Source organism: Camelus dromedarius, unplaced genomic scaffold (assembly GCF_036321535.1).
Source record: "Camelus dromedarius isolate mCamDro1 unplaced genomic scaffold, mCamDro1.pat HAP1_SCAFFOLD_114, whole genome shotgun sequence".
Classification (NCBI taxonomy): Eukaryota; Metazoa; Chordata; class Mammalia; order Artiodactyla; family Camelidae; genus Camelus; species Camelus dromedarius.
The window spans coordinates 4,940,976-5,085,154 of NW_026989787.1; the positions used below are offsets into that span (position 1 = coordinate 4,940,976).

Sequence of the window (144,179 nt, forward strand, 5' to 3'; positions counted from 1 at the left end):
GCCACTCAGTGATGTCATAATAAACTTCCTCCCCACGCACACATAGGAGTGTAACACTGACTTACATGTGTTCCAGGAGATAAACCACTCACCCATTCTTTAGGAAATAATTATGAATGGAGTAAGTCAAAGTGTGTCTCCCTGTCCCCTCTCCAGCCCTTATTAATATATTCATACATCTATTGATTCAAAAGGTTAGTCATTCAAATATATATACTATGTATTCATCACATATTTTCTCTATACTAAAGGGCTGTGGAATTTTTGCATTCCAAGAACTTACATTCTAACTGGGAGAGAGACACTGTAAATGAAAAAAAATAAGTAAAGTAATTTCAGAATGCAAAAAATAAAAATGTAAAGAAGAAATAAGGGGGCAGAGGTATAGAGTGAGGATGTTTTCATGGCTATTTTAGAGCTAGTGTTCTGAATGTCTTCTCTTAGGGAGTTACATTTCAAGCTGGGGTGTGACAAATGGACACTCAGCCGCAACAGGATATTGGGAGAAGAGAATGTCAGGCTTAATTTCCAAGGAGGATAGTGGCTTGAGGTTTCCAAAGAATTGAAGAAGAAAGGGAAGGAAGGAAGAGGGAGAGAGAGAGAGAAAGAGAGAAAAAGATGAGAAAATGTTAGTGGGATTGAAGAAAACCATGACAAGTTTTATGGGGTGGATGTGAAGGAATAATATGGGCTCAATTTGGCCATGAAAAAGTCTTAGGTATTCTTCTAATTTCAATTGATCTTCAGTGGAGCATTTTCTCTAAGGCAGTGATATTATCTATTAGATAATTTCTTAAAAAATTTACACACACACACACACACACACACACACACACACACTACTGCAACATATTTTGTCTTATGAAAAAGTTGTCTAGACACAGAGATAGGACACCATGTACTGAAAGATGTCCAAAGGAATCAATGTGAGAACTGAATTGTGAAAGCTTTGAGTTCCAGTCCAGATAAACAAGAGGAAAAAAGCACTTTTTAAGTATTTAAGTATTGGTGAATCAACTTTACACTAACATTTTTTAAACCCTTGATTTTGTCAAAAAACATAAATATCAGCAAGATGCAACTGAAATTTTTTGACATCCCTAAAATTTTAAACAGTCTAGATGTGTTTGCTTAAAGGTTGAGCAAAAGTTGAGAGGTTGACTTCTCAAGTATCTGCATATATTTTATTTTCTACAAATATAAAAATTGTATAACAGAAACAGAATATGTTGGTGTATATTTGTAAAATATCTACCATTTATTGGACTATTACACTGTTCTGCACATATTTTAATTTTTCAAGAATTCAGATTTGAGGAGGAGGTTAGAGTTCAGTGGTAGAGTGCATGCCTAGCATGCACGAGGTCCTACGTTCAATCCCGGACCTCCATTATACAAACAAACAAACAGACCAAATTACCTTGGCCCCCACTCACCTCAAAAAAAGATTGTGTTAAAAAAAAATTCAAAATTTACATTGACACTAACAGGGAACTATTATCATGTTCAATTTCCTGTTGAAGAAAATGAGTTTCAGGGAGGCTTCCCCAGCTCATTTCAGATGGCAAATGTCGGGGTAGGACTAAATCTGAGCTCAGGTCCACCGAATTATTCTGCTCTCCCACACAGTTTAAACCATGGCTTCTTTCAAAGCATGCTTGAGTATTCAGCAGTAGAATGTGGGTTTCTTTTACTGTGTGGCTTACTCTGAAAACAGTAAAAGCACATAAAATTATGAAAAAGAGGAAAGAAAACATATACATTGCTTTTTTGTAATTTTTTTAAACTACTCTATATCATTCTCCTCCTCATCCTCTTTTCTATTGTCCTTTCTTACTTAATGGCTTCAAACTTTCTTATGTCCCTTCTTCATGTCCTTTTTTGTACTGTGCTTTCTCTGTGGCATAAGCCTTTATTCTTAGATCTACAGTCTTATAGTATATTTGTGAATGTATCTTATCTTTTTAAGAGAAAAATATGTAATATATATATGATCATAGAATAGCAAACTTTATATGACTCCTAAATCTATAATTTTATACAAATATTTTTGTCATTTTTAAGCTTATAAGCAAAATCTCCATGTGAATAGTATGTTTGCAAATACACAGACACCAAATATAAAATGATATAATTTGGAATTTTTATATATTAAAAGCTATGGAAATAAGCCAGAAGCAAAGTGCTTATAATTGTTGTCATGGCAGAGAGAAAGTTATGTAGTTTACATAGCCTCAGAGCATCTGTTATCTGAATATGAAACAAAAACACTCTTTAAAAGATCCTGGGCACATTAATGGAATCATGATTTCCCCGAAAAGTAAATAAACCTATAGATTAATATTACAGGAAACTGTGTAAGAGGATATAGTAAAATATTTATTCAATGTTATTTAAAAAAATACTACTTCTGTTCTACCACGTGAAGACATCCAAGTATCAAGAATTTGAGTGGAAAGAACAAAGGAAGAAAAAGAAATAAGTAGAAAAAAGGCTTGCAGTCAATTTTCCTAGAAGCAGTACATTTTTCCTGGGCTTGGCACTTTATAAAATACAATTGTCTATGCCTGCTCTTCAAATAGAATCATTTATAAACATTGTGCAAATCTATATTATAAATTTCATAGCTCCTGCCAAAATTAAGGATATTTTCTTACTTTGAAAAACACCTCATTTAATTGTTTTAACTGCAAAATTAATGAAATTCAGAACATCTAAGAAAAATTACAAAACAAATGACTAACATATTTTATAGCACCTACTATTCAAGAGATGGAATCTGCATCTCAGTTCTGTGAATCTGGGCTTGTCTATGACTTGCTTTGACCCAGAGAACCTGACAGAAGTAATGGTTATCTTTTTAAGTTGTTAAGTTTCCAGGTGTTTCTTTCATTCAACACAAAATAACTGATACAACACTGACCAACAGGAATTGGACAAAATTATTTCAATAAATTTTCCCTGACAAATTAAATATCAAGTGATATCTAGATATTAAGTTCACTATTCATGCCCCCTGCCAGAATGTGGCTTTCTTCACCTGTCTAGAAATTCTAGAGACCCTGAGCTGCGGTTGCTTCTTTCTTAGAGAGGATGGATGAGAGTGGACTAGCCTGCTTATTGACCTTGTCCTCTGTCAGCCACATCTGAAGGTAGCTGCTCATCTAAAGGTGGGATTCTGCACTGTTCCTATTTATCATTTTCTCCAGAGCAGAAACTGTGGACCTATGGTTACATGTGATCACAGTCCATGGAAGGACACATCACCATGGTCTTTTAAATAGATATAAAATGTCAACAGGCCTGGCTTATTAACACATACAGGTCCTTAATAAAGGCTTAGGTAAAGATTGATCTTTGAGCTTCAAAAATGAAACAAAGAGCTATTGGAGGTCATCAATGAGAGGATGTGACTTCAGCTGACTCATGAGCTGGACCCACCAATCAGAGCTCCTCAACCCCTCCACTGCCCTTTCCATGTACCTTCTGACCACCTTTCCCACAGCTGGAGCTGTTTTCAAGGACACAGCCTTGAGAGAGCAATGTATGATGGAGACCATCTGGAAAGTACATGTGACTGAATCCAGTAAAGGCCTGCAAATAAACTTTTAAGATTCTGGTGAGCAGGTTCAGAAGTCTATTTGTCTCACAGCCACCCAAGACAAACCTCATATGTAACTTCCCATGCTTATTAAACCTGCCACATACCAGTCTGGAGTGGTTTGCCTCTTTCTTCAGTCTCTCTTTGCACTCTATGTATGGGGTCCGTTTTTGAACCAACAAGAGCAGCTTCATTTCTCTAATGTGGCTATTGGCAGAAACCATAGATTGAATAAAGCACATCTGGTTACTACCTCCATCTACCTTAGAGGGTGGAGGAAGAGGGTAAAGGATAAAGGGCTCCTGAGTTGAGTCCATGATGTTTGTAGAGAGGAGATTGCTCACTGCTTGGTAGTGAGTTCTTGAGTGCAGTATCTCAGCTTTACTACTTCAGACAAAGGCAGTGATTTTCGTAGAGAATGGGTGACAGCTGCAGCACTGATTCCACCAGGTTTCCAAGGAAGAGAGGCTGAAGGATTATGCTTTTAAGTGGCTAGGTGTGTTGCTCAGAGTTTTTTATGTATTTATTTCTTTTCTTAAGCAGTAGGTCTCCACGTGGAGTAATTCTTCCCTGGGACATTTGGCAAGATCTGCAAAGATTTTTGATTGTCATTCTAGGAGTGCATTGCTATTGCAATCTCATCTAAGATGCTGCTAAATGTCATAAAATGTACAAGTCAGCATCCCTCCTCACTCCCCCCCACCACAGACACACACAAAAGCACAATCCTGTCCAAAATGGCAATAATGCCAAAGTCCAGAAACCCTGGTCTGGAGGAGCCAGGCCTTCCTTCCCAGATCAGGAGCACGCAGGTAATTTTTGCTCTCAGTCTTTCAAATTGTGTAATTAAATCCCAATGACACTACTATAATTGAAATAGAATGGTTGTGCTTAAATTTAAACTACTCTATTATAGCAAAATAATGTTATCCTATTTAAAATTTACAGGGAACAGATTTCAAATGATTTAGGGAAGAATCTGTTATTCAAAGGGAAACAATAGGCCCAGGTCCCCAGTGTGGGATTCCATGAAACAATTTACATAATACATTTACCATTTACTAAATGGTATTATTTATTATTATTATACAATTTTAGTTTTATAAAGAAGCTTTCATGTACCTTGTTATTAACAATAGCCCCAAATCACTGCTGAAAAAACTCACCTGTTACCCAAGTTGTAAATGAATCATTTCCTTGTGATGTCAGGGATCTTGGGGCCCATAAAAGGAATTTTTTTAGTGTCTATCAGAGTACACTACAAAACAAATATCATTAAGCATATGAAAAGCAATATAATGCCCTTATTTTTTGAGAAGACTTAAAAGAAAACACTTATTTAATGAGATCCTCACACTGAACATTATACAAAGATATGTGCAGCTTAATTAGGATTAAATTTAAGCCTTTTTTAAGTTGTAATTTAAATTATGCTTTTATGTTAACTTTTTAAAAATCTATTTACATGTATTTCTGAAATTTATTTGGATGGACATTTAGTTATATCATATTTACTCCTCTCATTCTTTCTAAAATAGAATCTAAAATAGGTTGAAGGTTGTTTATCATCTGAAAGTTAAAACTCAAACTGTAGATGATTTTTAGCTCCTTACGCTGTTCATTATTTCCTCCATTGTGAACTGGCCAAATGCTGTAGTTATTTAGAAGTCTTTTCCATTGTCTCCTGGAGAGAGTGAAAAGAAAAAGAAATGGGATAGGAGAAATTAGCCTAATGCATTGACTTTAAGAAGAAATAAATGTGAAATCTGTTATTGTACACTTTTGCAGTTGGATAACTATTGTATGAAGTGACAGAAAACCAATTTTTATAGAATTTTTATACCATTAAAAGTATACTTAATTTTTTTGAAATTCTTGTTTTTGCCTTTGTTACTTACAGATCAAAATTTAAAATGAGTGCTTTTTGTTATTTTTTCTTCTCCATGAATGTCATTTTGATAATTAGTCCGTTTATTACTGTGTTCCTTGATTTTAAGTTATTTCTGCTTCTTCATTATCTTGATTACATTATCTTATACAGTGACCCAAAAAACTGCTGTTAACCCTTTTATTTACTGATTGATAAGGCAGTGAATATAGTTAGCAGAAATTTTGTAAAAACTGAAGTGTCTCATATATGTGGAAGAATTTAATTTTATTTTTCTTGAATCTATATCCTGACATTGATGTTGTCATTCAAAACTGCTTTAAGCATTACTTTCTAAATTCTTACATTTATTCAACAAATATTGAATACATATAACACATCAGAATATCCTTAGACAAAGGGATATAATGATTGAAACAAAATATGTTTGCCTCCACGAAGCTTGCATTATAGCATACTCAATCCTTCTGATTATGGTGTTTCTCTTGATTCTTTCTCAATCTATACATTCATCTTTTTAACAAATATTTATGGTGTTCTTATGTGCTTGGCTTTGTTCTACATGTTTGGTACATAATGGTGAGATGATTACTATCTTCGTGGTTTTTAAATTAGAATGGGGAAATGAATATTATATAATAAAGGCAGACATGAATACAAAATAATGAGATTTTAAGTACTAAGAAAGAGACAAATGCTCTGTAAGAAAACAATCTGGGTAGCAGATTCTTGTATAGAATATGCAGCCCAGTATTGTCCTTAAAGAAGTAAGTCAACATGAGAGCTGAGTGAAGAGAAGGAAATAGCCATGCCCAAGAATTCAAATTCATGTTTTTCTGATAGAATATCATCACATTTAAGTACTGAGATGGGTAAAAGTCACAGTCTTCAGTACACCAGAGTCCAGTGCAACTGAAATTCAGTGAATAAAAGGAAAGAAAGATATTAGAAGATGCTGGGTGGTGGCCATGATGCTGAAGATCAAGAAGGTGTATTTTGGAAATAAAATTATCAGGAATTGGTGATATTTTTTATGTGAGGACTAAGGAATACAGAAGTATCAAGGATGACCCCTAAAATCTGAGCTTAAGCAGCAAAACAAGGGACATAGTTTATGGAAGGAGTGAGATGAGTTTGAAAAATGTGTTAGAGACACCTTTTCTGGCACTAAAGCAGAGATGTCAGGTGGAAAGCTGAGTATAGGTCAAACTTCAGAGGAGGTGATCAGATTGAAGTTAGAGGTACAATGAGAGGTGTCTTGGGCTGCAATTACAAGTCATAAAAACAGGTTCCCCAAAGAGTTTCTAGAGAAGATACTTCCAGTATAGATTCAATAGTAAGGTTTGAGTAGAGGAATAAAATCTTGGAGCATGCACTAGGAAATGGAGATACAGAAAAAATGGAACAAAGCTTTGACTTCTAGGGGATTAAGGTCAAGCTTAAGAGATATACATGTATCTGAATAGTTATATGATAAAGATATGTACTAGCTACTAATGGAGCACAATGGAGGAAACATTTAATTCTACTGAGGGTAGTTCAGAGGAGAGTTACAGAAGGATAATATGGAGCAATTCTGAAAAATCTTCAAAATAAATAACAAGCTAATAGGACACAGGAAAGAACATTCTGAGCAAAGGATTTGAGATTAAAAAATTCAAAGCATTTGAACAATTGTAAATAGTTCAGCTTAATTACACGGTTATAGCTTGTTTCACAATTCAAGATTTAGGTTAACCTTCACTGATGTACCTTTCCACCTTTATTTTACATTCCTGTAGTAATTAACAAATCATATTGCTTTTGCCCTCTCATTGTCTGCATTAACATTTTCTCTCCTGACTTGTCTTTAATCTGCACACTAAAAAGAGGAGCATAATTCCTTTTTATAAGCAATGCTCATGCAGTTCTATGCAAAGAGCAAATGGTCTACAAATGTATCATTTTCTAAACAACTGTATTCTTGTCCCTTTGTCCTTGGTGGAGATGGAGGTAAAACTTTTAAATAGTGTGAAAACCACAATAACAGTATCCAAAATATTACAACATATTCTATCCTATCTGTGATGCCCTGATGTAAGTAAAACAATTCAGTGATCTGAAATTAACCTGTAATTAAAGTGTTGAGAATCAATCAGTACAATTTAAGTTTCATTAAATTCAAACACACTCAAAATTGAATCAATTTATTAAGCTTACTTATTTCCCAGTCCCCAACAGACACAATAATACCAACATGTAACAAGTTCAGACATAAACAGCTTCACTGTCCCACTTACAGAATTGAGACTACAACTTCCCAATTAGAATAAGGTACACTCTAAATACACATTAAAAGCAAGACAAGACACTATAAATTGAAGATCTGCTTGCTGTTGGTGAGAATGCCTTGAAGTATTGTTCTTGATCTATATGCAAAAGTATAGGGACACACACTTCTCAAAAGAGAATACAAAGTTCCATCTAACCAATCCATCTTGTGCAGATTTTCCCTTCATTCAGTGCAAGTTTAGAATGTATAAATTATTTTGATCAGAATTCAGCAATAAAATCTTAACTCAAAAACAAAAACAACAGAAGTGTCTTGTTCACACAATGCCTGTGTGTCTTTGAAAAAAGAAAACTACCTGGAAGCAGTCCTTTCTGTAGCTTTCTGTGAATTTTGATTAACAGATTCCCTCATCTTGACTTGGAGCAACTCTCTTAGAATCATAAATTGTGAAAATTAATTGCACATTAAAGGTTCTGGCACCCAAGAAACTTGAGTTTTCCAAATTATGTTTTTCAAGACATTTAACTAAATGCAACTATAGTGTAAGGAGAAGGTAGTTGTCAATATGAACACTTCAATAGAGTAGAAGTAGTCATGCTGAATTTTTTGCATTCAATTATTCATTCTATGTTATGTGATAACACATAATCTATCAATTATTTGTTAACTATCACAATTAAATTTGTCAGATTCTTTTGGTAAAACCACTACCAAAAATAGCAATGACTAAACATGCTTTTATAAGGATCAAGCAACCAATGCAGTTTAACACATGATCCATTAGAACCTCACATTTCAAAGCCTGGAGTTCTTTGACAGGTGGAAAAAATGTACACACTGTATACATTACAGAAGAGATCTTACAAACTTCTATCAATAAATATCCACAAAACTATTGCATGTCACTGCTAAAATTCAATTTCACAATTCAGTTGAAAAAATTCCATTGGTTACATATCTCATTTAAGTGTTGGAACGAATACTCAGTGACTTCTAAGAAATGATGGACAATCTGAATTAAATAGCTAATTAAATTAAAATCAAAACTATAATAAGCTACATATTTGATAAAAGTAATCTATATGTGTGTTTATCACACTAATATAATGTAGAATAAGATGGCTATAATTGTGGATGACTAGATATACAGAGGTAGTAAAATGGTCCTGCTAGCTAGCAAATCTGATTATTAAAATCAGGACAGAATAAGAAGAAAGTAGGGAAGAGAGGGAGAGAGGAAGATGAGAGGGAGTGAAAGAGAAAAAGGAGGGAAGGAAGGAAGGATTTGTAGTCAAACTGTTACATGTCAGGCCCTAAAATAAATTATTTCCTTAATTCTCCAGCACTGGTTCTGTTATCCCCAGAATTTAGTTTAGCTTTTTTTTTTTTTTCCAAGGTGAAAACATCAAGGTTTAGGAAGATTAAATAAACTTTCTGTGAACACATAAATAATGAAGGAAGAAACAGGATTTTAAACTATTGACTTTTTATTAAATCTGGACAACACAATTTACTTAAACATAGACTGATTAAACAAATATTTACTACTATTTGTTTTTATCATTTATGTACTTTCCTATAACTGATAATCACCAGCAAAAACTTTGGATGTAATGTCTCTTTATTTCACCATTGTAACAGGAGAAATAGAAAACATATTTTCTATACAAAACATTTGATTTTAAGATTTTTTTACTCAGCATGCTGAAGATAAATTCAATTAATGGTAGTTAAAATTAATCAGCAAGAAACTGAATGGGACAAAGGGCCTAATTGTTCCTTAAAACATTTATTTCACAGTCTGTTCTAGATGTCATTTTTTATGACATCTTGTTGGGACATCTCTTAATAATAAAAATAGTTACTTTTTTGTGATACACTTTTGAAAGGTTGTGATAATATAATACAAATAGAATAATACTGTTTTTCTAAACTTGTGTAAATGCAAATTCCAAAACACAAGCATAAGGTCAGCTTTGTTTCTCAGTACAAAATTAAACTATACTAAATTAAACTATGCTAAAGGGAAGTGCTTGGCTAAGGGAGTTTGGCCATCTCAGTAAATAACCATCATTTAGGCAGTTTGCTCATTTCCCTGCAATTCTTTTGCATGTTAAATAAAAATTGATATGAGTGAAAGGATATGAAATCTCTACTAACAAAGTATAAAGAAAAAATAACACACTAACTTAAAATATACTTCAGCTACCTGTCATGAGCAAATTTTAAAAAGCCTTTAATGAAAAGAAGTGCAGTACTTGGCAATATCAGTACTTGCTTCTATAGATGATTCAGCTTATTTGAGTCTTAAAAAGGACTCAGATATATTCGTGTCTTCATATCTGAATGCTATGTGGTTTTCCTGTGGGATAAGGTGAATTATTTCCATTTAATAACTTTAGAAACAAAAGATAGGATATTTCCATATTAAATTTTAGATGTTGGTATTTAAAATAGCACCTTTGGCCATAGCTAGACCTCATATTTTGTTTCTCTTTATTTGATATTAATCTTGAGTCATCATTTGCAAAATTTTGTGCATCGTACTTCTTGTGAATAATTAAAATGGGTCAAACCAAGGAATTGTATTTGACTTCTTTAGGGCAGAAAACTGGGAGAAAAAAGTTAAGAAATTCTACCAATTTACCAGGGATTGCTCAGCAAGGCTGACTGCAGGAGACTTTCAACTGCTTACCCATGCAAGGGTTCATCAGTAAACTGGCAATTTCAACTGTCTGTATTTACAAGTTCCTGCTGTTCAACATCAATAAACTCACTGACTGAATTCATGCAATTCAGCCACACAGCCAAGCACTGACTGCAACTGCAAGGAATGCCTTTGAAAAATTGAGATCAAAGATTGAATACTTGCACTTTTAAGTGTAGATCCATTCACATTCTTTATGACTCTTTAGGGAAGCACAGCAGTGGACAGTCATATAACTGCTATGCACTTACAGTTGGTGTTATTTGTTAAGAAAATGTATGGCAGTTTGAAGACCAGAAAAGGGATTGCCAAGATTACAGAGTAGAAGGACACATAGCTCACCCTGTCCCATGAATACACCAAAAATTATATACAAATACAGAACAATTCACACAGAATAACTCCTGAAATTTGACATAATTTCTCTTAATTTGGAAATACAAGGAAAGCCCCACAAAACCAGGTAGAGGAAAAAAAGAAAGAAAAAGGAAATTGGTGCATGATATGCTTCACAAGGAGAGAGCAGCATAGAAAGAAAAGTGCCCTCACCCTGGGAATTCCCTCTCCAGCAAAGAGATCCACAGGGACAGAACAGGAGCTTCAGAGGTTTAGAGGAGGCAGCAACAGCAGCTTAGCAGAAAGAACTAAGAGAAACCAGCAGTGAGAGTCACTGTGAACCCTAGCCTAAGATGCATGCCAGTGGGGACAGGTTGGGCTGAGCTGCTGGAACTCAGGCTTCCATGGATGAGCCTGGGGAGGGGACTGGGGTTGACTGCACACAGGCAGCCTCAGGAGCCTGGAGTGTGGTGCGGGCTGTGGCTAGAAGAGAGTGCAAATCAATCTGGGTCCCTCCATAGAAAGCACCATTGCATGTGGGATGAGGGGTGCATTGCAACCTTCATAGCTGCCATCTCCACTAGTGCACAGGGTATTGCTCTGCACCAATGTTGATGAGCATTCTTGTGAGAAGAGAGGTGGGGTTCAGTCACAGCCATCTTCTCAGCTTGCTCTGGAGGGGTAAAACTGCTGGTGCTTGTCTTCTGGGCAGAGGAGGGGCTGAAACATGAACTGTTACCCAGGGGCCCTGCAACATCACAGGCAAGACTGTCATTCTAGTCCCAGGCAGAGGTGGTTGATTTGCTCTCCTGGTGCATTTGTGGACCTGTGCCTCTAAGACAAATGAGTGGAGATTTGGTGCACATTGGGGATGGGTTTGGCATCAACCGTGGGTCTGTGTACCCTGCTTTTGATTTGTGGTTACCCTGTTTTTTAATTATGTTAGCCCATTAGTATATCTATTTCCTTTAGAATGGTAGTCATATAGGCTTTAACACATCCTATGACGAATGCAAAGAAAATTTACATTTGGTTTCACTGGGGAATTCTACCAAACATACAGAGAAGAACACATATTGATCCTTCTCAAACTCTTCCAAAAGATTGAAGAGGAGGAAATACTACCAAACTCATTCTACAAAGTCACCACCACCCCAATATCAAAACCAGGTAAATATACTACCAAAAAAGAAAACTATAGGCCAATATCATTGATAAACATAGATGCAAAAATCCCTCACAAAATATTAGCAAACAGACTCCAACAACACATAAAAAAGATCATACACACTGATCAATTTGGATTCATCCCAGGGATGGTTCAATATACACAAATCAAACAATGTGATACACCACATCAACAAAAGAAAGGACAAAAATCACATGATCATCTCAATAGATGCAGACAAAGCATTTGATAAAATTCAAAACTCATTTATGATAAAAATTCTTACCTAAGTGGGCATAGAAGGAACATATCTCAACATAATGAAAGCTATTTATAACAAACCCACAGCCAGCATAATACTCAACAGTGAAAAGGTGAAAACCTTCCGTCTAAAATCTGGAACAAGACAAAGATGCCCATTCTCATCACTTCTATTCAACAGAGTAGTGGAAGTCCTGGCCACAGCAATCAGACAAGAAAAAGAAATAAAATGAATCTAAATTCAAAGAGAAGAATTAAAATTGTCACTAAATGTGGATTACATGATACTATATATAGAAAACCTTAAAGGCTCCACACAAAACTAATAAATCTGATAAAAAAAATTTGGCAAGATAGCAGGATACAAGATTAACATTGACAATTCAGTTGCATTTCTTCACACTAACAATGAAATATCAGAAAAGGAAAATAAAGAAACAATCTCTTTTAAAATCTCATCCAATTAAAAAAAAATTCTTAGGAATAAATCTGACCAAGGAGGAGAATGATTTGTATCAGGAGGACTACAAAACATTAATTAAGGAAATTAAAGATAACTCAAAGAAATAGAAAGATATACCATGGTCTTGGATTGGAGACATTAATATTGTTAAAATGGCCACACTACCAAAAGCAATCATTAAAAAGTCCATGAATGATAAACGGAAGAGAGAGTGTGGAGAAAAGGGAGCCTTCACACACTGCTGGTGAGAATGTAGTTTGGTACAGCTATTATGGAAAACAATATGGAGATTCCTTAACAAAAACTAAAAATAAACTTACAATATTATCCAGCAATCCCACTCCTGGGCATATATCTGGAGATAACTCTAATTCAAAAAGATACATGCATCCCAATATTCATAGCAGCACTATATACAATAGCCAAGATATGGAAGCAGCCTAAGTGTCCATTGACAGATGGCTGGATAAAGAAACTGGAATATTTATACAATGGAATGCTATTCAGCCATAAAAAGAATAAAAGAATGTCATTTGCAGCAATATGGATGGACCTGGAGGTTATCATTCTAAGTGAAGTAAGCCAGAAAGAAAAAGAAAATTATATATGATATCACTCATATGTGGAATCTAAAACAAATTAAAAATAAAGACACAAATGAACTTCTTTACAAAGCAGAAATAGACTCACAGACATAGAAAAAAACTTATGGTTACTAGGGTGAAAGGAGGTGGGAATGAATAAATTAGGAGTTTGTAGATATATGTACTATTATATATATAATATATAAGCAACAAGTTTCTTCTGTATAGCACAGGGAAGTATGTTCAGTATTTTGTAGTAACCTATAATGAAGAATAATATGAAAACAAATATATGTATGAATACATATATGACAGAAACATTATGCTGTGCACCAGAAATTGACACAACTTTGTAAACTGACTTTACTTCAATTGAAAGATCGAAAGAAAGAAAGAAAGAAAGAAAGAAAGAAAGAAAGAAAGAAAGAAAGAAAGAAAGAAAGAAAGAAAGAAACTAAAAAATTTAAAAAAGAAAAAGATGGCCAACAAAAATAATAAACAAAAAGAGGAAAATTGGATTGGATTGTTTCAAAGTAGCCCTTTATCTTATTATTTATAATTTAGTCAGTCCTCTATTCAACCATATATCAGTTGGTTATTGCCCCTTACATTCACTGACCTACTTTCTGTCTCTATCATCCTACTTATTCTAAACATTTTATATAAATTGTATCTAATATGTGGCTTTTTGTGTATGACTCCTTTCACTTAGCATAATCAGAACTACATTCTTTTTATGGCCAAATAATATTGTATTCTATGGATGTACCATATTTTATTTACACAATTACTTGTTGATAGACTTTGGCTTGTTTCCATTTTGGGGCTATCATGAATACTGATGCTGTGAAAATTTGTGTACAAATTTTTGAATGTATTTTTAAAATTTTCTTGGGCATGACAGTGGAGTTGCTGGATCATATGATAATTCTTTCTTTAAATTTTTGAAGAACTAGCTGCCTTAAAAATTGGCTTCACCATTTTACATCTCCCCCGACTCCAAGCAATGTATGAATTTTCCAAATTCTTCACATTCTTTTCTGTTATTGCCTGTCTTTTTTTTTTTTTTAATGATAGCCATCCTGGTAGGTGTGAAGTGGTACCTCAAATTGTATTAACTTTCTTAGCATTTACAAACTAAGTGATATATGTGTAGATATGAAAGTAGATTCATAGGGACATAATTAGATACATGATAGAAAGAGGTATACAGGCATATCTCAAAGATATTGCATGTTCAATTCCAGACAACTACGATAAAGAACATATCACAGTAAAATGAGCCACATAATGTTTTTGGTTTCCAAGTGCATATAAAATTTATGTTATACTACAATGTAGTCTATTTAGCTTGCAATATTATTATATCTAAAAAAAAATACACATACCTCAATTAAAAATACTTTAAAAACTGTTAGCCATCATCTGAGCCTTCAGTGAGTCATAATTTTTTTACTTGTGAAGGGTCTTGCCTCGATGCTGACAGATCAGGCTAACAGTTGCTGAAAGTCGAGATGTCTGGCAATTTCTTAAAATAACAATAAATAATAATTTATAGCAAAATATTGATTGATTCCTCTTTCACTTGAACACTTAGAGGCCATTGTAGGGTTATCAACTCATCTAATTTAAATATTATTGTGTCTCAGGGAATAGTGAGGCCCAAGGAAAGAAAGAGAGATGGGGGAACAGTCAAGTCAATGGAGCAGTCAGAACACACACAGCATCTGTGAATCTGGTTTTCATCTCATGTGAGTGGGGTTCATGGCACTCTGAAACAATTACAATAGTAACATCAAAGATCACAGGTCACCATAACAAATATAATAATAATGAAAAAGTTTGAAATACTGGGAAAATTACCAAAGTGTGACAGAGAGATACAATGTGGAAAAATGGCAGTGATAGACTTGCCAGAGACCAGGTTGCCACAAACTTTCAATTTGTAAAGAAAAAACTCAGTATCTGCAAAGTACAGTTAAGTGAAGCACAATAAAATAAGATATACCTGCATATAGAAACTGCCAAACAAATTATGCAAATTCATGATTTTTTTTTCTGAGAAAAAGCATACTCACAAGGTCAGATACACTTTTGTGAGAGGAATGACCCTTTTGAAGTCACTGGCATTGACTGGTTTTTGAAGGATGAACACTATTCACACAGAGTGAGAAGAGAGAGAAAACTCTTCAAATAGAATATTTAAAGTAACATTTTGGGAAGGCAAAATGTACAGGGTATCATTGTGAAACATTGGGTAGATCTACTTTGCTTGAGCAGACAGTTTTACAAGAGAAGAAAATAAACCTGAAAAAATATATAACCATCACAACTAAAATAAGGCAACATAAATAATTAGAGTAATTACATACATTCAATATTTTGAAACAATGCAAGATGATGATAAGTTTAAGTGGCATCATGAGTGAAACATCATAATTAACATGATGTGCACTGAAATTTTCATAAGAGTTTCAGAAAGGGATAGTATTTGAATGGACATAGACACATCCCAGGTTGGTCCAATACAGAAGGAACTATTGAGAATTAGATAAGAGATGGGCAAAGCTGTGCCTGCTATTCATTTCTCCCCACAAGCCTTGTGCTGTACCATGATTTCCCACTGAATCTGGGCTTTCTGAGGACCCTAGAGCTAAGGTTGCTTCTGATCTCCATGTATTTCCATTCTTTTGAACCCAATTTGGCTACTAGTTACGTTATGTTTATATAAACGAAGTGTTTTATGTGAGGGTATTAATTAGCTATGTCAGCACTGGACTGCACCCTGCAGGTCTACAAGCCCTGTACTTGCCCAGCTTCAAGACCTGAGAAAGATCCCAGAGTCAGCAACAAAGATAATCAATAGTTTAATGATTAGGGTGATCTTACACATCTGAAGCAAAGTCCTGGAGCAACATCCTGCCATGTGTGGGAGCTGGAGGGCAGGACATGATGGCAGTCTTTGCTCCTGGTGGGGAAGAAGAGGTTACCAGTCATAGGGGAGTTGATGTCAGGTTGGCTCATTGGTTATGAGGCTAATCAGCACAGGGTCATGCCTCTCACCACCCCTTGGATAAGCATAGTGGTGAGTTCTGATCTAAATCTAGAACAGTCATTAGCTGGGGCCTGGGGTGAATATGAAGGAAGATCAGTCTTATGAGTTGTGTGTAGGTGAAGCAGGCACCAGTCAAGCAGGAGATGTATAGAGAGAAGCCATCTTGAGATGCCTGACCATACAGCCATCATCAGAGGTACATGTTATTTATTGACTGAAAATAAAGAATCACGGAGTAGTGACATCAGAATTCCCATACTCTCTTAAGGTTATAATTGCTTGTTCTCACTGTATGGGCAGAACCCTTGCCCCCAAGTTTCTGTTGAAACTCAGGTTTCAGGGAAGTGTCTTCCAGAATAATGTTCCTTGTATACAGGAGGTGGAACTGGAAATTAAGAGAATGGTTAGGATATCAGAAAACTAGACAAAATGATGACAAAGGGATGGATATCCATTCAGAGGAGAACATGAGAAAAGAGAGGGGAGAATGGCAATCTGATAGGGGACACTTAAAATAACCAACGTCAGAAAACAACCTTTGGGAGGACATTTTACTTTTCAACAGGAGGAGATCACCAAAAAGGAAATCATAAAGTTGGCTTGGAATGTGTGCCATTATCCTAAATAGTCTTAAGACGTGTGATGTGATATGTCGAGTTCTCTGGTGAGTGGAGTGATTAAGCTGTAATGACAGCTCCACAGGGCACAATGTCAGGAACCAGTCCCGATTGCTCTTCTGTTGAAGAGGGCAGTAGGGTGGAGGTGGTCTTCCATTTTCAAGTTCCTTCAATATGCTGGTCCTCAAGCCAGTGCATATGTATCTGGGGCAGCTGAAAAGAAGAAGGATGAAGAAGGGCATTGAAACCCTTTAAAATTGTACTCAAAGAACACGTGACACTTACTTTTATATGTGACTGACTACAATTTAGTCACTAAATCTAGCTACAAGTCATGCTGGGAAATGTTCCCAGATAAGTACAAGTATCATTTCTACCCAGGAAAGGAGCAGTGGACATTGAATGATAGATAACTGGCAGTCTGGCCCACATCTCCTTTAATAAAGAATCAGTGTAAATCCTCTTATAAACCTGTAGTTTTATGACTCTCAACCCTTGTCTCACAGAAAAGAAAAGTGAGTTTCAGAATCAAGAGTAGGCATTTGTGTCCTGCCTTCCTCTGCTCTAACGTCACTTGCTCTCTGTAAGTCAGCTGCTCATTCAGAGGAGAAATTATTTCTCAGATGCCAAAAGCAAAATTGATCTATTGTGAAAGAGTTGAAGTGTGTTCTAAAGAAACTTTAGACACTGCTCAGTCCTCGACACTGAAGGCCTTCAGGATGTTTTGTGATTGTTATAATTATTTTTGGTTCCTTTAAGTTTGTGCTTAGAGCATGGGACAGGTAGCTGTATTTCATTTTAAATATATTTGGATGATGCTATTCATTGAGTAAATGTTGGTCGGACTTAATGCATATCAAATCTGTGCTAGTCCTGATAATTCCTTTAGAAGAGAACAAAATATAGATAAAATTGTGATGTGTTACAGAACCCCAGACACTCATAGTACAATGAGAAGATGACAAGTATTTCAACAACCAGCATGAACAACTTTACCACACATACACATGCCACATATAGAATATGTTATGTTATACATGCTACAACATGTATGCTACATATTATATTATACTATAGTGTATTATACTATACACTTTACTGTAGAGGTGAGTAATACATTCTTCCCATTTTCCAGGAGATAAATCCTTAGTAATTTGCATTCAAAGGGAAAGTAGAAGAAGAAATGTTTCCACTTGTTTTGGGAAAGAGACAAGGTGTAAAGATACTCAATCAATAGGACAAATTATTTGAGGGTACTTCCTTTTTTTATGTGTTCCTCAATACATGTACTTTCTTGCAGAAGTGTACTTGAGCATTTTGATCACTAACATATACATATCATGAAGATGCTGGGTGAAGATAAGTGTTTCAATAGGAAACTCCGTAGCATACTCAACTGGAGAATTCTGCCACTGGCTAGAATGACAGATTCAGTGTAAATGTCTAAGCACAGCACTAAGACGATTTAAATTTCCCTTTTAGTATGTGAAACACTGAGGTCATGCTTCTTACATGCAGCATGCTTGTGGGGTAATTGGAGTAGGTGATCAGGGCAATCACACTACCTGTGGATGGCTGGAGGGGATGGTGGGCACAGAATGCTCTGGAATATGACACGATAGATTACTACTCCTCTTAAAATGTGTACCCCCCCAAAATAAGCTACTTTTTAGTATTATATATATAATAGTATTATAGATATATATAATATATCTCCTTAGATATTTAGTTTAATTCAATTAAACTTTTGGACAAATTGTGCAGTGTTATAGTCTGTCAGAAAACCTGATGTTACAGGTAAATAGAATACAAATTTAACACATTTTAATTCCCTGTGTAGAAAAAATAGAACACTTTAACATGAGAAAATTCACAATTTCAAAATTTTCATATCAATCTTTAAAGGCCACTATCTGCTTTTAGCTTGGGGAAGCAAACAATGAGGGCTTTTGTGATTGAAACAACGTGGTTTCCCATTTTCTCTGTGACATATTGTCATTACTCAAATCTAATTAATCAATCCATCTTATTAGTGTTTTCTGATATTAAAAAGGATATAAAATTACATTTTATTGAATTATAAGTGTGAGTAAAATAGCTATTAATATTTCCTGTGGGTTGATGTCCATGCACCAGAATGCAATTGTACTATTTTATTAAATTCAAAAATGTTTCTGTTTTTGCTGCCATTTGGTTTGCACATTCTGTGTCTTGAGTGATGTTCATAAAGATTTCTTAAGATTTGTTTCTGCCATTGCCACAATACAACACATTTTTATAGTAATACATTCCTTTCGTATTTTAAGACAAAAATATGTAGTATTTTGGAAATATGGTTATGTTTGTAACAATCCTTCCTATGCTCTGGCAATCAGAGGAAGTCAAATTCTGCATTTTCTAAATGTTTATAAAAGCTTTATAGCTACCACAAATAATTTTAATATGAGGGAACATAAGACAGAATAAAATGATGCTGACAATATAAAAAATAGTATACACATATAATATTTTGATAAAAAGTGCATTTAGACAACATAATAATATTTAATTTTCATAACATTCTGGTGCAGGAATGCTATTATCTACAATTGAAGAGAAGTGAGTCCGAGAGGTCAGTAAACATGTTCAAAGTTGCACAGTTTAGATTTCAGATTCAGAACCACACAGTGAATCTTGTGACTCCAAATCTCTTACTCGTTCTGCTAGACCATGTTACTTCCAGAAATAGATCCAGGCAGCCCAGATCTATCTCCACAGTTTACTTTCTCAAAAGAAATTTCAGGTAGGCCAAATTAAATAAAAAATTGAACATCTATTTTTTTTCTCATATTTAATTCAAGATCAAACTCCCTCTTCTATTTGTGTCTTTATATTTGACCTTCACTTCAAATCCAAGTGCCTTTTTAAATGAGTTTAAATTTATTGTCTCTAGTTTATCTTTTAAACTAAGTAAATAATTTTCAACATCAGCCTCTACTACCAATTGAAACTGGTTAGTAAAAATGACTTTCCTTGTGGTCATATTTATTAAATTTTGTTTTGATGGGGAGGTATTTATCTATCTATCTATCTATCTATCTATCTATCTATCTATCTATCTATCTATCTATCTATTTATTATTTGTTTGTTTGTTTGTTTAAATGAAGATATTGGGGATTGAACCCAGGATCCTGTGTATACTAAGCATGCACTCTACCACTGAGCTAGAATTTTGTTATAGAATGAACTGTGTCCCTGTATAATTTGTATGCTGAAGTCTAAAACTTGGCTGCCTCAGAATGTGACCTTATATGGAATAGAGCTGTTGAAGGTGTGATTAGTGAAGATGAAATCATGGTGGGCTAGTGTGGGTCTGTAACCTAATACGAACGGAGTCCCTGTGAAAAGGGAATATTAGAGCATGGATACACATGGACACAGGGAGAATGCCACGTGGAAATGAAGGTAGAGATCAGGGCAATGCTTCTTCACACCAAGGAACGCTAAGGACTGCCAGAAAAGCACCAGAAACTAGGGGAGAAACCCTAGAAGGAATCAGCCCCACTAACACCTAGATCTCAGACTTTTAGCATCCTAATCAATAAATCGCTGCTTAAGCCATCTAGTTTGTGGTATTATACAGGCCTCATCGGTTAATACATAGCCTTTTCTTTTCTTTATCAAATCCAGTATTCTTGTCAGGCTCTTTCATCTTTATTATGTCTCTAAAAAATTTGGATTTATCATCCCCTATACTGCCTAAAATGCTGGTCTTCTTAAGGATCGTCCTTTATATACAGTTTTGGAATAATATCAAAAGCTGTGGTTTAAACTAGTACTCATTTATATACCAAAATTGCATATGTCTTCTAAAATCAGGCACAGACTACCCAACATATCTAAAACTGAATTCAGTACACTTGGTGCATTTCCCTATCTTCTTATCTCTTCCCCACTCTCTATTGCTGTAAGTCACTCCTTTGACTCAGTTACTCCAGCAAGAATCTTGAATGAAGGTCAATCTATATTTGCCAACTTCATGTCCTACTTTTAAATAGTACATAAGCCCATCAATTCTATATCCTTAATAATTCTTGAATAAATCCACCTTTTTATAACCCTTTACATTCTTTCCTGGTCAACTTCAGTACTTTCCTAACTAGCCTTTCTGACTTCTGCCTTGTGTACTTCCCCCAACTCATTGCTGTTCTGTTTAAAGACCCATTCTGTTCTGTAAGATATAATACAGTGTATTGTGACTTTTTAATTTTATTTTTCATTTAACTCAGGAATAATTGACAAATAAATTGAAATTGTGATTCTTTTTTTTTATTTATTTATTTTTTATTTTTACCAGTGTTCAGCACAATTTTTCAGTTATTCATGGACATATACACACTCATTGTCACATTTTTTTCTCTGTGAGTTATCATAACATTTTGTGTATATTTCCCTGTGCTATACAGTGTTGTCTATTCTACAATTTTGAAATCCCAGTCTATCCCTTCCCACCCTCCACCCCCCTGGTAACCACAAGTCTGTATTCTCTGTCTGTGAGTCTATTTCTATCCTTTACTTACGCTTTGTTTTTGTTTGTTTGTTTGTTTTTGTTTAAAGCATTACTGAAGAGAAAGAAAGAGGCTGGAGAAATAACTCTCCCATACTTCAGACAATACTATAGAGCTACAGTCATCAAGACACATGGTATTGGTACCAAAACAGACATATAGACCAATGGAACAGAATAGAGAGCCCAGAAATGAACCCACAAACTTTTGGTCAACTCATCTTTGACAAAGGAGGCAAGAATATACATTGGAATAACGACAGTCTCTTCAGCAAATGGTGTTGGGAAAACTGGACAGCAGCATGTAAAACAATGAAGCTAGAACACTCCCTTACACTATATACAAAAATCAACTCAAAATGGATTAAAGACTTAAACATAAGACAAGATATAATAAACCTCCTAGAGGAAAACATAGGGAAAACATTATCTGACATACATTTAAAAAATTTTCTCCTAGAAGAAATAAAAGCAAGAATAAACAAATGGGACCTAATGAAACTTACAAGCTTCTGCACAGCAAAGGAAACCAAAAATAAAACAAGAAGAAAACCTATGGAATGGGAGAAAATTTTTGCAAGTGAAACCGACAAAGGCTTGATCTCCAGGATATATAAGCAGCTCATATGACTCAATAAGAAAAAAATAAACAACCCAATCCAAAAATGGGCAGAATACCTAGACAAGCAATTCTCGAAGGAAGACATACAAATGATCAATATGCACATGAAAAACTGCTCAATATCGGTAATTATCAGAGAAATGCAAATCAAAACTACAATGAGGTATCACCTCACACCAGTCAGAATGGCCGTCATTCAGAAATTGTGATTCTTAATACACATTAATGAGAATAACAGTTTTTAGATGCAGTTCATTTATGCAACACATCTTTCTATTTTTAGCATCTAGGTTTCTTTAACCTTAATGCATTTTGATTTCCATTCTTTGTAATGATGAAACATTGCAGATTTAAATAAATTTACATCAGTGTTTTTATTATCTGTTAAGTTTAAAACACCATAAACAAAGCCTCTTTTTTCCCTGTCTACTTCACCTTCAAACCTCCTGCCCCTCCCCGAAAACATGCATACACATACACACACACACACACACACACACACACACACACACACACACACACAGAGTCATCACTCTCTCTTTTTTTCTCAATTGTGTCAACAACATGCCATGGATATAGCAAACATATTTCTTGGTTGGTCTTTTTGTGAGTCTGAATGAGGTTCTTATGCATCTGTAAGTGATTGATTAAAAAGAAATTTTTGATTTCATAGAAAAAGTGGTAAAATGCTTTGGAAAGTCTTTCAAAATAGCATTTCTAAACTTGAAGTGGAATTTTGAAATTTTGGCATTTAACATTTTAAGTTTTATCCATTTATTAAGCAATTTAATGTGTTTTTGTCACCTGGCCTTTTCTGTCTTATTCATATATTTCCAGATGATACAAATTTCTTCCCCAAAGAAAGTTCATAATGGCAAGAATCTTAGTTATATTCTTGATTTTGTGTTCTGTAAGGTTTTATTGAACCATACAATTCTAATAGCATCTTTTTTCTTTTTTGGTGGAAATGGGAGAATAAAAAATCATTTGTATCAGTATAAGTCAAATACTACTTTCTTTCAATAATTAAATATTTTAAGTAAACTGACCTATTAACAGTTTAACTTTTTAATTTTTTCTTGTTCATTTCCCGCCATGAAAATCCCTAATTTTTAGCACAGTAAGCAAAATTTCCTTGGGTGACTAGATCTTAGAAATTGGAAAATGCATTTTCTCAGGCAATAAGGGCTTTATTATATCAACATATTTCTGCCATGTTTATAAAATCATTAAGCTGACACCTTTGGGAAGATTTTAATTAATTACAAAATGTCAATTAATTGATGGAGTAATATGAACAAAGGTAACATGGAACAGATTTAGCAGTATACGAAAGAGTTGGATATCTTCAGTCTATGCTTGATAGAAAGTTCTAATTTCCCTATCTTGAGAACAAAGGACACTGGACTTAGACATCTGTTTCCAATTTTGCTGTTAAGGAGATTTGGGCCCAGGTAGGTCACTTAACTGATGGACATCTCTTTTCTCATAAATGAAAGGACAGGATCAGAGTAGGTAATTTCTAAAATTCTTTCCAGCTCTAATATTTTATTTTTTTTGTCAAAATCTATCAGCCTTAGTGATACATGTTGTCAAAGACTAGAGATATAGAGAATGATGATGATGATAATGATGATTTTGATAATGTCTAATATTATTGAGTGTTATATGCCTGCATTTGATTCCCTAATTGTTCTAATAGGGGAATATTACTGCCTTCCATTTTATTAATGAGAAAATTGAGGAAAAGATAATTTAACTAATATGACCAATATCATAAAGCCCTATGCCAAAGTCAATTATTTCAAATATTAAGCTTTATGGAAAGAATATTATCAGTGTTCATCAGTATCCTTTCTGTGCACCAGCAAGACTACATTATTTATCCACTTGAAGATCATTAAGGTCATGTGATTAGCTTTGTCCAATGTCCATGAGTCAAATTTACATGTATAATTTTTTGCACAAAGCATGGAAAAACCAGCAATGGCTCTGCAGGTGCCTCTTTTTCTGAGATGCCCATCAGGAGGCAGTAAGCTCCATATGATGTTGCTTCAAGATGGTGGTACTTTCCTTGTATTCTGAATCACTGAGTTGCTGGTTGTGGGACAGTTCATCTTGCTTCTTATCTGGATACAGACTTTTCTAGAGTAAATTCTAAATCTTTGTTGTTTAATCCACTGAAATTTGGATTAAATCCACACACACACATATATGAGGACATTTAGCCTATATACAATTCAGGACATTTTCATCTTCAATGAAAGTTAAGGGCATGAAGCTTTGAAAGTTTTCCATGTTATCAATTATACCAGTATTTCCTGATATAATCAGCCACCTGGTAGTTAGCATTGGCTACCATGAAAACATTCTTAAGCATGAATCATTCTCTCCTGCTAGATTATCTCCTTTTTTCTCACTTCTATCTCTCTTGAAACCACTTATTCCTTGCTCCCAACTTCATTTTTAGGAAATACATACCTTAACAACTCCTCTTTTTTTTTTTTTTGGAAATATTCTTTCTTTCAAGATTGAGAAATAGTATGAAATATTTGATTTTCAATACTGACGTTTTATAGCAGTGTGATCTCATCGAAGTTATGTCTCAGTCAGATTCAATCTGAAAATGAAAACAAATATGAGTATTATGTGAAAAGGGGTTAGATATGTGATAGCACTTCCCCAAATTGTGTGTATTGCTGGGGTCATAAATTTCTAAAAGGGAGAATTGGAGGCTCATGGAAAAGACAATAACCAACCCTTTGAAGTAAAGCAGTTTGGGCTGCCCAAGTGGGTCTGCAAAGGAGACCTGGTGCAAAAGATTATGGAAAGCTGCTGTCTCCACATATCTGTTGGGTCTCAGTGGCTCTTGGTCAGCAAGATTTTCATTTGGGAAGATGATGTGGGTGTGGAGCCAAAGACAGCAAGAACTAGCTAGAATCCACATGTATCTCTTTGTTACTCGTACCTCTAAATTAACAGATTTCAGATGAGCTGCTTTATTTTCCCCTTCCAAAATTTGTAAAAAGAATTTCTTATTTGGGCCAGTTAACAAACTATCATACAGGATAGGGGATTCTTGTAAACTATACTAGCTTAGCCAAGATGACAGTATAAAAAAATTGCTGCAAGTCAATTAATTTTCCTGTCCTTTAATTTCTTTATTTCTAAAATGTTTGATTTTGCTTCAGCAACTCAGTGTCATAGTTGTTGGAATCACATGTGAATATACACTGAAAATTACAATAATGATAAAAATTATTGTTCTTTCAAAGTAATTGTGACAACATATTTTAAAATGATTTGCCTAAACACATCAATCTGTGAAAATAAATATTTCATACATTTTAAAAATAGAAGCCTCTTGAAACAGTGTGGGCTTAACTTGTCTTGTGTATATCTGCTTGTTCTATAGTCTATGATTGTAGATTTCAAATTTTTACTGTGCAGTATGCACAATTTACATAAAAAATTCAATAATCATCTGTTAACTAAATCCTTACTTGTGACTTATAAGATAATACATTAATAATTTAATGTTCCTGACACATACAGACAAAGAGGTGGATAGCTTACAAAATCTATTACATGGAATTCTGAAGTTCTTGTACTACCAAGAAAATTATAAATATAGATTTGAATTTTATGTAACTGCTGCTCTGATAAAATTAGTTGGAAGGAAATTCAGTGCTTTGAGTTTTTAATAGTTATGATTTTTAATACTTATTTACTTCAATTTTAGCTAATGAACAGTGGAGACCAACACACATTTAAGCTGGTAATTTCTACTTCTGGCCAGAAACACATAGGAACTGTGTATAAATAAATGCAAATGCCATTAATGTATAGATTTTTAAAGTTCTACTATATTTTTCTTGGAAATGAAGAGAACTTTCAAAATTATCTTTCTTAATTCTATCATTTGATAGATAAAAAAAGAAAATTACCCAGATAAAGTAAGAAAAATTATATAGATCATAAATAAACTTTTTGTATAAATTACTAAACTTTTCATGTGCCTGCTTTATTTTATTATTGCTTTTTGTAATACAACTGACTACTTACACCAACCACCAATTGGTATATATGTTACCAATTGTGCACATATTTCTATGATTCAGTCATACAAATGTTGATTATGGTTTGTTCCAAATTCATTTGGATTTGCAAACCTAATCATAACTAAAACAACTGAGGAATTAGAAACTCATTTTAAACAAAAATCAAAGGAGACCTTGCAAGATACTATCCCAATCAAACCTATGGCCCTATTGCAGAAAACAGATTTTAACAAATCTGGGCTAGGCCTTGTTATGTACATGGTATATAGACTGAGGTTCAAACCACAGTGCCTGATGTTGGGAGTATGTGGTCTTATTAAGATAGTGAAAGACATGTAGTCAGTAGTTACAGAGCAGTGCAAGTATTTGACAATGACTGTTTCATAGGAGAGGCAGTGAAGAATTCATTTCTGTGTTTTCATCAGAGACATAGAGTTCAAAACAATGACTTTGGTCCTAAACTTAGGAGATTTTATACTACAATAAATAGTAGTAAGGAGGATGTGTGGATACATTGTGTTGTGCATGTGGGGGCACACACACACATGCCTGTTGTGGGCAAAGGTATGTGTTATTGGCAGGGTTAGCTCGTTTAGCCAATACTAAAAACAAGGGGTGGGACATAGATCCCAAGAGACTTTGTGATTTTTACTATTAATAATTCTAAAGAAAAACACTGGCAAAATAAGTAAAAATTACAGTTTTTCTAGTTTTTAAATCCAAAATCTGTTTATTTTTTCAAGCTACTGTTATTCTTAGTGAAGGGGAATAACAGTTCCTGCCTTTTACAGTGAAGGAATAAAGAGTATTCATGATGTGACTTTTCATTAAAATATGAAATTTTCCATCCTAAGGTCCTCAAAAATGAGTTATTCTACCCTGATCAGAAATGGTCCTCTGGGCATTGGCTCATATGGGATAATTTAATGGAATTTCACATTCTGTAATTGAGACTATATGTTCATCTAATGATGCCAAGCATATTTTAAAAACCCCTCAATGCTGAAGTTTCAGTCTCCTGTCATGATTGTTCATACCTCTCAGTTGATTAGTAATTCTAAATGACAATGCAAATCAAAGTGAATTTTCATATTGTGTTTACACCATTAGTGAAAATCTAATTAAATATCTAATAATTAATGCAACTCCTCCCAGGAGAGTTAATACATTAGAGAATGTCAATGGGGAATATCCAGTGGGAATATTACCTTCATTGTTGTGTTTCATATTGTGAATTGAGTGAATTATAGTGTATATTATATTTTATATGCATATTTTTTAAAAACTGTGTGGGCAAGACAATCCAGTTCTTGGTACAGTAATGTAACTTTCTTTTAGTTGGACATTATTATATTGATGTCTTACACCAGGTCACCCAGTCAGCTTAGCCAGTAAACATTTAGAGAGTGCCTAATACGTGACCAGCACTGTGTTAAATGTTAGTGATATAGAAAGTGTTAATATAGAGACCTTTTTCTCAAAAGGATCTTTTCTTAAATTACTAACCATTATAATTAACTTAAGCTTCTAATTTTCAGTGGGGAACTTTTGAGTGGAATTCAGAGAAGTTTATGGTGTGTATTAGAATATCCTTTGGCATTCTATTTCCACATGAGGAGTATTTATCTTCTCCTACTTTTGGGCTTGAACTTGTAACTTGCTTTGGCCCGTAGGCTATCAGCAGATATGATGTGATGCAAGCCAAGGCTTGAAATGTGCTTATGCACTGGGCTTTCTATCTTGTACTCTACCTCTACCATGACGACATGCTAAGTAGACTGATTGGCCTCAAACAATTCAAAGGCACTTAAGATTAGATCTGAATTGAACCCATGTCCTGGAACTAAACCTAAGTGAGGGCATCAGAGTTCTCAGCAGAGCTGGCCCAGTGGGTCAGCAGTTTGAGGTAGAACCCCAGATGAACAATTAGTCAGTGCATAAGAATACTTAGCTTTATAAGCCTCTAAGCTTTGGGATGTTTTGTTGCAGACCCATAGCTGACAGACACAAATGAATCTGTGGTTTAAAGTGATTGCAATAACAGATCTGTTTCTCTTTTTAGATCTTGTATTTAAAAATATTTACAAGAGTATAAATATGTGTTCTCTGTTTTAAGGAAACAGAGGCTTCATCATTATTTAACTACAATTTAAGAACCAAGCAACAAAGGCAGAAACAGTGAAAACATCAATGGTATAAATGTAATAATATGAATGATTCTATTCTGCCAAATGTATCCATGACAATTTCTTAAGTGATCATCAAAGTATAGGCAAATTATTCTCCTCAGAAGGCCCTGTAAGCTCCCTGTGTAGTTAACCAGCTTACATAAACATGGAAGACAGTGATGGAGTTGCTTCTTGATTTAAAAAAAAAAAGTTGTGTCAGCGTGTTTCGGTAATTTTTTAAAGTTGTGTTTGTGTTTCATCTGAGTTGGCTCAAAAAATGACAAATAGGCAACATAAATATAAAAACTCAAGGCCACTAAGAGAAAGAAATATGTGCTAGACTTAAAGCCATTAATATGCAATTGTTAACTCCTTAAATAAAGCACACTCTTATTTTATATTATACACCTCTAGTCCTTAGAGCTATGTCTTTCATGATGTTGGTGTATCATGTATGAGCAATAAATAGTATTATGTGACTCAATGATCACACATAAATATATTACTAATGAAAAGTTAAATGTTTAGGGACCTTTGTATTGTTAGTCCTTGTATAAGTTACTAAATTTACTAAAACAACCTTTTCATGTACATATGTACATTAATAATAGAAAGTCATCTGGCATAAATTAACTGTATTTTCAGTGATTATAGTCACACCTCAAATCTCTGGAAGCAGTTATTTGGTACACTTTGACATGGACCTTTTAAAAACTAGATTAAATTATTAGTAGCTGTAAAATCTCTGACAAGAAAATGCTTCTTTCAGCACATTATATATAAATATAAAATTGAAAGAAGGACGTACCCTCCTGTGAGAAAAGCAAATGTAAATATACAGTTGTGTGGATTAGGTGAAGCAAGGCCCTAGCGTTCACTCTACATACTTTTATAGTGGGCGTTTTTTCACCGTGACTCTTTCACCTCAGGTTGACTAAATGTGACTTGTTCACAACTCAAAATTTAAATAGTTTGAGCTCATGTACGCCTTATGAAAAAAGCGAGATTCAGCATTGCATAGTTAACTCTTAAAGTGTAAACTGTCTCATATTTACTATCACACAAAATAACAGAACAAAAATAGGTAAATACAGTAGAAAAATATAAATCTGTAGGCAAAATTGACCTGTAAAAATAAATGGGATTATTCCAACAATGCAAATTAGTTTGCCTGTATACAATAAATTAATGTAGTATGGCACATTAATAGATTACAAAACTACAAGGGGAAAAGCAATTGATCATTTCAGAAGATGCAGAGAAAATACGTGATTAAAGTCCAATACTGGTCCTAATAAAAAGCTCTTAGAAAACAAGAAATGAAAGAACTTCTTTATTCTGACAAAGAATACCTGAAAAAAAAAAAAACAACAAAGTAAACTATTGTGATGAATACAAAAAAGGTAAAAATATTAACTTCAAAATTAGAAACAAGTTAACAATAACCTCTATGACCTCTTCCATTCATCATTGTAAGGGAGGTACTTAAGACCTTAGTAAGAAACAGAATCAAGTGTATTATTTACTAGAATCTGAATGAAGTAATCTAAACTGTTTATGTTAAAAAAAACCAAAAAGATAGTTATAAAAAGAGTAGTTTTCAGAGACTAAGTATCAGGTGTATTTCTAGGCCTAGAAACAAAATGTTAGAAATGCAATAAACACATACAATTTTAACCACAGAAAAATATGAAGAAAAGAAATTCACCAAATAAAAGTCTTGCATGCCATCCGAAAAAAAAAATATGACTGTGTGGAAATGCATTAAAGATACAAAAGTAACTGGATAAATATAGCTTCTTCATGAATATGGAAAGCCAATATTTTAACCATATAAAATCTTACCAAAGTGATTCAGATTTAATCTCTATGATTAAATTCTGGCAGAGGTTTGAATGGTACTCAACAAACTTACTCTAAAATTTATATGGAAAAAGACACAGCCAATAATAGTCAAGTTATTCTTGAAGAAAATTAGGTGAGTGTAAATTCCAGCCATAAATATTAGCCAGTAACACTTAGCAGAAAAGATAGAAAAACACACAAATGTGAAACTTTAAGTTTAAACTTTAAACTTTAAGTACAAGAGATGTGGTGTTGGGGCAAGGAATAGCGACTTTATTTGGAAAGCTGGCAGACCGAGAGGATGGCTGACTAATGTCTTGGAGAACCATCCAGATCCAGTCACAATACAGGCTTCTTTTATACAAAACAAAAACAAAAACAAAAACAAAAAACAAACAACAAAAACAAGGGAGGGTGTATGGTTGGTAGTTGCAAACTTCTTGCTGTAGAAATTCTTTGTTCTTACAGCTGTCCATGTGGGTCAGTTCATGGTGTCCCTGTAAACCTCCAACAAACAAGTGTTATTCTCTATTCTGCAGCTTCTTATCTTTATGTGAGTGCAGAGCTAGCAAGACTAAGCCTAGGAAACAGGGCACAGTGGTCAAAACTAAAGGAACAGATCTAATAAAGAGTCAGATTTGTTCTCCTCTATTACATTAACTTCAGAAAATTATAATATCCTTATAAATTAAAGGTGTACACACACTAACTCCAGCAATTTTTTTCCTAAGTTACCTTCAACCTTCTGCATGTGTTCTGTGTTCACCAAGATAAATATACAAGTACGTTCATAACATCATTGCTTATAGTAATCAAACATTGTAAATAACTCAAATATCCACTTTTTGGAAAATGGATTAATGGAGTAATTTCTAAGTTGCATTCTAAAAATTTAAGTTTTATAAAAACTAATAATTCTAAATATAAAAATTGTAGTAAAGTGAATGTTTCGGGGGAAATTGAACAAAAATATAACATTTAATAAATATAAATGGCAACTTAAACTAAATGATATCATTTTATTGATATATATGTGTGTTCAAGAAATTATAAAGAAAAGCAGGAGAATGCATTTTAAAATCTCAGGATACCTCCATAGTGAAGAAAGAGAGGTAAATAGGATAAAAATAAAAGCACATTAGGGGCTTTAATAATAAAGTACATGCTTTAGTTAATTTCAAAAAGAAGGTTCATAAATTTCAGTTAGCCAGACAATTATCCACTTTTGTTGTTTAAATTTTATCTTATTTATTTTTGTGAAAATAGTACAACTTTAGCCTTATGAAATTTGTGGACACTTCCTTTCTGACTTACTACATAGTTACTTTTTGTCATTTTTATATGTACCTTTAAAAATATATATTCTGTGAGGTGTACAAATTGTTAGACAAAAGTTGGAAACTCTATAAGAAAATCCTCTCTATAATTTTTTTGTCTAATTAATCTAGAAAGTTTCAAGGGATTTGTTTGTTTTTATTACTGTAAATCCTCTCACTTTAATTTTGAGTTTCTCAATATCCCGACATTCTTTTTTATCAGTCTACCCTATATCTACATATATGAGAGGACCAAGACCCTGATGCCACAATCATTCTTCCCAGAGGAAGCCCATGTCCTGGGATCTATAGGACCCAGCAGCATATATAAATATATATTTATCTACACTGGCACATTATAATCACTCATAATTACCTTTGGACTCACTTTTGGTGTTGAATACTCTATATGTCTGGACAAGTGTACAACGGTATTTATCCATTATTACAGTACCACACACAATTGTTTCACTGCCCTAAAAATCCTCTGTGCTTTACCTAATCAATCTTCCCTTTCTCATAACACTTAGCAATTTTTCATCTTTTTATTATCTCCATAGTATTGTTTTTTCCAGAATATCATGAGGTTGGAACCATATAATACATAGCCTTTGTAGATTGGCTTCTTTCACTTATCATTATACATTTAAGGATCTATATTATCTTTCTATGGCTTAATAGCTCATTTCTTTTCAGCACTGAATAATAATCCATTGTCTGATTGTACTATGGTTTATCCATTCTCCTACTGAAGGATATTTTTGTTGCTTCCATGTTTTGATAATTACAAACAAACCTGATGTAAATATCCTTGTGTAGGTTTTCATGTGGACATAGTTTTCAGCTCCTTTATGTAAACTGCAAAGAGTTGACTTGAAGGATTTTATGGTAAGAGCACATTTAGTTCTGTAAGAAACTGCCAAACTATCTTCCAAACTGTTTTAATCATTTTGTATTTCCATCAGCAATAAATAAGAGTTCCTGTTGCTCTACATCTTGGCAGGATGTTTGGTGTTGTCAGTGTTCTAGATTTGGTTAGTCTAATAGGTATGTAGTAGTAACTTCTTGTTTTAATTTGTAGTTTCCTAATGACATATAATGCTGAACATATTTTCATATGTTTGCTTGCTATCTGTTATCTTCTTTGGTGAGGTGTCTGCTCAGGTAAATTGCTCATTTTTTAAATCAGGTTGTTTAATGTTCTATTGTTGAGCTTTTTAGAATTCTTTGTATATTTTGGCTAATAGTCTTTTATCAGATATATTTTTTGCAAATACATCCTCCCAATCTGTGGCATGTCTTATCATCCTTTTGACAATGTCTTTTGCAAAGAAAACAAATTGTGATTTTTTTAAAAGTTCAGCTTTGAAATTATTCCTTTCGTTGATCATGCCTTTGGTGCTTTATCAAAAAGAAAAGTGAACAAAGTCAAAATATGGACTAGATAATCCTTTAAATAACAGAACCAAATTTCCAAAATACCATAATGTACCTATAATATAAAAACCAGTTAAAATGACTAGTTTCTTGATATAAAGTAGAAAATACATAAAAATATATAATTAGAAAAAATTTAACTACAGAATAATAACTATCAGGAAAAAACAACAAACAGGTTGTTTTTTATATAATATTGGCAAAACTGGATTAAAGAAGACAGCTTCTTGAAATTTATGTTTTGTAGAAAAGTCATCCTGAATTTTATATTCTAGAAATAGCCAAAATATTATACAAGTATGAAATAAATGAAGTTATCTTCAGTGATATAAAGAATGAGGGGTTTAATGCCTGAAAAACACATCTGAAGGAAAAACAAAAGAAAGTCACACAAAAAAATGAAAATAAATGAACAGTTTTATGTGGAAAACAAAATAGACAGTCATAAATAAATTAGTCAATAATACATATGGATAAGCCTAAATTGAGTCAATTTTCCTATTAAAAGACATTAAAATGCATAGATTCTCAGATATTTGGGGGGAATCTCTATGATATTTGCAAGAGGAACACTTAAACATGCTACAAAAATTATTGAAAATAAAATATGGAAAAAGAAACACCAGAAAGAAATACCTATTACTATAAAAAGTAGTTATATCAGTTTTAGATTTAAGCAACATAAAAGAGCAAGGGTAAATATATTGGAAATGTCATGTTTTATTTCTCAGTTTGGGTGGTAGAGTAATGGATATATATTTTATAATCATAACCTGTATGTATCAAATGTTTCATAATTTAGAAATGCAAATAAAAAATATAATCAAATCTTACTGTAATGTAACAAATGATTAAACATTTTTTTGCATGTAATTCCTGGGTATTAGTTATGTGTGTGTATGTTATATATATGAATGTTTTTGTCCTAGAATCAAATTATGCACACAATTTTGCTCTATGAACATTAGACATTCTATATTGAGAATCCCTTATGGTTTTAAAAGACTTTAAATATAATTAATAACAAAGTAAATTTTTATTTGTGAAAACCATAAGAAATATAATTACTCAGCTTTACTGATGCTGTTTCATTGTTTTTAATGCTTCACACTGGCATTTTTCTATTAAAATAACCATTCTAATATCTCTTTATTTATGCATTTGAAACGACTTTAACTTTGTAATTAAATTCTCAAAAATCTTTAGTGAATAATATAGGTTATGAAATTTAGAGACAGAAAAAATATTACTCACAAGCCCATAATTAACTAAATTTAATCTTTGATATAGAGACTTCCAGAACGGAATCATTAAAAATATACTCAACATTGTAATCATAAATTTTGCACAGAAATTTTAAAATGTTTTACATATCCAAGAAGTCATTAACTCTGTTTTCCTTTTCTTCTTTTTCCCCACTACTTATACCTGATATGGATCAGTCTTGAAGGGATCATCAAGAGGACATGACTGCTGGAATGTGTTTCACTTGCCTTCTCTGAAGAAGCCCCACCAAGTACTCAGCCTTGTGACAGTAATGTGCTTGTTGCCAAGACTACCTGGACAGTATTTTAAGGCTTTTATATAAACTTTTAAGATTCTGGTGGGGTTGCGAGGAGACTCTTGTGGCTGCTCAAGACAAGTCTCATAAGTAAGTTATCTTGCTGAAAAGACCTGCCACCCACTAAACTGCAGTGCTCTGCTTCTTCCTATGGTCTCTCCTTCCCCTCTGTGTTGGACCAGTTCGTGGATCATCAAGCAGACTGGGCTGAAGTACATCCTCCAGCAATTCTCTCTGTGAAGATGTCTGGGTGTAAATTTTTTGGCATCCTTTTTATTTCTAGAAGTATATTTGGTTATCACTCTCACAACTGCTAATTTGTCCAGATGCATAGTTTTAAGCTTAGAGTGATTTATCTTCCATTCATCATGATGAAAATGTCTCTCCTTACACAGATTCATTATCACGGTGGCCCAGTTTTTTTTTTTTATTTCAATTCGAAATTATATAGGCAGAGGTATCTTTTCATCAATTGTGACATCAATGTTTTGAACAATTTTAATATACATGCTGTTTACTGAAATAAAATTGTATAACGTAAGAGTTGTGGGTTAAGTTTTATTTGGGGCTAAATGAGGACTATAATCTAGGAGACAGCACCTCAGGTGGCTCTGAGGAACTTTTCTGAAGAGGCAGGGGGAAACTCAGTATTATATATGTAATTTTAGTGAAGGGGAGTATGTGCAGTCAAACACACATTGAGTTCTTTTGCCAGTTATGAGGAGCAGACATCACTGTTAATGAATTTAGTGCTCTTCTAGATATAAGGAGATGCAAGAATTGGGGCTCATAAAATTTTCTCCTGAAAACATCTATCTGAATCTCTATTTTGTCAGTTTTCCCACAGCACAAAGTGCCCCATTCCTAATCTCCACCGTGAACTTTCAGGGAGTGTTGGAGGTCAGCGGCTACAGTGGCTCGTGATTGGTTACAGTACCAAGCAGAGGTAGATGGCAAATGGTATAAATGATTATTCTACTTAACATTTTTATTTGAATTATTTTTGATTACTTTTTTCTCCATTATAATTTTATATTTTACTTGAAAATATAAAGACTTATGATTGATAAAAATTCACTGTTAAATCTTTTATTTGTAAATATTAGAAAAGAAAGTTATTTTTGCTATCTCAACTTTTTTATACATTTTCTTTTAATTGTATCTGTGTTATTAACCATATAATAATCAATAATGCAAATTGATATAAAGTAACATGCATTTACAAAATCAAACAAGTTAGACTGAAATATCATTTTAAGAATTATTTTTATTTATTGGCATTTATTTTGAAATATTTTCAAAATAGACGTGATCCTCACTTTGTCTACCTGTAGATTCAATACCCTTTAACATAGCATTTATATAATCTTGTCTTACTTCTTACATTTTAAAAAATGTATCCTTTTCTTAGTACTTACTATTATTTTTTTAGGATAAATATATAGTTACCATTCCTTCTGATTCTTTGAATGTCTTAGTATTACTTTGGCTTAACTACAAACATAACAACCTTAGTGGTAACACAATTATAGAATTATAATATTTTCCTCAAAGCTTTATAGCTATTTCCATAATATATTGTGGCTAGTCAGTCTTTAATAGAAGAAGACAAGGCTATTCTTTGTTTTCTCTAGAGAAGTAATTTTGTTTATATTTTTTACTGGTCCACTTTTAAATTTAACAGTTTGAAATAGATATAGATAAATAACTATTTTGCATTATAATTAAGCTTTAAACATGGTATATTCTTTTACTTATGTTGATATGCCTATTTCCCTGCCCTGGGAACAGATCTGGGTATCCAACAGTTTGGCACATTTTCTTGGTTGTTCTCTGATTGCTAAGAGTCAGGTCATACCCATACTTTAGCAACTGCACTGGATGACTGAATTTCTAATGTTATTTCCTTCTTTTGAGCTGCAGTTTCATTAAATTTATGTATTATTTATTGTAGAAGCAAATAAAAGCTTATATTTATAGGTAAATGGCATAAGTTTTAGTGGAATGTGGAGGTCACAATACACATGTTTAGTTGATATAGATCTTTACTCTAAATAATGATGAAATTTTTTGATGTTAAATTGCCTTCCTGCTTTCCTTCCCTCTTCTTTTCTTTCTTTTTGATTGGTATTTTTTGCTCTAAAGTTTATTTTTTTGGCAAAATCTTATTTGAATTGATACAGAGATGAAGGATACACACACACACATAAATATCTATATAAACTCTACTAAATAAATAATCATAAAATCCCTGTTTCTCAAATCAATTCAAAATATTTTAAGAATGCTGCTTTCCTTGAATTAAACTTAATTCTTCTCCTCACTTATTTATTAAGCAGCATTCCTTTGTCATGCAGTGACTATAGTCTTGTTCTTCCTGTAAGTAATTGTGTTTTATAAATTTGTAAGCAACCAGAGTGATTTCAGAATTTGTTAAAGATTTACAAAAAATTGACATGATCTTAACCACATGCTGCTATTGCCAATATGCCCTTTAGAGTGATATTTTTACTAAAAGCAATGTCTGACTCCTTCACATTCCTACAATAATGGCCTTATTATTATACTACAAAAGATGACATCTTCAAACAAAAAATGTCTAACTCTATAACAATATTCCATGAATTCACTTATTACACAATATTAACAAACTGCTTAAAGAATGAATCAAAACCATATAAGATATTATTTCTCATGTATTGGAAAAAAATTATACGATGAAGTAAATTAAATCTAGTAGTGTGAAAACATTCTAAGCCTTTCTAATGATAAAAACTTTAAACATAAAATATTCTACTTCAAAAATGCTTTCAGAGATGTTATAAATGGTGAGAGGATGTATATATCATATATAGTTTTCTGTTTATGAATTTGATTATATTATAGCAATGGAACAGTGTAATATTAAATTTTAAAAAATGCATATCAATTGAAGATATAAATTAACCTCAAATTTGGGTTGTAAATAATTTTATATTTAGCTTTCAGTTTTCTTTATGTGTTTTTATATAATTTCAGGAAAATAATTATCATATATAAATGTACACATCTGAGTCTTTATCTAATATGTCTCAATCTCAAGAGTTCTAAAACCCCTCAATTTCCTTCTTTCCTTCCTTCCTCTTTCCTTCTTTCCTTTCTTCTTTTCTCCCTTCTTTCCTATTCCTTTATTGGTAATTTGGGGTATAAAAGTTAATTGTTGGCAATATTTTATCAGAACTTTTAATGTGAATGAAGGATGAGAGATATATACATATATACACACACACATATAGTGATGATCCAACTTGGAATAAATATTCCCATATTTCTATGAAAAATTATGAATGCATTTAACTATAGTATGTTATTCCTTAACATTTTTCATAATATACAGTATATGTACTTACAACTTTATGCTGTGAACTTAATTGTTTAATATCTACCTTCATGCATGGAAGAGTTTTTATGTTATTATAACGTATACTTTAATAATGTGATAAAGGAGAATGACATGGTGTTAAGAAATTATGTTAATGTAATGGGCTTTATGAATTCACAAATTAGCTGAGCACTGAGAGTGATTGGAATTAGATAGGCAAATCTCTTGAGGGGAGTAGGGCATTGATGTGTAAAAGATTATTTCTGAGAGTGAGAATAGCATGTGTATGGCCCTGTAGCATGAGGGAACATAGTAAGTACGAGGATTGTAAGACGTATATCTATGGTAATGATCATGAAGGTGAACAAGGAGTGATTTGAGGCAACTAACAAGGGTAAGGCCAAATATATAACAGTCAGCATATTACAGCAGGCTGTCCGGCGAGCCGGCCCTCCGCCCGCGCCGCGGGGTGGGCTAGCGCCCCGCGGGGGTCTCGGGCTCCCAGCCCACTGCCCCGCCTCCCCGCCACCCGCTAGGCGTCGTCCGGGGACGCCCCTTGCCGAGAGAGACCCTCAATCACAAGTCACCCCGCCCTCCCCACCCTCCTCGCCGTGCCACGCAACCCCGCCCCCGAACCGCCCTCCCGATCTCCCTGCAGTACCCCTCGCCCCTCGCCGGGAAGAAGTGACTCCAGCAGCCGTGGCGGCTCTTTGGGCCCAAGGGGCGGGCGCGGCAGCCGTTGGCGGAGGCCGCTGCCTCCGGCTGTCAATCCCGCGGCCCGGCCCCGCCCCACCGGCGGAGCGTGGCAGGACGCAGGGCCGCGGGGGCTGTCGGGACGGCTCCAAGATGGCCGCGCGCTTGGGGTCCGCACCTGCTGGCGGCCTCGAGCCCCGTTAACTGCCACCGCTGCTGACTGGAGCCGCCAGTCGGCCTGGCGACTCCGTGGGCTGTCCCCGCGGGGCGGGAGGCCGCCATGGCGACCCTGGAAAAGCTGGCGAAGGCGTTCGAGTCCCTCAAGTCCTTCCAGCGGCCGCCGCCTCAGCCCCCTCAGCCGGCACCGCCGCCGCCGCCGCTTCAGCCCCCTCAGCCGGTACCGCCGCCGCCTCAGCCCACTCAGCCGGCACCTCAGCCGCCGCCGCTTCAGCCCCCTCAGCCGGTACCGCAGCCACCGCCGCCTCAGCCGGTACCGCCGCGGCCTCAGCCTCCTCATCCGGCACCGCAGCCGCCGCCTCAGCCGGTGCTGCCGCCGCTTCAGCCCCCTCAGCCAGCACCGCAGCCGCCGCCGCCGCCTCAGCCCCCTCAGCCGGCACCGCAGCCGCCGCCGCCTCAGCCGGTACCGCCGCCGCTGCAGCCCCCTCAGCCGGCACCGCAGCCGCCGCCGCCTCAGCCCCCTCAGCCGGCACCGCAGCCGCCGCCGCCTCAGCCGGCACCGCAGCCTCAACCGCCGCCGCCGCCGCCTCAGCCTGTACCGCCGCCGCCTGAGCCCCCTCAGCCGGCACCGCAGCCGCCGCCGCTTCAGCCCCCTCAGCCAGCACCGCAGCCGCCGTCGCCTCAGCCGGCACCGCAGCCGCCGCCGCCTGAGCCCCCTCAGCCGGCACCGCAGCCTCCACCGCCTGAGCCCCCTCAGCCGGCACCGCAGCCGCCACCGCTTAAGCCCCCTCAGCCGGCACCGCAGCCTCCACCGCAGCCGCCGCCGCTTAAGCCCCCTCAGCCAGCACCGCAGCCTCAACCGCCGCCGCCGCCGCCGCCGCCTCAGCCGGTACCGCCGCCGCCTCAGTCCCCTCTGCCAGCACCGCAGCCGCCGCCGCTTCAGCCCCCTCAGCCGGCACCGCAGCCGCCGCCGCCTCAGCCCCCTCAGCCGGTACCGCCGCCGCCGCCGCCGCCGCCTCAGCCGGCACCGCAGATTCAACCGCCACCGCCGCCCGTCCACCGTGGGTCAGGAGCCGCTGCACAGACGGTGAGTCCCTGCGGGCCCCTCCCCAGCCCTGCGCGGGTCTCCGTCCCTCCCTCGGCCTCCCCTGAAGGCCCCGAGGTGGTCCGGGCCCCAGGCCTCTGCTTTCCCGGGTGCGAAACTCGGGAAGGAACGGGGCTGTGTTGTGATCCGAGGCCGCGCGTCCCGTTCGGCTTCTTCTGGGCCACTCCCACCCCTCTCCTCCTCCGGGCCAGGTGTAACATTTTGTCTTCCCTTTTCAACTGAGGGTTTAAAACAGTGTTTCAGATAACTGTCAAAACGCTATGCATGCAAAACCCTAGGTTAACTTAAGGGAAGGAGTAGGAGAGAAGAGGGGAAGGAGCGAAGTTCACTGGTCACTTCTGTGGGGGTGGGTTAGATGGTCACAGGGGTGAACGCTTAACTGCTACATGGCCCCGTGCGCTTACCAGCATAGTCGTTACTGTTACTAACCCCGGACAGCACTGGTGTTAAGGAGGCATGACCACGGACCGTGTGCTCATTGAGCTTAATTTTACACAAACTAAGATTTCCACAGAATCAAGACAGGCAGTAAACGCCAGCTGCAGAGGACAGCTTGTGCAGGGTTGGGGAACAGCATGGCATGATCAGAACTTTAGTTTGACTGGCTTGAAATGTAGAGGGAAAGGGAAACTTCACACTGATGAATCAGAGAGGAGATAGCTGTTTTTATTAAACTAAAATGGTTAAATGAGCCTTGTTGGTTAATGATTTGCCTTAGCAATGTGAATTTGGATTCTGCAAGTATTGTATAAGTTCTGTAAGAAGCTTGTTTTAAAATTTCAAAACTCTTAAGATATTAGAAGTTCAGTTTTATTTTATAAGAATTTTTTAAAAAGTGTTTATTTAACTCAATTAGAACTGAGTTCCTTTAACATAGACTTTATTATCTCATGTATTAATACCCTCTAGAGGTACACAATGAAAAATGTGATTTATAAACAGACACATACAGACACAAGGAAAACAGAGTATGTAGCTTCAGTAACAGTTTAAGAGAAAAGTCAGAAACAGAAATTTTCCCTGGTCAAAATATCAAAAAAAGCATCTGGGGCTTATATCCTTTAATTGATTTGAGCTCTAAATGGACAAATACACAATTTTATTTTTTTAAATTGCTAAGAACAAGATTCTTTTTCACGTTGAATAATGATTTTGGAGTTTAAATAAATACCAACAATAGAGCTATGAGGGAGGAAAAATATAAAATACTGATTTTTTTTTTTTAATCTCACCGTAAGGTGCATTCTTAAATACATAGGAGAGGACTGTCATGATTTGCGCAACTCGCTTGCAAATAGTTCAACAGTATTAACAATGATTGAATTTAGATGGTGGGCATATGGGAATTTATCATCCTATTAAACAGTTTTCTGTACTTCTGAGACTTAGAATAAAACATTGGAAGGAACCTGTTAGACATAATGCTCTATGTGAAGTAATTTGTTCCCTTTGTGAAATTCTAGGAAGGTTAAATTGCATGTTCATAACATCAAGAAAATCACAAGCATTTACGATGTAATCAGAACTACCTGAGGATCTGTGAAACTTGGTGAGTTGGTGGATTTTTTAAAATGTCTTAAAACATTTTGTTTTTACAAAGATTACAGGAGTAAGAGAAGATAAATTTTAATCAACTCTTAATATTTTTTTCCTGGTTGATGTGATATAATTAAATGTGGGGAAAAAAAGGTAAATTCTAAAAGGAGACACTACCTTGATGGTTTTCTATGGTGGAAACTCAAGCAGGAGGAAGTTTAATTTAAAAACATAAATTACTGCTCTTTATAATACATTCTAAGTTGTCATTCTTTTGAATGCCTTCCTTTCCAAACAGGTGTGTTATTCTGGGAGATCATCAGGACTTCTGGGTATTTGGAGGTACTGACCTAACCAGTGGAACTGCTGATTTATAAGAAGTTGTCCAGAATTTTGGAAAACTGATTAGTAGAGGTAAATAATATTTCCTTGGCAAGTGATGACAGAAAGTGACTTGAGTGAATTTTCCTTTGTTTTTAGGCAGATGTACCTAACCATGTATGTTAACAATGATTACAGGCTGGAGACCGAGAAGAACTACCATTTTTGCCAGCTGGGATGCAGAAAAATTTGGACTTCTGGGTTCCACAAATGGGCTGAGGTAACTAAGACAGAAAACGTATCTTCTTGGTCAACATGTATCTCAGGGTAATCACAGATGTGTTCCATTACCTGATATTGTTTTAATTTGGATAAATACTCAAGAAAATTTAAGAAATAGAGTTTGCTTTTGCTTTTACATCAGTTTGGTAAAACAGAACAACCTCTTAATTACTAAGTACAAACCAAGTTTTTCATTATTTTAAAAATATTTTAGTTTCTATTTGTATTTGTTTTGTGATAAGTAAGTAAAATCTGTAAGCTCAGAAAATAGTCAAACCTAGGAAGCTGCTTCTGACAAGTGAATTAGCTTATTGAAAATCTGATATAGATCCTTGGCATTAATTTTCAAGTTTTTACAGTTTCCTTGGATTTCTTCTATCTAGGAAAACAACATGCTCTTTTAAGATGACTATACTCTGATTATAGTCTCTCCTTTATGGATTCCGTACTAAATTGTAACCATAGGTATATTTTACCATTTACAAAAGTGCCTGATTGGGAAGTATAATACAATGATTTTGTAAATTGAATTACTCTAAAATTTCAAGGATTTATTTTTAATTCAATTATGATTAATTTTCATTTGTCACTGGCTCTTAATGCTTTATTTTAAAGTGTCTTTCATAGGCCCCCTTCTTTCGTCCTCTTCCCTTAGGTTCTCTGTCCAGTAACTCTAAGTTCTTACATGTTCATGGTAGGCTTGTGTGTTTTTTTTAAAGGCAGGTGCACCAAAAAGCACTTTCCTGTGACTACCCTCTGTTTTGTTCATCATTTATGAGTCCAAATTTTATAGAATTGATTTGAAGAATGTCATATCTTTCTTATCATTGTGTCTGGTTTTTAAAATGCTTTCCTTCTGACTCATTTCTGCATACTTTAAAATAATAATATGAATCAAATAAGTATGGGAATAAAATCACAGTTACTTGTATCACATTTGATTCCATTTATATTGCAAAGTCTTATTATTATGTTGGTGTTATGAACATGCATTTCATAATACACTTATTTAGATGAATCAGATCTTATTCATTAAGGTCATTTACTTTTAGAAATATGTAATTTCTTGTGAATACATGTATATAGAAATACATGTGTCTTTCTATAATTTAAGCAGCTTAGAATACAGATAAAATAAATCCAAGATACAAGATAATATGCCTTGCATTAATTTAAATTCATGTGAGTTAAAAGACAATTTGAATATTGTTTCCCATTTTCTACTAGCTTCTTGATCATATTCAGCAGCACATTTACCTTTACATATAGTTAAGGCATCTTTTTTATTTCTACTGTAGCTCTGTCATAATGGAAACTCTGCAGCAGAATCAGCTGTCATCTATCCCGTGTGGCCAAGTGCAGAGGTGAGAATTCTCATTTGTGGGATGACCAGTCACAGCTTTAAATGTTTTTACTGTAACTGCTCTTATAAGGTAGCAAGCTAGAGAGAGAGAGAGAGAGAAACAGAGAGAAGAAAAGAGTTCTCTCTGCATATTCCCATGTGTGTGATGGCATTAGTCTTCTTCTGCTGTATTTTTCTAGAATGTGTGTGCGTGTGTGCATGTATGTGTGAGAGAGAAATGTCTTGTCTTTGTCCTAATAGCCACTCTTCTCTCCCTCTAGTTTTTTCTCTATCCTCCCCTCCTTTCTTTTTCTTTTTCATCAATACCTTCTCTTTCAAAAAATTCTTGATAAATCAAATTTCCAACTTCCTCACTTTTAATATGGTAAAGTTACTTGGATCCCCAATGTCAAGGGATCTCATACTTTAATGTCTGTAAGGATTGCCAGGGACACCTTTTAAAAGTACAGATTTCCAGGCCTTACTTTGAGCAGTTCTCTTCCAGTAGATCCAGTGTGAGGCTGAGCATCTCCGAGCCTTCCCCCTTCATATTATGGTGCAGGGGATCAGGGGCAGTTTTCCTCTGGGTCTCCGTGCTGTTGCTATGAAAAGTGGCTACAGCATCACTAATATTTTTCTTTCTTGTTTTAATTGCATTAATATTATGAAGCAGTTAATAGCATTTTCTTAAAATTATGGTCAAAGGCATAGGCGTTTGATTTATAATGGTATCTGCAAACCACTCTTTTACTGAATTAATTTGTTTGTTTTTCTTGTATTTCCACAATTGTAAATGCTGTGAGTTAAGTGACTGCTTTGCTTCAACTACAGGAGAATGTGAAAACACTCCAGGAGAGAGAGGTTGCATATATCAATGCAGACTCATACACAGAAGGTAAATTTTATTTCAGATTGTCATTAAATAGTATACCAGTATTTAAGTCTATCAACTCCAACTCATAAACTAGGATTATCCTCTTTCTATGAGATGCCTCAATAATACCTCCATTTCTCCATTTTACCAGAGAGAACATTATTATGATTCAAATGAATCAATATGATTCATAACTAAGCTATTGATCCTAATTTCTTTAGAATATTTACCATTTGCCTATCTTGGATTACTACTTAAAACTTTAGTACTTTTGACATTCTTCCTGTGGAGCTAGTTTTAAAAGTTGGGGTAAAATATTTCATACAGAAATAGTTCCTGTATGTATTGGACCAACTCTGAAATAAGCACCCACTACAGACTTCCTTTTGACCCTGACATGTGGCATGTGCATCTGTAGGCTTTCATCATATTATGGTTATTTCTAGGTAAGTGTCACAGGACACATTTTAGTTACTGACATGCTCTTGTCTAAAGTCTTGATATTGAATTGAATGAATGAATAAAAACATGAACATTATGGCCTTACCACTTCCTTTGCCAAAGACCCCTAGGTACTGCTGCCGTAATGAGCAATGGCCCTTACTGTTACTGCAGGAGCTGCGGCCTTAGCAGCAGAGTCCGCCTCTGCAGTCTCCTATCCCGAGTGTGTGCTGCAGCCTCTCTGGCTCCTGAAGAGTTATTTCCACCTTGTGTTTTAGTTTTAGCCAGACTGTTTGTCTGTCTGTCTATTTATCTACCTACCTATCTATCTATTCTAAAATCTTATTTATTTGTTTTTACTGAAGTACATTTGATTTATAATATTAGTTTCAGGTGTACAGCAAAGTTACACAGTTATATACATATACATATACATATACATATACATATACATTTTTAGATTCTTTTCCATTATAGGTTATAATAAGATACTGAATATAATTCCCTGTGCTATACAGTAGGTCCTTGTTGTTTATCTGTTTCATATATAATAGTGTATATCTGTTAATCCTGAACTCCTAACATCTCTCTTCCCTTCCCCCTTTCTCCTTGGGTAACCATAGTTTCTTTTCTATGTCGTGAATCTATTTCTGGTTTGTAAATAAGTTCATTTGTATCATTTTTTTGTTTGTTTACATTCCACATATAAGTGATATAATTTGATATTTGCCTTTCTCTGTCTGACATACTTCACTGAATATGATAATCTGTAGGTTCCACCCTATTTTTAATTCTCCAGGAATGATGCCTTCAATTTGAAATCTGTTATATCTTGTTTATAATTAGAAAATAAAGTTAGAATTAAATACAGGTTTGAAGTCCATTTGGAGGTATTAAAATACTCTCTTATTTATTTTGCAGGCAATTATACCCTCAGAGTTGACTGTACACCTCTTCTTTTCCAGTTGGTATATAAACTGACAAGAGAGGTATGTAAATAGATCTGTCATAATGTTTTCTAATGAGTAGATAAGTCAATAACTTTTGTTTTCTAAATTACTAATATTTAAACTGGTGACAGACATAGCTGATTTGTATAAATAACAAATCAGAACGAGCTTTAATACACTTCTTATGTGACATAACTATGAGAACAGTAGTGCTAGTCTCTGTTCTAATAATAGTTCCTAATAATTGTATACATTTGTTAAAATGTGCAGGGTCTGTTGTTTCATGGGGCAGAGTCTCTTTGATGTAACAGAAAGAATACTGAGCTGGGATGGGGAAGCCTTGGCTGTGAAGATTGCCTTGGCTATTCATTCATTCATTCATTCAGCAAGTATTTATTGTGTGGTTACTATGTATCAGGTCCTATGAAATGAATTCTAGCAGCAACAGTGATAAAAGGACAAGGTTACTGAATCCAAATACTTTGTAATCTAGAGAGGCCACAGACCTGTAAATGAGGACTCATACTTCACTTGAATATTGGATACTATATACAGTGGAGGACAATTGCGGAAGAGAGAAGCTAAGACCCTGGGGTAGCTGGTGAGGTTGGAAAGCATTAGAAGGTGTTTACAGAAGGATTAGTGGTTAGGCTGTAAAATGGAAGGATGTGAAAGTGGGGAGAAGGTTTCTCCTCAGAGGACACAAGAGCTAATAAAGACATGGATTTGTGAAAGAACATTTCCTGACCTCTGGGTAATGCAATATAACCTAAATGTAAGGTGTTGGTGAAAAAGCTGGTAAGAAACGTGGCCTGACACATAGGCCTAAATGTTCATAAATCTGGTGATGGAGAAATTAAAGAATCTTTAACAAGTTTGTACATTATCATTTTTATTCATTAGAAAAATTACTCTGTATCAGTGCAGTGAATAGGTTAAGCTGTAGTAAGTCTAAAAGCAAAATGGAAATAATTCCACATACCTATTTAGCGCACAGGAATTTATAAATACTAGTTATTGATGTAAAAAGTACTCTGAAAATGCTAATGCACTCTGAATCTCTAAAGGTTATGTGATCTACTCTTTGAGAATATGTGTGCTTCATTTAAATAACCCCCCATTATAGAATTTAACTGTAGAAATGTTTCTTTCAAGTAGGTATCACTTAGATGACAGTGGGAAGTAGATGTCACATCTCTGTGGTCCTGTTCCCCAATCGCCCTTCATCTTGCCCGGTCCTTTTCACTGTTAGTGTCTTTAACATCTCATCCCAAGTGAGCATCCTCCCATGCCCATCACAACTCCCACCATACTGTGAAGCTTAGGTCCTTGATCCTTTTATTGAAATGTCCCATAAAAACATCTTATCTAAAAGCACGCTGTAAAGACAGCCCTTGTTGGGGAATCCTTCTCAGGAGATACATTTACACTCTGTCCTACAGAGGAGGCTCCTGCCTTTATAGGAGGGGTAGTAAGAATTTTAGGACCAAGAAGGAGAAGCTTAGGTCTATCCCCTTTGTACATTTATTTAATAAGTATTAAATGTGTAAGTGGTTACCATAATGACAGGATAAATCAAACAGAGATTCTGCTATTAGTGTGTTACCTGTGTAGCCAGGAGAGACTATGATCAAGAATTTTCAAATCCAAGATAGAGATTAAAATCACCAAAGTGAATACAGATAAAAGTGTGGGAAGCAAAAAATAAATATCTTAGTTTATTATTTTACATGTTGGAATTAAACAGCCTGCTTAATGGGAAATTGCAAATTTTTTTCCAATTTTAAAGCCTCTTTTATGTTAATTTGAATTTAATTTGCATGCCACTTGTATTAGATACAATATATTTGTCTTTCAGAGTTTTTGTTTTAGGTAGTTTTTTAACAGTTTAACTGGGAAATTAAAATGTATCTTTAGAAGTTACATTATCAGGATGAACTAATTAATTGTCCAGAAGAGAAGAGTGAGATTTTATAATCTTTTTTGATTTGATTGTCAGTGGAGGAATCAGCCATCATTCATCTGGAGAAATGCTGTTGGTTGCTGAGGGCTCAATCCCGAACTGGGTGATTTGACTTAGAGACATTTGGCCCATTGGCTTCACCACCAATTTGTCCATCTCTGAGTGAAGGTGGGAATCCTTCTATTTTCTACAAATGTTCTTTGGTAAACACGTGAGCCTTGTTCCACCTTTGGAGCCTTGTGTAAGTCGGTTTACCTTTCTGCACCTGAATATTCTCATATATAAAATCAGTTTGACCAAGACAATCATTATGAAACTGTGCTCCAGTGCGGTGCCTCAGCATCTGGTGCAAGGTCAGGGTGGTGGACACTGAATAGGCAAAGCTGTAGCTTCCACACGTGACCTCACCTCTTCCTCAGCTGAGTAGTGTCTATTGTATTTCTTTTATATAGAAGAAGGTTCCACTGCTGTATCCTTCCCCCACCCTTAAAAAATTAAGAAACCACTGGACTAGACCATCTCTAAGGTCCCCACTTAGCTCTAAACTTTTCACTACTATATATATATATATATATATTAAATGAGGTTTACAAGGAGTAGTTGTGGCTGATAATCACAAAAACTGTATTTGAAATCTGAAAGCTTGGGTTCTGCTTCTGATTCAGACCTTTTTAAAAAAATTTCTTACTTTTAGCAAGTCATTTAACTACTTCTTAGCTTCAATTTTCTGCTCTTTGAGGGCACAGAATTAGATTCTTGAAATAGACAGTCTGTATTCTTCAGGTTTCTAGTGTGTTTTAGTAATATTTGTTAGGGGAGCTAGAACAGACAGGGCTTCCACTTCAGCAGTGCAGTTATGTTTTTACCTTTTTAGAATTAGAGATTGAGAAATCATTTCATTTGAAAACAAAATGATTCCATTTATTTTTTATGAAAAGTTTAAAAACCACAAGATTAGATTATAAATTGCCCTTTATTTCTGAAATTTAATATATTTATTTATACAGATTAAGTGGTACAATGAAGACTGCAGTACAGAATTTCTTTCTCTTATAATATAGTGTGTTAGTTTTCTTTGCTTCATGAAGGAGTTGTATGAAGCTTGTTAATAACAACACAGTATATCTTTGATAGAGTTCAACTTTTCTTCTTCTTTTTTCTTTTTTCTTCTTAGTCTTTCCAAATTAGGATAATTGTGGTCTCTGACTTTTTTCCAGTTAAATTTTTAAAATATATTTTAATTTTTTACATTCTACAATCACTTTTGACTTTTGGAATTAATATAAGATAGAGACAGGTAGGCAGACAAAACCAAACACTAAATGATAGTATTTTCTTCTAGGAAGTTAAATTTTGGTTATAATTATTCCAGGGGGAAAAAAAAAACTTCCTAAGACAGTGGAAACTACTGATAACTTTTAAAAACTAAGTCAGTTTATGCGAGTCATGCCTCCTTTCATAAGCATGTCATTATTAACAGGAAGTTTGTTGGCTGTGATTTATTCTGTGTTCCTATTTTACAGGTTTATTTAATGCTTTTGGTGAAAATCATGACAGCCACATAGATTTTAAGGAGATATCCTGTGGGTTATCAGCTTGTTGCAGAGGACCTCTGGCTGAAAGACAGAAATGTAAGTGTGTTAAACATCACAAAATTTGGAAGCTATACAGAGAAAAAATTAGCATCCATTCATGTAAAAAATCATCTGATTAAGGCTTGAATTTTCATCCCTTTGGCAAATAGCAATCTCTTGCTGAGGTTTTACTGAGGTCAGTGTAAAGGTTCAATCATCTATTCTTTTTTACTGTGGAGTAATTTAAGATCTTTGTTATTAATAATGGTTGATTTTCCAGATGAATGTACAATTCATGATAAATGAACTACATCATTCATGATGTATTTGAAAATGTTAAGCATATAGAAAATATTTTCTGGTAGTCTATATAGAAAATTTGTCTTGCTTAACTTGAATTCCAACTTATTTTCTAGCACTGTGTATATTGATATTAGCAAAATTAAATTTATGATAAAACAATTTGTTAAATACTAAATTTATCTTTTAAACCTAGCTAAAATATTATAGCGTAATTTATAAGCATATTACATTAATAAATCTTAACCATATTTGGTTAGGAAAATGCAGCAGTTTACATTTAATTGGAACCTAATTCTTATATATTCACTAGGGTCATTATCTCTGCATATTTCTAAAATACAGCTTCACAAATACTGCGTATTTTGGGTATGATACTTATTAGTTCAATATTCTTTAGTAATGTTGTACTGTGATGTACTCAGTTAATTTAATAGCATAATTAATATATAATTATTACACACACGGGTGTGTGAAGTAGATAATTATTTAATCTTAAAAATTTAGATTTCTTTTATCTTCCCTGATAGTATACCATTACTCTAACCTGGCTTTGTGATAGATTATTTGTTCACATTAAAGTTCTGGTATTAAAGAGGCTGAAGTCTTTGTTTCTCAATTGAGGTTAATTATTGTCTTAAATTTTTTTTTAATTTATTTTTTGCCAGTGGACTAGTGGAAGTTAACCAACTAGACTAACTAGCAATTTTGCTGATATTGATGTTAATTAGCAAAGTGCTGATATTTCGAATTTTTAGCTTGTTGTATATAAACTTCATTGAAGATTTGAGATTGTTCTTAGGCAAAAATATTGGGTGCACATTAATTACACTGGAGAGGCAAAATCTTTATACAGTCATCTCTCATTATCTGCTGAGGATTGGTTCTGAGACTCCCTCAGATACCAAATCCATGGATGCTCAAGTCCTTATGTAAAATGGCATAGTATTTGCATATAACCTATGCACATCCTCCTGTATACTTTCAATCATCTCTAGGTTACTTGTAATACCTAATACAATGTAATTATTTGTAAATACAATGTAAATGATATGTAAATAGTTGTCAGTGAATAGCAAATTCAAGTTTTGCTTTTGAGAACTTTCTGGGAAAATTTATATATATATATTTATATAATTTTTGACCTATTGTTTATACCTGTGAATGCAGAACCAATGGATACAGGGGGCTGACTGTACCAGCTTTTTGTTGATTCTTAATGTAGATGGAATATTTTCAACATTGTAAGAATCAACTCTGAAGTGATCAGTTTTAAATATTAGAAATTAATTTAAAAGCTTGAATTACCTTCTCAAAATCTGTGAGATATTGTATAGTAACTTGGCCCTTCTTTTTCAGTTTGCAAGAAATTTAACTTTAGATTTAGGTGAAGGATAGAGTTCTCTAAGCTGGCTAATGATATAAGGAGAGAGACTTGTGAAGTGTACAGGAATTCCTACAAGTTCAAAGGACTTTAATGACACAATCTCCTCCAAATAAGAACTTAATCCAGAATGTAATTGAGGAACTAAGTAATTTTACTAGGGCAGCTTGTAATAAAATGTATTATACTTCAGAATATGAAAGTAATTTCCCTCCATAAGAGTTTCTTTTCTTTAGTTTGCTTCAAGGTATTTGATGTTGACGGTGATGGAGTTCTCTCTAGGGTTGAACTGAGAGACACGTGGTTGCACATTTAGAGGTCTGGAAGGACAACTGCACCGATGATACCCTGGTAAAGTCTGATTGTATACATCTTCTTGAATGTAAACTTCCAACAGGAACATAGAGTGAAGAATTTTTTAAAACAGGTTGAGAAAAAGATTTCTTACTACTTCTAGGTTCTATATTATGCTACTCAAAATATTCATAGCCAAAGATGCAAAATTGGGAAGAGAATTTGCCTTAGAAAATTTAATGAGCTGAATGTATTATATTAAAAAAATGAAACCACTGGAAAATTGTCATAAATTTTTAAGGCAAACAAGCAATCTATTTCTGTAATTAAAAAAAGAAAAACAAAGTTGACCGAAAATACTTTATACTTCAGCTACTGGCTAATAAAAATGATACCTTCTCTATCCTAACTACTGATTTGGGTTTCTGGTTTTAAAGGAATTACATGTGGATGTATCCAACATTGTAGAAGACACATAGAATGCACATGACACCACAAAGGTGAGTCTAGCAGAGACTAATTTATTCTTTTCTAAAAATACATTATATTCTGAATTGCTATACATACCTTACGTATACATACTTGAATCTCTTCTACATCATCCCTGCTAAATGCTTATTTGGACCTGTGGTTACAATACCTCCAAGTTGTCCCTAAGGAAAGCCCATTCCACCTTTAAACAACTCCATTAAGTGTTATTTACATAAAAACATTATATTTTATAAGCTAGGCATTTTATAAAAATTAAGTAGAGACAGCCCTTGACATCTGTAGTTTATAATCTTTACTTCTCCCATTTTAATACATTATGGTAAAACAAAGCTTATATTGAGCAAAAGAAGCCACAGAATAAAAGAACACATTGTACAATTCAATTTATATGAAGTTCTAGAACAGAGACAACTCATGTTAATAATTGTTACAATAGTGATTTTGGACATGGGTCATTTAACTGGGAAGGACCATAGGATATCTGGGATGATGGAAATTATTTTTTATCTCAATCTGGGTGGTGTATATAGTTTTAAAATTTTTTTTTTCAATAATATTGGTGAGGGTCTGTTCTAAGTTTTTTAATAGCAGCCAGAATAAGTGTATAATAGCAGAAACAAGCATGTACTTTACAAAGAATAAAGCCTTGAATTTTTTTTTGTTTCACAACATTTATTAAAGATATTATAATAGGTTTGCCTTAATGTCTATGTATCCCTGTGAAACTGAAGATAATCCATATATGTGAGACACATATGAGTTAATTTGACCCTTTGTATTCAAATGTTGACATGTACCAAGTAGCAGATGGTAGGATGTAGACCATAGTGGTCTTATACAGGCTTAGAAAAATAAGTAACTTTTTTTTTTCAATCACAAATCCAGAAGAAATCATCATAGTCTTATTAACTGACACTCAACAGAAATAAGTAATAGAAATGAATTTTTCAGGGCTTGATCTTTGTTTGGCAACTCAGATAACCATCTTCATTTACTTTTCTGCCCAAAACTAAGGTAGCCATTTCTATTTGGTATATATGAAAACAGAAACATAGGAAAGTTTCTGTTAGGAAATACCTTATGTAGAGATACAATTTCCATTGCCTTTTTTCTGGGTGTTTGATAAGTATGGAGGTTATCATCGCTGTCTATTTTTATGTAAGACCGTGTTTCTTCTTATGGCTGTACTTTTGAACATTAAAAAAAAAGATCATTTACCTGCTCCATCTCCGTGTAACCATAATAATGAAATGGTAAAAATTTAGAATAGAATTTGGACCTTTCAACCAAACCTATTACCCATATTCACTGGTGACTAGACTGTGACAATATTACCCATTATTTTGTACCATTACATTGGTATTAATATACTTTTATGGAAGTTGCATCATGAAAGCCAATAATTACCATCATAGTGCTTTAAAATCTTTTCTTATAATACATGGTATTATATATTGAATGAATACATGAATATCAAAAACAATAAATATTAAATATCATTAAATAATAAATCATTAGATAATAAAAATATAATTAAGTAATAAAAGCTAAGAACATTATTATTCATCTAGGATTGTTAAGGTGATTGTTCAAAACATGAAGTAAGAAGCATTTGGTTATATTTTTGCCTGCCATGAAATATTGTCTACTGTATATAAATGTAATTTTTGGTACACTTTGACACCAAAAAAAAAAAAAATACTGCTTTATTCAACTTGTGAAAGTAATGTTAAATTTTATTTTGAGGAAATGTTAATATAGATACTCATTTATTATATATATTTAGTTTTTTAAAATCTCTTAAGAAGTCTAATAATATTGCCAGATGTTTTAAAGAAGATCTTAGAAAATTGTTAGGGTCAAAGGGCATAATCCAGAGAGTTTGGAAAGATGCTTTCAAAGTTAGTAAATAGTCCTTTTTCTCTAACCAGAACCTTTTGTGGGTTCTGTTAGTAAACTTCACCTTGAACCAGAAGATACTGTGAGTTATTTCCCAGGTCTTACTGGAGGATGAAGATTTTTGGTGATAAATTGCCCACGTTGTGACTGACTACTTCAGAGTTTGGTTACTTTTGAACTTATTCTTGCTGGCCTACTTTCAGATGAACACATAGCATCTACGTTAAATCATTAGTTTTCTTTCAGACAAATGACCATTGCAAGTTTAATAAAACAGATTTTATTCAAATAATATAAGAAGATGAAGATTTAAGATATTCTTAAATATTGTTTCTCTTTCAGAATGGCCATCTTAACTCTAGAGGAATATCATATCTGGAGTGTGAAAAATGTTCTTGCCAATGAGTTTTTGAATCTACTTTTCCAGGTATGTTTAAGGTAAATGACAGAGACCGAGGGCAGTGGTACCAGTAGTTCTACATCTTTTCCATTATGTAGTAGTTAGACAACTAGACTACAAAACCATATATTGTCAAAAGAACTGCATTAACCTGTACACCACCTGCAGATGGTAAGTTAGAGCGTGCATGCTTCTCAGAGTCACAATGTGCATGATAGGAAAGTAGAGTATAGCTGATAATGTTTATCTTAATAACTCATGATAGAGCAGATTGTAGACACATAGAAAAGAATTTAAAATGTAAAAGCCATTATAATTTGCTATTTTTCTTTACCTTTTTTTTTTTTTTTTAAGACCCTTCCTAACAAGTAAGGCAGTGTGGACAGAGACATAGATCATAAGTCGGCAGCTGTAAATTTTTCACAAAGTATACAACCTTTCCAGTTAGGAGGTTATTTTAGATGCAAATCTGTTTCTTAATTTTCTTTTATTCTTTCTTTCTTTCTTTTTTTTTCTTTTTTTAAATTTAATTGTTTAGAAGGTCCAAAAAAGATTGAAGGAGAAAGGAGGAAAAAAAGCTGTCAGGGGTGAACATGAAATCATAAAACTTGCGAGATTTTAACTATTTTCCAGTTAAAGTAGTTCTCTTTGCTCAATTTAAAGAAACAACTTATAGTTTCCCATTTTTCATAGTTCTTTATAAATATATGTTGATTTAATAATATTTTACAGGGTGTGAGTAGGGACAGACTGGAAGTTCAAGATTTGTAAATACTGACAGGTATATATAGAATAGATAAACAAGTTTATACTGTATAGCACAGGGAAATATATTCAAAATTTTGTAGTAGCTCATGGGGAAAAATATGAAAACAAATATACGTATATTCGTAAAGTACTGAAAAATTGTGCTGTACACCAGAAATTGACACAACATTGTAAACGGACTATAACTCAGTAAAAAAATAAAAATAAGATAAAACTGTTAGAACACTATAAAAAAATAGTATTTTAGATTCTTCTTATTTTATTCTCCTTTTCGTATAAAAGCACCCCTATGAAGATCAATAAGGCTTGATATCTTTATATCTATCATGATCCTCCATTGTAAATACAGAGTAACCTGCCTGTGACACAGCTATGTTAGAATAAATGAAAATTGGACTCTTCCTGACAGCTAATAATTAATGTATATTTAAAGCATATGAAATCTGATAAGTCTATGATACCCATTTAAATCAATCAGTTGCTCCACTGTCAGTTATCAGCCAGGATCTAAGTTGATGTCTTTATAAAATATAAATACATATAAAAATAATATAAACCTACTATAAACAGAAATGACTTGCTTAGTAATATGAAAATTGAGCAGCTATTTTTATCTCATTTAAAATGATGTCCTCAATTACTTTGTTATCATTAATTATATAAACATTTTGACCACTTAAGTTTGTGTCTGAGTCACCTTGCAGCTCTTACATAGCAAAGCATTTTGAACTTTTATATTGCCTTTCCTATTTTCTCATGTTTATCAGGGACTTGCATAGGCACTATTTTTTCTAGGACTCTATAAACAGATGTATGCCTGAGATTTTCTTTTGTGTCTGTGTTTCTAGCATTATATTACTGAGAGATTTTTTTTGTTGGTTATCAATCTAATTTTTTTTCTTGGTATATATAGTCCTTTCAGCCCTTTCAAATATATATGTAGTCAGTTTACAATGTGTCAATTTCTGGTGTACAGCACAATGCTTCAGTCATACATGAACATACATATATTAATTTTCATACTCTTTTTCACCATAAGTTACTACAAAACAGTATTGGATATAGTTCCTTGTGCTATACAGTATGAACTTGTTTATAAATTGGGAGTTTGAGATTTGCAGGTACTAAATATTAACATTACATTTAATGATGCTTACTTTATCCCATATTCAGACATGCTTTTAAAACTTAATTTTCACTTAATATATAAGTAATCAGACTTACTCTAAATTGTTTTATTTTCTGTCTGTTTCTAAAATAGAATTAGCTAGTAAATTCAGTGATAAAAGCTTGAATTATACTTTTATTTTATTTGCCAAGATCCCACTCCTGGCTGACCATTTTGGGTATTTAAGTATAAAGTAAGTAAATGTCAGTAGAATTAGGAAACCATTCCTGTGGTAATATTATTTTCAGTCCTTTCAAATAAACTCAGTGCCCAATATTTTGCAGAGGAAGCATTCTAAACATGATCAGGATCTTCTATCTTGTATGTTTGTCAGAAAGCGTCAAATGTTAAACAGTTTGATAAACAGAATAGTGCACCACACTGACCCCTACCTATATCCATGCTCTAATCCTGAAATCTGTGAATATGTTATTTTACATGGCAAAGGGGATTTTGCAGATGTATCAGGTTAAGGACTCTGAGACAGGGAGATTAGCCTGGATTATCTACATGGGCCTAGTCTAACAATAGGAGTCCTTAAAAATTGAAAATCTTTCCCAGCTGTGGTCAGAAAGATATGACTTTGGAAGAAGGATTAGAAAGCTGTAAAGCTGTTAGCTTTGAAGATAGAGGAAGGGCCATGGGAAAAGAAATGTGGGTGATCTCTAGAAGCTGGAAAAGACAAGGAAATATATTCTTCCTTTGACCTACAGAAGGGCATACAGCCCTGCTGACATCTTGATTTTTAGCCAAATGATACCTGTTCCTGACTTGACCTACAGAACCATAAAATAATAAGTTTGTGTTGCTTTAAGCTGCAAAATTTGTGATAATTTGTTACAGCAGTGATAAAAATAAATATAGGGGAGGTAATCCAACTTTATGGATTGGAGGGCTCAGCATTTTAAAGATGTCAGTTCCCCTTCAACTGATTCAAAGATTTATATGTGCACATCAAAATCCCCAACAGTTAATTGTTGTTACTGTTTTTTTGTAGAACTTGACAAGCTGATTCTAAATACATAGAGAAGCGTGAAGGGCCAACAATAGCCAAGATGATATTAAAGAACAATGTTAAAGGACTTATAAAACAATATTAAGTCTATGTGATAACTACCTAAAGTTAGACATATAGACCAATGGAACAGCATTGAATTAAACCCTGTACCATACATGAACAGTAACTTTAGATAGGTTATAAATCTAATATATTTGAAACATAAAGCAAAGCATCTGGGGGAGGGTAAAGCTCCGGTGGAATGTGTGCTTAGCATGCATAAGGTCTTGGGTTCAACTCCCAGTACCTCCATTAAAATAAATAACCTAATCCCCCACCAAAATAAAGCATCTAGAAAATAGTGTAGGAGATATTTTAATGACTTTGAAGTGGCAAAGAGTTCTTAAACCGGACAAAGCATGAAACATAAAAGAAGAGTTTTAAGTTGGACTTCAGTAAAATAAAGAATTATTTTTATCAAGAGATACCATTAAGAAGGTGAAAAGCTAAGCCACACGGTGGGAAAATATATTTGCTATACCTATATCCAACAAAAGACTTGTATCTAGGGCATATAAAGAACAAAAACCAGTGGAGAAAAAGGCAGAACCTCAATATTAAAATATGCAAAATAATTGAACAGGTGCTTCACACACACACAAAAAAATCCACATAAGCTATGAAAAGGGGCTGACCTCTTTAGTAATAATGGAAATACGTACTAAAACCACACTTGGAACACCATTAGACATCCACTAGAATAGTTAGTTGTTAAGTGATATGAAGCATTGGTGAGGGCAACAAGCAATGGGGACTTACACATGGCCAGTGGGAATATAAATTCTTACAAATACTTTGGAAATAGGCTTTTTGAATGAAAGTTATATATATGTGTGTGTGTGTGTGTGTATATGTACACACACACACATACACATACACACACACCCACACCCTATTACCAAGGGTAAGCCATGTATGTACCCTTCAGAAACTTCTACATCTGAGCACCAAAGGACATCCAGAAAATTCTCATAATCACTATTTGTTATACCCCCAAATAGAAAATGACCCAAACACTTGTCAACAATAAATACATAACCATAAGTGGTGGCACATGCATACAAGTTGTATACTTTAAAGCAATAAAAAATATACTAGTTTACAGAAAACACTAGTGGATGAATCTTACATAATGTTGAGTGGAAAGTACGGGACCAAAAATTTCAAAAGCAAAAAAACCAATCCATGGTGGCTGAATTTAGGATGGTGAGTCCATCAAAGGGGTGCCGTAGTAACTGGGAAGAAACCCAAAGTGGAACAGCAATGTCCTGTTTCTTGACTGGATGAAGGTTACATAGATGTGTTTACTTTGTGAAAAATCACTGAGCTGTATACTTAAGATGTGTTCACATTTAAGCATGTATACTATATTTGCATTTTTAAAAAAAAAAGTTTGCTTGCAAAAAAAGATATCCAAAGCCCAAGTATTTATCAGTAGGAGAATGGATAAAACAAATGATAGTATATTCAAACAATGGAATACTACTCAACAATAAAAAAGAACCAACTACTGATAGAAGGATGAACCTCAAAAGCCTAATTTATACATTTCATTGTTAGGTAAATTTTAACTCAGAAGGTAAACAAAACTGTAAACAGGCATGTGCCCTGGGGGGAGGGGTGCTGTAGCCTTTGTCTCCTCAGACCTGTGCCATTACTGGCACATCTCGCAAGAAGAGAGGCAGGGCTCAGCCACAGCTACCATCTCCTCCTGTGCATAGTGCCTGGGCGGGGGCGGGGCTGAGGCCTGAATCTGCACGTGGGGGCTCCACAACCTCCTAGGCAGGACTGAGACTTGTTTATAGCCCGAGGCAGAGAGGATCTTTCTACCCTGACACCTCAGAGAACTTGTGCTGCCAAGAGAAACAAGGAGCTCAGATTTGGCACAGAGCATAGGTGGGGCTGTTCCGCAGTCTTCCCCGAGCCCACCTACAGACCGCCTACCCGAGGCAGAGCAGGCAGCTGCACAGAGCAGCAGAGTGACCAGCACGAGGAGAGAGCAGGTGGGCAGCCACCCACCTTCTTGGCAGGAACACAGCACCTGACCACGGTGCTGGGACTGGGTGTGATCTGCCCACCTGCCTCCCCCTGATCACAGCATCTGACTGTGGCATCAGGAGGGGGAGTGACCTGCCCGCCCACCGGGTAAGAGCTCAGCTCCTGACCTAGTGTTAGGAGGGGACACAATCTGCTAGCCAACAGCCACTGAGAGCAGCACAGATGAGGGCGCCAACAGAAGGCCTATGAAACAGCAAGCTGAGTTCGCGAAGCAGGGTGAAGGTACAAAGACCTGTTGATCAAATCATTAAGGGCACACCATCTCCAGGTTAAGTAGGTAACTGATACTCCTTAAGCCACGGTGCCAGAGAGATAGGAGCAATGTGAAGAAGCAGAGAAACCACTCCCAATTAAAAGATCATGAGAAATCCCCTGAAAGCATGATCAAGGAAATAGACATTGATGGCCTACTAGATCAAGGTTTCAAAAAAAGAGTGATCAAAGTACTGAAGGAACTAAAAAAAATAGTGTTTAGGGATATAAAATATGTCAAAAATGAAATAGAAACTATAGAGAAGAACCAAGTAGAATTAGTAAACTCATTGTCTGAGATGAGAGCTGACCTAAAGGGTGTGCAAAGCAGACTAGAAAATACAGAAGAACAAGTATGTGATCTAGAAGACAGGACAACAGGAAGCACCCAATCAGAACAGCTGAGAGAAAAACAAATAAAAAACAATGAAAACAATATACGGGACCTATGGGGTAATATAAAGTGTGCCAATCTATGCATAATAGGAGTTCCAGAAGGGGAAAAAGAACAAAGGGAATTGAAAAGGTTTGGGAAGGACTCATGACTGAAAACTTCCCAAACCTAAAGAAGGAATCATATCCAAGCACAGGAGGCTCAGAGGGTCCCAAACAGGAAGAACCCAAACAGACCCACACCAAGGCACATCCTAATCAAGATAGCCAGAGTCAAGGATAAAGAAATGATCCTAAAGGAAGCAAGAGAAAGAGTGAGTTACAAGGGAACCCCCATAAGGTTTTCAGCTGATTTCTCTACACTATTTACAACAGCTAAGACATGGAAACGACCTAAAATGTCCATCAACAGATGACTGGATAAAGATGTGGGATATTTATATGATGGGATACTATTCAGCCACGAAAACTGACAACATAACGCCATTTGCAGAGACATGGATGCTCCTGGAGAATGTTATTCTAGGTGGAGCAGAACAGAGAAAGAGGAATACCATATGAGATCACTCATGTGTGGAATCTTAAATATATGCAATGTCTTGTGGTAACTCACAGCAAAAAAAAAAGTGACAATGAATGTATGTACGTTCATGTATAAATGAAAAATTGTGCTCTACACTGGAATTTGTCATAACATTGTAAAATGACTATTACTCAATAAAAAATGTTTAAAAATAAGTAAAATAAAATATAACCTTTAAAATACTGTATAATGAGAGGTGTGATGTTCTAGTATCTGTTCTAAGAAGTACGTTAGACACACATAAGAATAACCAATGGTCAGAAAGATCACATGTTACCAGCTACCACCCCATGCAAATTAATGGCATTTAGGAGATATTCATATATGTGTGTACATATGTAAAATATGTATTAGTATATATGTAAATCAAATAAAATATAATCTAATGTAAAATCATATCAGCAAAAGCACTGTGCTGACATAAGTATCTTGGTGTAAATAGATTACAATTTTTTATTGAGTTGTCATAATGGGAATATTGTGAACCAAGTGGAAGTTGTAAAAAAAAGTCATCCAAAAAAAAAAAAATCCTGACTACATGAAAAGATGCACAGTTACTATAAGGCCTCTCCCCTTATTTACTATCAGTGTGAGAAAGTCTCTTGGAATAAGTTAGGAGAATTAAAAACTCTTAACAAGACACAAAAATGCACTCTCTGTTAAAGAAAATAAACCAAAAGAAAAAACAAATGAATGGACAATTAAGATCCTACAGATAAAAATACCAATTTTTATGGGAAATAGAGCCTTAAAATAAAAAATGAGATTATATTCTAATTTCACCTTTTGAATAAAGATATACAAAATTTAGCTGAATACCTTCGTATTTTGCAATTACGAAGAAAAAATGTAATTGCAATGAAAAAACAGCCATTATCCTGCCTTTTGAGTATTCTAAAGTTTTAGGTTTGAATATATTTCATCTTAAATGGTCTTAAGCACTATGCAGTGGTTGGTGTTTTAAAAATACCACTGTGTGTGGAACTTCTAAAAGTGATTCAAAAATTTATATTTTTGTAATAATTTAGTAATGGCCCGGATATTATTTTTAACAAGACTACTCACCATGGAATGGTGCAAGATTTTTTCGATGAGTTTATATTCACACATGTTGAAGATTGTCACTATATTATGAGAAAATGTCAACCATGGCAGTATTTTGACTTGAAAACGAGATAAGCTGAGAAGGATATTTTAAGTATAAAATAAATGATTGCATGCCTTTAAAGACAAGAAAGTAAAAGCACGATAAACTCTGAATTTGACACACTTAAAATATAAAAATTAACATAATGTGATTTACACACTTCTCTTTAACTCTTTCAGTACTTTCTCAGCTCCTTTCCCATTACACCTGCGTCCCCGCTCCTGACCCGCGCGGTGTACACACCCCTGTTCACACGGGGGAGGGGGACCCGGGCGGTGAGGACCAGGGGCGCGGACACTCACCTGCTCCCTGCGGGCGAGGAGAATAGTCGAAGCGGGCCCGCCAGCGCACCCGTCCCCTCCTGCCCAGCCGGCCGGGGCCCCAGCTCGGTCAGGTCCACACACACCCCGGCAGGAAGCGGGCGCAGGCAGTGGGAAACCGGCGTAACTTCAGACAGCGGGCGGGGAGCGTCCTCCTCCCGCGGACACGCAGGCAGCCCTGTCCTGGAGCCTCCATGGCGCCGCCCGCTCAGTCCTGAGGAAAACAAGCTCCGCCCCCAGGGAAGATGCTGGCTGCTGACGCGGACTGCGTATGCGCACCGCCACCTAAGACACGCTGGCTTCGCGCGCCCCCTGCAGGTCCTCGAGGGCGGTGCAGGATACTCAGAACTCACTGTAGAACACATGACCCCTCCCAGCCAGGATGCTAAATCACTGGAAATCTCAGTGCCCTGGCCTCTTTGTTGATGGCACTGGCGATGCGCTCATCCAGCCATGCCTGCTGTCTTGCCTGGCACATGCCTCAGTCTTTGGAATCCCGCCTGAATCAGATTCTGTTCTGGAGGAAGGACAGGTGCAGAAGAATCTCAAAATTCCAGACTTAGAAGATGATCAGGAACCCAAACTCAACTCTGTCAATTCCCTGGGGTCCCCTGAGGAGTGTGGTTTTCTCAGAACCATCTGCCCTGTGTCAGGAGCAGACCAAGCTTCAGGTAGCTTAGAGAGACTATCATGCAGCACATGCTTTGGACGGTTCTCAGTTCTGACCTGCATGATCTTGAGACCCTTTTGTAACTCCTAACACTGTTTTCTCATACCTATAGTGATGGTTATTGACGACTGAGTTAATCCTCTTACAATGCTGAGGTGCTATTGTTCCTTGGAAAACAGAATATTTTGAAGGGATCAACTGTTTATCACTTCCCCCTAATTATGTTTTTAAAATTAGAAATGTTTCAGGGGGCACTCAGGTCCTCCTCTTGCACCAGTTCCTGGTGTTGGCAGTTTCTGCTCTGAGCTCCAGATCCTGATCCTGCCGGTGGTCTATGGTGATGCCAGTGTGTGCATGCTCTTCCTTGTGCACCGGTGTGGAAAGGAGACAGCCCTTCCCCTACATGAGGCTGCAACATTCTGACACTCAAAGCAGGCACAATGAAGAATCAGCTAGAGCCCCCAGTACCAGCTGTCCCAGGTAGAAACATCACCTTCACCACAGTGTTCCTGTGCTCCTATCAGGCCTTCACTACTCCCAGCAGGCCATGCATGAGCAGTGTGACAGGTGACTGCCTGTCCCAGCACAGCATGGTGGTGATGATCCCACCTTATCTGTTTGTCTTTGGAGTGTCCCCACACCTCTCTGAGCTTCACTTTGCTCTTCTCACAGGCATGGTTGTACAGGCATGAACCTCACAGTGTTATGATAGGTAGTCATGGTAGCTGCTCACCCAGTGGCAGGCTCTGCCGAGAAGGCTGCTGGGAGTGCTGTGTGTCTTCACACTTGTCCTTCACTGTCCCCAATGAAAACACTCTTGGCCTTATCCTTCCCTGGCCTGTGGCCTTTCTGTGTTTGCAAAAGAACATGGAAACAATCTGTTTGCAAAGAAGTTTTGAGGTTCTGTCCATCTGGTCCAGGAAATGCTGACTCTGCTAGATGTGCTGTTGGGTGGGCTCTCATGGGAGAGGCTTGGGCAGGACTTCCCTTGGCAATAAGCTGCCCCACCCAGGCCTTTCCATGATCCAGACTCCTGGGACCAGGGTGCAAATCCCCAGCTCCCCACTTGTCAACAATGTGACCTGGGCAACTTTCTCAAAAACAAGCTTTGTCCACCCAAGGTCATCAGAGATGGGGGATAACAGGATGTCCTGCACAGAGTGTCTGTGCAGATTAAGTGAGGTAGAACAGACAGAACAGTGGTGGGGCCTGGCCCATTGGTTGGCAGAAGGGAGCTCACCATGTGCAGCAATTTCCGCGGGTCACCCAGCAATCTGCCCAGAGGCTTAGCCACTCCATCACTATCATGTGTCTGAAGTCCACTTAACCACATGGGAGAGAAACAAACACATATTCTGAGTGTAGCTGCCACAGGGAAAAGTGTATCTGAGCGGGGAGTAATACCAGAGGGTGATCAGGATGGTGGAAGATGCCCCCTGAGGTTGAGCAGACTGGAGCTGCCCTCCAGAGCCTGGGGTTAGTGAGGATGGGCTTGTAGAAATGCCTCTCTCCTTTAACTATCAATGCTAGGTCCTGTGGGTACTGAGTCCCACAATCGGTGTGCTGCTAGTGCCCTCAGCACAGAGAAAAACCCAGGGGTTCCCACAAGGCTTCGGCGATGTCCTCTGCTTCCTGAACTCCCATTCTGGTGACCCCACCTGGGATGCAGAGATGAGGTGAGGCAGGGGCTTTTCCTGTCAACACCACTGCTCTACCCTGGGAATCTGACACACAGTAGGTGCTCGGTAAGTCATTGTTGAATGAACAGCAATACTGGGCCAAGTTTCTGTGGGTGTCTGTGCCCCCAGATCAGGGACCCCTCAGGGCCCACCTCACAAGTGACATGAAAATAATAATGCCACCAGGAGCAATAACAGTTCCTCAGAATAAGTGGGCTTTTCCAAGCACTCTCCACCTGTTGCAAAGGCCTCCCAGCAGGGAAGGGGGCTGTCAGGGGCAACACTGCACTCTCCACTGTAACAAGGAGAAAGCCAAGGGCCACAGAGAGGAGTGCCTTTCCAGTGTCACTGCTCACTTTCCCACCTTTTGGGAGACTCGGAGGCTTTTCTACTACATTCTGGCTCTGAAGCCCCAATACTGTTTGGACATGCCTCCCTCCCTGGAGCAGGGAACCACTAAGTGACCTGTCACTTGTCACCAAGCAGACAGGCTCATTTCAGCTCATTGTGCCACCTGCAGGTTGTACTAGTAGCAGGATCCTCTGGGAGACATCACACTCTCCCAACCTGAAAACAGGTGAACAGCTCACAGGTTTCCTGGAGAGGATGGTCACATGGCCTTGATCTGGCCAATCAGCATTTTCCATCCTCCCTGGCCACTGTGATTGGCTCAGGGCTGGGCACCAGCCCAATCAGGCTCCACAGAGGTCAGCCCTAGTTACTGGAATCCTGGGAGCAGAGAAGTTCTATTTCAGTTGGGAGTTGAGGGGTGCTGATGTCAGCCTGTGGCAGTTGGTGACTATCTTGCTCTCATAAAGGCAGAGCCATGTGAAGATGACACCAGTGGCAGAGCCCAGAGGTGGGGAAGGATGACTTCTGCTGATGTCACTGAGCACCAGGTACAGCCCTGCCTGAAGCTATCTCCCTGTGGATGTCTCAGTTAGGTAAGTCATTCTCTCCTGCCCTGTTTGCTTCTTTAAGCCACTTTGGTTTTCTGTCACTGGTTTTAAGAAAAAGATTGACTATTCCTTCAAGGTGGCTAAATGGAGACCCTGGAACTGCAACAGTGTGGTGACAGGCAACAATGTGGCTAGTAGACTCCAGAGGCCTCTGTTCAAACAGGGGATTGTAAATGACAAGGGAGAGTACACATGGCCTCAGTGAACAGATTTGCTAGTGGTAGCTCGCAGTTCCTGGATATTAGAGTGCATGCACTCAGCCAAGTCTCAGCTCTGCTCTCACACCTGCTAACTCATACATCTCCTCTCCCACCTGCCCGGCCTAGGGGGGCTGGACACCCCTGGGCACCTGAAACAGCCCAGGGCTTTGTGTTTTAATTTACACAGGCTGCCCCCACTTCTGAGGGTGAGGGTGACTGGGTTCCAGTTTACAGAGAAAACAGACTAGACGGTCTCACTGGTGAGCTGTGGGGGTGGGACCCCAATCTACCATCTGACCTATGACTTCAGAGTGGACAGCCTCCCCACCCTCAGCCAGGATGCTTGCTAAGCCTAGGGTCTCAGGAGTCCTGCTCCCTCCAGCACCCCTCCTGGAGGTGAGAGTGGGGGGTGGCTCTTCCCTATACAACATTCACCACTGCAGGGGCACACGTGTGACCTCACAGTCTGTCATCCCTTCCTTATGACCTGGACCTCCTTGGGAGGGCATGAGAGGTGCCTTGATGTGTGAGAAATGCAGTTCATGGGTGCATACGTGGGCAGGTGCACCATGACTGGGAGGACAGCACCCCAATTTAAGCCCCCTCCATGCTCAGATGATTACATCCTGGAATTGAGGGGTTCCCAGGTGTCAGGTGGCCAATTCTGGCCTTAGGGGCAAATTCTTATCACCCAGGGGGCTAATTTTTAAATTAAATTACACATTTACAATTCAATAGTCAAGCCCCTTTCTCAGCAGCCTTGTAGCCTCTCAGCTTTTACCCCTCGCTGTGACCATGTTCTTAGCTTCAAATTGAGTGCCATTATGGACATGAATATGTCCCTGTCATGTGTCACCTTCAGAGTAAGGGGCCACCCAAAACTCCCCTCCCTTCCCCTTGTCAATACCTCCACACAGGGAGTAGGACCCTTTCGATGCAGTTGTGCAAATGTGTGAGCTAAGGGTTTAGAATGACCAGGCTAGGAGTGGTCTGCCCCACATGGCATGGCAGGTGGGCTGGCAGGGGGTGATGGTTCACTTGTAAAACTCAGCTGGTGTCAGGCAGCGACAACAGACTGGCAGCCAAGGGCTCAGCTGGTGCAGAGTAAGCGGATTAAATGTGTTCACCCAGACACCTCGGGGATGGCAGCCCTAGAGTAAGACTACAAGTGAGGAAGGTGGAGGGTCCCCAGTGCCTGGACCTCCACCTTCTAAAAATCAGGACTGAGATGTGGCTTTGAAATCAGAACACTGGGGTTCAAAGCTTCCCCCACCACTTGGTCAATAATTCAAAGCAAATGAGCCTCAGTTTTCTCATGTGTAAAACCGGAACATTGAAGCCTCTCCCTCTGAGGGTGTGGAGGGAAGTAAATGCGGTGACAGCAGAGCACAGGAGCTGTCTGGGCTGAGCCTGCACACAGGCAGGCCGTTGTTGCTGCCATGACCACCGTCTTCCAGGGCAGGGTCTGCACACTCTCCCTGTGAAGGTCCAGACAGTAAACATTCTAGGCTTTGAGGGACCTACAGTCCCTGTCACAACTACCACCCTCTGCTGTTGGAGGGCAAAGGCAGCTCCTGCAGTAGGTAATCCAGGCTCGCACCCCCACTTCCTGGGATAAGTATTCCTGAGATACAATTGTCACATAACTTTGTTGGCTTTAGGTGTGCAGCATAATGACTTGTTACATGTGCATATTGTGAAATGATCACTGCATTAAGTTTACTTGACGTCTGTCATCACCCATAGTCACACACTATTTTCCTTGTGATCAGAAATTTTAAGAGGTACTCTCTTAACAACTATCAAATGCACAGCGCAGTATTGTTAACTACAGTCACCTTGCAGTACATTATGTCCCCAGGGCTTGTTTATCTTCTAACTGGAAGTTTGTACATTTTGATTATCTTCCCGAATTTCAATCACCCCCTGACTCACCTCTGGCAACCACCAACCTGATCTCTGTTTCTATGGGTTTCGGTTTATTTTGTAGATTCCACATATAAATGAGATCATAGGTATTTGTCTTTCTCTGTCTTATTTATTTCACTTAGCATAATACACTGAAGGTCCATCCAAGTTGTCACAAATGGCAGGATTTCATTTTTTTAATGTCTGAATAAGATTCCATTATATATACATATATATGCGTCACGTTTTCTGTATCCATTCATCTGTTGATGGACACTTAGGTTGTTTACATATCTTGGTTATTGTAAATAATGATACAGTGAACGTGAGGGTGCAGTTGTCTCATTGACATAGTGATTTCATTTCCTTTGGATATATTCCCAGCAGAGGACTTGCTGGATCATACGGAAGTTCTAATTTTAAATTTTGGGGGAGTCTTCTTACTCTTTTCCAGAGTGATGGCACCAATTTACATTCCCACCAACATTGCAGAAGTTTCCCTTTTCTTCACACCACCACCATCACTTGTTATCTCTTGTATTTTGATGACACCCACCCTGACAGGTGGGAGGGGATATCTCATTGTGGTTTTGATTTGCATTTCCCTGATGGTGAGTGATGTTGAGCACCTTTTCATGTACCTGTTAGACATCTGTGTGTCTTCTTTGGAAAAATGTCTATTCAGTTCCTCTGCCCACTTTTTAAATCAGATTGCTTGTTTTTTTGCTGTTGAATTGTAAGAGTTATTTATATGTTTTGGGTGTTAACCCCTTATCAGATATATAGTATGAAAGTACTTTCTCCCCTTCTATCTGTTACCCTAACCTCTGCTTTCTGGATGACAGGGGTCCAGGCACTTGGGAATCTCTGCTTCTCACATGTTTCCAATGGTGGGTGGGTGAGGGCTGTGTTGTGATAAAACTGTGCACAACCGTGGGTCACTACCCCTTCTTTTAGAAGGTGGGCTCTGAAGAGTGCAGTGTGGGCAGGGATGTTTCCCTGAAGTCATCATTTGGATGGTCATGTGCCCTGGAACTCACATCTTCTAGCCCGGATGTGATGGGGGAATTTGCAAAGGGAGGACCTTGCAGCTAAGAGACTGACCAGGTGCTCTTGTGTCTTGTTGGAAGGACCTGGAAACAAAGTTATGTGGAACAGGGACTCCTCCAGGTCACAAGGCTCAGTTCAGACTTCTGGGATGCAGAGACCTGCTCTGAGCCACTGTCACTGAGGAGGGAAGGGCCTCAGGCAGGAGGGAGGGGTTGCTGGATTTCACTTGCCCTGTTTGTCAAGTATCAGCTCTGGTGATGTGTGCCACATGGGCTTAGCTTTGGGCATGTAAGAGGAGAGGTTCCTGGCGAAGGGCTGGATTTTTCCTCTGATTGAGGTCCTACTGTGTGCCAAGCACAGCAGTCCTCTGAGTCAGAGCTGGAAAGCCAGGCACAGAGAGGTCAGGGAGTTTCCAGGTCACACAACATTAGGGGCATCATTAGGGTCTGATGCAGACCTGACGCCCAGCCTACATTCTCTCTCCTTTCCCAGGACCATCATGATCCCACATGTCAGCATCACCCAGAGAGGCCCAGGTATGGGCACTGGGACCTTTCCTGCCTAACATGCCAGGAGCCTTAAGAGGGAGGACAAGACACTTCCTGAGTCCATGATGCCCAGAGGCTGCTCTCAGCGAGAGGCCCAGCACACACTCTTGGATGAATCCTAGCTCTGTCCTGAGTCACTCTGTCCTCCCTGCCTCAGTCCTTCTGCCCACATGGGGCTGGAAACAGCAGCCACTTCACAAAGGTCTAAGGAAACTCCAGGATCCTGGAAGCAGTGCCCTCACACAGGGAGCACGGTGGGGTCAGCCTCCATTGTCTCCTTAACTTTTCCTCACCTCTTTGCTGGATGAGGAGTCCTAGCGGGGCCCTGGCTTGTCCCAATTCTCACCCCAGATCAGGGTCCAGCAGGGGGTGGTGTCCAGGCTGGACTCTGTCCTCTGCCCCTTCTGGGCACCCTCATTCCCTACACCTTGGCTGCCTGGACACTGTCTTCCAGGGGCCACTCTGTGCCTCCCACACCTACCTAGCATCCACCCACCCTGGGTTACTCCATCGCCCTCTGGCCCTTGGACACACACCTACTCCGTGTTGAGTGGAAATGAGGTGACGGACATGCTGGGCCTCCTGGACAGTCTGGGGGAGCCCGATATCCCCATCCTGCCCACCGCCCCAAGAGCCCAATTTGGGGAGAGGGTGTGCCTCCATTCATACTCTGATTTGCTCAGATTCTCAGCACCTACCTTGCTGGGTGGATATGGGGGCAGAGGGATGATGTAAAAGCAGGAGACCTGGACAGCAGAGCATGAGAAGGGGGCTAGCCCAGGCTGGTCTCATAACCCCCTTAGCCTTGGCTTTCTCATCTTTAAAGTGGGACAGACTATTGTGAGGTGAGCAGGATCCTTACCCATAGCCAGGCACTGTCCTACACGCATAAGAGAAGATCACTGACTCCTCATGAAAATCTGTGGGGCAGGGACAGGCGTTATCAACCATTTCTGCAGAAGAAGTAACTGAGGCACAGAGAGAACAGGGGAGGTGACCACCCCAGATTACAGAGCCCAGGCCATCTGGTTCCAGTGTCCAGGCTCATGGTCAGTGCCCACTCTGGGTTTCCTTCCTCCCTTCACCCTCCACTGGGACCCATGGCTGCAGCCTCATCTCAGTGTGATTGTTCAAGGGGAGCAGGATGGGGGCACTGAGGGCCCGTTTCTCTGAGCACTGCTTTCCCAGAAGGCTCAAGGGGTTGACTGTATTCACGATTGGACACCCAGGCCTGGGCCCAGGCAAGCCACACAGCAAGGCCTGAATCAATGATTGTTGAGTGAATACCTGGACCTCTGCATGTACCTGCATGTTGCTCCCATTTCCTCATCTCCACAGCTGGCTACCCGGCCAACACCTTATGTCATCAGGCCTCTGCCAGGGACAGTCAAGGGGACCAGAGCTGCTCATCTGGGGACAGGGAGCCTCAGGGGCCCTGTGTCTGTCCCAAGCATCTCCTGGGCCAATTCACAGGGAAGCCCAGCCAGCTTCCAGGAACAGCAATCAGGTCCCAATCCCAGGGGTGTAGAGTAGGTCTTGAGGGGTGTTTCCTGAGACTGACTTTGTGTATGAAGGGGTCCTGGGGGTCAGGCTGCTTTCAACCTCCATTCCAGGCCCATACCCCTGCTGGCAGCATGGAGCTAGTCATAAAGGACACAGGCTGTGGGGCCAAGGCTATAGCAGGGCTCTGCTCCCTCTCTGTGGCTCAGTGTCCTCATCTGTAACAGAGAACTAGTAACAGGGCCAAGGGAGGGCTCAATGAGACCCTCCTCTGTAGCTTTGGTTGGACACTGCCCTCTCTCTGCTCAGTGCCCTTCTCTGTAATAGAGAACTAATAACATTTTTCTTAGCCCCTTTTGGCCCCATTTTTCTGAGTCTCTTTCCACATTGGGCCCAGGGCTTTCACAGAGATCACAGACTTGGGGGGTAATCAGAGTGTGGTCTCAGCCCTAGTGGTCCCAACTGAGGCCAGAGGAACTTCAGGAGGGGTGGGAATCCAGAAGTGCTTCATGGAGGAGGTGAGATCTGAGCTGTGTCCCCAAGGATGAGCTGTCATCCAGCTGAGGCCTGGCACTGAGCAGGACCCATGTACATGGTGAATGAGGGTGTGAATGAATGAATGGGCACCCCTCTAACAGAGAGTGAGGGGGAATTCCCCCAGGCCAAAGCAGGAAACACAGGGCACCCTGGGGGAGCAGAGGGCGGGTCTGCAGTGTGATGCCTGCCTCACCCTTTATGGGTGTCTTGCCCCCACTTTAGCCTGTGTTCTGGTGGATTGGGAGCCCTTGCCTCTCCTCTGCTCCAGGATCCTGCTCTTCATTCCCAGCAACACCCACCTGTGTCACCTCAGTGTCCCCAAGTGGACCTGGACCTGTCTTGTGGGAGATTGTGAAGAGGGATTTGGTGTGCAGCCCAAGACTGAAGTGGGAGGGAGAGGATAATAGGGACCTCCAGAGGGGATCATGGGCTGGGGGAAATCGGAGGGGTGGGGAAGGCAGAGACTCAGGGCTGAAGGATCCTGCTAGTGGTGGCTCCTTCACAAGGGGCTTCACAGGGAGGAAGCATTCATGGGGTAAAGGCAGAGCTCAGTTTGGGGCTCGCTGACATGGAACAGCTCATCACAGAGACGTCCAGAAGAGCTGGATATAGGGAACAAAGGTGCCACTGATATCAGTGTCAGAGCCTGAGACCCAGATGAGGTGGGGTGGTGGTGCAGGGGAAGGGGCTTGAGGATGTCAAGATGTTCATTCATTGGGGTCCTCAGGGTGGGGACCTTCATGTTCATTTCACAGCCACCTGGTGCCTGACAGAGCTAGGCTTAGGGAGGTCACTGAGTAGACACGTGCTGACAACCTAGATTCTCCTGTTTTCACATAAAGTCCCTGGTGTGAAGCCAGGTGGCACTCTTTAGAGTCATACACCCTCACCCCTGGGCTCTCTGTGTGCCTAGAGCCCAGTGGCACCTTACCTCCCACTCCCCACTGCAGGACCCTTTGCACACCTGCATTTCCACAAGCTATAAAACATCTTCTCTTGCTGTGTGTTTACCCTATGAAAACTCATTGCCCCAGGAAGAGAGGCCTCACATCCTGCCCTTATTAAAGTGGTAAAGCCTGTTGTTCAGAGAAGCCCCTGACAGATTTCACAAGCAACCAGGTACCTGTGCATGAATTGATCATGCAGCCCCCTCCTCCTTGTGTGAATAGCACCCCCCCAATAACAGACCCCACACACTCAACCTTGGCGCTCGTGTAGGCACCTCTTGCCTGTGTGGCCTGATGATGCCTATAGCAGTGTCCCTATTAAACTTTCCTAGACCCTTCTCAGACGCTGGTAATTCTTTACCAACCCAAGTAACTAGCCCGCCATTGTGCCCACAACACCTGAAACAGAATTGGCTAAATTATGCAGATTGATGATGCAGTTTAATTTGCTTTAAAGGTGAAATCAAGGTTTACAAATAAAAGCAACATACGTACTCAAGGCAGGACTAAGAACTCGCATGGATAACTAAGACCCTCCACGCGCATCCCACTGTGGCCTCAGGGCCTTTGCGCTGGCTGCTCTTTCAGCCAGGATCTCTCTCCGCCTGCTTCTTGAACACCTTCAGGAATCTGCTCAAATGTCCTCCCTGACCTTATTTTTCTCCATGGAACATATCGCCTCCGGACATTGTGTATATTATACTTAATTTTCTCTGTGTCCCCCACCAGGCTGTCTGCTGCATGAGAATGGAGACCTGCCTGCTTCACTCCCTGCTGTGCCCGGTATATGGAACCCGCCCAACACACAGTAGGACCTCAGCGAATGTGTGACGTGTGTGTGATCACTGTAGGCCACAGACAAAGGTCTTCCCAGCAGTGATGGTAAGAGTCATTCATTCTCTACTTACTGAGCCCTACTGTGCACTGGATACTGACCTGGGTGGGAGGCATGCAGTGGATGAGACACAGTGAGCACACACAGCATGTTAGGAGGGACACGTGCTCTGGAGAGCACACAGGGCTGGGGGAGTGCAGGAGTGGAGGAGAAGAGGGTCAGGTGGAGACAGTGGTGGCAGAAGAGACAGAGAGGTGGGGCCCAGGTCGTGCAGGGCTTGATGGCTCCTGTGAGGGCTTTTCCTCAGGGCAGCAGAACCATGGCTGGGCGTGGAGCAGGGGCCCGGTTCCTGAATGCTATGCAGGAGATGGAGCAGGTGTCTGCTTTGGAGATGTGCGTGGAAGAGGCTGTCCCTGTAGACTGTGCAGGCAAGGAAGGCTCCTCTGAGGGGGTGACATCTGAGCTGTGCCCTTGTATGGACCATGTTTCCATCTTCTGTAGACTGGATGCTTTCGTCTGCCCTGCAGGCCTATGCAGGACACACACTGTTCTCAGTCACCTGGGCTTGGCCTCCTGCCTCCATTATGGGCCTTCCCACCCCAGAAGGAGTCCTTCTAGATCTAACACACTACCCCCTCCACTGGACTTGGACTCACACTGAGCCACTGTCCACCTGCCCAACTCACCCAGAGTCAAGTCCAGACACTTGGGGGAGCCCCTCCACCCCAGAGCCCATGAACTTACTCAAATGGCCAGTCCTCAGCCTGCTCACATGCCTCACCCTCCCCTCCTGCAGAAACCCTGTGACAGATCCTGTCCACAGCACCCTGCTCCTCCGATCCTTACCCCAGGCTTTCCCATGGGGTGTGACCCCGCATGGGGTGCAGTCCCCTCCTCCAGTCTGGTGAGTAGAAACTACCTTTTCTTTTTTCTTTTGTTAATATATTTATTTTTTAATTTTTATTTTATTGAGTTATAGTCAGTTTGCATTGTTGTGTCAATTTCCAGCATAGAGCATAATTTTGTCAATTGTGTTTACTCCTTCAAGAAACCATCTCTTGGCTTGATTTTTTCAAATGTTTCTAATATCTCTATTTTATTTATTTCCTCCCTGATCTTTATTATTTCCTTCCTTCTGCTTACTTTTGTTATTTTTTGCTCTTCTTTTTCTAATTCTTTTAGGTGGTAAGTTTGATTGTTTATTGCAGTTTTTCCTCTTTTTTGAGGTAGACCTGATTCACTATAAACTTCCCTCTAAGCACTGCCTTTTCTGGATCCCACAGGTTCTGTGTGGTTGTGTTTTCATCATCATTTGTCTCACTGTGTTTTTTTATTTCTTCTTTGATTTCATTATCCACCCATTTTTTTTTAAAATAGTATGCTGTTTAATCTCCATGCTGTCATTTATTTCTCCTTTATTTTTCTGTAGTTAATTTCTAGTTTTATGGTATTGGGTTCAGAAAAAGTTGCTTCAAATATTTTCTATCTTCTTCAAATTGTTAATGCTTCTTTTGTGCCAAAGTATATGATCTATCCTAGAAAATGTGGTACGTGCACTTGGGAAGAATGTATATTCTATTTTAGGGAAATATAATGTTCTGAAAATATTAACCAAGACAAATTGTTCTATTTTATCATTTAATTTCTATGTTGTCTTATTAATTTTATGTAAGGAAGATCTGTCCAGTGATGTTAATGGATAGTTAAAGTCTTCTACCATGACTGTATTCCGATCAAATATTCCCTTTTTATCTGTTATGTATTTAGGTGCTCCTATGTTGGGTTCATATATGTTAATGAGTGTAACATCTTCATCTATGACTCCTTTAATCATTATAAAATGTCCTTCTTAATCTTTCTTTATAATCTTTGTTTTAAAGTCTATTTTATTTGAAATCACTGTTGATATTCCTGCTTTCTTGTCATTTCCATTTTTGTGGAATATCTTTTTCAATCCTCTCACTTTCAATCTATGTGTGTCCTTCTCCCTAACGTGGGTCTCTTGTATACAGTGTATTGTAGATACTTGCTTTATTATCCACTCTGCACTCTATATCCTTTGATTAAAGCATTTAGTCCATTGACATTTATAATAATTATTGATAGATATGTGTTTATTATATTTTGAACTTTGTTTTGCAGTTGATTTTGTATTTCCTCTTTGTTCCTTTCATTTTCTTTTTGTGGTTTGGTAATTTTCCTTTTTATTATCTTGGTGTCTTCTTAGTTTTGTGACTCTATTGTAACTTTTTGGCTTGTGGTTACCCTACTTTGTACATATATTAACCCATTACTATATCTGTTTGTTTTAAACAGATAGTAATATAAGCTCAAACTCATCCTACCAAGAACAAAAGAGAGAGAGAGAGAGAGAGAGAAACCTGTAGATTTTCTTGTTCGCCTCCCCCACCCTTAATGATTTAGATGTCCTCTTTTATGATTTCATGTTTATTCTGTTGTAATTCATTGTAGCAATCACCTTTCCAATCATGGTTTTCTCCTTTTTGTTGCATCCTGCTTCTTTTCTGTTTAGAGTAGGTCTTTTAATATTTCCTTTAGCATAGGTTTAGTGTTGCTAAATTCTTTTAGTTTTTGCTTGTCTGTGAAGTTCTTTATCTCTCCTTCTATTCTAAAGGATAGCCTTGCTGGATAAAGTATCGTAGGCTGCATCATTTTTTCATTCAGGACTTTGAATATTCCTTGCCCCTCCCTTCTGGCCTGTACTGTTTGTGTAGAGAAATCAGCTGAAAATCTTATGGGGGTTCCCTTGTATCTCATTCTTTGTTTTTCTCTTTCTGCCTTTAGAATCATTTCCTATTCTCAAACCTGGTCATCCTAATTGTAATATGTCTTGGTGTGGGTCTGTTTGGGACCTCCTTGTTTGGGACGCTCTGTGCTTCCTGTACTTGGATATCTGATTCCTTCTTTAGGTTTGGGAAGTTTTCAGTCATGATTTCTTCAAATACCTTTTCAATCCCCTTTGTTCTTTCTTCTCCTTCTGGGACCCCCATTATGAGTAGGTTGGCATGCTTTATGTTATTCCATAGGTCCCTTATATTGCTTTCATTGGTTTTTATTTGTTTTCTCTCAGCTGTTCTGTTGTCCTGTCTTCTAAGTCACATATTCATTCCTCTCAATTATCTAGCCTACATTTTACAGCCTTTAGCTCAACTCTCATCTCAGCAAATGAGTTTTCCAATTTTCACTGGCTCCTCTTTAGAGTTTCAATTTCATTTTTTGACATATTCTCTGTCTCTATAGACAATCTCTTTTAGTTTCTTCAGTACTTTGATCACTCCTTTCTTGAAATCATCTAGTAGACTATCAATGTCTATTTCATTGATTGTTCTTTCAGGGGATTTATCTTGTTCTTTTAATTGAGAGAGGTGGCTCTGCTTCTTCATCTTGCTTATATCTCTCTGGCACTATGGCTTATGGAGTATCAGTTATCTACTGTCGTCCTTTAGGAGTTTATTTATTTATATAAAGTGGATGCAGAAATAAAACTAAGCACAAAGAAATTAGTTTTAAAAGCAGTATAATCAATAACAGAAGAACATATTGAAACAAGATAACAATTGAGTTGGGATGAATTTTTAAAACATTAAAGGAAGAAAAATATTTGAGAACAGAGTATCATCATAACAGAAGCACAAAACAAAGATAAAAATGAAATTGGACAAATTGAAAGATAATAATATTAGTATTTTAAAAGAAAAATTTAAAAGTGATTAAAAATAGAAATATAAAAATTATTTAAGAAGTAACATTTAAAAAGTAAAAGAAAATGGAACAGAAAAAGAAGAGAGGATGTTCCCGTGGAGATTGTGTGCCCTTAATAATTTTATCAAGAGGTCTTTCTTAAATAAGTGTGGTTGCCAAGTCTTACTTCTGTGCCTTTTGTCTGTTATCCCTTTGGTTACGGATGTGGCCGTTAACCTGTTAACCAGAGCCTACCCTGACTATTGAATGGGGACTCCTATTTGTTTTGTGGTTGTCACAGCTCCTGTCCCTGCCTTGTTTCATGAACTCAGCTCATTGGTTCCAGAGACCCTCTGGTCACACCCTTGGTCTGTGCTGCTCCCAGTGCCTGTAGGTAGACATGTCACATCTCCTCCCAATGCTGCATCTTGGTGCTGCTCTCCTGCATGGTAGGTTGGCAGGGTGTGCCCCTTCCCAATGCCGTGTCCAGGTGCAGCAGTCCTGCACAGTAGTTGGGTTGGTTGCTCCCCTGTTCAGTGCTACTCCCCACTCCACATCTTTTCCACACTTTGTAGGTGGGCTTGAGGCAAATGGCCACACCAGCCCTAGTCCCTGCTCTTTGCCAGAACTCTGCTCCTTGTTCATTTGTCTTAGAGGTGCGAGTTCATAGACGCACCAGGACAGAACCTTCCTATATGTCTGGGGATGTAAACAAGTCTGAGTCCCACCTATGAGGCTGCAGAACTGCCAGGTACATATTCAGGTTTCAACCCTGCCTCTGCCTGGGTGGGTATGATGGCTGTGGCTGAGCCTCATCACTCTTCTTCTGAGAAATCACCAGTTATGTTGCTGTGGGTCAGCAGAGACAAAGGACAAACCTCCCCTTCCCTCAGGCAAGCCAGCAAAGTTGCTTTGCTTTATTTTTTTTTTCTTATTTTATGGGGGGCCCAGGCTGTTCTGATCTGTATACAATCCAAGCAGTTGTCCACAGCACACTGTAGTCCCCCAGGGTTACCTCTGTACAGTCAACCAGAGTCTGCTTGTATCCAGCAGCCTGTCCCTTCCCATCCCTGATTCACTTCTAGGTTTGGGGGTTGTTGACACACTTTGTGCCCATATAACTTAATTCTGTCAGTCAAGGGCGGTTCTGTACACATCTGAGCCTCAGAGGTTCCCTGTCCATCCTGCTGACCTCTCCGTTGGAAAGGGGGAGACCCAGTCAACCAGCACTATCCCTCCTTTGCTGCTCCCTCTTCAAAGGACCAACCCCAAGCCATTTTGCATTTTCTTCCTTCTTTTTTCCGTTTCTCCTACCAGATTGGTGGCACATTTCGTCTTTTGAAGATGGCAATGTTTTATCAAAGTTCAGCAGATGTTCTGAGTGGATGGGTGTGTCTGTGAATATCAGTCTTGGTGTATTTATTGGAGAGGATAAGATACAAGTATCCTTCTACTCCACTATCTTGGCCTTTCTCCAAGAATATGCACTCTTAATAATTTTGTCATAAGGTTGTTTTTAATTATGGGTGGTTGCCAAGTCTTCCTTCCATGCCTATTGCCTGTTATCCCCTTTGTTGGTGGTGTGGCTGGTGTTCTGGTGGCCTGAGTCTGCCCTGGCTATTGAGCAGGAGCTCCTTTTTTTCCTGTGGTTGTCACACTCCTGCCCATATCCTGCTGTGAAAACTCCACTTGCTGGTTCCAGAGGCCCTCCAGTCGTGCTCCTGGTCTGTGTCCCAGCATCAGTTTGTGGGTGGTCTGCACCCCCACCAGATGCCTGGTCCCAGCACCACACTTGTGCAAGGTAGTTGGCAGGTAGCTCCCCTGCCGCATTAGGTCCATGCTTCATAGGTGGACTCAGAGAAAACAGCTGCACTAGCCCTCATCCCTGCTCTGTTCCAGAACACTGCTTCTTGTCCATTTGTCTTAGAAAAGCCAATTCAGAGAGGCATCAGTGTGTAATGGTCCCCTCTGCTTGGGACTGTAAACAAATCTCAGTCCCACCTATGAGGTTGTGGAGCCCCTAGGTAGGGATTCGGCTTTTGACCCCTCCTTCACCTGGGAACCATGAACCAGAAAATATGGTGGCTATGGCTGAGCCTTGACTCTCTTCTCCCAAGAAGTCTCAAATAATGGCACTGTGGGTCTGTGGAAACAAAGGCTACGGATCCCCTTCCCCCCAGGGCACACCAGCAGTGTTGCTTTGCCTTTTTTTTTTTTTTTTTTTGGATTTTATGGGGGACCCAGGCTGATCTAATCTGTATACTCTCCCAGCCATGGCACACAGAACATTGCAGTCCCCCAAGGTTTCCTCTGTACAGTCAGCCCGAATCCTCTGCTCGACTCAGACAGCCTGTCCCATTCCACCTCTGCTGGTACACGTCTAGGGCTGGGGATCATTGGGACTCTTTGTGCCCAATTAACTTAGTTCTGTCAGTCAAAGGCTATTCTGTACAGATCCGAGCCGCAGATGTTCCCTCTCCATCTTGCTGAACTCGCCATTGGAGTTGGGTAGACCCAGTGTATTAATGCTATTACTCCTTTGCAGCTCCCTCCTCATTGGAATGGTCCTGAACTATTTTCCTTTTTCTTCTTTTCTCCTACCAGATTTGTGGAAAATTTTATCTTTTGAAGAAGGCAATATTCTGTCAAAGTTCAGCAGGTGTTCTGGGTGGTGGGTGTGTCTGTGGATGTCACTCTTGGTGAATTTGTGGGAGAGGGTGAGCTCTGAGCATCTTTTTTACTCCACCATCTTTCCTCCTCCTTCACTTTTTCTTTTGATTGGAACACTTAGTCCATTGACATTTATAGTAGTTATTTTATAGATGTGGTTTTATTGTCATTTTGAAATTTGTTTTCCAGTTGATTTGGTATTTCTTATTTGTTTCTTTCTTTTAATTTTTTTTTTTCATTTTTGTCATATGATAAATTTCTTTTCTATAAGCTTGGTTTCTTTTTGGGTTTTATGACTCTTTATATACTTCTGATTTGTGATTATCTTGTCTTTCAAGTATGGTAACCCCTTACTTCATCTGTTTGGTTTTAGTTGATAGTCATGTAGGCTCAAGTGCATCCTAAAAAGAAAGAAGACAAAAAGAAAGAAGAAAAAAAAAAAGAAAGGGGACAAAATCTATATTCTCTTGCTCTCCTCTTTCACCTTTTATGATTTTGCTATTCTCTCTTTCTTTCTTGCTTTCTTTATTGACTTACTGACTTATTTATATCTTCATGTTTTCCCTTGCAATTCACTGTATTTATTGCATTTCCAATTATGGTTTCCTAATTTCTATAGCTTCCTGTTTATGTTTTATTTAGATTAGAACTTTCAATTTTTTTTTAGCATAGATTTAGTACTGCTGAATTCTTTTAGTTTTGCTTGTCTGTGTAATTCTTTCTCTCTCTTTCTGTTCTAAAGGAGAGTCTTTCTAGATAGAATATCCTAGTTTGCAGCCTTTTCTCATTCAGGACTTTGAATATATCTTGCCACTCCCTTCTGGCCAGAAGTTTTTATGTAGAGAAATCTGCTGAATGCTTATGGGGCTCCCTTGTAACTAACATTTTGTTTTTCTCTCACTGCCTTTAGAATAATTTCTTTATCTTTAACTTTAACCATTTCAATTATAATATGTCTTGGTGTAGGTCTGTTTGGTTTCTTCTTGTTTGGGACCCTCTGTGCCTCCTGTACTTGGATAATTCTTTCCTTCTTAAGGTTTGGAAAGTTTTCAGTCATGATTTCTTTAACTATATTTTCAATCCCCTTTTCTCTTTCTTCTCCTTCTGGGACCCACTATTATGCATAGGCTGGCGCACTTTATATTATCTTGCTTTAATTGGTTTTTATTGGCTTTTATGTCTGCTGTATTGGGTTATTTCTTTTATCTTGTCTCCTAAGTCATTTATTCATTCCTCTGCATTATCTAGTCTGTTTTTGATTGCCTGTAGTTGAATTTTCTATTTTTAACTAGCTCTTCTTTATAGTTTAAATTTTCTTTTCAAAGTTTTCTGTCTCTATTGATAGTCTCTTTTAGTTCTTTCAGTGTGTTGATCATTCCCTTTTTGAAGTTTAGTAGACTATCAGTCTATTTTACTGTTTGTTCTTTCAGGGGATTTCTCTTGTTCTTTTAATTGAAAGTGGTTCCTCGGCTTCTTTATTTACTTATATTTCTCTGGCTCTATGTATTTCTTCTAGACCCGTTTCTGAGCTGTGGTGTGTAGTAGGCAGGGTGGGAGCACTTCAGTTGTGAAGAAAAATAGGCAGGAGATTTCCACTGGGGAGTTCCCTCTTTGGTGTTGTCTGTCACTTGTTATGCAGACTTACAAAGTACTATTTGTTGATGTTGGCTTTATCCCTGCTTTAGCTTTGGGAATGTCAGCCACCTACTCTGGTGCCCCTCAGGTTCTGAGCCCCAGGAAACATCAGTGCAGATCCAGCAGTGTCAGTCCCTTGGACCTGCCTTAGCAAGTGTGTAGTCACACACATGAATTTGTGGTCCACTACAGGTTCAGCTCAAACCCCAATCCCGCATCCACATATGGAACCATACACCACCCCTTTGTAAATACCCTCACTGGACACCCTTCTTGAGTCAGAACTCCACTCACTGCCTGTAAGTCCCAGAGGTGTGGATCCACAAAGTGACCAGGGAGAGCAAATCCACCCTCTCTTCCTGGGGCTGTAAACAAATCTCAGTCCCGCCTGTGAAGTTGCAATGGCACAGGATATGGATTCAACATTCAGCTCTGCCTTTGTGCAGCAGTGTTGGCTATGACCAAGCCCCATTTCTCTTCTCATGAGAACACACCAACAATGGAGCCAAGTGGAGAAAGTGACTTTGGCACAGCCATGCTTCATTCCTCCCCCATTATACCAACATTGGTGCTTTTTTATGTGAGTTTCAGTCTGTTCTGTTCCACACACACACACACACACACACACACAGCCAGAGCTCACACTGCCCTCTAGTTTCCTGATGCTGCCTCTCTGCAGTGTGACCCAGCCCTCTGCCTGGGCTCTTCACTGACTCCAGTAGCCAGTCCTGGCTCATCCCTGCTAGTTCATGTCTAGGGCTGGTCATCACAGGGACCCTCTGTGTCAGTATTCCCCAGTTCTGCCTGCCATGCAGTTGCCACTGTCTCCTCCAAACCTTGGAAGCTCTGCTTCTTTCCTAGCTGATCTCCCAGCTAGAGAGGTTGTGTCCCAGTGTGAGGGTGCCTTTCTTCCTATGCTACTTTTTCCCTGCAGGATCAGTCCTGCACTGAATTTGTCTTTTTTCTTTTTATTCTTTACCATATTTTGTGAGAATCTTCCTGTATTTCAAAATGAGAGACACTGTGCCAGAATTCAGGAGGTTTCTGTGCAATTCAATGTTTTTGTAGATGTAATTCTTTGTGTATTTGTGGGAGAGGTCAAGCTGTGAGTCTGTCTACTCTGTCACTTTGGCTCCTTCAAATTTTAAAATAGGGCTAGGTCTTTCTTAATTACTCTCAACAAGCTGTTGTAGTTTCCAGCGTACATGTCTTGTAATTTTTCCTTGCCTCTATTGGATGCGGATTCAGAACATACACAACCTTCTAGAGAAACTTGTCCCACCCTGCCATTTGCTGCCAACTAGCTGGCCTGTGTCTGAGTCACCAAAAGGTTTTGTTCTTTATCTGATTCTTAATTCTTTAGAATTTATCATTTTACTCTCATAAATGCTGACTGTACTTGTAACAAATACTTTAAAATAAAAATAATAAACTTTATGCTGTGGATTCAATATGAATGAATCTCAAGTAACATATGCTTTAAATACCTTAGAATTAGTAAATCAATATAGATACATTATGAACACTTGAAATGTTGCCTAAAGGAGAAGTGCAGAGATTTGCAAATCCCACCCCCAGAAGTGACCGTCATGAATGGCTTGGTGAACATCTCTCAGTCTCTATCTCTCTTATTCTCTCTGCCTCTGTCTCTCACACACCACAAGATTCATTTACATCTATGATGATTTGACACATATGTGGTCATAGATGGCATCTGGGATGTAGATGATGGATTAACAAGCATCCAAACTGAGGGCTTCCTTGACATCAGGTAAAGACCTAGCACTCATTTTTCCAGCTGCACAACAATAATTCCTCCATGTGAACCGGAACTGATGAATCCCACCCCATCTCCATGAACATTAGTGTTGCTTCCAGTCTCCTACTAGTTAAACCAGAACTGTGATGAACATCCTTGAAAAGACGTCTTTGAAAAATTGTGCAAGAATTTTAGTATGATCAACACTAAGCATCAGCACTACTCGGAAAGTGGTGAACTTGTGGAACTGTAATTCATCCTGCATACTGTTCTCCCAGAGAGGAGTGTCTGCTCACTCTTCCCTCCAGGGGATCTACTGTGGCCTCTGCCTCCTCATGTTGTCACTAGAGCTGGTTGTCACCAGGCTAAAGTCCTGCCAGTGTGATGGTGACCAATGCTGTCTCCAAAGTGTGTACATCTGTGTGCATCCTCAATTGAGAGGTCAAGCACCTCTAATATACACTGGCCACCTGCATTGCCTCTTGTTGGAATTGCATGTGTTTGTTCTGTTTCTGTTTTGAACACAGTGTTTCAAGAAGTTTTTGGACCACAGGGATGTGAAACCTTTCTCTGACTTTAGGTTATGAAAAATCATTTTTCCAGGTTGTGGTTTGTCTTTCATGGCTTTTGAATATTATTATTTTTTATTTTGTAGGTTATGTTTTGCCACAGGAAGAGCTAAGCATCTCCCTTCTGGCTCTGGTTTCACATATAGAATAGCAGTGCCTATCTCGAGATTATGCACATAGTTACTAAAAATTTTCATTTTGTACATCTCATGTTTAATCCACCTGGGTTTCCCTTTCAAATAACCAAAATGCTACTTCAAGTAAAAAAAAAAAAACAACAGTCCCTTGTTAAAATATGAGAGCAGACACAAACAGCCAACTTTTGTATGATTTCATTGATAGGGAACATCCAGGGTAGGGAAAGACACACAGAAAGAAATAGGATTAGGGCTTGTCAGGGGCTGGGGGAGGGAGAAAAGAGAATGTGTGCTTTGGATACAGGGTTTTATTATGAGGAAAGAAACAGTCTGAAACTAGACAGTGATGATGGTTACACAGCAGTGTGAATGCAGTTAATGCTCCTGAATTGCACAATTTAAAATGGAAAAACATCTAAATTTTATTATTGTAAACTTAAAACATAAAAATAGATGATACTCTAAATGACATGAAAGAAAACAAGGAAATTACAGAAAAAAACAAACAAAAATGATGCCAGGAGAAGGGAAGTAAAGTTTGGGTCTGGGAGTGGGTTGATTCTGAGAATTAGATGACAGTGTTGGTGTTTGCAGAGGCATCTCAGCCCGTAGGGGTGGTGATGCCTGAATTGGCTCTGTGTCTCATAGAAGTGTGTGTGTAGGTGCAGGAGGAGCTACAAGATCAGGCTCAGGGTCTCCCTGCAGGACTGGTAAAGTAACCTGTCTCTAGGTCTCCTGTAGGGCTAGTCTTACAGTCTCCCTGCAGAGCTGGTGGGATGTGACATTGTTTTGTGTTTTTTGCAGGTGCAGGTTCGGGTTCCCCTGCAGGGTTGGTAGAATGGGACCCAGTCCTGTGTCTCATGCAGGATCCAGCTCAGGATCTCATGCAAGACCAGGCTCAGGGTCTCCTTGTAAGACTTGTGGAATGAGACCCCATCCTATTTCTCCTGCAGCAGCAGATTCATGGTGTCCCTGCAAGGTTTTGCAATTTCACCCTACTCTGTATCACCTGCAGGAGCAGGCTCAGACTGTCCCTGCTGGGTTGATGGAATATGACAAATCTCTGATTCTCTTGCAGAAGCAGGCTCAGGGTCCCTCTACAGGGCTAGTCAATTTTGTTCCAGTCCTAGGTCCCTTGCAGGTGCAGGATTGGGGTCTTCTTTCAGGGCTGGTGAAATGTGACTCAGCTGTTGGTCTCCTGCAGAAACAGGCAGAGTTTCTCCCTGCAAGCCTTCTGGAATGAGACCCAGTGCTGGGTCTCCTACAGGAGCATGCTCGGGGTCTCTATGCAGGGCTAGTGGAATTGGACCTGGCTAATGGTCTCCCTGCAGTGCTGTTGGAATTGGTCCAATTCTTGGGTGTCTTGAAGGTGCAGGCTCTAAGTCTCCCTGCATTGCTGGTGAAATGTGAGCCAGTTGTGGTTCTCCTGAAGGAACAGTCTCAGGGTTTCCCTGCAGGGCTGGTGGATGGGACATAGTCCTGAGTCTCCTGGAGGAGCAGGCTCTGGGTCATTTTAGAGCTGTTGCAATATGACCAATCTCAGGTTCTCCTGCAGGAGTAGGCTCGGGGCCTTCCTGCAGGGCTAGTGGAATTGGACACGGCTCATGGTCTCCCTGCAGTGCCATTGGAATTGGTCCAATTCTTGGGTCTTTTGAAGGTGTAGGTTCTAAGTCTCCCTGCATTGCTCATGGAATGTGACCTGGCTCTGGGTCTTCTGCAGGAGCAGGCTGATAAATTACCTGTAGGGCTGGTGGAATGTGACATGGCTCTTAGTCTCCTGCCAGAGCTGATTCAGTGTCTTTCCACAGGGCTGGTAGAATTGGCCCCAGGCCTGGGTCTCCTGCTTGTTCAGGCTCAGGTATCCCTGCAGGGCTTGTGGAATGTGACTGGGTTTCTGTTTCCTTCAGGGGCAGGCTCAGACTCTCCTTGCAGTGTTGCTGGAATGGCACATGGCTCTGAGTTTACTGTAACAGCAGTCTTATGTTCTTCCTACAGGGCTAGTGGAATATGACTCAGACCTTGGTCACTTGCAGGAGCAGGCTAGTTTTCTCCCTGCTGGGATGGTGGAATCAGACCCTGTCCTGGGTCTTCTGCAGAAGCAGGCTCCAGGTCTTCCTGCAGGGCTGTTGGAACATGACCCCATCACTTGTTCTGCTTCAGGAATAGGCACAGGGTCTCCTTGCAAGGATAGTGTAATTGGACCCAGCTCAGGGGTCACTACAGGGCTGATGGAATGTGACCTGGCTCTGTGGTTCCTGCAAGTGTAGGTTCTGTGTCTCCCTTCAGGGTTGGTTTAATGGGACCCATTCCTGGGTCTCCTGTAGAAGTAGGCTCAGAGTCTCCCTGCAGGGCTGATGGAATGGGACCCATCTCTGGGTCACCTGCCAGAACAGATTTGGACTCTACCTTCAGGCTGGAGGAATTGGGCCTGTTCTTGCATTTCCTGCAGGAACAGGCCTTGGGTCTTCCTGGAAGAATACTGTAATATGACCCATCTCTGGTTCTCTTTCAGGAGAGGCTCATGGTCTCCCTAGAAGGTTAGCAGAATTTGTCCCATTCCTTGGTCCAAGGCTCAGGGTATCCCTGCAAGGTTGGTGGAATGGGACCTAGTCCTGTGTCTCCTGCAGCAGCAGGTTCTGTTCTCTTTGCAGGGCTGGTGGAATGTGACTCCACTCTGTAGTATTTTTTGCAGATGCAGGCTTAGGGACCCCACCAGAACTGATGGCTCTTAGTCTCCTATGGGAGCAGGTGAGGGATTCCCTGCAGAGCTGGTGGAATTGGTCCCAGTCCTCGGTCTCTTGCAATTGCAGGCTCAGTGTCTCCCTGCAGGGTTTGTGGAATATGACTTGGCTGTGGGTATCCTGCAGGAGCAAGCTCAGTGTTTCCGTGCAGGGTTGGTGGAATGAGATCTAGTTCTGGCTCTTCTACAGGAGGAAGCTGGGGTTCTCCCTGGAAAGGCTGATGGAATTGGACTGGGATGTCTGTCTCCTGCAGGAGCAAGCCTAGGGAGTACCTGCAGAGCTGGTAGAATGTCACACAACTCTTGTTCTTCTGCAGGAGCTGGCTCATGTTCTCTGTGAAGGGCTTGGTCTCCCCCAGGAGCAGGTTTGTAGTCTCACTACAGGGCTGGTGTTATGTGACCCGCTCTGTGTTTTCTGCAGATGCAGTCTCAGTGTTTGACTGCAGGTTTGGTGGAATGGGACGAAGTCCTGGGTTTCCTGGAGTAGCAGGCTCACAGTCTCCCTTCTGGGGTATTGGAATGTGACCCAGTCATGTGTTTCCTGCTGAAGTGGCCTCAGGATATCCCTGCAGGGCTGTTGGAATTGTACCTCGCTCTGTATCACCTGCAGGATCAGGTTTGTGCTCTCCCAGCAAGGCTGGTGGATTTGGACCTATTCCTGGGTCTCCTGCAGGAGCAGGTTTTCAGTCTTCCTGCAGGGCTTCTGGAATATGACATATCTCTAATTATCCTGCAGGATCAGGCTTGTGGGTCACCCAGCAAGGCTAGTGGAATTGGACCCACTTCAAGGTCTTAGTGCATGGTTGATGGAATGGGACCCAGTCCTGGGTCTCCTGCAGGAATTGTCTCAGAGTCTGCCTGCAGGACTGGTGAAATTGGACCCATTACTGAGTCTCCTGCAGGAGGAGGCCCTGCATCTTCCTGGAGGGATGGTGGAATATGACAGAGATCTGGTTCTCCTGCAGGAATAGGCTCAAGGTCTCCCTACAAGGCTAGTGGAATTGGACACATTCCTGGATCCATTGCAAGTGAAGGCTTGGGGGTCTTCCTACACAGCTGGTGGAATGTGATTTGGCTCTGAGTCTCCTGCAGGAATAGGCTCAGGGTCTCCTTGAAAGATTGGTGAAATGGGACACAGTGCTGTGTCTCTTGCAGTAGCAGGCTCAGGTTCTCCCTACAGTGTTGGTAAAATTGGACCTGGCTCTAATTCAACTGCAGTAGCAGACTGAGGGTATACCTGCATGGCTGGTTTAGTGTGAAGGAACAGCAAGTCTTAATACATTTGACCACTACTGGGAAAAGTGTAAACAGGGCTTGGTGCATGGTCTCTTGTATTGTCTGAAAAAGCCCCTTGAGATGTTGATTCTGATGACCTCTTCCAAGAACTTGAACACTTTTAGAATCTCTGTCAACTCATCTTGTTTAGACTGAAGGAATCTGCCTTTCATCAGTTCTTGGAATAGAGATCAACACAAAATGAAAGAGGGAAGAAAAAATTACCAATCTATCTATTGAGAAATCAGCTGAAGACATTAGAAAGTTCTCTTGCAATGCACTTGTTTCTATTTTGGTGCATTTAGAATCATTTCTTTATTATCAACTTTGGCCATTTAAATTAGAATATATATTGTTGTAGGCCTACTGGGGTTCATTATGCTTGGACCCTCTGTGCTTCCTGTGTTGAGATAGCTGGTTCTATCTTTGGTTTAAGAAAATTTCAGTCTGATTTCTTCAAATATCTTTTCAAACCATTTGTCTTTCTTCTTTTCCATGTGGGATCCCTATGAGTCATAGACTGGTATGTATTCTCTTATCCCAGGTTTCAGTTGCATTGCTTACATTGGTTTTCACTTGCTTTTCTATGTCGTGTTCTGACTGAGTGATTGCGGTTATCCTGCTTTCGAAGTCACTTATTTGTTCCTCTGCATTATCTAGTCCGATTTGGACTGTCTTTAGCTTAGCTATTCTCACCGTTGAATTTTCTGATTCTATTTGGCTCATCTAAAGTGTTTCTCTTTCCATTTATACTAGCCTGCATTTGTATTCATAGACTCAAGATTTCCTTCAGTGTTTTTATGTCCTCCCTTTTCAAGTCATGTTCTAGTAAATTTTGGTGGTCTAATACATTGGATGTTCTTTCAGGAGACTCCTGTCTTTTGAAAATTTGCAATGGTTCTTTTAACTTTATTATATCTCTCTATCGCTATGGGTTAAGGATTATCAGTTATCTATTATAGACTTGAACAGCTTTTGTAAGTGAAATCATTTCTGTGCACATTTAGTATTAATGCTGTGAGGATTGTTTTTGGTATGTAATGATGCCATGCATTCCTTCTGTGTCTGTTGCCTGTTATATCTATGATTGCTAGTGTGGTTTTTGTTGTGGTGAATACAACCTATTCTAGTAAAGTTAGCTGAGTGTCATTTTGGTTAAATGCTTATCATAGCTCTGACAGTGCTGGGAATAGTAATTTTTGCTGGAATAGAGGCTTCCAAATGGTTTCTGGGCTGCCGGCTGGATATGTGGATAGGGAATGGTTCCAATACACTCTCATGGAAGTGCATTCATACTTACTATTGCCACGGAAAAGTCAAATTTTTATAATGGGTTCCCTCAGGTTCTCTGCAAACAAAAACAAAAGTGGAAACAAATCTAATGATGTCACAGATTAGAACCTGTTGAAGCATGCAGTGCCACAGTTGGATCCTTAGTGTAGTACTGGGTCAGCACCACAACTATTGTTGCATTAGCATGTGGTAGTCAAGGCTGATGGAAAGGCTTCAAATTCACCTATTGTTCAGCAGATCTCTGCTCCAAGAACTCTTGCAATAAGGCATTGGAACTCAAAGGCAAGCATGAGGCATTTCAAAAACCTCTGCTTTGGACAATAAGAAATTTCAATCCTGCCTATGAAAGTTGCAGATCCTTGGGCTATAGAATCTGATTTCAACAATAAATTGCCCTGGATTCTAGAAACTAGATGAAGATGGCTCTGAATGAGACCCATTTCTCCTTTATGGAGAAAATGAGCAATTATACCGTGGATGTGGAAAGACTGTGACTAAGGCCCTGGGTTACTAAGATAATCCACAACACATATGCCAGCAGATTTAATATTAAGAGAGGACCCAGGCAGATCTGTTCTCTAGATAGTACCAACCACAGCCCAAAACAATCTCCAAACCCCTGGGAATAAATTTGTGACATCAGCCACAGCCCTAACACACAGATTCCACAGGCAGTCCTAGCTCAAAATTAACAGGTGGAGTATTGGTCTGGGAATGAATTGCAGAGAAATTTTGTGATTATTGCTTTCAGATATGTCAACCAAACGTCCACTATGCACTCTTTTAACCCTCAGCACATTGTTTTCCATCTCAAATGGCCTGTCCACTTTAGAGTGTGCATTCCAGTAAAACACAGTTTCCCCTTTACTTTAGTGGATCCTAAAGCTTTTAATACTGATTTCAAACCCAAGGGCCACTGAATCAGTCAGACCAGATGCACGGCTTCTCTAGTTGAGCCCCACATGTGCTCTATTGGCAAAATGCCAAATTGATCCTGGGCCTGCAAGATGCAGTGTATGTGGCCATGGCAAATATCGAAAAACTCAACCTCACACGCCAATGTGGTTGCTTCCTTACTGGGGTAACAGGTCGGTTTGCTCTCTTGATAGAACCCACCACAACCCACAACACACTCCAGATCCCTGAGACTCAGCGTGTGCCATTATCTGTAGCTCTATACCTCATTTTCCGCTGCCTCTGCTAGCTCAAATTTGGCAGATCGGATCTTGGTCTCAGAATCAATTGTGGGATATTTTGTGCAGATTTCTAGGAGTTATGTCAGCCAAGCATCTGCTGTGCACTCTTCTAACACTCAGCGTATTACCTACAGTCCCATGTGTGCTGTCTGCTTGAGAGTGTGCGTCCAAGTAAAACAGAGTTTCACCTTTGCTGCTCCATCTGCAGAGGTCAGATCCTGCACAGATTTCCATTCTCTACTTTGCCTTCTCCTGCTTCCAGGTTTTCTGAGGCCTCAGCCTGTCTTTGGAAGTAACAGACCACTCTTCGGAAAGTGTCCTGTGCCAAGAGCTGGGTGAGTGGAAGTTTACATTGCTGTGTACATGGGAGGGAGTGAGTGCAGGTTGCACTTGTTCTCTGCCAACTGGGCATCGATAAATCAACACTTTCCAGATGTAATTCACAGAAATGTGATGTTTGTTTAGCTCTGTTTTCTATAAAGCCTTGGTTGGAGGGATGGTCAGAAGACTCCAATTTTGACATTGTGTTGATAACAGAGTTGCAGTTTTTAAGAAGGTCAATAGAATTGATTTACATGTTTTGGGATTTATATGAAAATGAAGTTAGTGTTTGAAACGTACTAAATTTACCTAGAAGCCAGACTTGTCAATTTTTGTAACATTATGTCAGCTCTAAGAAAAATGTAGACAGATAGAAAGTAAAATTGCAGTCCAAAATGTTGAAGGGGACATGTCAACTCTTTAATGTTGAATCCTCCAACACCAACAGGAACCATGAAGTAACTATTGAAACCATGAAATAACCGAGAGCCAGGTTTTCCGTTGTGCATGTGGTGCCCTATAATCCCAATGACACATACTGGCCAAGGTTGGCATTTCAAGGGGTAACATTCCTCTCTAGGAAAGTACAAGAAAAACCAAACAAAATATATACATTTAGGCTTGATTCCAAAAGCACATACAGGCATTTTAGCTATGAGAACCCTGCTGCAGCTATGCTAGGCTATTGAAAAGCAGGTGTTCTTCTATCAGTGATGAGAACGCTTAATCATCCGATCATGTTGGGTAAAGCAATTTAACACAACCAAGTCTGCACCCCCAATATATCGTGCACCCGGTGCTTGGCTGAAGAGAAAGACGGTCCACCAAACCTGTGTCTTTAAAGGCTTTCACGACTTTTACAGTTCAGGTCACTATCTGACATAATATTTACCTATACTGTCTTGAAACACTGAGGCCTAGTACATATTCAAGTTCAGTCAAAGATTCCTCTCACTTACCACACTCCCTTCACCCCAGACAAGACATAAACCCAGCATTTGCTGAATCTAGGGGAAGGTCATCATTTCTTTGTTTGAGCTAATTATTCAATTCCTAACTAATTTAGGCGAGAGTATTTGACCTTTCAGGAGTTCACTGTTGTTCACAGAGTGTGAAGATGGAGGAACTCTGATTCTAGGAGGGGCTTGCTCTTCTCCTACTGGCTTCATTGCAGCTCAGGTTCTGATCCTTTAAAATGGATGCCTGAGTGGAGGGGAGGGAAGAGCAAGTGCTTGATAGCAAGGCCCAAACCTGGGAAAAGGCTTCCCTGGGCTTGGTGCATTTTGGTCTGAATGGTTTGTAAATGCCCCTTGGGACCTGTGGATTCTCATGACCTCTTCCAAGAACATGAGCGCTTTTATCATCTCTGCCATCTCTTCTCTTTTAGACGTCAGGAATCTTGGAGCCGTTCTTGGAGCAGAGAATGGAGTGACTTTCTCAAGTGCACGTTGACACTCCGAATGTTTCTGCCAGTATCACAGAGGTTCAGTAGGTCTCATGAATGTCTTTCGAGCCTGGTATTCTCTAGAGATGTCTCCGTGCCGGTATTCTCCATTGTAGCGGAACAACTCTCATCAATATGTTCGCATCTCTCCTCAATCCGTGCAGCCAGCTTTTCTGCCAGCTTCTCTTCGTGTCTCCCATAAAGTCGACTTCAACAGGACTGGGCAAGTTTGAAAGTACCTCGGAGCCTCACCAGGAAGCTGATGACAAGCAGATCTTCCACTGTCTGCCCTCTCAGGTTCTGGAAACTTACCCGTGAACATAGGTCTTTGGGCAGCAGCATTATCTCGAACTTACACAGTGTCCCGAACAAAAGACCTAAGCCAATCTCCACAAAGGGCGGCAGCCCCTTCATCACACTGATCCACCCACAGAATTCTGCCCAGTTACCTTGGATCCACCAGCCACAACAAGCCTCGCGGTACACACCAAGATTCCACCTAGAATCCAACCGGTAACTGCCATCCCCAATGGTTGCTGAATATTGTCAGTGTTGGGGGAGGGGCTGCATCAAACGAGAGGTTCCTAAGTTAAATGTGATTCTATCCACTAGCGTGCCACTGTCCTTTTATCTGCCCTCTTCCCTTTGGTTCAGATCTGTATATACAGTACAAACGGAGGGAAGTGTGTCCATTTTTAGTTTATGGTTTCACACGTCTGGAAACTTTCTAACAGCTCACAGTACACAGAGACCCCACTAAAGGAAACTCATGTTTGTGTAATATCCATTCACTCAGAATACTTATCCGTCTTTTGCTTTCTGCTGAAACACCCACGCTCTCAGTAAATGGATCCACTTTTTTCATGGGGGCTGAAATTCCGAGAAATGAAACCAATCCCAATGTGCACTTTACTGTCTGTCTCGTTTGCTCTTAGTACAGTTTTGCAGAGCTACTTGTCTTTGTTATAGGCTTATGCCGTTTCTTCTCTACTTAGGCTAGAATATGGCATTTATTCTTGCTTTTGGAAGAATTGTAAGTCTATATCAAAGACTATGACCATATCTTATTCAAAATCGGCATTTGGGTTAGGTCACGATATGCTCTATTGAATCAATATTTATGAATATTAATGCACGCGTCTGTGTTCTGAATACAAGTGTGTTGAGTACATTTAAGCTGCGATACTGGGTCGGTGCGTGCTGAATGATCCTTGACATCACTTTGAGTAATTTGTTTTGAATACTCATGGTTTCTTTGGTATATGTCAGCCAACCGTATCCTTTTGGTGTCTGTTTGTTTGTTTGATTGTTTGTTTCCTTGTTGTTGGTTTTGCAAACACTTTAGGCCATGCATCACTCCGTTTGCTTCAATCAGAGATTCATATATGTGAATCACTTAAGATAGTGCTTAAAATAACCTATGATTTCATGCTACCCTCTCCCATCTTATGGCTTTGATGTCCTCCTTGCCTTCTTCTTGTTTCTTGTTTGTAACTCACGCTCTTCTTGCATTTCCAATAATGGTTTTTCTTATTTCCATTTCATCTTTCTACTTTTCTATTCAGGGTAGAATTCTCAATCTATCTTTTAGGATAAGTTTTGAACTGCTGAATTCTTTTAAGCTTTGCTGGTCTGTGAATTTCCCTAGCTCTGCCGTTATTAGAAATGGCAGTCATGTGGCATAGGCTACCCATGATTACAGCTTTTTCTCATTCAGGATATGGCCTATGTCCTTGCACTCCTCCCTGTTCTGCAATATTTCTGCCGAGATATGAGCTGAAACCCTTCTGGAGGTTCTGTTGTGACTAAATTGCTTTCCTCTAGATGCATTTTAAATCACTGGGGTGATCATGAACTTTGTTGATTTGAATTATAGAGCTGCAAGTAGGTCTATTGGGATTCCACCTCCTTTGGACGCTGTGTAGTTCCTGAAATCGTATAGATGATTCTTTCTTGTCTTTCAGAAAATTTCAGTATGACTTTTCTACAAATATCTTTTCAGGCTTTTTCTTGTTAATCTTGCTTTTCCATCTGGGACTCTTACGAATCATACTCTTTCATGCTTTGTCTTACCCTAGGCTTCAACAGCATTGTTTGCATTGGTTTGCATTTCTTTTTCTATGTCTTCTTCTGATCGAGGGATTTCTGTTCCCCTGTCTTCACAGTCTTTCACGAGTCCGTCTGCATTATCAAGTCTGCTTTGGACTGACTTTAGCCCTGGTATTGTCTCATCCTTGGGTTTTCTGGTATTATTTGGCTCGTTTTTAGAGTTTCTCTCCCCTTTCCCGGTATACTGCCTTTTGTGATTCTGAGACACTGTTGTACTTCATGTTTTCCTCACCTCAGTTTTCAATACTTGCTCTGGTAGCGTTTTACAGTCTAGATATTTGAAAGCTCATTTTTCAGGCCTTCAAAATCTTTGGAAGTGAAAATGGTACTTTCTCTTTCTTTTAATTTACTTCTTTACATCTACTTGTCATGTAATATCAGGTATCAAATATAGATTTCTAAGGCTTTGTTAAGTGAAAATTTTAGACCATTGTGTGTACAAAGTTCCATGATATTTCTGTGAGGACAATTTTCCCTAGGCATTGATGCCATCTCCTGTTCCTGTGTGTGTTGTCTGGTACATCTCTAATTGCTGGTGTTGCCTTTGTTGTGATGAGCACACCATATTATTTCAATTATTAAAACTTCGTTTTATTGCACTTACCTCACAATTCTGAAAGTGCAGAGTACACTTCCTCTTCTGGAAATGAAGCTTAAAGCTTTTCTGCTCGGCATTCTGCTGTACGTCATCTTGGAGTCTTTCCAAAACAGCAAACTGAGAGTGTGCTTGTGCTTTCTATTGCCATGGGAATGTCCCAATGTTACCAGTTCTTCCCAGAGCTTCTCTGTCTACAGAAACACCAGTGGAAACATATGTATGGATGTCATACATCAGGGCCTGCTGGAATGATCCCGCAGACCAATCTTTGTGTCCTCTGGGCAGAACCATGTCAGTGCCATCCAAAATGTAGCATCTGCATTTGGGAGATAATGCTGAAGGAAATGCTTCTACTTCTCACGTTGTGGACTTTGACCACTCTTCCTTGATCCCTCATCCTTGGGTCATGGGTGCACGAATCCAATCACAGAGTTGTACTGAGTTCTCCTCCTCAAACCAATCAGTAATCCCTGTCCAGGTTATGACTGTAGCAGATCCTAAAGCTTTTAATACTGATTTCAAACCCAAGGGACACTGAATCAGTCAGACCAGATGCACGGCTTCTCTAGTTGAGCCCCACACGTGCTCTATTGGCAAAATGCCAAATTGATCCTGGGCCTGCAAGATGCAGTGTATGTGGCCATGGCAAATATCGAAAAACTCAACCTCACACGCCAATGTGGTTGCTTCCTTACTGGGGTAACAGGTCGGTTTGCTCTCTTGATAGAACCCACCACAACCCACAACACACTCCAGATCCCTGAGACTCAGCGTGTGCCATTATCTGTAGCTCTATACCTCATTTTCCGCTGCCTCTGCTAGCTCAAATTTGGCAGATCGGATCTTGGTCTCAGAATCAATTGTGGGATATTTTGTGCAGATTTCTAGGAGTTATGTCAGCCAAGCATCTGCTGTGCACTCTTCTAACACTCAGCGTATTACCTACAGTCCCATGTGTGCTGTCTGCTTGAGAGTGTGCGTCCAAGTAAAACAGAGTTTCACCTTTGCTGCTCCATCTGCAGAGGTCAGATCCTGCACAGATTTCCATTCTCTACTTTGCCTTCTCCTGCTTCCAGGTTTTCTGAGGCCTCAGCCTGTCTTTGGAAGTAACAGACCACTCTTCGGAAAGTGTCCTGTGCCAAGAGCTGGGTGAGTGGAAGTTTACATTGCTGTGTACATGGGAGGGAGTGAGTGCAGGTTGCACTTGTTCTCTGCCAACTGGGCATCGATAAATCAACACTTTCCAGATGTAATTCACAGAAATGTGATGTTTGTTTAGCTCTGTTTTCTATAAAGCCTTGGTTGGAGGGATGGTCAGAAGACTCCAATTTTGACATTGTGTTGATAACAGAGTTGCAGTTTTTAAGAAGGTCAATAGAATTGATTTACATGTTTTGGGATTTATATGAAAATGAAGTTAGTGTTTGAAACGTACTAAATTTACCTAGAAGCCAGACTTGTCAATTTTTGTAACATTATGTCAGCTCTAAGAAAAATGTAGACAGATAGAAAGTAAAATTGCAGTCCAAAATGTTGAAGGGGACATGTCAACTCTTTAATGTTGAATCCTCCAACACCAACAGGAACCATGAAGTAACTATTGAAACCATGAAATAACCGAGAGCCAGGTTTTCCGTTGTGCATGTGGTGCCCTATAATCCCAATGACACATACTGGCCAAGGTTGGCATTTCAAGGGGTAACATTCCTCTCTAGGAAAGTACAAGAAAAACCAAACAAAATATATACATTTAGGCTTGATTCCAAAAGCACATACAGGCATTTTAGCTATGAGAACCCTGCTGCAGCTATGCTAGGCTATTGAAAAGCAGGTGTTCTTCTATCAGTGATGAGAACGCTTAATCATCCGATCATGTTGGGTAAAGCAATTTAACACAACCAAGTCTGCACCCCCAATATATCGTGCACCCGGTGCTTGGCTGAAGAGAAAGACGGTCCACCAAACCTGTGTCTTTAAAGGCTTTCACGACTTTTACAGTTCAGGTCACTATCTGACATAATATTTACCTATACTGTCTTGAAACACTGAGGCCTAGTACATATTCAAGTTCAGTCAAAGATTCCTCTCACTTACCACACTCCCTTCACCCCAGACAAGACATAAACCCAGCATTTGCTGAATCTAGGGGAAGGTCATCATTTCTTTGTTTGAGCTAATTATTCAATTCCTAACTAATTTAGGCGAGAGTATTTGACCTTTCAGGAGTTCACTGTTGTTCACAGAGTGTGAAGATGGAGGAACTCTGATTCTAGGAGGGGCTTGCTCTTCTCCTACTGGCTTCATTGCAGCTCAGGTTCTGATCCTTTAAAATGGATGCCTGAGTGGAGGGGAGGGAAGAGCAAGTGCTTGATAGCAAGGCCCAAACCTGGGAAAAGGCTTCCCTGGGCTTGGTGCATTTTGGTCTGAATGGTTTGTAAATGCCCCTTGGGACCTGTGGATTCTCATGACCTCTTCCAAGAACATGAGCGCTTTTATCATCTCTGCCATCTCTTCTCTTTTAGACGTCAGGAATCTTGGAGCCGTTCTTGGAGCAGAGAATGGAGTGACTTTCTCAAGTGCACGTTGACACTCCGAATGTTTCTGCCAGTATCACAGAGGTTCAGTAGGTCTCATGAATGTCTTTCGAGCCTGGTATTCTCTAGAGATGTCTCCGTGCCGGTATTCTCCATTGTAGCGGAACAACTCTCATCAATATGTTCGCATCTCTCCTCAATCCGTGCAGCCAGCTTTTCTGCCAGCTTCTCTTCGTGTCTCCCATAAAGTCGACTTCAACAGGACTGGGCAAGTTTGAAAGTACCTCGGAGCCTCACCAGGAAGCTGATGACAAGCAGATCTTCCACTGTCTGCCCTCTCAGGTTCTGGAAACTTACCCGTGAACTTAGGTCTTTGGGCAGCAGCATTATCTCGAACTTACACAGCGTCCCGAACAAAAGACCTAAGCCAATCTCCACAAAGGGCGGCAGCCCCTTCATCACACTGATCCACCCACAGAATTCTGCCCAGTTACCTTGGATCCACCAGCCACAACAAGCCTCGCGGTACACACCAAGATTCCACCTAGAATCCAACCGGTAACTGCCATCCCCAATGGTTGCTGAATATTGTCAGTGTTGGGGGAGGGGCTGCATCAAACGAGAGGTTCCTAAGTTAAATGTGATTCTATCCACTAGCGTGCCACTGTCCTTTTATCTGCCCTCTTCCCTTTGGTTCAGATCTGTATATACAGTACAAACGGAGGGAAGTGTGTCCATTTTTAGTTTATGGTTTCACACGTCTGGAAACTTTCTAACAGCTCACAGTACACAGAGACCCCACTAAAGGAAACTCATGTTTGTGTAATATCCATTCACTCAGAATACTTATCCGTCTTTTGCTTTCTGCTGAAACACCCACGCCTCAGTAAATGGATCCACTTTTTTCATGGGGGCTGAAATTCCGAGAAATGAAACCAATCCCAATGTGCACTTTACTGTCTGTCTCGTTTGCTCTTAGTACAGTTTTGCAGAGCTACTTGTCTTTGTTATAGGCTTATGCCGTTTCTTCTCTACTTAGGCTAGAATATGGCATTTATTCTTGCTTTTGGAAGAATTGTAAGTCTATATCAAAGACTATGACCATATCTTATTCAAAATCGGCATTTGGGTTAGGTCACGATATGCTCTATTGAATCAATATTTATGAATATTAATGCACGCGTCTGTGTTCTGAATACAAGTGTGTTGAGTACATTTAAGCTGCGATACTGGGTCGGTGCGTGCTGAATGATCCTTGACATCACTTTGAGTAATTTGTTTTGAATACTCATGGTTTCTTTGGTATATGTCAGCCAACCGTATCCTTTTGGTGTCTGTTTGTTTGTTTGATTGTTTGTTTCCTTGTTGTTGGTTTTGCAAACACTTTAGGCCATGCATCACTCCGTTTGCTTCAATCAGAGATTCATATATGTGAATCACTTAAGATAGTGCTTAAAATAACCTATGATTTCATGCTACCCTCTCCCATCTTATGGCTTTGATGTCCTCCTTGCCTTCTTCTTGTTTCTTGTTTGTAACTCACGCTCTTCTTGCATTTCCAATAATGGTTTTTCTTATTTCCATTTCATCTTTCTACTTTTCTATTCAGGGTAGAATTCTCAATCTATCTTTTAGGATAAGTTTTGAACTGCTGAATTCTTTTAAGCTTTGCTGGTCTGTGAATTTCCCTAGCTCTGCCGTTATTAGAAATGGCAGTCATGTGGCATAGGCTACCCATGATTACAGCTTTTTCTCATTCAGGATATGGCCTATGTCCTTGCACTCCTCCCTGTTCTGCAATATTTCTGCCGAGATATGAGCTGAAACCCTTCTGGAGGTTCTGTTGTGACTAAATTGCTTTCCTCTAGATGCATTTTAAATCACTGGGGTGATCATGAACTTTGTTGATTTGAATTATAGAGCTGCAAGTAGGTCTATTGGGATTCCACCTCCTTTGGACGCTGTGTAGTTCCTGAAATCGTATAGATGATTCTTTCTTGTCTTTCAGAAAATTTCAGTATGACTTTTCTACAAATATCTTTTCAGGCTTTTTCTTGTTAATCTTGCTTTTCCATCTGGGACTCTTACGAATCATACTCTTTCATGCTTTGTCTTACCCTAGGCTTCAACAGCATTGTTTGCATTGGTTTGCATTTCTTTTTCTATGTCTTCTTCTGATCGAGGGATTTCTGTTCCCCTGTCTTCACAGTCTTTCACGAGTCCGTCTGCATTATCAAGTCTGCTTTGGACTGACTTTAGCCCTGGTATTGTCTCATCCTTGGGTTTTCTGGTATTATTTGGCTCGTTTTTAGAGTTTCTCTCCCCTTTCCCGGTATACTGCCTTTTGTGATTCTGAGACACTGTTGTACTTCATGTTTTCCTCACCTCAGTTTTCAATACTTGCTCTGGTAGCGTTTTACAGTCTAGATATTTGAAAGCTCATTTTTCAGGCCTTCAAAATCTTTGGAAGTGAAAATGGTACTTTCTCTTTCTTTTAATTTACTTCTTTACATCTACTTGTCATGTAATATCAGGTATCAAATATAGATTTCTAAGGCTTTGTTAAGTGAAAATTTTAGACCATTGTGTGTACAAAGTTCCATGATATTTCTGTGAGGACAATTTTCCCTAGGCATTGATGCCATCTCCTGTTCCTGTGTGTGTTGTCTGGTACATCTCTAATTGCTGGTGTTGCCTTTGTTGTGATGAGCACACCATATTATTTCAATTATTAAAACTTCGTTTTATTGCACTTACCTCACAATTCTGAAAGTGCAGAGTACACTTCCTCTTCTGGAAATGAAGCTTAAAGCTTTTCTGCTCGGCATTCTGCTGTACGTCATCTTGGAGTCTTTCCAAAACAGCAAACTGAGAGTGTGCTTGTGCTTTCTATTGCCATGGGAATGTCCCAATGTTACCAGTTCTTCCCAGAGCTTCTCTGTCTACAGAAACACCAGTGGAAACATATGTATGGATGTCATACATCAGGGCCTGCTGGAATGATCCCGCAGACCAATCTTTGTGTCCTCTGGGCAGAACCATGTCAGTGCCATCCAAAATGTAGCATCTGCATTTGGGAGATAATGCTGAAGGAAATGCTTCTACTTCTCACGTTGTGGACTTTGACCACTCTTCCTTGATCCCTCATCCTTGGGTCATGGGTGCACGAATCCAATCACAGAGTTGTACTGAGTTCTCCTCCTCAAACCAATCAGTAATCCCTGTCCAGGTTATGACTGTAGCAGATCCTAAAGCTTTTAATACTGATTTCAAACCCAAGGGACACTGAATCAGTCAGACCAGATGCACGGCTTCTCTAGTTGAGCCCCACACGTGCTCTATTGGCAAAATGCCAAATTGATCCTGGGCCTGCAAGATGCAGTGTATGTGGCCATGGCAAATATCGAAAAACTCAACCTCACACGCCAATGTGGTTGCTTCCTTACTGGGGTAACAGGTCGGTTTGCTCTCTTGATAGAACCCACCACAACCCACAACACACTCCAGATCCCTGAGACTCAGCGTGTGCCATTATCTGTAGCTCTATACCTCATTTTCCGCTGCCTCTGCTAGCTCAAATTTGGCAGATCGGATCTTGGTCTCAGAATCAATTGTGGGATATTTTGTGCAGATTTCTAGGAGTTATGTCAGCCAAGCATCTGCTGTGCACTCTTCTAACACTCAGCGTATTACCTACAGTCCCATGTGTGCTGTCTGCTTGAGAGTGTGCGTCCAAGTAAAACAGAGTTTCACCTTTGCTGCTCCATCTGCAGAGGTCAGATCCTGCACAGATTTCCATTCTCTACTTTGCCTTCTCCTGCTTCCAGGTTTTCTGAGGCCTCAGCCTGTCTTTGGAAGTAACAGACCACTCTTCGGAAAGTGTCCTGTGCCAAGAGCTGGGTGAGTGGAAGTTTACATTGCTGTGTACATGGGAGGGAGTGAGTGCAGGTTGCACTTGTTCTCTGCCAACTGGGCATCGATAAATCAACACTTTCCAGATGTAATTCACAGAAATGTGATGTTTGTTTAGCTCTGTTTTCTATAAAGCCTTGGTTGGAGGGATGGTCAGAAGACTCCAATTTTGACATTGTGTTGATAACAGAGTTGCAGTTTTTAAGAAGGTCAATAGAATTGATTTACATGTTTTGGGATTTATATGAAAATGAAGTTAGTGTTTGAAACGTACTAAATTTACCTAGAAGCCAGACTTGTCAATTTTTGTAACATTATGTCAGCTCTAAGAAAAATGTAGACAGATAGAAAGTAAAATTGCAGTCCAAAATGTTGAAGGGGACATGTCAACTCTTTAATGTTGAATCCTCCAACACCAACAGGAACCATGAAGTAACTATTGAAACCATGAAATAACCGAGAGCCAGGTTTTCCGTTGTGCATGTGGTGCCCTATAAACCCAATGACACATACTGGCCAAGGTTGGCATTTCAAGGGGTAACATTCCTCTCTAGGAAAGTACAAGAAAAACCAAACAAAATATATACATTTAGGCTTGATTCCAAAAGCACATACAGGCATTTTAGCTATGAGAACCCTGCTGCAGCTATGCTAGGCTATTGAAAAGCAGGTGTTCTTCTATCAGTGATGAGAACGCTTAATCATCCGATCATGTTGGGTAAAGCAATTTAACACAACCAAGTCTGCACCCCCAATATATCGTGCACCCGGTGCTTGGCTGAAGAGAAAGACGGTCCACCAAACCTGTGTCTTTAAAGGCTTTCACGACTTTTACAGTTCAGGTCACTATCTGACATAATATTTACCTATACTGTCTTGAAACACTGAGGCCTAGTACATATTCAAGTTCAGTCAAAGATTCCTCTCACTTACCACACTCCCTTCACCCCAGACAAGACATAAACCCAGCATTTGCTGAATCTAGGGGAAGGTCATCATTTCTTTGTTTGAGCTAATTATTCAATTCCTAACTAATTTAGGCGAGAGTATTTGACCTTTCAGGAGTTCACTGTTGTTCACAGAGTGTGAAGATGGAGGAACTCTGATTCTAGGAGGGGCTTGCTCTTCTCCTACTGGCTTCATTGCAGCTCAGGTTCTGATCCTTTAAAATGGATGCCTGAGTGGAGGGGAGGGAAGAGCAAGTGCTTGATAGCAAGGCCCAAACCTGGGAAAAGGCTTCCCTGGGCTTGGTGCATTTTGGTCTGAATGGTTTGTAAATGCCCCTTGGGACCTGTGGATTCTCATGACCTCTTCCAAGAACATGAGCGCTTTTATCATCTCTGCCATCTCTTCTCTTTTAGACGTCAGGAATCTTGGAGCCGTTCTTGGAGCAGAGAATGGAGTGACTTTCTCAAGTGCACGTTGACACTCCGAATGTTTCTGCCAGTATCACAGAGGTTCAGTAGGTCTCATGAATGTCTTTCGAGCCTGGTATTCTCTAGAGATGTCTCCGTGCCGGTATTCTCCATTGTAGCGGAACAACTCTCATCAATATGTTCGCATCTCTCCTCAATCCGTGCAGCCAGCTTTTCTGCCAGCTTCTCTTCGTGTCTCCCATAAAGTCGACTTCAACAGGACTGGGCAAGTTTGAAAGTACCTCGGAGCCTCACCAGGAAGCTGATGACAAGCAGATCTTCCACTGTCTGCCCTCTCAGGTTCTGGAAACTTACCCGTGAACATAGGTCTTTGGGCAGCAGCATTATCTCGAACTTACACAGCGTCCCGAACAAAAGACCTAAGCCAATCTCCACAAAGGGCGGCAGCCCCTTCATCACACTGATCCACCCACAGAATTCTGCCCAGTTACCTTGGATCCACCAGCCACAACAAGCCTCGCGGTACACACCAAGATTCCACCTAGAATCCAACCGGTAACTGCCATCCCCAATGGTTGCTGAATATTGTCAGTGTTGGGGGAGGGGCTGCATCAAACGAGAGGTTCCTAAGTTAAATGTGATTCTATCCACTAGCGTGCCACTGTCCTTTTATCTGCCCTCTTCCCTTTGGTTCAGATCTGTATATACAGTACAAACGGAGGGAAGTGTGTCCATTTTTAGTTTATGGTTTCACACGTCTTGAAACTTTCTAACAGCTCACAGTACACAGAGACCCCACTAAAGGAAACTCATGTTTGTGTAATATCCATTCACTCAGAATACTTATCCGTCTTTTGCTTTCTGCTGAAACACCCACGCTCTCAGTAAATGGATCCACTTTTTTCATGGGGGCTGAAATTCCGAGAAATGAAACCAATCCCAATGTGCACTTTACTGTCTGTCTCGTTTGCTCTTAGTACAGTTTTGCAGAGCTACTTGTCTTTGTTATAGGCTTATGCCGTTTCTTCTCTACTTAGGCTAGAATATGGCATTTATTCTTGCTTTTGGAAGAATTGTAAGTCTATATCAAAGACTATGACCATATCTTATTCAAAATCGGCATTTGGGTTAGGTCACGATATGCTCTATTGAATCAATATTTATGAATATTAATGCACGCGTCTGTGTTCTGAATACAAGTGTGTTGAGTACATTTAAGCTGCGATACTGGGTCGGTGCGTGCTGAATGATCCTTGACATCACTTTGAGTAATTTGTTTTGAATACTCATGGTTTCTTTGGTATATGTCAGCCAACCGTATCCTTTTGGTGTCTGTTTGTTTGTTTGATTGTTTGTTTCCTTGTTGTTGGTTTTGCAAACACTTTAGGCCATGCATCACTCCGTTTGCTTCAATCAGAGATTCATATATGTGAATCACTTAAGATAGTGCTTAAAATAACCTATGATTTCATGCTACCCTCTCCCATCTTATGGCTTTGATGTCCTCCTTGCCTTCTTCTTGTTTCTTGTTTGTAACTCACGCTCTTCTTGCATTTCCAATAATGGTTTTTCTTATTTCCATTTCATCTTTCTACTTTTCTATTCAGGGTAGAATTCTCAATCTATCTTTTAGGATAAGTTTTGAACTGCTGAATTCTTTTAAGCTTTGCTGGTCTGTGAATTTCCCTAGCTCTGCCGTTATTAGAAATGGCAGTCATGTGGCATAGGCTACCCATGATTACAGCTTTTTCTCATTCAGGATATGGCCTATGTCCTTGCACTCCTCCCTGTTCTGCAATATTTCTGCCGAGATATGAGCTGAAACCCTTCTGGAGGTTCTGTTGTGACTAAATTGCTTTCCTCTAGATGCATTTTAAATCACTGGGGTGATCATGAACTTTGTTGATTTGAATTATAGAGCTGCAAGTAGGTCTATTGGGATTCCACCTCCTTTGGACGCTGTGTAGTTCCTGAAATCGTATAGATGATTCTTTCTTGTCTTTCAGAAAATTTCAGTATGACTTTTCTACAAATATCTTTTCAGGCTTTTTCTTGTTAATCTTGCTTTTCCATCTGGGACTCTTACGAATCATACTCTTTCATGCTTTGTCTTACCCTAGGCTTCAACAGCATTGTTTGCATTGGTTTGCATTTCTTTTTCTATGTCTTCTTCTGATCGAGGGATTTCTGTTCCCCTGTCTTCACAGTCTTTCACGAGTCCGTCTGCATTATCAAGTCTGCTTTGGACTGACTTTAGCCCTGGTATTGTCTCATCCTTGGGTTTTCTGGTATTATTTGGCTCGTTTTTAGAGTTTCTCTCCCCTTTCCCGGTATACTGCCTTTTGTGATTCTGAGACACTGTTGTACTTCATGTTTTCCTCACCTCAGTTTTCAATACTTGCTCTGGTAGCGTTTTACAGTCTAGATATTTGAAAGCTCATTTTTCAGGCCTTCAAAATCTTTGGAAGTGAAAATGGTACTTTCTCTTTCTTTTAATTTACTTCTTTACATCTACTTGTCATGTAATATCAGGTATCAAATATAGATTTCTAAGGCTTTGTTAAGTGAAAATTTTAGACCATTGTGTGTACAAAGTTCCATGATATTTCTGTGAGGACAATTTTCCCTAGGCATTGATGCCATCTCCTGTTCCTGTGTGTGTTGTCTGGTACATCTCTAATTGCTGGTGTTGCCTTTGTTGTGATGAGCACACCATATTATTTCAATTATTAAAACTTCGTTTTATTGCACTTACCTCACAATTCTGAAAGTGCAGAGTACACTTCCTCTTCTGGAAATGAAGCTTAAAGCTTTTCTGCTCGGCATTCTGCTGTACGTCATCTTGGAGTCTTTCCAAAACAGCAAACTGAGAGTGTGCTTGTGCTTTCTATTGCCATGGGAATGTCCCAATGTTACCAGTTCTTCCCAGAGCTTCTCTGTCTACAGAAACACCAGTGGAAACATATGTATGGATGTCATACATCAGGGCCTGCTGGAATGATCCCGCAGACCAATCTTTGTGTCCTCTGGGCAGAACCATGTCAGTGCCATCCAAAATGTAGCATCTGCATTTGGGAGATAATGCTGAAGGAAATGCTTCTACTTCTCACGTTGTGGACTTTGACCACTCTTCCTTGATCCCTCATCCTTGGGTCATGGGTGCACGAATCCAATCACAGAGTTGTACTGAGTTCTCCTCCTCAAACCAATCAGTAATCCCTGTCCAGGTTATGACTGTAGCAGATCCTAAAGCTTTTAATACTGATTTCAAACCCAAGGGACACTGAATCAGTCAGACCAGATGCACGGCTTCTCTAGTTGAGCCCCACACGTGCTCTATTGGCAAAATGCCAAATTGATCCTGGGCCTGCAAGATGCAGTGTATGTGGCCATGGCAAATATCGAAAAACTCAACCTCACACGCCAATGTGGTTGCTTCCTTACTGGGGTAACAGGTCGGTTTGCTCTCTTGATAGAACCCACCACAACCCACAACACACTCCAGATCCCTGAGACTCAGCGTGTGCCATTATCTGTAGCTCTATACCTCATTTTCCGCTGCCTCTGCTAGCTCAAATTTGGCAGATCGGATCTTGGTCTCAGAATCAATTGTGGGATATTTTGTGCAGATTTCTAGGAGTTATGTCAGCCAAGCATCTGCTGTGCACTCTTCTAACACTCAGCGTATTACCTACAGTCCCATGTGTGCTGTCTGCTTGAGAGTGTGCGTCCAAGTAAAACAGAGTTTCACCTTTGCTGCTCCATCTGCAGAGGTCAGATCCTGCACAGATTTCCATTCTCTACTTTGCCTTCTCCTGCTTCCAGGTTTTCTGAGGCCTCAGCCTGTCTTTGGAAGTAACAGACCACTCTTCGGAAAGTGTCCTGTGCCAAGAGCTGGGTGAGTGGAAGTTTACATTGCTGTGTACATGGGAGGGAGTGAGTGCAGGTTGCACTTGTTCTCTGCCAACTGGGCATCGATAAATCAACACTTTCCAGATGTAATTCACAGAAATGTGATGTTTGTTTAGCTCTGTTTTCTATAAAGCCTTGGTTGGAGGGATGGTCAGAAGACTCCAATTTTGACATTGTGTTGATAACAGAGTTGCAGTTTTTAAGAAGGTCAATAGAATTGATTTACATGTTTTGGGATTTATATGAAAATGAAGTTAGTGTTTGAAACGTACTAAATTTACCTAGAAGCCAGACTTGTCAATTTTTGTAACATTATGTCAGCTCTAAGAAAAATGTAGACAGATAGAAAGTAAAATTGCAGTCCAAAATGTTGAAGGGGACATGTCAACTCTTTAATGTTGAATCCTCCAACACCAACAGGAACCATGAAGTAACTATTGAAACCATGAAATAACCGAGAGCCAGGTTTTCCGTTGTGCATGTGGTGCCCTATAAACCCAATGACACATACTGGCCAAGGTTGGCATTTCAAGGGGTAACATTCCTCTCTAGGAAAGTACAAGAAAAACCAAACAAAATATATACATTTAGGCTTGATTCCAAAAGCACATACAGGCATTTTAGCTATGAGAACCCTGCTGCAGCTATGCTAGGCTATTGAAAAGCAGGTGTTCTTCTATCAGTGATGAGAACGCTTAATCATCCGATCATGTTGGGTAAAGCAATTTAACACAACCAAGTCTGCACCCCCAATATATCGTGCACCCGGTGCTTGGCTGAAGAGAAAGACGGTCCACCAAACCTGTGTCTTTAAAGGCTTTCACGACTTTTACAGTTCAGGTCACTATCTGACATAATATTTACCTATACTGTCTTGAAACACTGAGGCCTAGTACATATTCAAGTTCAGTCAAAGATTCCTCTCACTTACCACACTCCCTTCACCCCAGACAAGACATAAACCCAGCATTTGCTGAATCTAGGGGAAGGTCATCATTTCTTTGTTTGAGCTAATTATTCAATTCCTAACTAATTTAGGCGAGAGTATTTGACCTTTCAGGAGTTCACTGTTGTTCACAGTGTGTGAAGATGGAGGAACTGTGATTCTAGGAGGGGCTTGCTCTTCTCCTACTGGCTTCATTGCAGCTCAGGTTCTGATCCTTTAAAATGGATGCCTGAGTGGAGGGGAGGGAAGAGCAAGTGCTTGATAGCAAGGCCCAAACCTGGGAAAAGGCTTACCTGGGCTTGGTGCATTTTGGTCTGAATTGTTTGTAAATGCCCCTTGGGACCTGTGGATTCTCATGACCTCTTCCAAGAACATGAGCCCTTTTATCATCTCTGCCATCTCTTCTCTTTTAGACGTCAGGAATCGTGGAGCCGTTCTTGGAGCAGAGAATGGAGTGACTTTCTCAAGTGCACGTTGACACTCCGAATGTTTCTGCCAGTATCACAGAGGTTCAGTAGGTCTCATGAATGTCTTTCGAGCCTGGTATTCTCTAGAGATGTCTCCGTGCCGGTATTCTCCATTGTAGCGGAACAACTCTCATCAATATGTTCGCATCTCTCCTCAATCCGTGCAGCCAGCTTTTCTGCCAGCTTCTCTTCGTGTCTCCCATAAAGTCGACTTCAACAGGACTGGGCAAGTTTGAAAGTACCTCGGAGCCTCACCAGGAAGCTGATGACAAGCAGATCTTCCACTGTCTGCCCTCTCAGGTTCTGGAAACTTACCCGTGAACTTAGGTCTTTGGGCAGCAGCATTATCTCGAACTTACACAGCGTCCCGAACAAAAGACCTAAGCCAATCTCCACAAAGGGCGGCAGCCCCTTCATCACACTGATCCACCCACAGAATTCTGCCCAGTTACCTTGGATCCACCAGCCACAACAAGCCTCGCGGTACACACCAAGATTCCACCTAGAATCCAACCGGTAACTGCCATCCCCAATGGTTGCTGAATATTGTCAGTGTTGGGGGAGGGGCTGCATCAAACGAGAGGTTCCTAAGTTAAATGTGATTCTATCCACTAGCGTGCCACTGTCCTTTTATCTGCCCTCTTCCCTTTGGTTCAGATCTGTATATACAGTACAAACGGAGGGAAGTGTGTCCATTTTTAGTTTATGGTTTCACACGTCTGGAAACTTTCTAACAGCTCACAGTACACAGAGACCCCACTAAAGGAAACTCATGTTTGTGTAATATCCATTCACTCAGAATACTTATCCGTCTTTTGCTTTCTGCTGAAACACCCACGCTCTCAGTAAATGGATCCACTTTTTTCATGGGGGCTGAAATTCCGAGAAATGAAACCAATCCCAATGTGCACTTTACTGTCTGTCTCGTTTGCTCTTAGTACAGTTTTGCAGAGCTACTTGTCTTTGTTATAGGCTTATGCCGTTTCTTCTCTACTTAGGCTAGAATATGGCATTCATTCTTGCTGTTGGAAGAATTGTAAGTCTATATCACAGACTATGACCATATCTTATTCAAAATCGGCATTTGGGTTAGGTCACGATATGCTCTATTGAATCAATGTTTATGAATATTAATGCACGCGTCTGTGTTCTGAATACAAGTGTGTTGAGTACATTTAAGCTGCGATACTGGGTCGGTGCGTGCTGAATGATCCTTGACATCACTTTGAGTAATTTGTTTTGAATACTCATGGTTTCTTTGGTATATGTCAGCCAACCGTATCCTTTTGGTGTCTGTTTGTTTGTTTGATTGTTTGTTTCCTTGTTGTTGGTTTTGCAAACACTTTAGGCCATGCATCACTCCGTTTGCTTCAATCAGAGATTCATTTATGTGAATCACTTAAGATAGTGCTTAAAATAACCTATGATTTCATGCTACCCTCTCCCATCTTATGGCTTTGATGTCCTCCTTGCCTTCTTCTTGTTTCTTGTTTGTAACTCACGCTCTTCTTGCATTTCCAATACTGGTTTTTCTTATTTCCATTTCATCTTTCTACTTTTCTATTCAGGGTAGAATTCTCAATCTATCTTTTAGGATAAGTTTTGAACTGCTGAATTCTTTTAAGCTTTGCTGGTCTGTGAATTTCCCTAGCTCTGCCGTTATTAGAAATGGCAGTCATGTGGCATAGGCTACCCATGATTACAGCTTTTTCTCATTCAGGATATGGCCTATGTCCTTGCACTCCTCCCTGTTCTGCAATATTTCTGCCGAGATATGAGCTGAAACCCTTCTGGAGGTTCTGTTGTGACTAAATTGCTTTCCTCTAGATGCATTTTAAATCACTGGGGTGATCATGAACTTTGTTGATTTGAATTATAGAGCTGCAAGTAGGTCTATTGGGATTCCACCTCCTTTGGACGCTGTGTAGTTCCTGAAATCGTATAGATGATTCTTTCTTGTCTTTCAGAAAATTTCAGTATGACTTTTCTACAAATATCTTTTCAGGCTTTTTCTTGTTAATCTTGCTTTTCCATCTGGGACTCTTACGAATCATACTCTTTCATGCTTTGTCTTACCCTAGGCTTCAACAGCATTGTTTGCATTGGTTTGCATTTCTTTTTCTATGTCTTCTTCTGATCGAGGGATTTCTGTTCCCCTGTCTTCACAGTCTTTCACGAGTCCGTCTGCATTATCAAGTCTGCTTTGGACTGACTTTAGCCCTGGTATTGTCTCATCCTTGGGTTTTCTGGTATTATTTGGCTCGTTTTTAGAGTTTCTCTCCCCTTTCCCGGTATACTGCCTTTTGTGATTCTGAGACACTGTTGTACTTCATGTTTTCCTCACCTCAGTTTTCAATACTTGCTCTGGTAGCGTTTTACAGTCTAGATATTTGAAAGCTCATTTTTCAGGCCTTCAAAATCTTTGGAAGTGAAAATGGTACTTTCTCTTTCTTTTAATTTACTTCTTTACATCTACTTGTCATGTAATATCAGGTATCAAATATAGATTTCTAAGGCTTTGTTAAGTGAAAATTTTAGACCATTGTGTGTACAAAGTTCCATGATATTTCTGTGAGGACAATTTTCCCTAGGCATTGATGCCATCTCCTGTTCCTGTGTGTGTTGTCTGGTACATCTCTAATTGCTGGTGTTGCCTTTGTTGTGATGAGCACACCATATTATTTCAATTATTAAAACTTCGTTTTATTGCACTTACCTCACAATTCTGAAAGTGCAGAGTACACTTCCTCTTCTGGAAATGAAGCTTAAAGCTTTTCTGCTCGGCATTCTGCTGTACGTCATCTTGGAGTCTTTCCAAAACAGCAAACTGAGAGTGTGCTTGTGCTTTCTATTGCCATGGGAATGTCCCAATGGTACCAGTTCTTCCCAGAGCTTCTCTGTCTACAGAAACACCAGTGGAAACATATGTATGGATGTCATACATCAGGGCCTGCTGGAATGATCCCGCAGACCAATCTTTGTGTCCTCTGGGCAGAACCATGTCAGTGCCATCCAAAATGTAGCATCTGCATTTGGGAGATAATGCTGAAGGAAATGCTTCTACTTCTCACGTTGTGGACTTTGACCACTCTTCCTTGATCCCTCATCCTTGGGTCATGGGTGCACGAATCCAATCACAGAGTTGTACTGAGTTCTCCTCCTCAAACCAATCAGTAATCCCTGTCCAGGTTATGACTGTAGCAGATCCTAAAGCTTTTAATACTGATTTCAAACCCAAGGGACACTGAATCAGTCAGACCAGATGCACGGCTTCTCTAGTTGAGCCCCACACGTGCTCTATTGGCAAAATGCCAAATTGATCCTGGGCCTGCAAGATGCAGTGTATGTGGCCATGGCAAATATCGAAAAACTCAACCTCACACGCCAATGTGGTTGCTTCCTTACTGGGGTAACAGGTCGGTTTGCTCTCTTGATAGAACCCACCACAACCCACAACACACTCCAGATCCCTGAGACTCAGCGTGTGCCATTATCTGTAGCTCTATACCTCATTTTCCACTGCCTCTGCTAGCTCAAATTTGGCAGATCGGATCTTGGTCTCAGAATCAATTGTGGGATATTTTGTGCAGATTTCTAGGAGTTATGTCAGCCAAGCATCTGCTGTGCACTCTTCTAACACTCAGCGTATTACCTACAGTCCCATGTGTGCTGTCTGCTTGAGAGTGTGCGTCCAAGTAAAACAGAGTTTCACCTTTGCTGCTCCATCTGCAGAGGTCAGATCCTGCACAGATTTCCATTCTCTACTTTGCCTTCTCCTGCTTCCAGGTTTTCTGAGGCCTCAGCCTGTCTTTGGAAGTAACAGACCACTCTTCGGAAAGTGTCCTGTGCCAAGAGCTGGGTGAGTGGAAGTTTACATTGCTGTGTACATGGGAGGGAGTGAGTGCAGGTTGCACTTGTTCTCTGCCAACTGGGCATCGATAAATCAACACTTTCCAGATGTAATTCACAGAAATGTGATGTTTGTTTAGCTCTGTTTTCTATAAAGCCTTGGTTGGAGGGATGGTCAGAAGACTCCAATTTTGACATTGTGTTGATAACAGAGTTGCAGTTTTTAAGAAGGTCAATAGAATTGATTTACATGTTTTGGGATTTATATGAAAATGAAGTTAGTGTTTGAAACGTACTAAATTTACCTAGAAGCCAGACTTGTCAATTTTTGTAACATTATGTCAGCTCTAAGAAAAATGTAGACAGATAGAAAGTAAAATTGCAGTCCAAAATGTTGAAGGGGACATGTCAACTCTTTAATGTTGAATCCTCCAACACCAACAGGAACCATGAAGTAACTATTGAAACCATGAAATACCCGAGAGCCAGGTTTTCCGTTGTTCATGTGGTGCCCTATAATCCCAATGACACATACTGGCCAAGGTTGGCATTTCAAGGGGTAACATTCCTCTCTGGGAAAGTACAAGAAAAACCAAACAAAATATATACATTTAGGCTTGATTCCAAAAGCACATACAGGCATTTTAGCTATGAGAACCCTGCTGCAGCTATGCTAGGCTATTGAAAAGCAGGTGTTCTTCTATCAGTGATGAGAACGCTTAATCATCCGATCATGTTGGGTAAAGCAATTTAACACAACCAAGTCTGCACCCCCAATATATCGTGCACCCGGTGCTTGGCTGAAGAGAAAGACGGTCCACCAAACCTGTGTCTTTAAAGGCTTTCACGACTTTTACAGTTCAGGTCACTATCTGACATATTATTTACCTATACTGTCTTGAAACACTGAGGCCTAGTACGTATTCAAGTTCAGTCAAAGATTCCTCTCACTTACCACACTCCCTTCACCCCAGAGAAGACATAAACCCAGCATTTGCTGAATCTAGGGGAAGGTCATCATTTCTTTGTTTGAGCTAATTATTCAATTCCTAACTAATTTAGGCGAGAGTATTTGACCTTTCAGGAGTTCACTGTTGTTCACAGAGTGTGAAGATGGAGGGACTCTGATTCTAGGAGGGGCTTGCTCTTCTCCTATTGGCTTCATTGCAGCTCAGGTTCTGATCCTTTAAAATGGATGCCTGAGTGGAGGGGAGGGAAGAGCAAGTGCTTGATAGCAAGGCCCAAACCTGGGAAAAGGCTTACCTGGGCTTGGTGCATTTTGGTCTGAATGGTTTGTAAATGCCCCTTGGGACCTGTGGATTCTCATGACCTCTTCCAAGAACATGAGCCCTTTTATCATCTCTGCCATCTCTTCTCTTTTAGACGTCAGGAATCTTGGAGCCGTTCTTGGAGCAGAGAATGGAGTGACTTTCTCAAGTGCACGTTGACACTCCGAATGTTTCTGCCAGTATCACAGAGGTTCAGTAGGTCTCATGAATGTCTTTCGAGCCTGGTATTCTCTAGAGATGTCTCCGTGCCGGTATTCTCCATTGTAGCGGAACAACTCTCATCAATATGTTCGCATCTCTCCTCAATCCGTGCAGCCAGCTTTTCTGCCAGCTTCTCTTCGTGTCTCCCATAAAGTCGACTTCAACAGGACTGGGCAAGTTTGAAAGTACCTCGGAGCCTCACCAGGAAGCTGATGACAAGCAGATCTTCCACTGTCTGCCCTCTCAGGTTCTGGAAACTTACCCGTGAACTTAGGTCTTTGGGCAGCAGCATTATCTCGAACTTACACAGCGTCCCGAACAAAAGACCTAAGCCAATCTCCACAAAGGGCGGCAGCCCCTTCATCACACTGATCCACCCACAGAATTCTGCCCAGTTACCTTGGATCCACCAGCCACAACAAGCCTCGCGGTACACACCAAGATTCCACCTAGAATCCAACCGGTAACTGCCATCCCCAATGGTTGCTGAATATTGTCAGTGTTGGGGGAGGGGCTGCATCAAACGAGAGGTTCCTAAGTTAAATGTGATTCTATCCACTAGCGTGCCACTGTCCTTTTATCTGCCCTCTTCCCTTTGGTTCAGATCTGTATATACAGTACAAACGGAGGGAAGTGTGTCCATTTTTAGTTTATGGTTTCACACGTCTTGAAACTTTCTAACAGCTCACAGTACACAGAGACCCCACTAAAGGAAACTCATGTTTGTGTAATATCCATTCACTCAGAATACTTATCCGTCTTTTGCTTTCTGCTGAAACACCCACGCTCTCAGTAAATGGATCCACTTTTTTCATGGGGGCTGAAATTCCGAGAAATGAAACCAATCCCAATGTGCACTTTACTGTCTGTCTCGTTTGCTCTTAGTACAGTTTTGCAGAGCTACTTGTCTTTGTTATAGGCTTATGCCGTTTCTTCTCTACTTAGGCTAGAATATGGCATTCATTCTTGCTGTTGGAAGAATTGTAAGTCTATATCACAGACTATGACCATATCTTATTCAAAATCGGCATTTGGGTTAGGTCACGATATGCTCTATTGAATCAATGTTTATGAATATTAATGCACGCGTCTGTGTTCTGAATACAAGTGTGTTGAGTACATTTAAGCTGCGATACTGGGTCGGTGCGTGCTGAATGATCCTTGACATCACTTTGAGTAATTTGTTTTGAATACTCATGGTTTCTTTGGTATATGTCAGCCAACCGTATCCTTTTGGTGTCTGTTTGTTTGTTTGATTGTTTGTTTCCTTGTTGTTGGTTTTGCAAACACTTTAGGCCATGCATCACTCCGTTTGCTTCAATCAGAGATTCATTTATGTGAATCACTTAAGATAGTGCTTAAAATAACCTATGATTTCATGCTACCCTCTCCCATCTTATGGCTTTGATGTCCTCCTTGCCTTCTTCTTGTTTCTTGTTTGTAACTCACGCTCTTCTTGCATTTCCAATACTGGTTTTTCTTATTTCCATTTCATCTTTCTACTTTTCTATTCAGGGTAGAATTCTCAATCTATCTTTTAGGATAAGTTTTGAACTGCTGAATTCTTTTAAGCTTTGCTGGTCTGTGAATTTCCCTAGCTCTGCCGTTATTAGAAATGGCAGTCATGTGGCATAGGCTACCCATGATTACAGCTTTTTCTCATTCAGGATATGGCCTATGTCCTTGCACTCCTCCCTGTTCTGCAATATTTCTGCCGAGATATGAGCTGAAACCCTTCTGGAGGTTCTGTTGTGACTAAATTGCTTTCCTCTAGATGCATTTTAAATCACTGGGGTGATCATGAACTTTGTTGATTTGAATTATAGAGCTGCAAGTAGGTCTATTGGGATTCCACCTCCTTTGGACGCTGTGTAGTTCCTGAAATCGTATAGATGATTCTTTCTTGTCTTTCAGAAAATTTCAGTATGACTTTTCTACAAATATCTTTTCAGGCTTTTTCTTGTTAATCTTGCTTTTCCATCTGGGACTCTTACGAATCATACTCTTTCATGCTTTGTCTTACCCTAGGCTTCAACAGCATTGTTTGCATTGGTTTGCATTTCTTTTTCTATGTCTTCTTCTGATCGAGGGATTTCTGTTCCCCTGTCTTCACAGTCTTTCACGAGTCCGTCTGCATTATCAAGTCTGCTTTGGACTGACTTTAGCCCTGGTATTGTCTCATCCTTGGGTTTTCTGGTATTATTTGGCTCGTTTTTAGAGTTTCTCTCCCCTTTCCCGGTATACTGCCTTTTGTGATTCTGAGACACTGTTGTACTTCATGTTTTCCTCACCTCAGTTTTCAATACTTGCTCTGGTAGCGTTTTACAGTCTAGATATTTGAAAGCTCATTTTTCAGGCCTTCAAAATCTTTGGAAGTGAAAATGGTACTTTCTCTTTCTTTTAATTTACTTCTTTACATCTACTTGTCATGTAATATCAGGTATCAAATATAGATTTCTAAGGCTTTGTTAAGTGAAAATTTTAGACCATTGTGTGTACAAAGTTCCATGATATTTCTGTGAGGACAATTTTCCCTAGGCATTGATGCCATCTCCTGTTCCTGTGTGTGTTGTCTGGTACATCTCTAATTGCTGGTGTTGCCTTTGTTGTGATGAGCACACCATATTATTTCAATTATTAAAACTTCGTTTTATTGCACTTACCTCACAATTCTGAAAGTGCAGAGTACACTTCCTCTTCTGGAAATGAAGCTTAAAGCTTTTCTGCTCGGCATTCTGCTGTACGTCATCTTGGAGTCTTTCCAAAACAGCAAACTGAGAGTGTGCTTGTGCTTTCTATTGCCATGGGAATGTCCCAATGGTACCAGTTCTTCCCAGAGCTTCTCTGTCTACAGAAACACCAGTGGAAACATATGTATGGATGTCATACATCAGGGCCTGCTGGAATGATCCCGCAGACCAATCTTTGTGTCCTCTGGGCAGAACCATGTCAGTGCCATCCAAAATGTAGCATCTGCATTTGGGAGATAATGCTGAAGGAAATGCTTCTACTTCTCACGTTGTGGACTTTGACCACTCTTCCTTGATCCCTCATCCTTGGGTCATGGGTGCACGAATCCAATCACAGAGTTGTACTGAGTTCTCCTCCTCAAACCAATCAGTAATCCCTGTCCAGGTTATGACTGTAGCAGATCCTAAAGCTTTTAATACTGATTTCAAACCCAAGGGACACTGAATCAGTCAGACCAGATGCACGGCTTCTCTAGTTGAGCCCCACACGTGCTCTATTGGCAAAATGCCAAATTGATCCTGGGCCTGCAAGATGCAGTGTATGTGGCCATGGCAAATATCGAAAAACTCAACCTCACACGCCAATGTGGTTGCTTCCTTACTGGGGTAACAGGTCGGTTTGCTCTCTTGATAGAACCCACCACAACCCACAACACACTCCAGATCCCTGAGACTCAGCGTGTGCCATTATCTGTAGCTCTATACCTCATTTTCCGCTGCCTCTGCTAGCTCAAATTTGGCAGATCGGATCTTGGTCTCAGAATCAATTGTGGGATATTTTGTGCAGATTTCTAGGAGTTATGTCAGCCAAGCATCTGCTGTGCACTCTTCTAACACTCAGCGTATTACCTACAGTCCCATGTGTGCTGTCTGCTTGAGAGTGTGCGTCCAAGTAAAACAGAGTTTCACCTTTGCTGCTCCATCTGCAGAGGTCAGATCCTGCACAGATTTCCATTCTCTACTTTGCCTTCTCCTGCTTCCAGGTTTTCTGAGGCCTCAGCCTGTCTTTGGAAGTAACAGACCACTCTTCGGAAAGTGTCCTGTGCCAAGAGCTGGGTGAGTGGAAGTTTACATTGCTGTGTACATGGGAGGGAGTGAGTGCAGGTTGCACTTGTTCTCTGCCAACTGGGCATCGATAAATCAACACTTTCCAGATGTAATTCACAGAAATGTGATGTTTGTTTAGCTCTGTTTTCTATAAAGCCTTGGTTGGAGGGATGGTCAGAAGACTCCAATTTTGACATTGTGTTGATAACAGAGTTGCAGTTTTTAAGAAGGTCAATAGAATTGATTTACATGTTTTGGGATTTATATGAAAATGAAGTTAGTGTTTGAAACGTACTAAATTTACCTAGAAGCCAGACTTGTCAATTTTTGTAACATTATGTCAGCTCTAAGAAAAATGTAGACAGATAGAAAGTAAAATTGCAGTCCAAAATGTTGAAGGGGACATGTCAACTCTTTAATGTTGAATCCTCCAACACCAACAGGAACCATGAAGTAACTATTGAAACCATGAAATAACCGAGAGCCAGGTTTTCCGTTGTGCATGTGGTGCCCTATAATCCCAATGACACATACTGGCCAAGGTTGGCATTTCAAGGGGTAACATTCCTCTCTAGGAAAGTACAAGAAAAACCAAACAAAATATATACATTTAGGCTTGATTCCAAAAGCACATACAGGCATTTTAGCTATGAGAACCCTGCTGCAGCTATGCTAGGCTATTGAAACCGGTGTTCTTCTATCAGAGTTGAGAACGCTAAATCATCCGATCATGTTGGGTAAAGCAATTTAACACAACCAAGTCTGCACCCCCAATATATCGTGCACCCGGTGCTTGGCTGAAGAGAAAGACGGTCCATCAAACCTGTGTCTTTAAAGGCTTTCACGACTTTTACAGTTCAGGTCACTATCTGACATAATATTTACCTATACTGTCTTGAAACACTGTGGCCTAGTACATATTCAAGTTCAGTCAAAGATTCCTCTCACTTACCACACTCCCTTCACCCCAGAGAAGACATAAACCCAGCATTTGCTGAATCTAGGGGAAGGTCATCATTTCTTTGTTTGAGCTAAGTATTCAATTCCTAACTAATTTAGGCGAGAGTATTTGACCTTTCAGGATTTCACTGTTGTTCATAGAGTGTGAAGATGGAGGGACTCTGATTCTAGGAGGGGCTTGCTCTTCTCCTACTGGCTTCATTGCAGCTCAGGTTCTGATCCTTTAAAATGGATGCCTGAGTGGAGGGGAGGGAAGAGCAAGTGCTTGATAGCAAGGCCCAAACCTGGGAAAAGGCTTACCTGGGCTTGGTGCATTTTGGTCTGAATGGTTTGTAAATGCCCCTTGGGACCTGTGGATTCTCTTGACCACTTCGAAGAACATGAGCGCTTTTATCATCTCTGCCTTCTCTTCTCTTTTAGACGTCAGGAATCTTGGAGCCATTCTTGGAGCAGAGAATGGAGTGACTTTCTCAAGTGCACGTTGACACTCCGAATATTTCTGCCAGTATCACAGAGGTTCAGTAGGTCTCATGAATGTCTTTCGAGCCTAGTATTCTCTAGAGATGTCTCCGTGCCAGTATTCTCCATTGTAGCGGAACAACTCTCATCAATATGTTCGCATCTCTCCTCAATCCATGCAGCCAGCTTTTCTGCCAGCTTCTCTTCATGTCTCCCATAAAGTCGACTTCAACATGACTGGGCAAGTTTGAAAGTACCTCGGAGCTTCACCAGGAAGCTGATGACAAGCAGATCTTCCACTGTCTGCCCTCTCAGATTCTGGAAACTTACCCGTGACCTTAGGTGTTTGGGCAGCAGCATTAACTCGAACTTACACAGCGTCCCGAACAAAAGAACTAATCCATTCTCCACAAAGGGCGGCAGCCCCTCCATCACACTGATCCACCCACAGAATTCTGCCCAGTTTCCTTGGATCCACCAGCCACAACAAGCCTCGCGGTTCACACCAAGATTCTCCTAGAATCCAACCGGTAACTGCCATCCCCATTGGTTGCTGAATATTGTCAGTGTTGGGGGAGGGGCTGCATCAAAGTAGAGGTTCCTAAGTTAAATGTGATTCTATCCACTAGCGTGCCACTGTTCTTTTATCTGCCCTCTTCCCTTTTCTTTCAGATCTGTATATACATTACAAAACGAGGGAAATGTGTCCATTTTAGTTTATGTTTTCACACGTCTTGAAACTTTCTAACAGCTCACAGTACACAGAGACCCCACTAAAGGAAACTCATGTTTGTGTAATATCCATTCACCCAGAATACACATCCGTCTGTTGCTTTCTGCTGAAACACCCACGCTCTCAGGAAATGTATCCACTTGTTTCATGGGGGCTGAAATTCCGAGAAATGAAACCAATCCCAATGTGCACTTTACTGTCTGTCTCGTTTGCTCTTAGTACAGTTTTGCAGAGCTACTTGTCTTTGTTATAGGCTTATGCCAATTCTTCTCAACTTAGGGTAGAATAAGGCATTCATTCTTGCTTTTGGAAGAATTGTAAGTCTATATCACGGACTATGACCTAATTTTATTCAAAATCGGCATTTGGTTATGTCACGATATGCTCTTTTGAATCAATATATTTGAATATTAATGCACGTGTCTGTGTTCTGAATACAAGTGTGTTGAGTACATTTAAGCTGTGATACTGGGTCGGTGCGTGCTGAACGACCCTTGACATCACTTTGAGTATTTTGTTTTGAATACTCATGGTTTCTTTGGTATATTTCAGCCAACCGTACCCTTTTGGTGTCTGTTTTTTTGTTTGATTGTTTGTTTGTTTGCTTGTTGTTGGTTTTGCAAACACATTAGTCCATGCATCACTCCGTGTGCTTCAATTAGAGATTCATATATGTGAATCACGTAAGATAATGCTTAAAATCACTTAATATATCCCACTACCATCTCCCATCTTATGGCTTTGATGTCCTCCTTGCCTTCTTCTTGTTCCTTGTTTGTAACTCACGCTATTCTTGCATTTCCAATAATGGTTTTTATTATTTCCATTTCATCTTGCTACTTTCCTATTCAGGGTATAATTCTCAATTTTTCTTTTAGGATAAGTTTTGAACTGCTGAATTCTTTTAAGCTTTGCTGGTCTGTGAATTTCCCTAGCTTTGCCGTTATTAGAATTGGCAGTCATGTGGCATAGGCTACCCATGTTTACAGCTTTTTCTCATTCAGGTTATGGCCTATGTCCTTGCACTCTTCCCTGTTCTGCAATCTTTCGGCCGAGATATGAGGTGAAACCCCTCTGGAAGTCCTGTTGTGAATAAATTGCTTTCCTCTAGATGCATTTTAAATCACTGGGGTGATCATGAACTTTATTGGTTTGAATTATACAGCTGCAAGTAGGTGTATTGGGATTCCACCTCCTTTGGATGCTGTGTAGTCCTTGAAATCGTATAGATGATACTTTTTGTCTTTCAGCATGTTTCATTCTGACTTTTCTACAATTATCTTTTCAGGCTTTTTTTTGTTAATCTTGCTTTTCCGTCTGGGACTCTTACGAATCATACTCTTTCATGCTTTGTCTTAGCCCAGTCTTGAACAGCAATGTTTACATTGGTTTGCACTTCTTATCTATGTCTTCTTCTGATCGAGGGATTTCTGTTCCCCTGTCTTCACAGTCTTTCACGAGTCCGTCTTCATTATCAAGTCTGCTTTGGACTGACTTTAGCCCTGGTATTGTCTCATCCTTGGGTTTTCTGATATTATTTGGCTCGTTTTTAGAGTTTCTCTTCCCCTTTCCCGGTATACTGCCTTTGGTGATTCTGAGGCACTGTTGTACTTCATGTTTTCCTCACCTCAGTTTTCAATAAATGCTCTGGTAGCGTTTTGCAGTCTAGATGTTTGAAAGCTTATTTTTTGGGGCTTCAAACACTTTGGAACTGAAAATGGTGCTTCCTGTTTCTTCTACTATACTTTTTACCTCTACTGGTCAAGTAATATCAGGTATCTAATATAGATTTATAGGGCTTTGTTAAGTGAAAATTTTAGACCATTGTGTGTACAAAGTTCCATGATATTTCTGTCAGGACAATTTTCCCTAGGTATTGATTCCATGTCCTTTTCCTGTGTGTGTTGTCTGGTATATCTCTAATTGCTGGTGTTGCCTTTGTTGTGATGAGCACACCATATTATTTCAATTAGTAAAACTTCGTTTTATTGCACTTACCTCACAATTCTGATAGTGCAGAGTACACTTCCTCTTCTGGAAATGAAGCTTAAAGATTTTCAGCTCGGCATTCGGCTGTACGTCATATTGGAATCTTTCCAAAACAGCAAACTGAGAGTGCGCTTGTGCTTTCTATTGCCATGGGAATGTCCCAATGGTACCAGTTCTTCCCAGAGCTTCTCTGTCTACAGAAACACGAGTGGAAACATATGTATGGATGTCATACATCAGGGCCTGCTGGAATGATCCCGCAGACCGATCTTTGTGTCCTCTGGGCAGTACCATGTCAGTGCCATCCAAAATGTAGCATCTGCATTTGGGAGATAATGCTGAAGGAAATGCTTCAACTTCTCACGTTGTGGACTATGACAACTCTTCCTTGATCCCTCATCCTTGGGTCATGGGTGCACGAATGCAACCACAGAGCTGTACCGATTTCTCTTCCTCAAACCAATCCGTAATCCCTGTCCAGGTTACGACTGTAGCAGATCCTGAAGCTTTTAATACTGAATTCATACCCAAGGGCCACTGAATCCCTCAGACCAGATGCACGACTTCTCTAGTTGAGCCCCACACGTTCTCTATTGGCAAAATGCCAAATTGATCCTGGGCCTGCAAAATGCAGTGAATGTGGCCATAGCACATATCAAAAAACTCAACCTCACACGCCAATTTGATTGATTTCTTACTGGGGTAACAGGTCAGTTTGCTCTCTTGATAGAACCTACCACAAACCACAACACACTCCAGATCCCTGAGACTCAGCATGTGCCATTATCTGTAGCTCTATACCTCATTTTCCACTGCCTCTGCTAGCTCAAATTTGGCGGTTTGGATATTGGTCTCAGAACCAATTGTGGGGATATTTTGTGCTGATTTCTAGGAGTTATGTCAGCGAAGCATCTGCTGTGCACTCTTCTAACACTCAGCGCATTACCTACAGTCCCATGTGTGCTGTCCGCTTGAGAGTGTGCGTCCAAGTAAAACAGAATTTCACCTTTGCTGCTCCATTAACAGAGGTCAGATCCTGCACAGTTTTCCATTCTCTACTTTGCCTTCTCCTGCTTCCAGGTTTCCTGAGGCCTCAGCCTGTCTTTGGAAGTAACAGACCACTCTTCCGAAAGTGTCCTGTGCCAAGGGCTGGGTGAGTGGAAGTTTACATTTCTGTGTACATGGGAGGGAGTGAGTGCAGGTTGCAGTGGTCCTCTGCCAACTGGGCATCGATAAATCAACACTTTCCAGATGTAATTCACAAAATTGTGATGTTTGTTTAGCTCTGTTTTCTATAAAGCCATGGTTGGAGGGATTGTCCGAAGACTCCAATTTTGACATTGTGTTGATAACACAGTTGCAGTTTTTAGGAAGGTTAATAGAATTGATTTACATGTTTTGGGATTTATATGAAAATGAAGTTAGTGTTTGAAACGTACTAAATTTACCTAGAAGTCTGACTTGTCAATTTTTGTAACATTATGTCAGCTCAAAGAAAAATGTAGACAGATAAAAAGTAAAATCGCAGTCAAAATTGTTTAAGGGGACATGTCAACTCTTTACTGTTGAAGCCTCCAACACCAACAGGAACCATGAAATAACTATTGAAACCATGAAATTACCGAGAACCTGGGTTTCCATTGTGCATGTGGTGCCCTATACTCCCAATGACACATACTGGCCAATGTTGGCATTTCAAGGGGTAACAATCCTGTCTAGGAAAGTACAAGAAAAACCAAACAAAATATATACATTTAGGCTTGATTCCAAAAGCACATACAGGCATTTTAGCTATGAGAACCCTGCTGCAGCTATGCTAGGCTATTGAAATCAGGTGTTCTTCTATCAGTGATGAGAACGCTTAATCATCCGATCATGTTGGGTAAAGCAATTTAACCCAACCAAGTCTGCACCCCCAATATATCTTGCACCCGGTGCTTGACTGAAGAGAAAGACGGTCCACAAAAACTGTGTCTTTAAAGGCTTTCACGACTTTTACAATTCAGGTCACTATCTGACATAATATTTTCCTATATATACTGTCTTGAAAAACTGAGGCCTACTACATATTCAAGTTCAGTCAAAGATTCCTCTCACTTACCATACTCCCTTCACCCCAGACAAGACATAATTCCAGCATTTGCTGAATCTATGGGAAGATCATCATTTCTTGGTGTGAGCTAAGTATTCAATTCCCAACTATTTTAGGCGAGAGTATTTGACCTTTCAGGAGTTCACTGTTGTTCACAGAGTGTGAAGATGGAGGAACTCTGATTCTTGGAGGGGCTTGCTCTTCTCCTACTGGCTTCATTGCAGCTCAGGTTCTGATCATTTAAAATGGATGCCTGAGTGGAGGGGAGGGAAGAGCTAGTGCTTGATTACAAGGCCCAAACCTGGGAAATGGCTTACCTGGGCTTTGTATATTTTGGTCTGTTTGGTTTGTAAATGCCCCTTGGGACCTGTGGATTCTCATGACCTCTTCCAAGAACATGAGCGCTTTTATCATCTCTGCCACCTCTTCTCTTTTAGACGTCAGAAATCTTGGAGCCGTTCTTGGAGCAGAGAATGGACTGACTTTCTCAAGTGCACGTTGACACTGCTAATTTTTCTGCCAGTATCACAGAGGTTCAGTAGGTCTCATGAATGTCTTTCAAGCCTTGTATTCTCTAGAGATGTCTCCATATCGGTATTCTCCATTGTAGCGGAACAACTCTCACCAATATGTTCGCATCTCTCCTCAATCCGTGCAGCCAGCTTTTCTGCCAGCTTCTCTTCGTGTCTCCCATAAAGTCGACTTCAACAGGAGTGGGCAAGTTTGAAAGTACCTCGGAGCCTCACCAGTTAGTTGATGACAGGCAGATCGTCCACTGTCTGCACTCTCAGGTTCTGGAAACTTACCCGTGAACTTAGGTATTTGTGCAGCAGCATTATCTCGAACTTACACAGCGTCCCGAACAAAAGACCTAAGCCAAACTCCACAGATGGCGGCAGCCCCTCCATCACACTGATCCACCCACAGAATTCTGCCCAGTTACCTTGGATCCACCAGCCACAACAAGCCTCGCGGTACACACCAAGATTCCACCTAGAATCCAACCGGTAACTGCCATCCCCAATGGTTGCTGAATATTATCAGTGTTGGGGGAGGGGCTGCATCAAACGAGAGGTTCCTAAGTTAAATGTGATTCTATCCACTAGCGTTCCATTGTCCTTTTGTCTTCCCTCTTTCCTTTTGTTCAGATCTGTGTATATAGTACAAACGGTGGGAAGTGTGTCCATTTTTATTTTATGGTTTCACACGTCTTGAAACTTTCTAACAGCTCACAGTACACAGAGACCCCACTAAAGGAAACTCATGTTTGTGTAATATCCATTCACCCAGAACACATATCCGTCTGTTGCTTTCTGCTGAAACACCCACGCTCTCAGAAAATGGATCCATTTGTTTCATGGGGGCTGAAATTCCGAGAAATGAAACCAATCCCAATGTGCACTTTACTGTCTGTCTCGTTTGTTCTTAGTACAGTTTTGTAGAGCTACTTTTCTTTGTTATAGGCTTATGCCGTTTCTTCTCTACTTACTGTAGAATATGGCATTCATTCTTGCTGTTGGAAGAATTGTAAGTCTATATCACAGACTATGAAAAAATCTTATTCAAAATCGTCATTTGGGTTAGGTCATTATATGCTCTTTTGAATCAATATTTATGAATATTAATGCACGTGTTTGTGTTCTGAATACAAGTGTGTTGAGTACATTTAAGCTGCGACACTGGGTCGATGCGTGCTGAATTATCCTTGATATCAATTTGAGTATTTTGTTTTGAATACTCATGGTTTCTTTGGTATATGTCAGCCAACCGTACCCTTTTGGTGTCTGTTTGTTTGTTTGATTGTTTGTTTGTTTGCTTCTTGTTGGTTTTGCAAACACATTACTCCATGCATCACTCCGTTTCCTCCAATCAGAGTGTCATATATGTGAATCACTTAAGACAGTGCTTAAAATCACCTATGATTTCCTGCTACCCTCTCCCATCTTATGGCTTTGATGTCCTCCTTGCCTTCTTCTTGTTTCTTGTTTGTAACTCACGCTCTTCTTGCATTTCCAATAATGGTTTTTCTTATTTCCATTGCATCTTGCTACTTTTCTATTCAGGGTAGAATTCTCAATCTTTCTTTTAGGATAAATTTTGAACTGCTGAATTCTTTTTAGCTTTGCTGGTCTGTGAATTTCCCTAGCTCTGCCGTTATTAGAAAAGGCAGTCATGTGGCATAAGCTACCCATGATTACAGCTTGTTCTCATTCAGGATATGGCCTATGTCCTTGCACTACTCCCTGTTCTACAATATTTCGGCCAGGATATGAGCTGAAACCCCTCTGGAGGTTCTGTTGTGACTAAATTGCTTTCCTCTAGGTGCATTTTAAATCACTGGGGTGATCATGAACTTTGTTGATTTGAATTATACAGCTGCAAATAGGTCTATAGTGATTCCAACTACTTTGGACACTGTGTAGTTCCTGAATTCGTATAGATGATCCTTTCTTGTCTTTCAGCAAGATTCAGTCTGACTTTTCTACAATTATCTTTTCAGGCTTTTTTTTTGTTAATATTGCTATTCCATCTGGGACTCTTACGAATCATACTCTTTCATGCTTTGTCTTAACCCAGGCTTCAACAGCATTGTTTGCATAGGTTTGCACTTCTTTTTCTATGTCTTCTTCTGATCGAGGGATTTCTGTTCCCCTGTCTTCACAGTCTTTCACGAGTCCGTCTGCATTATCAAGTCTGCTTTGGACTGACTGTAGCCCTGGTATTGTCTCATCCTTGGGTTTTCTGATATTGTTTGGCTCGTTTTTAGAGTTTCTCTTCCCCTTACCCGGTATACTGCCTTTTGTGATTCTGAGACACTGTTGTACTTCATGTTTTCCTCACCTCAGTTTTCAATACTTGCTCTGGTATTTTTTGAATTCTAGATGTTTGAAAGCTTATTTTTTGGGCCTTTAAAGTCTTTGGAACTGAAAATGGTACTTCCTGTTTCTTTTACTATACTTCTTTATCTCTACTGGTGAAGTAATATCAGGTATCTATTATAGATTTATAGGGCTTTGTTAAGTGAAACTTTTAGACCATTGTGTGTACAAAGTTCCATGATATTCCTGTGAGGAAAATTTTCCCTAGGCATTGATGCCATGTCCTGTTCCTGTGTTTGTTGTCTGGTATATCTCTAATTGCTGGTGTTGCCTTTGTTGTGATGAGCACACCATATTATTTCAATTAGTAAAACTTCGTTATATTGCACTTACCTCACAATTCTGAAAGTGCAGAGTACACTTCCTCTTTTGGAAATGAAGCTTAAATATTTTCAGCTCGGCATTCTTCTTTACGTCATATTGGAGTCTTTCCAAAACAGCAAACTGAGAGTGCGCTTGTGCTTTCTATTGCCATGGGAATGTCCCAATGGTTCCAGTTCTTCCCAGAGCTTCTCTGTCTACAGAAACACGAGTGGAAACATATGTATGGATGTCATACATCAGGGCCTGCTGGAATGATCCCGCATACCGATCTTTGTGTCCTCTGGGCAGTACCATGTCAGTGCCATCCAAAATGTAGCATCTGCATTTGGGAGATAATGCTTAAGGTAATGCTTCAAATTCTCTTGCTGTGGACTTTGACCACTGTTCCTTTTTCTCTCATCCTTGTTTCATGTGTTCACAATCTCAACCACAGAGGTTTTCCACATCCTTTGCCTAAAACCAGACCGTAATCCCATTCCAGATTGTGAATGTGCAGGATCCTAAACTTTTAATACTGATTTCAATCACAACGCCTCCTGGATCACTCAGAGCAGATGCACGATATCTCAGATTGAGCCCCACTTGTCCTCTTTTGTCAAATTGCCAAATTGATACCTGGTCCTGCAGATGCACTGGATGTGGCCATGGGACATATTGATCAACACAACTTGGCGTGCCAGGGTGTTTGCTTACTCATTGGGGACGCAGGCCTGTTTGATCTCTTGATAGGACCCACCACAACCCACAACACACTCCAAATGCCTGAGACTCAGCGTGTGCCATCATGCGCAGCCCTATTCCTAATTTTCTGCTGCTCTGATAGCTCAAATTTGGCAGATCGTATCTTGGTCTCAGAATCAATTGTGGGGATATTTTGTGCTGATTTCTTTGATTTCTGTCAGCCAAATATCTGCTTTGCACTCTTCTAACTCTCAGCGCATCACCTTCAATCCCATGCTTGCTGCCCGCTTGAGAGTGTGCGTCCAAGTAAAACAGAGTTTGACCTTTGATGCTCCATTACCAGAGGTCAGATCCTGCACTGGTTTCCATTCTCTAATTTGCCGTTTCCTGCTTCCAGGGTTTCTGAGGCGTCATCAAGTCTTTGGAAATAACAGACCACCCTTTGGCAAGTATCCTGTGCCAAGGGCTGTGTGAGAGGTTCTTTATATTTCTATGTACATGGGAGGGAGTGAACACAGGTTACAATGCTTCTCTGCCAACTGGGCATCAATACATCAACATTTTCCAAATATAATTCACAAAAATATGATGTTTCTTTAACTCTGTTTTCTATACAGCCATGGTGAGAGGGCTTGTCCGAAGACTCCAGTTTTGAAATTGTGTTGATAACTCAGTTGTAGATTTTAAGAAGTTTAATAGAATTGATTTACATACTTTGGGATTTATATGAAAATGTAGTTAGTTTTTGAAACATAATAAATCAAACTAGAAGCCAGACTTTTCAATTTTTTAACATTATGTCAGCTCTAAGAAAAAAATAGACACATACTAAAATCACAGTCCAAAGTTTTGTAGGGGACATGTCAAACCTTTATTTTGATGTCTCCAACAACAACATGAACCATGAAGTACATATTGGAACCATGAAATAACCAAGAACATGGGTTCCCCTTGTGAATGTGGTGCCCTTTACTCCCAATGAAACATACTGGCCAATGTTGCCATTTCAAGGGGTAACATTCCTCTTTAGGAAAATACAAGAAAAATGAAACAAAATATATACATTTAGGCTTGATTCCAAAAGCACCTAAGGACATTTTAGCTATGAGAAACCTGCTGCAGCTATGCTAGGCTATTGAAAAGCAGGTGTTCTTCTACCAGTGATGAGAACGCTTAATCATCCGATCATATTTGATAAAGCAATTTAACACACCCGTGTGCACCCCCAAGATATCATGCACCCGGGGCTTGATTGAAAAGAAAGATGTTCCAAATAACATGTGTCTTTAATGTCTTTCACGACTTTTACAGTTGAGTTCACTATCTGACTTATAATATTTGAGTATACTGTATTGAAATACTGAGGCATAATACATATTCAAGTTCAGTCAAAGATTCCCCTCACTTACCACACTCCCTTCACCCCAAAGAAGACATAAACAAAGCATTTGCTCAATCTAGGGAAAGGTCATCATTTCTTTGTGTGAGCTGATTACTCAATTCCTATCTATCTTAGTCGAGAGTATTTGACCTTTAAAGAGTTCACAGTTCTTCAAAGAGTGTGAAGTCGGAGGAACTCTGTTTCTAGGAGGGACTTGCTCTTCTCCTACTGGCTTCATTGCAGCTCAGGATCTGATCATTAAAATGGATGCCTGAGTGGAGGGGAGGGAAGAGCAAGTGCTTGATAGCAAGGCCAAAACCTGGGAAAAGGCTTACCTGGGCTTGGTGCATTTTGGTCTGAATTGTTTGTAAATGCCCCTTGGGACCTGTGGATTCTCTTGACATCTTCCCTGAACATGAGTGCTTTTATCATCTCTACTATCTCTTCTCTTTTAGACGTCAGGAATCTTGACCCGTTCTTGGAGCAGGGAATTGAGTAACTTTCTCAAGTGCACGTTGACACTCCGGATGTTTCTGCCAGTATCACCGAGGTTCAGTATGTGTCATGAAACAATTTCGACCCTGGTATTCCCTAGAGATGTCTCCATGCCGGTATTCTCCATTGTAGCAGAATAACTCTCATCAATATGTTCGCATCTTAGCTCAATTCCTCCAGCCAGCTATTCTGCCAGTTTCTCTTCATGTCTCCCATAAAGTCGACTTCAACAGGACTGGGCAAGTCTGAAAGTACCTCGGAGCCTCACCAGTAAGCTGATGACAGGCAGATCTTCCACTGTCTGCCCTTTCAGATTCTGGAAACTTACACTTGAACTCAGGTCTTTGGGCAGCAGCAGTAACTCGAACTAACACAGATTCCCGAGCAAAAGATCAAAGCCAATCTCCACAGAATGTGGCATCCCCTACATCATACGGATACACCCAGAGAATTCTGCCCAGTTACCTTGGATCCACCAGCCACAACAAGCCTTGTGGTACACACCAGCATTCCATCTGGAATTCCATCTGGTAACTGCCATCCCCAAAATTTGCTGCATTATTTAATTGATGGGGGAGAGGCTGCATTAAACTAGAGGTTCCTAAGGGAAATGTGATTCAATCAACTAGCGTCCCATGGTTCTTTTTTCTTCTCTCTCTCCTTTGGTCCAGTTCATTATACACAAAACAAACAGAGGGAATTGTGTATATTTTTAATTTTTGGTTTCACACGTCTTGAAACTTTGAAATAATTCACAGTACACAGAGACCCACTAAAGTAAACTCATGTTTTTGTAATATTAATTCACCCAGAATACATATCCTTCTGTTGCTTTCTGCTGAAACACCCACACTCTCAGAAAATGGATCTATTTTTTTATGGGTGTGAAATTCCAAGAAGTGAAACCAATCCCAATGTGCACTTTACTGTCTGTCTCTTTTTCTTTTAGTACAGTTTTACAGAGCTACATGTCTTTGCTATATTCTTATGCCATTTCTTCTCTAAGTAGGGTAGAATATGGCATTCGTTCATCCTGTTGGAAAACTTGAAAGCCTTTATCACGTTCTATGACCCAATATTATTCAAAACCGTCATTTGGTTTCGGTCACGATATGCATTTTGAATCAATATTTATGAATATTAGGGCACGCATCTGTTCCTGAATACAAGTGTGTTGAGTACATGCTAGCCGCCATAGTGGGTTGATGCGTGCTGAATGATCCTTGATATCACTTTCAGTATTTTTTTATCGAATAATCATGGATCTTTGGTATATGTCAGCCAACTGTAACCTTTTGGTGTTTGTTAGATTGTTTGATTGTTTGTTTGTTTTGCAAACACATTAGGCCATGCATCTCACCTTTTGCTTCAGACAGACAGTCATATAAGCTGATTCACTTAAGATAGTGCTTAAAATCACCTATGATTTCCTGCTAAAATCTCCCATGTTTAGGATTGTGATGTCCTCTTCGCCTTCTTCCTGTTTCTTCTTTGCAACTCATGCTCTTCTTGCATTTCCAAGAATGGTTTTCTTATTTCCATTTCATCTTGCTACTTTTCTATTCAGTTAACTATTCTCAACTTGTGTTTTAGGATCAGTTTCAAACTGCTGAATTCTTTTAAGGTTTGCCGGTCAGTGAAATTCCCTAGCTCTGCCGTTCTTAGAAATGGTTGTCATTTGGCATTGGCTACCCTAGATTGTAGCTTTTTCTCATTCAGGATATGGCCTATGTCCTGGCACTCCTCCCTGTTTTGCAAAATTTCGGCCAAGATATGAGCTGAAACCCCTCTGGAGGTTCTGTTGTGACTATGTTGTTTACCTCAAGGTGCATTTTAGATCACTGGGATGATCATGAACTTTCTTTATTTGAATTCTACAGCTGCTTTTTGGTCTATTGGATTTTCATCTACTTTGGACAATTTGTCCTTCCTGAATTCGTATAGATGAACCTTTCTTGGCTTTCAGCATGTTTCATTGTGATTTTTCTACAAATACCTTTTCAGAATTTTTTTTTATCTCTTGCTTTTCAATTTATGACACTTGTGAATACTATTCTTTCATTCTTTGTCTTACCCCAGGATTCAACCTCGATGTTTGCATTGGTTTGCACTTGCTTTTCTATGTCTTCTTCTGATCGAGGTATTTCTGTTCCCCTGTCTTCACAGTCATTCACGAGTCCCTCTGCATTATCTAGTCTGCTTAGGACTGACTTTAGCCCAGTTATTATCTCATCCATTGAGTTTTCTTATATTATTTGGTTTTTCTTTAGAGTTTCCCTTCCCCTCTTCGTGTATTCTGCCTTTTGTGATTCTGAGACACTGTTGTTCTTCAGTGTTTTCCTCACCTCCGTTTTCAATGCTTGCTCTGGTAGCATTTTTCCGTCTAGTTGCTTGAAACTTATTGTTTGGGCCTTCAAACTCTCTGGAACTGAAATGGTACTTCTGGTTTCTTTTACTATACTTCTTTTTCTCTACATGTCAAGTACTATCTGGTAACTAATATACACTTACAAGGCTTGGTTAAGTGAAAACTTTAGACTTTGGTGTACGCAATTCCATGATATTTATGTGAGGACAATTTTCCCTAGACATTGATGCCATGTCCTGTTCCTGTGTGTGTTGTCTGGTATATCTCTAATAGCTGGTGATGCCTTTGTTGTGATGAACACAGCATAATAATTCAATTAGTATATCCTCATTTGTATTATGCTAATCTCACAATTCTGAAAGTGCACAGGGCACTTCCTCTAGTGGAAATGAAGCTTCTGGAGGTTTTCAGCTCTGCATTCTTCTGTATGTCATATTGGTGTGTTTCAAACCCAGCCAACAGACAGTGTGCTTGTAATTTTTATTTTCATGGGATTGTCCCAATGTTACCAGTTCTTCCCAGAGCTTCCCTGTCTTCAGAAACACAAGTGGAAACATATGTATGGATGTCATACTTCAGGGCCTGCTGGAATGATCCCGCAGACTGACCTATGTGCCCTCTGTGCAGTACCATATCAGTGCCATCCAAAATGTAGCTTCTTCATTTGGTAGATAATGCTGAAGGATATGCTTCATCTTCTCACTCTGTGGAATTAGACCACTCTTCCTTGTTCTCTCATCCTTGTGTCATGGGTTCACGAAGGCAACCACAGAGCTTTTCCACATCCTCTGCCTAAAACCAGACCATAACCCCAGTCCAGGTTACGAATGTAGCTTATCCTAAATCTTTTAACAGTGATTTCAACCCCAACGCCTCTGTAACCCTCAGACTAGATGCATGATAACGCTGATTGAGCTGCACACGTTCTCTATTTGAAAAATGCCAAATTGGTCCCTTATACTGTGGATGCAGTGGATGAGGCTATAGGACATATTGATAAACTCAACCTCACACGCCAGTGTGGTTGATTTCTCACTGAGGTCACAGTTCTTTTTGTTGTCTTGATAGGACCCACCATAACCCACAATGCACTCTAGATCCCTGAGTTCTCCGTGTGAAGTCATCCATAGCCCTATCCCCCTTTTTCCGCTGCGTCTGCTAGCTCAAATTTTGCAGTTCGGATCTTGGTCTCAGATTCAATTGTGGGGATATATTGTGCTGATTGCTTTGAGTTCTGTCAGCAAAGCATCTGCTGTGCACTCTTCTAACACTCAGCGCATCACCTTCAATCCCATGTGTGCTGCCCACTTGAGAGTGTGCGTCCAAGTAAAACAAAGTTTCACCACAGATGCTCCATTACCAGAGGTCAGATCCTGCACAGGTTTCCATTCTCTACATTGCCTTTTCCTGCTTCCAGGTTTTCTGAGGTGTCATCCTGTCTTTCGATATAACAGACCATCCTTCGGCAAGTTTCCTGTGCCAAGGGATGGGTGAGTAGATGTTTACATTTCTGTGTACATGGGAGGGAGTGAGCACAGGTTACACTTGTTCTCTGCTAACTGAGCATTGATAAATCAACACATTCCTGATATAATTCAAAGAAATGTGATGTTTGATTAGCTCTGTTTTCTTTACAGCCATGGTGGGTGGGTTTGTTCGTAGATTCAATTTTGACAAGTGTTGATAACTCAGTTGCTGTTTTTAAGAATGTTAATAGAATTGATTTACATGTTTTGGGATTTATAAGAAAATGAAGTTAGAATTTGAAACATACTAAATCCACCTAGATGCCAGACATGTCAATTTTGTAAGATTATGTCAACTCTAAGAAAAATATAGAAAGATATAAAGTAAAAATGCTGTCCAATATGTTGAAGGGGATATGTCAACTCTTTACTGTTGAAACCTCCAACACCAACCGGAACCATGAAGTATCTATTGGAACCATGAAATAACCGAGAACCTGGGTTTCCCTTGTGCATGTGGTTCCCTTTACTCCCAATGACACATACTGGTCAATGTTGGAATTTCAAGGGTAACATTATTCTTTAGGGAAATACAACAAAAACCAAACAATATATATACATTTAGGCTTGATTCCAAAAGCACCTACAGGCATTTTAGCTATGAGAACCCTGATGCACCTATGCTAGGCAATTAAGAACCAGGTATTCTTGTATCATTGATGAGAACGTTTAATCATCCCATCATATTACGTAAAGCAATTTAACTAAACCAAGTGATATCCCCAAGTGACCCCCATGATATCGTGCACCCGGGTCTTGACAGAAGTCTAAGACGCTCTACAAAAGCTGTGTCTTTAATGTCTTTCATACATTTTACACTTCCGTTCACTATCTGTCTTATAATATTCCTCTATACTTTATAAAAACATGAGGCCGAATACATATTCAAGTTCAGTCAAAGTTTCCCCTCACTTACAACACTCCCTTCACCCCAAAGAATACATAAACCCAGCATTTGCGGAATCTAGGGGTAGGTCATCATTTCTTTGTGTGAGCTAAGTATTCAATTCCTATCTATTTAATCGAGAGTATTTGACCTTTAAGGAGTTCACCGTTGCTCAAAGAGTGTGAATTTGGAGGAACTCTGATTCTAGGAGGGGCTTGCTCTTCTCCTACTGGCTTCATTGCAGCTCAGGTTCTGATCCTTTAAAATGGATGCCTGAGTGGAGGGGAGGGAAGAGCAAGTGCTTGATAGCAAGGCCCAAACCTGGGAAAAGGGTTACCTGGGCTTGGTGCATTTTGGTCTGAATGGTTTGTAAATGCCCCTTGGGACCGGTGGATTCTCATGACCTCTTCCAAGAACATGAGTGCTTTTATCATCTCTACTATCTCTTCTCTTTTAGACTTCAGGAATCTTGGACCCGTTCTTGGAGCAGGGAATTGAGTAAATTTCTCTAGTGCACGTTGACACTCCGTATATTTCTACCAGTATCACTGAGGTTCAGTAGGTCTCATGAAAGGCTTTCGAGCCTGTATTCTCTAGAGATGTCTCCATGCCGGTATTCTCCATTGTAGCGGAACAACTCTCATCAATATGTTCGCATCTCTCCTCAATCCGTGCAGCCAGATTTTCTGCCAGATTCTCTTCGTGTCTTCCATAAAGTTGACTTCAACAGGACTGGGAAGTCTGAAAGTAACTCGGAGCCTCACCAGTAATCTGATGATAGGCAGATCTTTCACTGTCTGCCCTTTCAGTTTCTGGAAACTTACCCTTGAACTCCGGTCTTAGGGCAGCAGCAGTAACTCGAACTAACACAGATTCCTGAGAAAAAGACAAAAGCCAATCTCCACAGAGGGCAGCAACCCATCCATCACACTGATCCACCGACAGAATTCTGCCCAGTTACCTTGGATCCACCAGCCACAAAAAGCCTCGCTGTACACACGAACATTCCATCTGGAATTCCATCCGATAAATGCCTTCCCCAATGTTTGCTGCATATTTACAGTGATGGGGGAGGGGCTGCATTAAATTAGAGGTTCCTAAGTGATATGTGATTCAATCCACTAGCGTCCCATGGTCATTTTTTCTTCCCTCTTTCCTTTGTCCCATATCTTTTTACTCTGTACAAACTGAGGGAATTGTGTTCATTTACAGTTTACGGTTTCACACATCTTGAAACATTCTAACAGTTCACAGTACAAAGAGACCCACTAAAGAAAACTCATGTTTGTGTAAAATCCATTCACCCAGAATACATATCCTTCTGTTGCTTTCTGCTGAAACACCCACACTCTCAGAACATGGATCCATTTTTTTCATGGGTGTGAAATTCCAAGAAGTGGAACCAATCCCAATGTGCACTTTACTGTCTGTCTCTTTTGCTCTTAGTACAGTTTTGCAGAGCTACTTGTCTTTGCTATATTCTTATGCCATTTCTTCTTTAAGTAGGGTAGAATATGGCCTTCGTTCATTCTGTTGGAAGACTTGTAAGCCTTTATCATGTTCTATGACCCAATATTATTCAAAACCGTCATTTGATTTGGGTCATGATGTGCACTTATGAATCAATATTTATGAATATTAATGCACGTATCTGTTTTTGAATACAAGTGTGTTGAGTACATGCTAGCCGCCATACTGGGTTGATGCAGGCTGAATGATCCTTGACATCACTTTGAGTATTTTGTATTGAATATCTATGGTTATTTGGTATATGTCAGCAAACTTTAACCTTTTGGTGTTTGTTTGTTTGTTTGATTGTTTGTTTTGCAAACACATTAGGCCATGCATCTCTCCTTTTGATTCAGACAGTCATATAAGCTGATTCACTTAAGATAGTGCTTAAAATCACCTATGATTTCCTGCTAAAATCTCCCATGATTAGGATTGTGATGTCCTCTTTGCCTTCTTCCTGTATCTTCTTTGCAACTCATGCTCTTCTTGCGTTTCCAATAATGGTTTTCTTATTTCCATTTCATCTTGCTACTTTTTTTTTCAGGGAAGGATTCTCAACTTGTGTTTTAGGATCAGTTTCAAACTGCTGAATTCTTTTAAGGTTTGCCAGTCAGTGAAATTCCCTACCTCTGCCGTTCTTAGTAATGGCGATCATTTGGCATTGGCTACCCTAGATTGCAGCTTTTTCTCATTCAGGATATGGCCTATGTCCTGGCACTACTCCCTGTTTTGCAAAATTTCTGCCGAGATATGAGCTGAAATGCCTCTGGAGGTTCTGTTGTGACTAAGTTGCTTTCCTCAAGGTGCATTTTAGATCACTGGGATGATCATGAACTTTGTTTATTTGAATTCTACAGCTGCTTGTTTGTCTATTGCTATTTCACCTACTTTGGATAATTTGTAATTCCTGAATTCGTATAGATGATCCTTTCTTGGCTTTCAGCATGTTTCATTGTGATTTTTGTACAAATACCTTTTCAGAATTTTTTATTTCATCTATTTCTTTTCCACTTGGGACTCTTATGAATCCTATTCTTTCATTCATTGTCTTACCCCAGGATTCAACAGCGATGTTTGCGTTGGTTTGCACTTGGTTTTCTATGTCTTCTTCTGATTGAAGGATTTCTTTTCCCCTGTCTTCACAGTCATTCACGAGTCCCTCTGCATTATCTAGTCTGCTTAGGACTGACTTTAGCCCAGTTATTATCTCATCCATTGAGTTTTCTGATATTATTTGATTCTTCTTTATAGTTTCCCTTCCCCTTTTCGTGTATTCTGCCTTTTGTGATTCTGAGAAACAGTTTTTTCTACTGTGTTTTCCTCACCTCCATTTTCAATGCTTGATCTGGTAGCATTTTGCCATCCAGATGCTTGAAAGCTTATTGTTTGGGCCTTCAGTCTCTTTGGAACTGAAATTGTACTTCCTGTTTCTTTTACTATACTTCTATTTCTCTACTGGTCAAGTACTATCAGGTATCTAATATAGACTTAAAAGGCTTGGATAAGTGAAAACTTTAGACTCTTTGGTGTACACAATTCCATGATATTTCTGTGAGGACAATTTTCCCTAGACATTGATGCCATGTCCTGTTCATCTGTGTGTTGTCTGGTATATCTCTACTTGCTGGTGTTGCATTTGTTGTGATGAACACACCATACTATTTCATTTGGTATAACCTCTGTTTTATTATGCTAATCTCACAGTTCAGAAAGTGTACATGGCACTTCCTCTAGTGGAAATGAAGCTTCTAAAGATTTTCAGCTCTGCATTCTTCTGTATGTCATATTGGTGTGTTTCCAACACAGCCAACAGACATTGCGCTTGTAAATTTTATTTCCATGGGAATGTCCCAATGTTACCAGTTCTTCCCAGAGCTTCCCTGTCTTCAGAAACACCAGTGGAAACATATGTATGGATGTCATACTTCAGGGCCTGCTGGAATGATCCCACAGACCGACCTATGTTTCCTCTGTGCAGTACCATGTCAGTGCCATCCAAAATGTAGCTTCTGCATTTGGGAGATAATGCTGAAGGAAATGCTTCATCTTCTCACTCTGTGGAATTTGAACACACTTCCTTGTTCTCTCATCCTTGTGTCTTGGGTTCTCGAAGGCAACCACAGAGCTGTTCAGCATCGTCTGCCTGAAACCAGAAAGTAATCCCAGTCCACGTTACGAATGTAGCTTATCCTAAATTATTTAATACTGATTTCAGCCCCAACGCCCCCTGGAACACTCAGATCAGATGCATGATATCTCTGATTGATCCCCACATGTGCTCTATTTGCAAAATGCAAAATTGGTCCCTGGTCCTGCAGATGCAGTGGATGAGGCAATAGGACATATTGATAAACTCAACCTCATACGCCAGTGTGGTTGATTTGTCACTGAGGTCATAGTTCTGTTTGCTCTTTTTATAGGACCCACCATAACCCACAGTGCACTCTAGATCCCTGAGTTCTGCATGTGCCGTCATCCGTAGCCCTATCCCTCTTTTTCCGCTGCCTCTGCTAGCTCAAATTTGGCAGCTCAAATCTTGGTCTCAGATTCAATTGTGGGGATATTTTGTGTTGATTTCTTTGAGTTCTGTCAGCCAAGCATCTGCTGTGCACGCTTCTAACACTCAGGGCATCACCTTTAATCCCAAGTTTGCTGCCGGCTTCAGAGTGTGCGTCCGAGTAATACTGAGTATCACCTTTTATGCTCCATTACCAGAGGTCAGATCCTGCACTGGTTTGCATTCTCTACTTTGCCGTCTCCTGCTTCAATGTTTTCTCAGGCCTCATCCTGTCTTTGGATGTAACAGACCAATCTTCGGCAAGTTTCCTGTGCCAAGGGCTTGGTGAGTGGATGTTTACATTGCTGTGTACATGGGAGTGAGAGTGCACAGGTTACACTGGTACTCTGCCAAATGAGCATTGATAAATCAACACTTTCCTGATATAATTCACAGAAATGTGATGTTTGTTTAGCTCTGTTTTCTATACACCCATCATGGGAGGGTTTGTCCATAGACCCCAGTTTTGATATTGTGTTGACAACTCAGTTGCAGTTTTTAAGAAGGTTAATAGAATTGATTTACATGTTTTGGGATTTATAAGAAAATGAAGTTAGTTTTTGTAACATACTAAATCCACCTAGATTCCAGACTTGTCAATTTGTAACATTTTGTCAACTCTAAGAAAATTATAGACAGTTAGAAAGTAAAATCGCAGTCCAAAATGTTGAAGGGGACATGTCAACTCTTTACTGTTGAAACCTCCAACACCAACAGGAACCATGAAGTTCCTATAGGAACCATGAAATAGCCGAGAACCTGTGTTTCCCTTGTGTATGTGGTTCCCTTTATTCCCAAAGACACATACTGGCCAACGTTGGCAATTCAAGGGGTAACATACCTCTTTAGGAAAATACAAGTAAAACCAACAAAATATACAAATTTAGGCTTGATTCCAAAAGCACCTACAGGCATTTTAGCTATGAGAACCCTGATGCAGCTATGCTAGGCAATTGAGAACCAGGTGTTCTTCTATCATTGATGAGAATGCTTAATCATCCGTTCATATTGGGTAAAGCATTTTCACACAACCAAGTGTGCACCCCCATGATATCGTGCACCCGGGGATTCACAGAAGCATAAGACTCTATATATAACCTGTGTCTTTAAAGTATTTCATGAATTTTACAGTTCAGTTCACTATCTGACTTACAATATTTGACTATACTGTCGTGAAAAACTGAAGGCCGAATACATATTCAAGTTCAGTCAAAGATTCCCCTCACTTATCACACTCCCTTCACCCCAAACTAGACATAACCCCAGCATTTGCTGAATCTAGGGGAAGGTCATCATTTCTTTGTGTGAGCTAAGTATTCAATTCCTATCTATTTTAGTCGAGAGTATTTGACTTTAAGGAGTTCTCTGTTGTTCACACAGTGTGAATTTGGAGGAACTCTGATTCTAGGAGGGGCTTGCTCTTCTCCTACTGGCTTCATTGCATCTCAGGTTCTGATCCTTTAAAATAGATGACTGAGTGGAGGGGAGGGAAGAGCAAGCGCTTGATAGCTATGCACAAACCTGGGAAAAGGCTTACATGTGCTTGGTTCATTTTGGTCTGAATGGTTTGTAAATGCCCCTTGGGACCTGTGGATTCTCATGACCTCTTCCAAGAACATGAGTGCTTTTATCATCTCTGCCATCTCTTCTCTTTTAGACTTCAGGAATCTTGGACCTGTTCTTGGAGCAGGAAATTGAGTAAATTTCTCTAGTGCACGTTGACACTCTGTATATTTCTACCAGTATCACCGAGGTTTAGTAGGTCTCATGAAAGAATTTCGAGCCTGGTATCCTCTAGAGATGTCTCCATGCCGGTATTCTCCATTGTAGAAGAACAACTCTCATCAATATGTTCGCATCTCTGCTAAATCCGTGCAGCCAGCTTTTCGGCCAGGTTCTCTTCGTGTCCCCCATAAAGTCGACTTCAACAAGACTGGGAAGTCTGAATGTACCTCGGAGCCTCACCAGTAATCTGATGATAGGCAGATCTTCCACTGTCTGCCCTTTCAGATTCTGGAAACTTAAACTTGAACTCAGGTCTTAGGGCAGCAGCAGTAACTCGAACTTATAAAGCTTCCCAAGCAAAAGACAAAAGCCTGTCTCCACAGAGTGTGGCAGCCCCTCCATCATACAGATCCACCCAGAGAATTCTGCCCAGTTACCTTGGATCCACCAGCCACAAGAAGCCTTGTGGTACACACCAACGTTCCATCTGGAATTCCATCCGGTACCTGCCGTCCCCAATGTTTGCTGCATTATTTCATTGATGGGGGTTCTGCATTAAAACAGAGGTTCCTAAGGGAAATATGATTCAATCCACTAGCGTCCCATGGTCCTTTTTTCTTCCCTCTCTCCTTTGGTCCAGTTCTTTATACATAGAACAAACGGAGGGAACTGTGTCCATTTTTAGTTTACGGTTTCACACGTCTTGAAACTTTCTAACATTTCACAGTACACAGAGACCCACTAAATGAAACTCATGTTTGTGTAATATCCACTCACCCAGAATACATATCCTTCTGTTGCTTTCTGCTGAAACACCCACACTCTCAAAACATGCATCCATTTGATTCATGGGGGTGAAAATCCAAGAAGTGAAACCAATCCCATTGTGCAGTTTCCTGTCTGTCTCTTTTTCTCTTAGTACAGTTTTGCAGAGCTACTTGTCTTTGCTATATTCTTATGCCATTTCTTCTCTACGTAGGGCAGAGTATGGCATTCGTTCATCCTGTTGGAAGGCTTGTAAGTCTATATCACGTTCTATGACCCAATCTTATTTAAAACCATCATTTGGTTTGGGTCAAAATATGCACTTATTTATCAATATTTATGAATATTAGTGCATGCATCTGTTTTCTGAATACAAGTGTGTTGAGTACATGCTAGCCGCCATACTGGGTAGATGCGTGCTGAATGATCCTTGACATCACTTTGAGTATGTTGTATTGAATAAACATGTTTCTTTGGTATATGTCAGCCAACTGTAACCTTTTGGTGTTTGTTTGTTTGATTGTTTGTTTTGCAAACACATTAGGCCATACTTCTCTCCCTTTGCTTCAGACAGACAGTCATATAAGCTGATTCACTTAAGATAGTGCTTAAAATCTCCTATGATTTCCTGCTACCCTCTCCCATCTTAAGATTTTGATGTCCTCCTTTCCCTCTTCCTTTTTCTTCTTTGCAACTCATGCTCTTCTTGCATTTCCAAGAATGGTTTTCTCATTTCCATTTCATCTAGCTACTTTTCTATTCAGGGAAGGATTCTCAACTTGTGTTTTAAGATCAGTTTCAAACTGCTGAATTCTTTTAAGATTTGCCGGTCAGTGAAATTCCCTTGCTCTGTCGTTCTTAGTAATGGCGGTCATTTGGCATTGGCTACCCTAGTTTGCAGCTTTTTCTCATTCAGGATATGGCCTATGTCCTGGCACTCCTCCCTGTTTTGCAAAATTTCTGCCGAGATATGAGCTTAAACCCCTCTGGAAGTTCTGTTGTGACTAAGTTGCTTTCCTCAAGGTGCATTTTAGATCACTGGGAAGATCATGAACTTTGATTATTTGAATTCTACAGCTGCTTGTTGGTCTATTGGGATTTCACCACATTTGGACACTGTGTACTTCCTAAATACGTATAGATGATCCTTTCTTGGCTTTCAGCATGTTTCATTGATTTTTCTACAAATACCTCTTCAGAATTGTCTATTTTATCTCTTGCTTTTCCATTTGGGACTCTTATGAATATTATTCTTTCACTCTTTTTCTTACCTAAAGGTTCAACAGCGATGTTTGTGTTGGTTTGGAATTTCTTTTCTATGTCTTCTTCTGATCGAGGGATTTCTGTTCCCGTAACTTCACAGTCATTCACGAGTCCCTCTGCAATATCTAGTCTGCTTTGGACTGACTTTAGCCCAGTTATTATCTCATCCATTGAGATTTCTGATATTATTTGATTCTTCTTTAGAGTTTCCCTTCCCCTTTTCGTGTATTCTGCCTTTTGTGATTCTGAGACACAGTTTTTCTTCTGTGTTTTCCTCACCTCCATTTTCAATGCTTGCTCTGGTAGCATTTTGCCATCTAGATGCTTGAAAGCTTATTGTTTGGGCCTTCAGTCTCTTTGGAACTGAAATTTTACTTCCTGTTTCTTTTACTATACTTCTATTTCTCTACTGGTCAAGTACTATCAGGTATCTAATATAGACATAAAAGGCTTGGATAATTGAAAACTTTAGACTCTTTGGTGTACACAATTCCATGATATTTCTGTGAGGACAATTTTCCCTAGACATTGATGCCATGTCCTGTTCCTGTGTGTGTTGTATGGTATATCTCTAATTGCTGGTGTTGCCTTTGTTGTGATGAACCCACCATAGTATTTCAATTAGTATAACCTCTGTTTTATTATGCTAATCTCACAATTCAGAAAGTGCACAGGGCACTTACTCTAGTGGAAATGAAGCTTCTAAAGAGTTTCAGCTCTGCATTCTTCTGTATGTCATCTTGGTGTGTTTCCAACACAGCCAACAGACATTGCGCTTGTAAGTTTTATTTCCATGGGAATGTCCCAATGTTACCAGTTCTTCCCAGAGCTTCCCTGTCTTCAGAAACACCAGTGGAAACATATGTATGGATGTCATACTTCAGGGCCTGCTGGAATGTTCCCACCGTCCGACCTTTGTGTCCTTGCTGCACTACAATTTCTGTGCCATCCAAAATGTAGCTTCTGCATTTGGGATATTATTCTTAAGGAAATGCTTCATCTTCACACTCTGTGGACTTTGACCACTCTTCCTTGTTGTCTCATCCTTGTGTCATGTGTTAACGAATGCAACCACAGAGCTGTTCTGCATCGTCTGCCTGAAACCAGACCGTAATCCCAATTCAGGTTATGAATTTAGCATATCCTAAAACTTTTTATAATGATTTCTACCTAGACGCCCCCTGGAAATCTCAGACAAGATGCATGATATCCCTCATTGAGCCCCACACGTGTTCTATTTACAAAATGAGAAATTGGTCCCTCGTCCTGCAGATGCAGTGGATGTGGACATAAGACATATTGATAAACTCAACCTCACACGCCAGTGTGTTTGCTTTCTCACTGAGGTCACAGTTGTGTTTGCTGTCTTGATAAGACTCACCATAACACACATCCCTCTGTAGATCCTTGAGTTCTGCGTGTGCCGTCATCCGTAGCCCTATCCCTCTTTTTCCGCTGCCTCTGCTAGCTCAAATTTGGCAGCTCGAATCTTGGTCTCAGATTCAATTGGGATATCTTGTGCTGATTTCTTTGAGTTCTCTCAGCCAACCATCTGTTGTGCCCTCTTCTAACACTCAGCACAGCACCTTCAAACCCATGTGTGCTGCCCGCTTGAGAGGGTGCGTCCAAGTAAAACAGAGTTTCACCTTTGATGCTCCATTACCATAGGTCATATCCTGCACTTGTTTCCATTCTGTATTTTGCCGTCTACTTCTTCCAGGTTTTCTGAGGCCTCATCCTGTCTTTGGATGTAACAGACCAATCTTCGGCAAGTTTCCTGTTCCAAGGGCTGGGTGAGAGTGGAAGTTTACATTGCTGTGTACATGGGAGGGAGTGAGCACAGGTTACACTTGTTCTCTGCCAACTGAGCATTGATAAATCAACAGTTTCCAGATATAATTCACAGAAATGTGATGTTTGTTTAGCTGTGTTTTCTATATAGCCAATGTGTGAGGGTTTGTCCATAGACTCCAGTTTTGACATTGTGTTGATAACTCAGTTGCAGTTTTTAAGAATGTTAATAGAATTGATTTACATGTTTTGGGATTTATAAGAAAATGAAGTTAGATTTTGACACATACTAAATCCACTTAGATCCCAGACTTGTCAATTTTGTAACATTTTGTCAACTCTAAGAAAATTATAGGCAGATAGAAAGTAAAATATCTGTCCAATATGTTGAAGGGGATATGTCAACTCTTTACTGCTGAAGCCTCCAACACTAACCGGAACAATGAAGTACCTATGGGAACCATGAAATAACCATGAACCTGGGTTACCCTTGTGCATGTTGTTCCCTTTACTCCCAATGACACATACTGGCCAACATTGGCATTTCAAGGGGAAACATTCCTCTTTAGGAAAATACAAGAGAAACGAAACAAAATATATACATTTAGGCTTGATTATATAATCACCTACAGATATTTTAGCTATGAGAAACCTGATGCAGCTATGCAAGGTAATTGAGAACCAGGTGTTCTTCTATCATTGATGAGAACGATTAATCATCTGATCATATTGGGTAAAGCAATTTAACACAACCAAGTGTGCACCCCCTTGTTATCGTGCACCCAGGGCTTGTCTGAAGGGAAAGACGCTCCACATAACCTGTGTCTTTTATGTCTTTCATGATTTTACAGTTCAGTTCACTATCTGACTTATAATATTTGATTTTACTGTCTTGAAAAACTGAGGCATAATACATATTCAAGTTCAGTCAAATATTCCCCTTACTTACCACACTCCCTTCACCCCAAAGAATTCATAACCCCAGCATTTGCTTAATCTAGGGGAAGGTCATCATTTCTTTGTGTGAGCTAAATATTCAATTCCTATCTATTTTAATCGAGAGTAATTGACCTTTAAGCATTTCACGGTTGTTAACAAATTGTGAAGTTGGGGGAACTCTGATTCTAGGAGGGGCTTGCTCTTCTCCTACTGGCTTCATTGCAGCTCAGGATCTGATCCTTTAAAATAGATGCCTGAGTGCAGGGGAGTGAAGAGCAAGTGCTTGATAGCAAGGCCCAAACCTGGGAAAAGGCTTACCTGGGCTTGGTGCATTTTGGTCTGAATGGTTTGTAAATGCCCCTTGGGACCTGTGGATTCTCATGACCTCTTCCAAGAACATGAGCGCTTTTATCCTCTCTGCCATCTCTTCTCTTTTAGACGTCAGGAATCGTGGAGCCGTTCTTGGAGCAGAGAATTGAGTGACTTTCTCAAGTGCACGTTGATACTCCGTATATTTCTACCAGTATCACCGAGATTTATTATGTCTCATGAAAGTCTTTCGAGCCTGTTATTCCCTAGAGATGTCTCCATGCCGGTATTCTCCACTGTAGCAGAACAACTCTCATCAAAATATTCGCATTTCTCCT

The 144,179-nt window shown here is 39.7% G+C and overlaps 5 long non-coding RNA genes across 6 annotated transcripts; 4 read left to right on the top strand and 1 right to left on the bottom strand.

Annotated features, from left to right (window-relative positions):
* Window positions 1-3,583: 3,583 nt before the first annotated feature.
* LOC135320725 (uncharacterized) lies at window positions 3,584-62,043 on the bottom strand. Of its 2 annotated transcripts, XR_010379995.1 has the most exons (4): window positions 24,603-25,990; window positions 5,215-5,285; window positions 4,768-4,859; window positions 3,584-4,190 (listed from the first exon to the last, which is right to left on the bottom strand). It is a non-coding gene; the product is annotated as an uncharacterized LOC135320725 (long non-coding RNA). The 2 variants fall into 2 exon arrangements; XR_010379994.1 differs by lacking the exons at window positions 3,584-4,190; window positions 4,768-4,859; window positions 5,215-5,285 and adding exons at window positions 14,278-17,165; window positions 61,626-62,043 and having other exon boundaries at window positions 24,603-24,741.
* A 2,712-nt stretch (window positions 62,044-64,755) lies between these two features.
* Window positions 64,756-73,447, top strand: LOC135320750 (uncharacterized). Its single transcript, XR_010380040.1, has 3 exons — window positions 64,756-64,936; window positions 72,371-72,523; window positions 73,273-73,447. It is a non-coding gene; the product is annotated as an uncharacterized LOC135320750 (long non-coding RNA).
* Window positions 73,448-91,295: 17,848 nt separating this feature from the next.
* On the top strand, window positions 91,296-96,499 carry LOC135320702 (uncharacterized). The gene is made up of 3 exons (XR_010379968.1): window positions 91,296-91,730; window positions 95,001-95,073; window positions 96,447-96,499. It is a non-coding gene; the product is annotated as an uncharacterized LOC135320702 (long non-coding RNA).
* Window positions 96,500-96,581: 82 nt separating this feature from the next.
* Window positions 96,582-101,783, top strand: LOC135320710 (uncharacterized). The gene is made up of 3 exons (XR_010379974.1): window positions 96,582-97,016; window positions 100,286-100,358; window positions 101,732-101,783. It is a non-coding gene; the product is annotated as an uncharacterized LOC135320710 (long non-coding RNA).
* A 5,369-nt stretch (window positions 101,784-107,152) lies between these two features.
* Window positions 107,153-112,345, top strand: LOC135320715 (uncharacterized). The gene is made up of 3 exons (XR_010379977.1): window positions 107,153-107,587; window positions 110,858-110,930; window positions 112,304-112,345. It is a non-coding gene; the product is annotated as an uncharacterized LOC135320715 (long non-coding RNA).
* The last annotated feature ends 31,834 nt before the right edge of the window (window positions 112,346-144,179 follow it).